Source organism: Zootoca vivipara, chromosome 13 (assembly GCF_963506605.1).
Source record: "Zootoca vivipara chromosome 13, rZooViv1.1, whole genome shotgun sequence".
In the NCBI taxonomy this organism is placed as follows: Eukaryota; Metazoa; Chordata; class Lepidosauria; order Squamata; family Lacertidae; genus Zootoca; species Zootoca vivipara.
In genome coordinates, this window is record NC_083288.1 from 20,827,772 (window position 1) to 20,970,701 (window position 142,930).

General features: G+C 45.7%; 5 protein-coding genes across 7 annotated transcripts; 2 read left to right on the top strand and 3 right to left on the bottom strand.

The window, feature by feature from the left end:
• Positions 1–241: 241 nt before the first annotated feature.
• Positions 242–24,158, bottom strand: CDK5RAP3 (CDK5 regulatory subunit associated protein 3). The gene is made up of 14 exons (XM_035136297.2): positions 24,071–24,158; positions 22,720–22,765; positions 22,388–22,519; positions 22,028–22,128; positions 21,468–21,516; positions 20,227–20,405; positions 18,275–18,411; positions 10,935–11,079; positions 10,523–10,651; positions 9,515–9,596; positions 6,194–6,282; positions 4,537–4,742; positions 3,120–3,291; positions 242–1,152 (listed from the first exon to the last, which is right to left on the bottom strand). The coding sequence occupies exons 1-14, from the start codon at positions 24,074–24,076 to the stop codon at positions 1,087–1,089; spliced, it is 1,539 nt and encodes a 512-aa protein (XP_034992188.1). The 5' UTR covers positions 24,077–24,158; the 3' UTR covers positions 242–1,086.
• A 12,837-nt stretch (positions 24,159–36,995) lies between these two features.
• PRR15L (proline rich 15 like) lies at positions 36,996–50,395 on the top strand. Its single transcript, XM_035136573.2, has 2 exons — positions 36,996–37,405; positions 45,511–50,395. Exon 2 carries the CDS (start codon positions 45,531–45,533, stop codon positions 45,840–45,842), a length of 312 nt encoding a protein of 103 aa, XP_034992464.1. The 5' UTR covers positions 36,996–37,405; positions 45,511–45,530; the 3' UTR covers positions 45,843–50,395.
• Positions 50,396–56,357: 5,962 nt separating this feature from the next.
• Positions 56,358–65,236, bottom strand: PNPO (pyridoxamine 5'-phosphate oxidase). The gene is made up of 7 exons (XM_035137046.2): positions 65,068–65,236; positions 63,814–63,938; positions 63,598–63,697; positions 62,808–62,861; positions 61,505–61,633; positions 60,332–60,402; positions 56,358–59,429 (listed from the first exon to the last, which is right to left on the bottom strand). Exons 1-7 carry the CDS (start codon positions 65,191–65,193, stop codon positions 59,264–59,266), a joined length of 771 nt encoding a protein of 256 aa, XP_034992937.2. The 5' UTR covers positions 65,194–65,236; the 3' UTR covers positions 56,358–59,263.
• An 11,540-nt stretch (positions 65,237–76,776) lies between these two features.
• LOC118094487 (uncharacterized) lies at positions 76,777–88,333 on the top strand. 2 transcript variants are annotated; one of them, XM_060281437.1, is made up of 8 exons: positions 76,777–76,921; positions 77,904–78,104; positions 78,715–79,361; positions 80,465–80,535; positions 82,423–82,659; positions 84,807–85,053; positions 86,584–86,781; positions 87,674–88,333. In XM_060281437.1, exons 2-7 carry the CDS (start codon positions 77,989–77,991, stop codon positions 86,745–86,747), a joined length of 1,482 nt encoding a protein of 493 aa, XP_060137420.1. In that variant the 5' UTR covers positions 76,777–76,921; positions 77,904–77,988; the 3' UTR covers positions 86,748–86,781; positions 87,674–88,333. The 2 variants fall into 2 exon arrangements, with proteins under 2 accessions (XP_060137420.1, XP_034990867.1); XM_035134976.2 differs by having other exon boundaries at positions 86,584–88,333.
• A 62-nt stretch (positions 88,334–88,395) lies between these two features.
• Positions 88,396–103,819, bottom strand: SP2 (Sp2 transcription factor). 2 transcript variants are annotated; one of them, XM_035134970.2, is made up of 7 exons: positions 103,693–103,819; positions 98,429–98,505; positions 95,105–96,079; positions 93,685–94,000; positions 92,106–92,280; positions 91,617–91,810; positions 88,396–89,975 (listed from the first exon to the last, which is right to left on the bottom strand). In XM_035134970.2, exons 2-7 carry the CDS (start codon positions 98,489–98,491, stop codon positions 89,875–89,877), a joined length of 1,824 nt encoding a protein of 607 aa, XP_034990861.1. In that variant the 5' UTR covers positions 98,492–98,505; positions 103,693–103,819; the 3' UTR covers positions 88,396–89,874. The 2 variants fall into 2 exon arrangements, with proteins under 2 accessions (XP_034990861.1, XP_034990862.1); XM_035134971.2 differs by lacking the exon at positions 103,693–103,819 and adding an exon at positions 102,699–103,474.
• Between the last annotated feature and the right edge of the window lie 39,111 nt (positions 103,820–142,930).

Below are 142,930 nucleotides of genomic sequence, written 5' to 3' on the forward strand. Positions count from 1 at the left end.
GTAAATGTGTGCTAATGCAACAAACTCAGCAGCCCCACAGGGTGATCTAAGGGGCAGGGCCAGCTGAGTGGCAGACAAGGCGGAACAACTTTCTCGTAGTAAAGGTTGGAGCTACAGTATCAGAAACTACAATACGAAGTGAAATCAGTGTGTGTCTGGAGGCAAATAGGTCTGTATCACAGCAGGAGGTTTCTTCTCCAAAGAAAGTTGTGAGAAGTAGTATCCTAATAAAGCAGGCCCTGGGGGGGGACGCGGCCCTCCAAACCTCTCTGGCTGGCCCTTAGGACTCACCCCAGGCCACACCCCCTGCTGGACCTGCTCTGCATCCTCCTAGAGTGTTTTTGCCTGGCTAGAACCTGTCCTCGAACTTTGATCATGCCTTTTACTTTGCTGGCTCACCACTGTCATGTGGCCCCTGGAAAGTTGCCCAGAAGGGAATGAGGCCCTCAAACTGAAAAAAAGGTTCCTCAGCTTTTGTCAGTATAGAATGAGATTCTTAATCTCAGGGTCGTGGGTTCGAGCGAAAGTGTTGTAGGAAGTTGGAATAGATGACCCTCGCGGTCCCTTCCAACTCTACAGTTCAATGGATCCTGTGAAAGGGGTTTGCATCCCAGCAGTGCTGTTTGAGGGACAGTGTGTGCAACTCGCCAGCGGTGAGGTTTCTCCCACAGCGGCAGCGTCTATCCCAAGGCCAAGCAAAGATCCACGACTGCAGTGCCACGCCAGGGGTCACTGTTACCAGATTAGTGGGTGCAGTTGGTTTCCTTGGGGTGTACGGAAAAGGTTTAAGATGGGGTGTGTCTCTGGGGAATCTTGTACCTTCCTTGGCCAAAGGGCAATGCAAGGTTGACACCAGAATTGGAATGGAGACAGCAGCTTTATTTATCCATCGGGGACCTGCTAACAAGCGCTAAAAGCTCTATGTGGGACAAGTCCAGGAAGCCGTCCCAACCAGCCAACCCTCGCTCCTGGAATCTGAAGACCAATTGGCCTCCCTTCCCTTTGGTTGTGGGTATGTGGTTGATGCCACCTGCTGCAACCACACAAGGGATGTCCAAGGTGTATTTTGCATGTGGGGAGAAGGAGTCAGACAAAGGCACCCATCAGGTTCACAGGTCGCTCGTTGTACCGTTTAGAGATGTCTGCTTCAATCTGAAAGACAGAATACCCATTGTCAGTGGGCCCCCGAAGCCAAACTGCAGCAAATTATACCAAAAGGAAACACAGCTTTTGTGTGACTGTCCCTAATGTAGATATTGGGAAATATTAATAAATTGCTGGTGGTGGTGGTGGTGGGGAATCAGTTTCTGGGATATCGCCAGATATCACCCTTATTAGTTTCAAGTTTATAGCACAGCTGCAAGTTCTAGAAACATGTTTTATTTTTTATCAAAAAAGAAAGAGAGAGAGAGAGAGAGAGATTTTTGAGAACTGTGCACTGAATGCTGTAATTCCGTGCTGGTACTGCAGTTGCACACAGCCATAGAGGGAACGTGGAAGCTATTCTTTGGGCACCTGCACACCTGAGAAGTTGTAGTTTGCACAGATCTTCAAACCCACCAAGTCTTCCTGCTTTGATCTATGGAGGGCACACGGGTAACCAGGCTGGGAGTTACTGATTTATATCTGTACTGGTCCATTTCCCACAAAGGCAGACCACATGCTTGTTGCCAGGTGAATGTTCAAGAACCACAAGTCTTTAAAAAGTGAGCCACTAAGTGGGTTGTCCTTCAACTGAATGTGGCTCCCAGCTTTGGTTGTACTATTGTACTATAGCTGTGTCCCGAAGGGATAATTTATGCAAAAACATAAATAAATACATTTTCAGTTTTAAAAAACAGCATGAGAGCTTAAAAGATGTTATCACAGACAGTGATCAAGAGGCGGTAACCACTTTGATTTCTGCAGCAAAAATAATAGTAGCTAAGAACTGGGGGGGGGAGCATGAAAAGATTTGGACTGTGGTGTAAATGAACCGCCCTGAGACCTGCGGGTACAGGGCAGTATACAAATTTAAATATACTGTATATGCCGGCGTATAAGGCGACTGGGCGTATAAGACGACCCCCTACTTTTCCAGTCAAAATTTACTGTTTGGGATAAACTCGCTGTAACGAGTATATCCCAAACTTCCAACGCACACCAAATAAAAAAGGCTGCCCCTTTCTTTCCATGCAGGGAGGAGGGAGGAAAGCTCCGCGTGTCCCCTCTTCCTGCACGGTCGCCGCATGCGGCGGGGATGTGGCCACGGCTGTTTTTGACATTTTAGAAATTGACCACTTGTGTTTCTTGGGTCTTGTTATCTCTACCCCAGCTGTTTTTGAGCTCCCCCCACCATATGTGGCAACCACAGATCTTATACCCGGCATATAAGACAATCCCCAACTTTTGAAAATATTTTCCTGGGTTCAAAAGTCGTCTTATTCACTGGACTATACGGTAGTAGTAGTAGTAATAATAATACCAACCTATTATAGGAGAATATGAGCAAATCTTCCAAATAAATTTATGGAGAAATTTGTATTTTTTCTCTGATCTACTGGTATAGTAAATACAATGGTAATGTATAGTTGTATGTTGTTCTCCGTTTATTGTACTTTGTTTAAGTTGGATATTTTCTTACAGCATTGTCAACTTATTGGTTATTGCAGATTTATTGTGAACTTCAATAAAATAATAATAATAATAATAATAATAATAATAATAATAATAATAATAATATATTTTAATTCCAGCAGAAGCCTTGCTTCCTCCACCCCCAGTATTTTGATTCAAATTGAAACCACATTTTCCTAAGAAAAAGAAACGAACCTGCAGCTTACATGCATGGATAGAGAAGGGCCTTAAGTCCTTAACTCCCAGACCACGCAAAATCCTACCTGCAGTTCTTCCCTGCAAACTCCGGGTGATATTTGCTCATATTTACCCCCCACCTGCCCCCGCCACCATGCAATCCACTTTGGGTTTGATCCAAGGCAAGTTACAACAGCATTGGATCGTACTTGGTCACCAGGTACACTGTGTTTTGGTGCATCTGAAATGGAAGTGGCCTACAGGACTTAGCGCAGCTGGACTTGGAGGTGGCACCCCCTGCTCTTTGTGCCCTCCATTGTACTCACCAGTTTCTGCAGCTCTCTGGTTTTCTCCACAAGAATGTCAAGTTTTGGCTCCAGGTTGGCCTGCTCTTCCAGTGCCTCCTGCCGCTTCTGAACCATCAGCTCCTTCTTCAGGAGGAGCAGGTCGGCCTGCTTCAACTTCTGGCGAAGGAGCTCGGTCACACGGTCCACATATCTGAAGCCCAAGAGAATCTCATGAAACGCCTTCAAGCAAACTCTCGTCCATTGCAGCCCTCAAGCACTGCACGTGTTGGTCCTACTCAGAGATCCTGGCATCACAGGATTAGCATCAGACTGAGAAGAAGAACATCTGGCCCAACCTCCAACACTAAGCAAGCACGTTTACACAAAAACTGAGCCCCACTTGAGCGAATGGAACTTATTTCCGTTCTAGCATGTTTTCCTCTTTGAAAAGGAGTCTCGGCAAAGTACTGCCTCCAGACTGTGCTTTAGCAGATGAGCAGAAGTGTATGAAGCTGATTCAAAGGGAAGAGGGTATGCCGCAGTGCAAAGATTCTCACACAAATAAAGCATCTTCTCTTGTCTAAGGTGCAGCACACAGCAAACACACACAGATAGGAGTGGATCAAGACAGGCTGTTACGCATTTTAGATGCACCAAATTAAAACAATGAAACCTCCCCTCTCCCACCAAAAACTTACAATGAAACCTTCCCCATGAAGGACTTTTTAAAAGACCCATGAGACCATGCAGGTCACAGAAACTCCAGTAAATAATAATAATAATAATAATAATAATAATAATAATAATAATAAATACATACATACATACATACATACATACTCTGGGTGGCTCCCAACAGAAAAATAAAATACAATAATATTAAACATTAATAATGTTTCCCTAATGTCTTCTAAAAAATCTGGTAGCTCTTTTTCTCTCTGACATCTGATGGGAGGGCGTTCCACAGGGCAGGCACCACTACCGAGAAGGCCCTCTGCCTGGTTCCCTGCAACTTGGATTCTTGCAACGAGGGAACAGCCAGAAGGCCCTTGGTGCTGGACTCTTCTTAAGAGCCCTGAATGTTTTTTCCAACAATGTCCAATTCCAACTTTCAACCGTACTACAAAATTGTGCTTTCCCTAAGGCAAGCCCCATACCACTGAAATCCCTGATCCATGTCTTCCAACCAATCTTTTCCTTGTCTGCCCTCCGTTTCAACCCAAGGGGGATTAATCTTGGGCCCTGCACTGATTTTTCCTTTTTAAATTTATTGGGTTATATAAACAAGAATGACATTATACAAATAACTGGCACTGTTACGATCAGGACCGGAGACAAAAAGAAATCTGTCTGCTTTATAGCCCATCAAGGGTAAGAAAGGGTTCCTCGTGTGTGCTATGAAAGGGAGGGTCTTACCCAAGGGGAAGAGTTATGTAGGAAGGAGAAATTCACCAACCTCGGGGAGGCAAGGATCATGAAAAGATGTTGCATTCTCAAGCTGGTCAACCGGCCAAGAAGATTCTGGATGACTGCAACCATGGCCTCCAATTTCTCTTTGGTCTGGTCTTGCAGAATGGCTGGCGCTAGTTGGAACTGGCTCACAGCTAGGATGTCTGCCTCTTCGCTTGTCTCAGCAATGCGCTGGGAAAGGAATATCTCCAGCTTTTGGTGGGTGAGGGAGGGACAGGAGGAGACATAGGGCAGTGAGAAAGCAGGGCACTTGCCTGTCAAAAAGCCTTTAATTTCAAAACAAAGACGAAGGTAGTGGGGGTCACAGCGGCTGACAGTTCTCAGGAATTCATCTGAACCAATCCTACTAGGTATCGAGCCTCACTTTACAATGCCAAGGCTCGATTCTGGAACATGTACAGCAATGAAGAAGAGCACTTTTGTACATCTACATGACCAATGGATTCAAGTTACAAGAAAGGAGATTCCAACTAAACATCAGGAAGAAACATCAGGAAATAAGAGCTGTTGGACAGTGGAACAGACTCCCTCAGAAGGTGGTGGACTCCTCCTCATTGGAGATTTTTTAGCAGAGATTGGATGCGTTCCTGTCATGGATGTTTTAATTGAGGTTCCTGTATTGCAGGGGTTTGGACTAGATGACCCTTGGGGTCTCTTCCAAATCTAAAATTCTACGATCTAGTTTGGACTAGATGACCCTCGGGGTCTCTTCCAAATCTAAAATTCTACGGTCCTATGTGCAGAAAACTACCTTCCTCTTTGAAGGCCAGCTAGCTCCCATTCATTTTCCAGTTTCCAGCTCAGATGGCACCACCCAAGCTTGAGCTCCAGGACATCTCATTTTAGAAATTAAACACTTGTGTTTCTTGGGTCTTGTTATCTCTACCCTGCTCCCACCGTGCCACACAAGTCTTAGAAGTGATGTGCCGGAGGACTGAGATGCAGGAGAGATGGCACGTACAGTCGTACCTTGGAAGCCGAACAGAATCCTTCCCAGAAGTCCGTCCGACTTCCAAAACATTCAGTAACTAAGGCATGGCTTCTGATTGCCTGCAGGAGCTTCCTGCACACAATCGGAAGCCGTGGTTGGCTTCCAAAGAACATTCACAAACCGAAACACTCACTTTCGGGTTTGTGGCGCTCAGGAGCCAAAACGTTTTGTTCAGCTTCCAAGGTATGACTGCATTCAAAATAGCATGAGATCGGATGCAGCTGTCCTGCCCTGAACATGGGGTGCAACTGATGCCCGAGGGTCACTTGGCAGATAGAGACAGGCTTAAATTTCAGGACCATGGATAACTCCACACAGGCGAATTACTTGGCCAAACTATCCTTCCTAAGCTTTTCATCTTTCCTGCAGAATGGAGAGCCTTGAAGGGGGAGTCCCATGGCTCTGCATCCTCTCTCAGCCAGTCCTGCCTTGTGCACTGCCTGTGCCGGAGAGGGCAAGGTCCCTGGTGTAAAGAGGGCCACTTCTTCAGAGGAATCTGTCTCTTGGCATCCCAGCTTAGGGGACATCTCCCAGCTGACAGGCGTTTGGCTCAGCACTGGGGTTCAGGACCTCTGGAAGTTGGAGTCACACAGCATCTTAAGCGACAGAGACTCCCTGGTTTTAAACTTAGCACTGCATAAGCTCTTGTTACCTCCATGAGCTCATCAATGAATTGATTCCTGGTCTCTGGGGTCTCCAGGACGGTGAGAGCATCAGGTCCTCGTGCAATTCCCTCTGGGGCTGGATGCAGAGAACGGAGGGGGAAGAAAAGTAGATTTCATTTATAAATAAATTTCATAGACTTCATTTACAAATGAATATCAAGTTCTAAAGTAACAATTCAGCTTCTCCTTTACTTTTCTACGCCCACCCTATAGAAATAGAATGGAAAGACCCCATTCTGAAAGTTGGAGCCAAACTTGTTGGGAAACAAGGCTAAAAATCAGATGATGTTACAATTTAATACTGTCCCACACCGCCAGCAGGATTTGCAAATGGGAAATCCTGCACAGGGAGGGGATTTGGTGCTGGACGCAGAATCCTCCATCCTGAGAATTGCAGCCTTCATCTCAAAACAAAAACACAACCAGCCAGCCAGCCCTTATAGCTACAAAACCCAATTGGAAATTTTGCGAAACGCCTGGTACATCTCAGAAACCACAAGACCAGTGATATGAGCTAGGCTTCAGTAGACTACAGAGTTCTTTCCACTCTCAACAGCTAGAGAAAAAAACCAAGAAGAAATGATGCAAGATTAAGTAAATAATGCATGCAAATATGCTTAATTCTGCACCATTTGTCCTGGTTGCAGAATCTAGCTTTCCTTGGCACAAGAACTAGGTTTAAAATGCAGTACAGTGGTACCTCTACTTACGAATGTTTCTACTTACGAATGGAGCTCCATCTGCCATCTTGGATGCGGTTCAGATAGGATTTTTTCTACTTACGGATTTTTAGATAGGGTTGCTCCTACTTGCGATTTTTTTCTCTCAATGCATTCCTATGGGATTCGACTTACAATTTTTTTTCGACTTACAAATGTACGTTCGGAACGCATTAAATTCGTAAGTAGAGGTACCATTGTACTTTGATTTTGTTAGTTCTTTTATAATAGGAATTCCCGGGTTGTCATAGGGAAGATGCTCTCCTAAGGGTCCGATTCTTAAGTAACAGCGGGGCAGCATTTTATACAGCAGCAAGGATTTATCCATGTATCAGGGCGAGGCAGCACACCAGCGAGGCACTTTTGGTCCTTACTCGCAACAACTGCCATGAACCATCCTCACACCCATGTTCCACAAGTCAGGGTTACATCTGAAAATTCTGGGCCTGGAAGCATAGGATGTGGAGACTTTTGTCAGCTATCTCCCTTGTTCCCCGCCCCTGCATATGTCCCAGGACCTGCTAGAAAGAGCTGGTGCGGTCTTTACCTGGTCCTGGATAGTGCCCTTAACTCAGACTCAACTTCCCAACTTTGTCCCGAGAAAGTCAGCGCCTTATTTGAAAAGTATTAACTTCCTGGCAAAGTCCTTCGTGATTGCTGCACCAACGCGGAAGGTGAACTGACCCGCCAACCTCACCTTTGGTTTCCCCACCTACAATGGCAGGCAGGAGTGCCAAATCCCAAGCCAACCCAGGCTGCCATTTCAAGAGCCAAACTATACAATAGATGCACTTGCAAGTGGGCCTCTGCACTGATTCTTCCTCCCTTGCTATGAGGAATTGCCTCATATAAAACGGAAATCAGAATACTGAATCCAGCAGCCTCCGATCCTTTCAGTTTTCTCGTTTTAAAATGTCAACTTCTTCTTTTTTCCAATTACTCTTTATTAGTTTTATTTAGAACATCCAAACAACACTATACAAAGCAAACAAAAACAAAAAAGAAACATAACATCCAATACAAAAAAATGTTACATAAACATTTACTGTTACATAGGTTGTGACTTCCATCAACCTCAACATGGGTCCTCTGATTCCTTAGTAACTGCCTATTATAAAATGTTTGACTTAGCATGAACTACTTTTTAATTGGTGGCGCTGTGGTTAATCCACTGAGCCTAGGGCTTGCTGATCAGAAGGTCGGCGGTTCGAATCCCTGTGACGAGGTGAGCTCCCGTTGCTTGGTCCCAGCTCCTGCCAACCTAGCAGTTCGAAAGCACGTCAAAAATGCAAGTAGATAAATAGGAACTGCTACAGCGGGAAGGTAAACGGCGTTTCCATGTGCTGCTCTGGTTTGCCAGAAGCGGCTTTGTCATGCTGGCCACATGACCTGGAAGCTGTACGCCGGCTCCCTCGGCCAATAATGCGAGATGAGCGCGCAACCCCAGAGTCGGTCACGACTGGACCTAATGGTCAGGGGTCCCTTTACCTTTACCTAACATAAGATATTATATTTCGATAGTTAACCGAAGCATGTTAAAGATTTCATGTGGGAACAATGTTCTTCCAAATACATTCTGAAAACATCCCATTCCTTGTTAAACTTTTGGTTTGACTGATTCCTGATTTTCACTGTTATCTTCACCAATTCCACAGATTCAAATAATTTCAGCTGCCATTCTCTTTAGATGGTCAACTTCCATATGCTTGCTAAAGAAAACCTACTTGCAAACAGTGGTGCTGCTGCAGTCCACTATTTGGAGCTAGGACGACGGCCTGCCTGAGAGTGTAACTAGTACCAACTGGTACATGTCAGGCCGCTAATGCACAGAGACAACAAAGGACAACTGGAAAAAAGAAATCAAACAAATACAACGAGGAAAGAGTATACTGGGGTGAACACAGGCTGGCTTGTGTGCAAGAATCCCATTGCAGGAGCAGAAAACACATATCCAACAGCGCCCTCTTGTGTATGCTCTGCTCCCCTTTCCCCCCTACTCCATCCTACCCAGGGCAAAACAACCTGTTATATTTATTTGCCGAGGGCAGAAGGAACATTAGTAAGGGGGAAACTGCTGAAGGGTGAGAAACTTAACCCCTCCCACAGCTGCCCTCATTGTTTGCTGTTTCCCTCCCTGCTCACACTTGCTTCCACTTTAGAGAGCGGTTTGGAGGTGGCGGTAGAAACACTTGATATAACTTGGCCCTCCAGATGTTTTGAGACTACAATTCTCATCATCCCTGACCACTGGTCCTGCTAGCTAGGGATCATCTGGAGAGCCGAGTTTGAGGAAGCCTGGACTAGAGGGTATTTCTAGAGGAGAATCAGTGGGTCCTAGAGCAGGGATTCTGTGCCAAGAGGTGTGGCTTCCAGACAGACTTGGTCCCCAGAAACTCTCTTTTTACAAATCAACAAGTGGTACTCGCCACGTTCTGCAGGAGTCCCGAGATGGAGTCCGCTTTTCCAATTGCTTCACACAGCTCCTTATTGGACTTTTAGCCTTGTTTCCTGACAAATTTCACCCCAGCCCTTTTTAGCGTGTGTGCATATTCACCTCCTTCCAGAAAGGAGGAGTTAAGAGGTGCTTACCCTCACTGCCAGCCTCCAACACCACGATCTGAGCTGCGTCATCACTCCCATCTCCCCAGTCTATGGCTGCAGCGCTGCTCTCCTGTAGAAGGGGAATATTTCAGTGACTAGTATCTGCATTGATGCCTGAAGTTAGGACAGCTGTGATCACAATATATGACAGTATGTCAAACAGGCAGGCCACAGTCTTCATCTCTCTCTCTCTCTCTCTCTCTCTCTCTCTCTCTCTCTCTCTCTCTGTGTGTGTGTGTGTGTGTGTGTGTGTGTGTGTGCCAGCCAAGTTTCTGGTCCATACATTTGCAAAGGAACATCTTAAAAATATGTTATTGACTTAAAATGGTTATAAACAATTTTTGTGAGGGGTCAGTCTGGATGATACCCCGAGTCCCTTCAGGGGACCCTGTATCTGTGAGGGTAGAATGCATATGAGGAAGATTGGCAAACCAGTTCTAGTTCAAGGAAACGGCTTCGACTGGCTAATTAAGTACCACAATTTAGCATATCCAAAGAAGTTGTTCTGTGCCATAGGACAAATGGGTGAGACTTCCCCAACATCCTTCACCTAGTTGCCACTTACGTAGAAGAACAATAGTTGTTTTGTGCGTGAGTCGAAGCTGGATGCTAGAAAGTTGCAGAGACAGATATATGCCCTGCTCTGTGCTGGACCTTGTGCTGTTCTGTGGTAGGCCTTTGAAACCTACCGTAAGTTCTATGGGAGCGTTAATGCTGTGAGCCCCTCTGTCCTTTGCTCAGGTTGTAGAAATGTGTCAATTAAACCATATATCCTAAAGACACCACAGTCTCCATTGACCTTCATTCCAAAGAAACTGAGCCCTGGGTAAAGCATAGGCACCCCTGAAGCCTCTCACCGCTCACGAGACTGGGGTGGCACGTAAAAATATCATAGCGCTGAAGCTGCTCATCTCCACAGTGCCCTGTACATGTACAATCACACTCCATACAAGCGCTGTCTGCATATAGAGGCAGGCAGATATGGTAGACACTCACCTGGGCATCTGACTCCAGAGAAATACCCCAGTCTATCTCCTCACTTCCTTCTCCAACAGAGATCCCATGATCAACCACTTCAGGGGCAGACGCTGACTCTGCTCCGTCTCCAAAGTCGCCCCAGTCAATCTGCTGACGGAAAACACAATCCTGACTAGGCGGCATTTTGCCTGATCCAACAAAGCAATTCTTGCGTTTGTATGCTCAGTCCCAAATGCATGGGGATAGGCTGAGACTATTTCATAGTTAGAATGCTCCCTACCTATGCATGCAAGCACTGTATTCTTGCCGTCCTAAGCAAGCAATGGGTTGGACGAGCCCTCCATTAATTACCTTTACCCGCTGGCAGAGGGATACAAATTGTTTACATCTCACTGTGCCCACTTTGACCCCCTTCCCCAAATGGGCATACCGCATCCTCCTCGACGGCTTCATTCACTTCCACAGCCTTTGGCCGCTCCACTGCGGTTGGCTTCACCCCTCGCCTCCACTCATACACGGTGGTGTTGCCCAGAGCCTGCACATGCCTCAGTAAGGGGACAACCTGTTCTGCAGAACTGGAAGGCAAGAACAGCAAGCATATGCAGGCGGTCCAGACATCTATCCCTGGGCTCAAGACTGCCTTATAGTGACTGCAACTTGCTGCAGTTAGCAAACTAGAGAATATCTCTAGACACTTGGGAATACAGGTAATCCTCGTTTTGCATGGGGGTTATGTTCCAGACCCCTGCGTCTGTCAGCGGAGCACTCATAAGCCCGCTCCACCTCTTGTTTGTGACGTCTTTATTATTATTATCCCCATGATTTTTATTAAATATTCTGTTATACATCTTAGAATATTCATTCAAACAACCTTAAAATATCAATGACTTCCCTTCTTCTCTTTCCACGGTTCATTTTGCAAAACATAAATCCCTGCATATTTTGTATAAACCATTCAATATTACATTATTACACCCATCAAAACTTATTTACACTGTTGAATTTATCTTAATGCTGCCCATAGTTTCAAATACACACAACCTTTTTGTGATGTCTTTGTGGCATTTGAGGGCTACTTCCAGGTTCGGTGCCATGTGCACGATTGTGAGTCATTTGGTTACACCTAAATGGGTGGCTGCCTATGCTTGCAAACTGAAAGCAGCCCTGCATAGAAGATGGTAAAGTTAAAGGTAAAGGGACCTGTCACAGTGGCCGGAGTGGACTACTTCAGAGTAACGACGCTACGCAGCTCTGCATTTTATTCTTTTATTGGTGCTGCGTATTTACAGTGCTCAAGTCATTGCTATTTACACGGAGCGATTTTGTCAGTCGGTTTCAGAACCTCCTAATGGCTTTTGGCGCGTCTTTCTCCAACACAAAAGCTTTGGCAGACCCATCCTCTTGCCCCTCCTCTTCCTGCGTAATTCTGGAGTTGGAGGGATGGGTCTTCCCCCCTTGCTTGCCCCTTCCTGTCCCACCTGGGACCCTGGCTCCTCTACCTTGCCTGAGCCTCGGACACGACTTCCTGCTTCCCCACTGGAATCGGAACTCTCCCTGCTTTCCCCTTTGCTCGGGGACGGGCTTGAACTCAGGAGGGGAGGGACTTCGCGATATCCCCCGTCCCTCACATCCACCCCCCTCCCAAGCTCTCCTTCACCCCTCCCCAGGCCCCCCCCATGTGTCGGTGACGACTGGAAGCCTAAGAACTCAGTGCTCTCCGAGCCCGTTGGTGTGAATACCTCCCCCCAGTCCTGCGAGCCCCCCCCTTCCGCCTGGGCGGACGGGAATCCCAAAAAGTCCGTGGCGTCAGAGCTGGTGGGGGTAAAAACGTTCTGCCAATCTGCTCCTTCCTCTGACTGGGTGGATCTCGGTGACACCCATACCTCATCCTCTGGTTCCTCAAACTCCGCTTCCCAGCGCCATGGTGAGCTGCTCTCCCGTGCCTCCTCCTCCTCCCCCTCCCTTTCCATGTGCCAGGGCTTGGGTCTGTGGGGAAAGAGGGCGTGAAATTCTTCCACCAAGAATTCCTCCTGTATCTGAGTGGCTGGGACCCATTCATTCTGGGACGGTGGAGCGTCCTCCCATGCCATGAGGTACTCCAGTCCCCCCACCCCCCACCTTGAATCCAGGATGGCCGTGGCCTCATTGAGTTGCTCCCTGCCTTCCCTCTCCCCCCCTCCCTCGGGGGTTTGTTCGCTGTCTCGGAGCCTGCTGCTTTCCCTGTACGGCGACAGCAGCGATCTATGAAACACTGGATGCACCCTCATGTCCTCTGGCAGTGCCAGCCTGTATGCCACCGGGTTTACCTGTTGCGTGACCGTGAAGGGGCCCAGCCTTTTGGGTGCCAGCTTTTTGCACCTCCCTCTGGTGGGAAGGCCCTCCGAGGACAACCACACCTTGTCCCCCACCCTGATGACCTCCCCTTGTCGCCTGTGGCGATCTGCCCCCTTTTTGTACGCTTCCTTGGCCCTCTCCAAGTGTTCTCTGAGCTGCTGGTGCACCGTCTCCAGTTCCTCTGCCCAATCCTCAGCCTGTGGGCCCTCCTCCTCCTCCTCCTCCCTCTCCCTCTCTGGGAAAGATCTGAGGTCGCGCCCGTAATTGGCCTTAAAGGGCGACACCCCTGTGGAGACGTGCACTGCATTGTTGTAGGCAAATTCTGCTAGTGGCAAGCGATCCACCCAGTCCGTTTGCCGCTGGCTGACGTAGCATCTCAGGTACTGCTGCAGAATGGCGTTGACCCTCTCCGCTTGTCCGTTGGTCTGCGGGTGTCTAGCCGTCGACAAGCTGACCTCCACCTGCAGGAGGTTCATGAGCCGCCGCCAGAACCTGGAAACAAATTGGCGGCCACGATCCGAAATAACCCTTAAAGGTAATCCATGCAGTCTGAAAATGTGATCAACAAACAGTTTGGCTGTCTCTTCTGCCGAGACTGCCCTGGCACACGGTATAAAGTGACACATTTTGGACATAAGGTCCACCACCACCAACACTGCAGTCTTACCCCTGGACGAAGGCAGATCTGTGATGAAGTCCATGGACACCACTTCCCACGGCCTGTGTGGTGTGGCTAAGGGCTCCAGCAACCCTGGTGGCGCTGCTCTGACCACCTTCGCCCGCTGGCAGGTGGTACAGCCCCTTACATAGTCTCGAACATCTTCCCGCACCCCTGGCCACCAGAAGTGTCTCATGACTAGGTGAGCGGTTTTGTCCCTTCCAAAATGCCCCGCTGTAGGGTTGTCGTGCATCTGCTTGAGGACCGTACGTCGAAGCTGGGTGGTGGGCAGGTACAGCGCACCCTTGTAGAAAAGCAGCCCTCTGCGTTCTGCAAAGTCTTTTGCCTGCTCCCTCCCCCCTCTCAGTTCTCTGAAGATGCGGTTGGCAAATTCATCCGCTGCCGTCAGTGCTGTGAGTTCTGCCTCGCTCACCACAGCTGCTCCGCAGGACCATGCCGACGGGGGGAAAATGTGCCTTGGGGCTGGTGGCGCCTCCTCCTCCATGTACTCTGGCTTGCGGGAGAGGGCATCCGCCCTGACATTCTGCTCCCCCGGGATGTAGTGGATGGAGAAGTTGAAGTTCGAGAAGAACTCTGCCCACCGTATCTGCCGCTGGTTGAGCACCCTGGCAGTTCTCCAGAACTCCAGGTTCTTGTGGTCTGTGCACACCTGGATGGGGTGCTTTGCGCCCACCAGGAAGTGTCGCCAGTGCTGGAACGCAGCGTAGATCGCAAGAAGTTCCCTATCAAACACTGTGTAGTTGCGTTCAGGCTGTGTCAGCTTCCTGGAGAAGAAGGCACAGGGTCTCCACTCCCTGTTGGCGTCCAGTTGCAACAAAATTGCGCCCACAGCTTTTTCAGAAGCATCTGTCTCAATGCGTAGGGGCGCGTCCTGCACCACATGGAACAGGTTTTGGTCTGAGGCGAACACTCTCTTGAGGCTTTCGAACGCTGCTTGCGCCTCTGGTGTCCACTTGAACTTCTGCTTGCCTCTCAGGCAGTCCGTGATGGGAGCCGTAACGCGAGAGAAGTTCTTGATGAACTTCCTGTAGAAGTTAGCGAAGCCTAGTAGGCGTTGGGCATCTTTGCGCGTCCTGGGGCTGTGCCAGTCCAGGATGGCCTGCACCTTGTCCTTGTCCATCGCCAGCCCCTTGTCTGACAGCTTGTAGCCCAGGAAGTCCACCTCTTTGGTGTGAAACTTGCACTTCTCCAGCTTCACATACAGGTGGTTCTCCTTCAGGCGTTGCAACACCTCTCTGACATCTTTCACATGCTGCACCGGGTCATTCGAGTAGATAAGGATGTCATCTAGGAAGACCAAGCATTTCCTGAAGAGGAGGGACCCCAGGACGTGGTGCATGAAGGCCTGGAAGCATGCTGAGCCCCCTTGCAAACCGAAGGGCATCACCAGATATTCAAAAGAGCCCAGAGGCGTGAACATCGTGGTTTTCCATTCATCTCCTTCCCGGATCCTGATCAAGTTGTACGCCCCCCGTAGGTCCAGCTTGGTGAAAATCTTGCCCCTGCGTGCCGCTGTCAGGAGATCATCCACTCTGGGCATGGGGAAAGCCACGGGCTCTGTCACCGAATTCAGCCGTCTAAAGTCCACCACAAGACGGCGCTGTTGCGTGTCTTTCTTGTCCACCCAGAAGACCGGGCTGCCCCCTGCTGCCTTGCTTTCCCTTATGAACCCCCGCTTGAGGTTCTTGTCGATGAAAGCGCGCAGATCCTCCAGCTCCTGGTCTGACATGGCGTACAGCTTGGCTGGGGGTATCGTCGCCCCTGGCACCAGGTTGATCTGGCAGTCAAAAGGCCTGTGCGGGGGTAGGTGGTCGGACTCCGCTTCGCTGAAGACCTCCTGCAGGTCCCAGTACTGCTTGGGTATTGCCTCACCCCCTTTGATATGCATGGTGGCCACCGTGGCTATCGGAGGCCCCTCCCCTGGTTGGTGCTGCATGCAATGTTCCAGACAAAAGTCTGACCCAAACGTGATGCACCTCTGGTGCCAACTGATGGAGGGGTCGTGGCGCGCCAGCCAGCTCATGCCCAAGACGATGGGGGGGTCTGAGATGGTGGTGACGTTGAACGCCAGTGTCTCTGAGTGCCTTCCCACCGTCATTCTCATGGGGGGGGTTTGATGTGTGATGGCCCCTCCCAGCAGCTCCCTGCCGTCAATGGTTGCTACGTGCAGAGGAAAATCCAACTGCAAAAGCTGGATTTGGTGCTCTTCTGCAAAGCTTCTCGAGAAGAAGTTGGCGGACGCCCCACTGTCAATTAAGGCGAGGACCGTCAGGGGATAGCCATTTGGGAGCGTTAGCGTCACTTCTAGAACCACTCCTGCTCTGGGAGGGGTGGGCTGGCTCTGCACCTCTCTGTGCGGGTGGGCGGGCTGGGGCTGTTGTCTGCTGACTGTGCCTGGCTGCTGCCCCTTGTCTCCTGCAGCCAGGCTTTCCCGTTTCCCTGCTGTGGTGCTGCGTCAGTGGGGGAGGGCACCACCGTTCCCGCCTTTCCTTGCCACTCCCTGCGATGTGGGCAGTCTCTGACGAGATGCTGGGGTGAGTTGCAGAGAAAGCAATTCCCGCCCCTTCCCTCCTTGCGTCTTGGCGCCGCTGGGGTTTGAAAAGCCCGCGCGCGCGCGCTATCAATCTGCATGGGCTCCTGGTCCTGGCTGGCTCCAGGCGTGGCCTGAAAGGGTTGTTGAGGGAGTGGCTTCTCCTGCGACCGTGGGAACCAAGCCCGCTTTGCGCGCGTCGCTTGCTTGTCGTTCCACCGGGATTCCTGCCTCACCCCCACCGCCAGAGCTGCTTTGCTCAGCTGATCCATAGTACTGGGCTTTGGACCTCTCGAGAGTTCATCCTTCACCTCCTCGCTCAAACCCAAGTAAAACGCAGCTTGCATGGGAGGCGAATCCAAAACCCACCCCAGTCTGTGCACCAGCATGGTGAATTTCGCCCAATATGCGCGAACTGTCATATTTCCTTGGCGTAAATTATGCAGTTCCTCCTTAGTCTGGTCCAAATGACTATCGGACGAATACATCGTCCTCAAACCTTCTAGAAATTGTTGGACATTTTTCATGCAAGGATTCTTGGTTGCGATTAATGGTCTTAGCCACTCCCTGGCTGCTCCGGTGAGATGTTCCACAATAAACGCTACTCTGTGCTCATCATCGGGGAACTCATTCTGGTGCAGCTCAAGAGCATACACGATCTCAGTCTCAAAGCCCTGAAACTCCTTCGGGTCTCCATTGAACTTGCTTACAAGGGTCCCTGCTCTCCTTCCTGGCAGCACTTGGACTTGGGGAGCCCCTCCCGCCTTGTTTTTCTCTGCATCCAGCTTGTTTTGGAGGTCTACCGCCACCGCCCTTAAATGCTGCTCTTTTTCCTGGAGCTCTCTCACCTGTTCCGCAAGTTGTAGCCGGTCGTCCTGGACCTTCTTAGTCTCCTCTTTAGCTGCCTTCAATTCTCCCTGCGCCTGCAGCGACAGCTGTTGCAGTTCTAGCTGGGCTTGCTCAGCGATCTGCCGCCACTTCTCCGCCTCGGACACGCTCATCCCGGCAACTCCGAAGTAGCCCAAAAATGATTAGGAGGTTGCTGTCACAGTGGCCGGAGTGGACTACTTCAGAGTAACGACGCTACGCAGCTCTGCATTTTATTCTTTTATTGGTGCTGCGTATTTACAGTGCTCAAGTCATTGCTATTTACACGGAGCGATTTTGTCAGTCGGTTTCAGAACCTCCTAATGGCTTTTGGCGCGTCTTTCTCCAACACAAAAGCTTTGGCAGACCCATCCTCTTGCCCCTCCTCTTCCTGCGTAATTCTGGAGTTGGAGGGATGGGTCTTCCCCCCTTGCTTGCCCCTTCCTGTCCCACCTGGGACCCTGGCTCCTCTACCTTGCCTGAGCCTCGGACACGACTTCCTGCTTCCCCACTGGAATCGGAACTCTCCCTGCTTTCCCCTTTGCTCGGGGACGGGCTTGAACTCAGGAGGGGAGGGACTTCGCGATATCCCCCGTCCCTCACAGGACCCCTGACCATTAGGTCCAGTCGTGGACGACTCTGGGGTTGCAGCACTCATCTCGCTTTATTGGCCAAGGAAGCTGGCGTACAGCTTCCAGGTCACGACTAAGCTGCTTCTGGTGAACCAGAGCAGCACATGGAAACACTGTTTACCTTCCCGCCGGAGCGGTACCTATTTATCTACTTGCACTTTGTGCTTTCGAACTGCTAGGTTGGCCGGAGCAGGGACCAAGCAACGGGAGCTCACCCCGTCGTGGGGATTTGAACCGCCGACCTTCTGATTGGCAAGCCCTAGGCTCTGTGGTTTAACCCAAAGCGCCACCCGCGTCCCATAGAAGATGGTAGCAGAGATCAATTGCTATGGAATCCTGCAAGGTTGCAGATCCAACCCACCTTTGGCTCTGGGATCTGACCCCACCCACCACAGCTATGTGGCCCATGACCCCTGAATGCAGCAGGAAGAGAAGTTCTCCCCCACCCCTGCTGCCTGTTACATGTCCTGGATGCTTTGATGTTGCCCTAGTGATTCACCTCAATTGGTCCACCGAGCCCAGTGCTGTCTACTCCAACCAGCAGCTGCGATTCAAGGGTTCAGGCAGCACTCCTTCACAATCCTACGGTACATTTTCAGATCCTTTTAAACCAGAGATCCTGGGAACTGCACACTCATCACACCCACAGGACCTTTGACATGCAAAGCAAAGCCCCCCAAAAGGGGGGGGGGGAGATTCTAAAACCTTCTCAACTTACTAGCCCCTACCTGTCACACACAAACTGCACACAGGCCTGGTATAGGTTGATGGCTTCCAAAAGCCCCTTGGCACCAGCCCCAGTCTCATCAAGCTGTGATGGCAGGTCTTTCACCAAAGCCAGAAGCTCCTGGCGTACGTCGTCCCCCTGAAAAAAAAAAACCAGAGATATAAGACCAATCAGACACTGTTCAATATGATGGTGTTCTCACAAATTACTGCTGCTGTGAAGGATCGTTTTGCATACATTTAAGCTCTAATTGAATTGACACAGACTATATTTCTGCATCCCACTGCCACTTAAACGCCAACCTTTATAGTCACCCTTTTCCCTGCCCCACTTTTAACCAATGTGTATCTATAACTGACAACTAAGGATCACACTCCATGCATCAGATGTAAATTTAAAAAAGGTAAAGGACTTCTGGACGGTTAAGTCCAGTCAAAGGCGACTATGGGGTGTGGCGCCCATCTTGCTTCAGGCCGAGGGAGCCGGCGTTTGTCCACAGACAGCTTTCCGGGTCATGTGGCCAGCATGACTAAACCACTTATGGTGCAACAGGACACCGTGACGGAAGCCAGAGCGCATGGAAACGCCTTTAACTTCCTGCTGCAGCGGTACCTATTTATCTACTTACACTGGTGTGCTTTCGAACTGCTAGGTTGGCAGGAGCTGGGACAGAGCAAAGGGAGCTCACTCCATTGCAGGGATTCGAACTGCCAACCTTCTGATCGGCAAGCCCAAGAGGCTTGTATCAGATGTCTTGCTCTGGTTCACAAGAGCTTACACCATAATACTTTTCTTAGTCTCTATGATGCTACAAGACTTTGTTGCTCAAGAGAAAATCTGTCCAAGCCCCCGGAAGGTTTCAGAGCTTTCTTCTGAATCTGCCCGCACATTTCCAGATTTTTATCCAAAAAGTATAGAAACTTGCTTTAAAAAAAGAACTGGAAATCCAGAATATCAATAATATGAAGCAAAATAAGGTGAACAATCAACAGACCAATAAGGCAGTACAATGCAGAAAGGAAAAGATATGCTAGATAGCTGAGCATGGCAGTGCTGGGAGAAATTGAAAGACAGCGCTGTTAATCATTTGAGATTCTGTGCACAGCATAATTCTGCTTGGTCTGGATTGTTGAAAAGCAATTTCCTAGCCGTTGGCAAAATATATCTGAAAACAGGCAATGTCTACATGATGCTTCAGCATTTGAGGGCTAGAATTTATATTCCTATATATTACCTATGAATCCCCTCTATTCCTTCTCGATAGTAGAGATACTGTACTCAAAGATTCCTGGAAGTACAGTAATGCCACGTAAAGTTGTTCTCCTTAAACCTAGATCTGCAGGGTCTTGCAATGGCCACCAAGTTGTGAGAAAAAGGCACTCAGAAACATAGCCTTCTTTACATCCTTCTATTCTGTATTCATTCTAGGGTTGAGAATGGGTTTCAGGCCTAAGGCCTGGTTCAAATTAAGCCCAGCCTCCCTCTTGCCATCATTTCTCTTCTAACATCTCCAGTTAAAATAGTTTGGGCACTCCTGAGTCTGAATGAATGAATGAGGCAAATTTAGGAAAGTATCACAGAACAATCACACCTGCACTGATTTGGTTTAGCAGTCTTCATTTTCAATGCAGTATTTGAAGCTTCAAGGCACAGAACGGGATATTTTGACAGAACACATGGACAGCGCTGGCTGCAAAACAGGGCTGGGTTTAACCACAAACAACTCAGATTGCCAGCCAGGAAATGTCCAGCCAGCAGGTCCTCTGTTGAGCTGTGCACCTTTGCAAGGTACTCATCCATGCTGACTCCTGAGGCTGGCCCTGATGACTATCGTTCAGGCAGCAAAAAAGGTTTGAGGGGCACTTTTGTGGCTCTGACCAGAACTGGCTTTCTGCCATTAATCGCAAAAGCGATTAAGAGTGGTGTGATTGAGGGGAGAGGCGCGCTCTGTACCGTAATGCCATACTGCTTGCAGGAGCTGTAGAAGCGCTCCCTCGTCTCGGCGGCTGCCAGCTGGCACTCCTCCTCCTTGCGGCTGTATTCCTGCTGCAGTTGTTGGCATTTGCTGATCTGCTTCTTGAGGGATGGGATCTCGTAGCTGACATTCCGCACCAGGAGGCTGGCCAGTTCTACTGCAGAAGAAGAAAAGACACTGCAGGTTGAGTGCTATGTGTACATTTTAGCGGATTTAGGGTAGCTCACCGCGGCTTAACTCGCACCCTATAAAATCCTGCACCCCATTTGCAACGGACAAGCTTTATCCAGTACATCAGGCTTCAGCAGAGGAAGCAGAGCCACCTTCGTTTCTGCTGAGACATTAGCTCCGTCAGGCTTCTCCTGCCATCAAATGCCACCTCACTGCAATCGTTACACCAGGCTGTAGCAGGAGGAGGAAGAGAAGGGAAGCAGGGCCACTGAGCTAAGAGATCAGCAAGGTCTCCTCCTCTCCTTGAATGCCTTTCCATTCCAGCTGGTCATTATAAGAACTATAGCCTGAGTTTGCTGTTTTCCCAAGTCTTCCAAATCTTTTTTATTTCTGTGCTGTGACAAAGAAGGAATGACTCTCTGTGTTGTACTTGGCTTGTGGGCTTCCTATGGCCATCTGGCTGCGACACTGTGGAAGACAGAGTGCTAGGCTAAACGGATCCTTGGTCTGATCCAGGAAGGCAGTTCTTACAAAGGCAAAGAAGGGGGGTGCATGCAGGCCTTCAGAAGTTGTTGGACTACAACTCCCATCATTGCTAACCATTGGCCATGTTGGCTGAGGCTGATGGGAGCTGGAGTCCAATAATACCTGGAAGGCGCAGGGAAGTGGCTACTGGTCCTTGCTACTTTCCCGGCAGGAAGACTAAAATAGTAGCACCTCTTAGTGGTGCAGCAATAAAACTGCTAGCATATTTGCAAAGCTAAGCAGGGTCCAATATGGTTCCAAGTTGGACGGGGAACAGCATGCTGAGATTCCTGCATTGCAGGGAGTTGGATTAGATGACAAGGTCCCATTCAGCTCTACAATTTTATGATTCTACTTTGAGGGTATTTAGTGGTATGAAGAGTTCAAGTACAGAACTGACAAGAACTCTGGTCACAGAAAACTGCTCACAGAAATGAGTTGTCGCTATTTCTCATGCTATGAACACACAGTATGTCCAGATGGGGTGTGTGTGTCTCTGTGCCACACTTAGAGGTTGTCTTACCCAAGTAGGTGTTATCCTTTTCATACAGCGATACTATTTCTTGCCAGTCCTGGGAAAGTGAGACAGGATAAGAGGGGGGGGGGTTGAGTAGGAACAAGGGAATATGTTAATTCCCCTTTCTATCTTTTTTAAAATCTTAAATTCAGTTTTCTACATTTACACATCAGTTTGTGATTCCCCTCCAATGAAAATTCATCAGCATTTTAGTGTCAATTTCTCCTAATATGCACATTTTTGTAAGCAGTCCTTATCTAATATACCCATTTTTACAATGCAGCTTCTCCTAATTCAATGCATTTTGTGTGTTGCTTCCATTAATACATGCATTTATATGCACACTTTACCCGCCAACTCTCATCAGCCCCAGCCAGCATGGCAGAGATGGCAGGAACTGTAGTCCACCAACATCTGGAGGGTAGCACTACCCCTGGGTCTAGGCTTTCTATCCCCCCCCTTCTCCACAGATATCCACACTGCAGAGATTGCATAGACCCCATAGGACCAGTCCTTGGAAGAGTGGCTAATCAGAGGTGTATCTCTTTCCCTCCGTGCTCACTCACCTTCATACGCTGAGAAGAGTAACGACCGAAGATGTTTTTCGTGGAGGCTTCTGTCCGCTTAAGGATTTCCACAATCTGCTGGCAGTGAAAATAGTGAATATCTGTAGAGAGAGAGAGAGAGAGAAGAGGACTATGAGATTCTGATAAATTATGTCTCTTTTTGCGAGTCTCATCTTCTTTCCCCCAAAAAGGCTAGGAAAATCCCAGGCATATGCTCAGCACTGAGAAATCTGAATGAAGACAAACCACATATCCAGATAGGGCTCAGAATGTTCCCTGTCTGAAACTCTCACTGAGCATATGTCGTCCCCGTCCCCCCATGTGTGTTTCCCCCCATGGCTAGCTATCACAAATACTCACAGGAACCAGAGAGAAGCTGCTTGATCTCTTCATTCTCAGGCATGTCTTGCATGGCCAAGACAATCTTCTCGCGGACAGTGCGGACCTGGCCTTGCCATTTCAGGCTACAGTGCCTTCTGTCCACTAGCCAATCTGCAGAAGGGAAGCAGCCACATTAAACACATGAGAGGGCCACTTCCCATCCCAAGGAATCTACTTCACTGTAACTGGCAGGGTTTTAAAATAAATACCCGCCCTTTCAAAAAGTGACGGCCCAGCAACTTTGAGACAGAGCTGCCCTCCATTTCCCCTCCTCTTTTCGTTTTGATATGAAAGACTGAGAAGAGACATACCAAGCAGCTTGCTAGTCTGTATGTCAATTGGCAAGTTCTGATAGTCCTGTTGAAATACAAAGAGAGAGTGAGAAGCTCCAAGGAAAACTAAAGACCACCTACTGAAGTCACCAATTTATTGACTTGCTGAATTTCTACATAAACATACACACCATCTAGAGACCCGGTTGAGAGTAACAATATAAAAAACCAGAGTCCAAAAGCACCAGTATGCAATTATATATTAACTTACTAAAACATATTGATCTAAAATAATGATATACCTGCTTAACCCTGGCTCGTTAAGAAAGAACTTTAAAAGGATAATGGTTGCAATGGTCTACATTATGTATAAGAAGACTAACTACTTTTAGTAGACTAAGAGACGACAATGGAACACAGGAATGGATGTGGAACTCCAGGTATGTCATGTACAAATCATTTAGGGCATGACTGGTCAAAACCAGCAGCTTGAATCGGATCGTCTCCTAACTCTCAGACAAGCAGAGATGCTTCAGACTTTATACAGTCAATGCATTCATAGTGTGTTTACATGGAGAACTCTTAACATTTAGAAAAACACTGCCTTAAACACACATGGGACATGTGTGTCCACTGGGAGAACACATCTTGAGACTCTGTCCTGCCATGTGATGTCCAAAATCTTCCTGGTATGTGGAAGCCGTTGAGGCCATAGCTCCTGGCAGGTGTAAGTTACCCACAACTCACTTCCACAAAGCAGCATGGACCTTCATCTTGCTATGGGGTCATTAGCATCACTTTCTCCTATACGCACAGGGAACGTTATCATATTGGGGTGGGGTGGGGTAATTAAACTGAGGTGCAGATTGGAATAATATACAAGATAAACAGGGCTACAACAAAACTAAGAAAGCTTTTGAGAACTTGTTGGGGTGGCGGTGGGAGCGTTTCCCTAATTAGTGAGGTCTTTTTGAGTCAGAAGCAATGGCATAATTTGAGGTTCAAGGGCTCAACTCTGGAGTAGTTGTTTTTTTAAAAGAAGGGGATGCCTTTAAACATGTGCAGAGTCCGGCAGTCTGCTCGCACCCAGAGGCACTTTTATTTTCCCCAAATGCTAAGAAATTGCACCCCGACTCCTCCTTGCACGCCTGGGATGAGGAGAAAGGCCTGCCAGAGGAAGAGAGATTGTGCCTTTCATATTGGATACAAGCACTGAGGTGTGGTGGCTGGGTCTGGGAAAGGGAATTTTCTAAGGATCAAGGAGTCGGGGATACTCTCGCCCGGGAAGGAACCACGGGAGGATCCTGGCAACCACGCGAAGCCGTTGGTCGCTTAGCAACGACTCCCCCTACCCTCCCCCCCGCTTCATTTATTAAATGGTCTTTCCCACCTGCATGGTCTCTAATGCGTCCGGCGTGAAAGCGCTACCGGCCCCCCTCTTCGTAACGCCGGCCTTCCGCGCCACCAGCAGCCAATCGGCACGGACGTAGGATTAGGGCTGCTCCGCCGCAGCCAATCAACGACCGCCCGTTTTGCGAAACCAAATGAGGGAGCTGTAACAAGGCCACGCACTCGTCTTTCTGATTGGCTGGCGGAAATTTACTAATAAGGAAGAAGGGGAAGTCCGGGAGGGGAAAGGGTCAGTGGCAGCTGCTTGCCAGCAGGTGGCGTTCGAACGCCGCAGGCTGAGCATCATGCACTAGTTTCTGCATGCGTGCTAGGTTAGGACTGACGTGTTCATCCGCGTGGCATATAGAGGTGAATTAAGATCAACCAGATCCCTTCAGCGGAGAGCAAGATCAGTCTTGAAAGGGTTGGATATGGGGTGAAGATTTAAGCCAATCCACAATTAATCCAGTTAATAATATTTTATTCTAGCAGCGGCCCTTGAGGCTTAGCAGGCAGAAATTCAGAAGCCAGAGCTTCTCACTCTCCCCGCCCTTTTGCATAAAAATGCAACGATATGGAAAGATTGTTGCATTTTTGCTTTTTCTTATCTGCTAAAGCCCACCAAGGCTGCCCAGTTCCGTTGTGACATCAAACCAGAACGGCTGTCTGCTACCGATTAACACTGATAGCTGTGAACATGTTAGTACAAACTATGGAAAAAATACTGTGCTCTGAGCATGTGAGCCTCACTATTGAATACCTGCAGTGAACTCCCACAAACCTGGGACTAGGAAGCAAGCTTCTAGATCAGGCATCCCCAAACTGCGGCCCTCCAGATGTTTTGGCCTACAACTCCCATGATCCCTAGCTAACAGGACCAGTGGTGAGGGATGATGGGAATTGTAGTCCAAAACATCTGGAGGGCCGAAGTTTGGGGGTGCCTGTTCTAGACAGACAGAATTAGGCATAATTTCTAGATAGAGTTCACTCCCAGATTTTTTTATATTATTATTCACTACTTACCTTACCTGTCTCTTCCATAATCGCCCTGCATACAAATCAATACACTTTAAAAGACACTCAAAACACATTATTTCCTTCAAATTCCTTTGAATTTTGAAGACCTTCAAGGTTTTCAAATTTGACTGATGGACACTCCCCCCCCCCCGCAGGAATATTAAAAATGTACAGCTTTTGTGATGGCATTAATGTTAAACAATAACTTTCCATTGGTTCATTTATTTGTTTAAAGTTAAACCATGTGTGCAAAACCTTGTGCAAAACACAAAGGGCTCCCTGGATCACATGTACTGTGTGCCGTATAAAAGTATTCATTACAAACCGTGATAGCACACAGGAGAGTTAAAATAATCAAAAAGTACCAAGTATCAATCCAAATCATCTCACTTTCTCACCATTGTTTCCAAATCAGGTGATCACCATGGAAAAACATGGCAGTTGTCTGAATATTTGAAGGGGCAGAGGAACCAGAGACCAAATTGCAAACATGCGCTGGATTATGGAGAAAGCTAGAGAGTTCCAGAAAAACATCTACTTCTGCTTCATTGACTACACAAAAGCATTTGACTGTGTCGACCACAGCAAACTATGGCAAGCTCTTAAAGAAATGGGAGTGCCTGATCACTTCATCTGTCTCCTGAGAAATCTCTGTGTGGGACAAGAAGCTATAGTTAGAACTGGATATGGAATAACTGATTGGTTCAAAATTGGGAAAGGTGTACAACAAGGCTGTATATTGTCTCCCTGCTTATTTAACATATGCAGAATTCATCATGCAAAAGGCTGGACTGGATGAATCCCAAACTGGAATTTAGATTGCTGGAAGAAATATCAACAACCTCAGATATCCTGATGACACAACCTTGATGGCAGAAAGTGAGGAGGAATTAAAGAACCTTTTAAAGAGGGTGAAAGAGGTGAGTGCAAAATATGGTCTGAAGCTCAACATAAAAAAAAGCACAACTAAGATAATGGCCACTGGTCCCATCACTTCCTGGCAAATAGAAGGGGAAGAAATGGAGGCAGTGAGAGATTTTACTTTCTTGGGTTCCATGATCACTGCAGATGGTGACAGCAGTCATGAAATTAAAAGACGCCAGCTTCATGGGAGAAAAGCAATGACAAACCTAGACAGCATCTTAAAAAAGCGGAGACATCACTTTGCTGACAAAGGTCCGTATAGTTAAAGCTATGGTTTTCGCAGTAGTGATGTATGGAAGTGAGAGCTGGACCATAAAGAAGGCTGATCGCCGAAGAATTGATGCTTTTGAATTATGGTGCTGGAGGAGACTCTTGAGAGTCCCATGGACTGCAAGAAGATCAAACCCATCCATTCTTAAGGAAATGTGCCCTGAGTGCTCACTGGAAGGACAGATCCTGAAGCTGAGGCTCCAATACTTTGGCCACCTCATGAAAAGAAAAGACTCCCTGGAAAAGACCCTGATGTTGGGAAAGATTGAGGGCACTAGGAGAAGGGGCTGTTCAAGAAAATTGGAGATATGAAAGGAACATTTCGTACAAAGATTACCATAATCAAGGACAAAAGTGGTAAGGACCTAACAGAAGCAGAAGACATCAAGAAGAGGTGGCAAGAATACACAGAGGAATTATACCAGAAAGATATGGAGGTTTCGTACACCCCAGGTAGTGTGGTTGCTGACCTTGAGCCAGACATCTTGGAGAGGGAAGTCAAATGGGCCTTAGAAAGCACTGCTAATAACAAGGCCAGTGGAAGTGATGATATTCCAGCTGAACTATTTAAAATTTTAAAAGATGATGCTGTTAAGGTGCTACACCCAATATGCCAGCAAGTTTGGAAAACTCAGCAATGGCCAGAGGATTGGAGAAGATCAGTCTACATCCCAATTCCAAAGAAGGGCAGTGCCAAAGAATGCTCCAACTACCGCACAATTGCGCTCATTTCACACGCTAGCAAGGTTATGCTTAAAATTCTACAAGGCAGGCTTAGGTAGTATGTGGATCGAGAACTCCCAGAAGTGCAAGCTGGATTTCGAAAGGGCAGAGGAACCAGAGACCAAATAGCAAACATGCGCTGGATTATGGAGAAAGCTAGAGAGTTCCAGAAAAACGTCTACTTCTGCTTCATTGACTATGCAAAAGCCTTTGACTGTGTCGACCACAGCAAACTATGGCAAGTTCTTAAAGAAATGGGAGTGCCTGATCACCTCATCTGTCTCCTGAGAAAACTTTATGTGGGACAAGAAGCTACAGTTAGAACTGGATATGGAACAACTGAGTGGTTCAAAATTGGGAAAGGAGTACGACAAGGTTGTATATTGTCTCCCTGCTTATTTAACTTATATGCAGAATTCATCATGCGAAAGGCTGGACTAGATGAATCCCAAGCCGGAATTAAGATTGCCGGAAGAAATATCAACAACCTCAGATATGCAGATGACACAACCTTGATGGCAGAAAGCGAGGAGGAATTAAAGAACCTTTTAATGAGGGTGAAAGAGGAGAGCGCAAAATATGGTCTGAAGCTCAACATCAAAAAAACCAAGATCATGGCCACTGGTCCCATCACCTCCTGGCAAATAGAAGGGGAAGAAATGGAGGCAGTGAGAGATTTTACCTTCTTGGGCTCCTTGATCACTGCAGATGGTGACAGCAGTCACGAAATTAAAAGACTCCTGCTTCTTGGGAGAAAAGCAATGACAAACCTAGACAGCATCTTAAAAAGCAGAGACATCACCTTGCCGACAAAGGTCCGTATAGTTAAAGCTATGGTTTTCCCAGTAGTGATGTATGGAAGTGAGAGCTGGACCATAAAGAAGGCTGATCGCCGAAGAATTGATGCTTTTGAATTATGGTGCTGGAGGAGACTCTTGAGAGTCCCATGGACTGCAAGAAGATCAAACCTATCCATTCTTAAGGAAATCAGCCCTGAGTGCTCCCTGGAAGGACAGATCGTGAAGCTGAGGCTCCAATACTTTGGCCACCTCATGAGAAGAGAAGAATCCTTGGAAAAGACCCTGATGTTGGGAAAGATTGAGGGCACTAGGAGAAGGGGACGTCAGAGGACAAGATGGTTGGACAGTGTTCTCGAAGCTACGAACATGAGTTTGACCAAACTGCGGGAGGCAGTGCAAGACAGGAGTGCCTGGCGTGCTATGGTCCATGGGGTCACGAAGAGTCGGACACGACTAAACGACTAAACAACAACAACAGGAGAAGGGGACGACAGAAGACGAGATGGTTGGACAGTGTTCTCGAAGCTACCAACACAAGTCTGACCAAACTGCGGGAGGCAGTGGAAGACAAGAGTGCCTGGCGTGCTCTGGTCCATGGGGTCACAAAGAGTCGGACACGACTAAACGACTAAACAACAACAACATAAGTGAGTCCTGCAACAAAATGTTGCAGTTTGTAGTGCACCCTGTTCAAAATCCCACTCAGTCCATTCTGTCCCCCCTCCCTGCCCTCAACAGTCAGTCAGCATTCCTTGACCAGCAGGCATATTCAATTCTCTTTGGGCTGATTTACCCTAGCTTCCCCCAAGCCTGCTGATATCTCCCTCTTTTGGAGGGTGGTCCTGTTAGCTAGGGATCATGGGAGTTGTAGTCCCAAAACATCTGGAGGGCTGAGTTTGCCTATGCCTGGACTACGCACACAGCATCACTCACAACCTGATCAGAATCGGAAGGAATCTGTAGTCTAAAAATAAGGTAGCAGACTTTTTCAAAAGAGGATATTACAGTATGCCTATTAGAACTTGCCAAATCCATTACATATGCTTATTGGCTTAAACCCAGAGAATGTTAGTCATGCTTTTGATTAAGCCCTACTTATATCAATGGCGCTTAATTGCAACTACATTTCTTTGGAATAAAGGAGGCTTTTGTAAGATTCAGGCTGCATCGCTAGTTAGGAATCCCGACCTATTCCTAACCATAAGCACCTTACCTATTTTGACAGCCCTCTTAGCTACTATTTTTGAAAGCTACAGAGGGCATGATTTCGATAAAATTGGGAAGGAGATCGAGGGAACTTGTAGATTTCGTTAGGCACCCCACATTTCCTCCCTCCACAATCTGCAAGCAGATTCAATTTAGAAGAATTTGCATGAGCATCTACTATTGCTAGCACACACACACACACACACACACACACACACACACATACACATATATATCCCATTTTTTCTGCTCTACATAGGGTGACTTCCATTTGTTGGAAAGACCTGCTGCCCTAGCACAATTCAGTGAGGGTGTTTCCAGATGACCTGTTTATTGGGAATTCACCTTGATTTGTTTGCAGGAAGATTTAACTACAGTGGCTATTTAATGAGCATTCATTCTGATTGTTTGCAGAGAAGTCAAGAGGTCAAAGCAAGTGTTGTCTCGCAGGTTCTAGTCCAGGCATCCCCAAGATGTTTTGGCCTACAACTCCCATGATCCCTAGCTAACAGGACCAGTGGTCGGGGAAGATGGGAATTGTAGTCCAAAACATCTGGAGGGCCGAAGTTTGGGGATGCCTGTTCTAGTGCATCTTCCAGTCACTTTCCTTGTCTCAAAAAGCCCGATCCTTTAGGGCACGGGTGTCAAACACAAGGCCCGGGGGCCTAATCCGGCCCGCCAGACCTCGTCATGTGGCCCGCGTAGCCGCTGCCGACAGTAACCGCTGACAGTAGTTCTGGAGCCTGCGATTGGCCGAGGGTCAAAACCGGGGGCGGGCCTGCAGGCGGAGGCTGGGGCGCTGGAGCCGCACTGACGGCCTTGGCCAGGGAATTTCAATTTTGAATGAGGCTGAGGGAGGCGGTGGCACAGCGGCCAGATAAGATAAGATAAGATATCTTTATTGTCATTGTCCCCTTGCGGGAACAACGAAATTACTCGGTTGCTACATCCACTCAGATAAAGCATTCCGCATAATCCAAAATTACAAAAAGCTAATTAAAAACAGTAAATATACTACAAAATAACAAGTAAAATAAGATGACTTCAAAGACGGGGAAGTGAGATGCAGGAGGAGGAGGAGGAAGCCCGCCGAGGAGGTAGGAAAGCCCTACAGGCGCCGCCGGCAAAGTTGGTGCCAGGACGGAGCAGCGTTGCATTTTTTTTTTTGGGCGGGCTTTGCTGTTGTCTCCGAGAGCGAGTGAGGCGGCACTGGGGAGCCGCCGCCCGCCGCTTCCCTTCCTCTCCTCAGCTGCATCCGGGAGGTGGGCGAGCGAGCGGGCGAAAGGGACGCGGAGTGAGCCTGAGGGCGAAGCGCAACAGCCGCTCTCTTGATGGAGCCGGGTTTCTCTTCCCTCTTCCCCCGTTTTCTCCTCATAGACACTCAGGAGGGTGCCTGGCTTTTGCTCTGCCCCCCACCCCGAGCCGCCCTTTGGCTTCTCAGTTCCGGTGGAGCTGCGGCCGGGAGGGAGGAGGCGACGATGGCACGGGTTCCTGCTCTTCCCGCTCTGCCGCCACCTCCTCTCAGCCCCTCGTGATGTAGGGCTCCAGATGGAGTCACCTCGCGGTTTGAGTAGGTGGGAGGGGAAATTTTTTTGGGGGGGGGAGGTTTTCAAGCCTCCTCTGCCTGCAGTCCCGGTAGGGAGAGGCGGCGGCGAAGACGACAACAGCGCGGGTGGGGGGAAGAGCAGCTCTGAGGCGAAGATGCACGTCCGCTGGGGCTGCCGCCGCCTTCCTCCTCGGGAAACCCGCTGCCCTCCCTCAGCGCGAGGGGAAGGGACTCTGGCGATGAGGAGGGAGGATGTAAAAGCAAAGCAGGGAGTTGGCGCTGCACCGCATGTTCCTGCCCCTCTCCAAAGCATGGGGTGGGTTGCAGCGTGTGGCATCCTGCCTAGCGGGGTTTGGGTGTGCGCAGGGCGGGAGAGGGAAGCCCTCTTTCCATCTGCAGGTTTTTAATCCCAGCAGTGGCTTTCTCCTTCCTGCCGAAGGTTTAGTTGAGCGCCCCCCCCCCGGAAGCCATCGATCCCCACCTTTTGTTCAAATTTCCCTCGTTTACATCCTCTCCCACACACACGCCACGACGCAGGAATGTGATCCGCGTGGGGGCGGGAATGACCTTACATTATTACAAAAAACAGTAATAATTGAATGCAGTGACAATAATTTATGATAATAAAGAGTGGACACATAGTCTTACAGACACAACCGGCCCTTTGAGGGTGGCCAAACTGCTGATGCGGCCCCCGATGAATTTGAGTTTGACACCCCTGCTTTAGGGGAAGCAGATTTGTTGTGCATGTCCTCCCCATCAACTGTGCAGCCTGAATTTGCCCGTCTTGTCACTAAATCCCACCCTGAAAATAGTGACAGTCCTGGAGAGAGAATAATTATTTATTCCAATATTGAAATGAAGATTCGTGCTAAGCAGGAGAGGAAATTAGTATCCTCAAAACAAAGGCTAAGTCACAGAAATACAAAAGAAAGAAAGAAAGAAAGAAAGAAAGAAAGAAAGAAAGAAAGAAAGAAAGAAAGAAAGGCGAGGAACCGGTCTGGCAAGTGGCTGAGCCAAAGCCTAGTTTCACTAATCCTTCAGAAGGAAATAATAGATTCAAAAGGACAATAGTCCAAGCAGGCAAGCTAGAGCTGGAAGCCTTAACTCTTTACAGGCAAAGAAGAGCAGAAAAGTGGATGTAAAGAGAAATGTCCATTCCACTAGCAGCAATTTAGCCCAAGAATATCTACCAGTCAGGAGGACCAAACCCATGAAAAGTTTTTTTAAAAAAGCTAATTTTATTTACCTATTGCATTTATAGCCTGCCTTTCTTTCAAGGGGCCCAAGGTGGTATACATGCATTGCTCCCATCCCTATTTTACATCTACAGCAACCCTGTAAGGCATGAGTAGGCAAACTAAGGCCCAGTGGCCGGATCCAGCCCAATCGCCTTCTAAATTTGGCCCGTGAATGGTCCTGGAATCAGTGTGTTTTTACATGAGTAGAATGTGTCCTTTTAATTCAAATGCATCTCTGCGTTATTTGTGGGGCCTGCCAGGTGTTTTTACATGAGTAGAATGTGTGCCTTTAATTTAAAATGCATCTCTGGGTTATTTGTGGGGCATAGGAATTCATTCTCCCCCCCCCAAAAAAAATAGCCCGGTCCCTTACAAGGTCTGAGGGACAGTGGCCCGACCCCCTGCTGAAAAAGTTTGCTGACCCCTGCTGTAAGGTATAGTAGATCAGGCTAAGTCGAGATTCTGACTAGCCCACAGTCACCTTGGCTGATTTGAACCCTGCTCTGCTTGTCCTAGTCTGACACTCCTAACCACTACACCTCCATGACTCTCTCTACCCTCCACTACCTTTGTTTTATTTCTAACTGGTGCTAGGAAAGGAGTCGAGCCTGTTTGGAAATAATACCCTCCAGTCTACATCTGATCTCTCTCCCATCTGGGCTGGCTGGTCCTCCATGGTACAGCATAAAGTCACAGTCTCAGGTTTACAGGATGGAGCATAGCTGCCAAGTTATCCCTTTTTTTAAAGGGAAATTCCATTATGCTGAATAGGCTTCCTCGCGAGAAAAGGGAAAACTTGGCAGCTATGGGATGGAGACAAAATAATACAAAATCGACCACAAATGTCCCAAACACAATCTGCTTGCCAAAATCAGTCCTTGGCATTCTGGAGAGCCCTGGCTCAAATTATTCCAAGGCCATGTGCAGTGCTTTTTTTCTTGGGGGGGGGGGACGGGGACGCAGGGGTATGCATACCCCTAAACATTTTGTGAATATTAAGTTTGCCCTCATTGAGGAGCAGTATTTCAATATGAGTCAGAAAATGAGAGTACCCCCTAAACAATTTTTAAAGGAAAAAAGCACTGGCCATGTGTGTCTGTGTCAAGCATCCCCAAACTGCGGCCCTCCAGATGTTTTGGCCTACAACTCCCATGATCCCTAGCTAAGAGGACCAGTGGTGAGGGATGATGGGAATTGTAGTCCAAAACATCTGGAGGGCCGAAGTTTGGGGATGCCTGGTCTGTGTGATGGTGGAAAGAACATTAACTTTGCCTGAAGCCCTTGTGACCGTAAGGAACATACCGTATTTCTCGTGAGAAATGAATGAGGTGAGAGTCATCCACAGCTGTCAATATTCTGTGCTGCCAAGAAGATGCTGGAATTCTATGCCAAGGTAACCCAATTTGCAACCAGAAATGCTGAATTAGACAGGGTGTATTATGCGACTGTGTATGTGTGTGAACATAATTTATTCTGGTGCTTGAAGTCATGGGGAGAGGTTGCTGAGAGCATGGGGGGGTGCACCCACCCACCCACTAGCAATCCCATGAATATTTTTGGAAACGTACATCATGATGAGCCCTGGGCCAGGCAGATGTTCTCTCTGTGTTAGGAAGACCACTGGGGAGGGCCGTTGCCTTCCCTACAATCAAAAGTTGATGGTATGGTTTTAGAGGCTTAATGGATCTGATTCTTTTAATCCCCTTATGATACGCATTTGGTGCAGTTGGGTAATTTTAGGCTCTGGACTAAGTGATCTCTCTCTCTCTCCCACACACATTCTTTTTGAAACTCAAGTGTATTGTTTTGCTTACTTCGAAATGTATTAAGCCAGCCCTGCTTCATTTGTGGGTCCTCCTTATCATCATCATCATCATCATAATGAGTGGGGCCCTGGAAGATATGTTTTGTTGGGGCAAGGCTACACAGATCTGTAATTTTCTGATGCATGTTTGCATTTAAATTCTGTTGATTTTTTTATCCTATATTTTTTATTTTCTTAGGGTGCTTCCAGATGACGTGTTTATTGAGCATTCATCCCGGTCTGTTTGCCAGGGAGATTAGACGATGCCGGCTGTTTAATGAGAGCATTCATTCTGATTTAATTGCAGGGAGGTTAGATGACATTGTGACAAATAAAGAGTTATCTCACACTTTCCAGTGCATTTTCCAGTCACTTTCCTTATCACAAAAACATAGCTGCCAAGTTTTCCCTTTTCTCGCGAGGAAGCCTATTCAGCATAAGGGAAAATCCCTGTAAAAAAGGGATAACTTGGCAGCTATGCAAAAAGCCTTATCTTTTGGGGTGGGGGAGCAGGGAGGGGAATGGATTTGTTGCACAGGAGCTCCCAATCATGTCTAATTGCACAACCTGGATTTTCCCAGTGCGCTCTTGAATTGCAGCTGAAAAGAGTGCGTCTGGAAGTGCCTTCCTTGGGCCTACTTGTTTTTGAAGTTTGTTGATTTTTTTTTTATTACAAAAATTATATTGTGCTATTTTATGTAAACTGATAAAAGTTATTATTATTATGATTACATGGTCTCTGCATTTTGTTAGATACATATAATAAATTTAAAAATAATGAAGTCCTGCCCTAACAGTACCTGATATCTATTTTAACTAATATAAATATATATTATCTACATTGAAGACATTATATAAATAATAGTTAAGGAGCATTCAAGTTTTGGAAACATGTCATCATTGCTGGTATGGGTAAGCAGGTTTGTTGCCCTAAAAACAAAACAAAACAAAAAAACCCTTCCGCTTGCATTGTCATGTCATAGAGGCAAACGGATGAATTGGGGAATGTGGTCCTTTGCCATTCCGGGGTGCCTCTGGTTGGGGACGTCGTCTGGAGGCCAAGAGATGTGGTTTTGAAAGCAATGTAGTAACACCATGATATTACCTCTCCAGTCTTATAAATGCTGTCACTTGCTGCAATGCCCTGCAGCCTTTTACATAGGCAAATCAGGTTGGTTTCTATTGAAGAAAAGGGATAGACACAAACAAACCTGGCATTGAAAAATGGGAAGGGCAGAAATACCTGTGGCAGAGGATTCCAATCTTCCTAGACATTCTACATTTACTCTGGCCAAATTCCACACAAATAGGTTCACCATTTCTACAACACAAAACAGCGAGTTAACCTGTTTAAATCCATTGTCCAAGGTCACACTCCATGGGCAACAAAATCTAATCTCACTTGCCATCGTAAACCACTGCTGTTTATAACGGAGGCCATTCAGACACTCAGCTGTGACTCATTGAAAGTCACATACTCATAGCTGCCAAGTTTCCCATTTTTTGCGGAAAACCCCCATATTTTAAACCGTTTCCCGCTGGCAGCCCGGATTGGAAAAAATCCCGCAAATCCCCCGGATTTCAGTAGCTGCCAGGGAGGCTCCTTCTGCACATGTATGGACATGCGCAGAACCGATTTCGGGTGCTCCGCCCATGTCTGGGCACCAGAAATTGGGCAGCGCCGGCACCGGAAGTTGCTTCTACGCATGTCTGGAAGTGACTTCCATTGCCGGCGCTGCTGATCCCGGATTTTTCTAATCGGGAGTTGGAAGGTATGCATACTATTTTTCTAGAAAAAGAGGTGCCAAATCTCACCTTGAACGCCTTCCTGGTTCTCTTATAATGGCAATGGCGCCCACCTGAGGTGCCGGGACGGAGTTCCAGTGAGTTCTGGCTGAAAAATAATCCCCAGAAACATGCATCCAGTAATTCAGCCCACAAGTCCATAGGATAGTGTGGCATAGTAGAGTGCTGGGATTGATGTGGGAAGCCCGGGTTCAAATCCCTGCTCAGTGACCTGTGATAGCTGTGTATCATAATCCTAAAGAGGTAACTTCAGAAGCAAGTTTAGGATTGCATCCAGAAGCAAGTTTAGGATTGCAGCACATTTACATGGGTGTACGAAGGCTCAATGAGCTCAGTAGGACATGCCTCTTAGTAAATATACACAGTATTTGGCTGCTTGGCAAATTACCATCCCCTCGTCTAACCGACCTCACAGGGTTGTTATCAGGATAAAAATCAGATGCTCACATGCGTGCCAGTTTAAACCTCATTGGAAGTAGCAACGAAGAGGTAAGAGATCAATAACACATAGCAGGCAGCTGGAATGAGAAGCTGCACCACTAGAATCGACTAAGTGCTCGTTAACATGTACACATTTGTCACCTGATCTCTGAAACATTAGGTGATGGATATGCATGCATGAATGAAGTAGCACTGGTTAGACTCCCACATTCGTAATGTTCACAGCAATCAGTGTCTCTTGGACGCAGTGTTTTTCAGTGATATGTTGAAACAAAATTTTAAAAAATTCATTCCAGTAGCACCTTAGAGACCAACTAAGTTTGTCATTGGTATGAGTTTTCGTGTGCATGCACACTTCTTCAGATATGTTGGTTCACACATTTGGCTGCCAGCAATCAAGTGTTAAGATATAAAATTAACAGAATCACAGGTTTGTAGAGTTAGGCGGGACCACGGGGACGGCATCTATTTCAACCCCCTGCAGTGCAGGACTCTCTCACCCACGACCCTGAAATTAAGAGTCTCATGCTCTACTGACTGAACTATCCCTCAGGTGTATATGCAGAGGTGACACAACCCTAATAACATGGGCACTGTGTCATGAATAAGTAGGGATGGAGAGAACCTGTAACTCTCAATATGTTGCTGAACTCCAGCCAGTGTGGCCAAAGCCAGGGATCATGGGAGCTGTAAGTCTGACAACACTTGGAAGAACATTGGTTCCTCATCCCTGTGAATGAAGATACTCACAGGTGGTTCCCTTGCTACAAAATATAATTTTTAGGCACACCTTGATGTTCCAGCCAACAACATCTCCATTTTACACCCCGGTTATCAGGGTGTGATCTTTGCAAACCCAGTGCCTTACATTCCACTGCATCTCAGCCCCTGTATGTGTATGTATATTATCTATATTGCCTCTGGCCTTTTCAGTCAACAGCATGCACCTGAGGAAGTAAGGTGTTTACCTATGAAAGTCTTGCCCCAATAAACTAATCTGTAAAGTGCCACAGGCCTCGTCCTTCTCTCTCTCTCTCTCTCTCTCTCTCTCTCTCTCTCTCTCTCTCTCTCTCTCTCTCTCTCTCTCTCTCTCTCCCCCCCCCTCCTCTTCTCTGCAACAGGCTATCATAATTGCCATTCTGGAATCGAAAGGCCCTGGTGCTCTCCTCAGGTGACATCAACAAAGCGGCAGCAAAATGTCTTAGCTTAGATTTCTCTCATCATGAATATTCAGAACTCTCTCAGCTCGGCCTCTGTTAGTTCCTGTTTACTTTAGACAGGAGTGGCTGAGTCTCCAGTTAACCTTGACAGAGAGAGAGAGAGAGAGAGAGGAGAGAGAGAAAGGGGCGCAGCACAAACAGGTATGTTGCACCTCAGCACACCTGAGATGTGAGAGCTGCTTTGCTACTGGCTGCCGGAGCCAAGGCTGCTTGCTTTGCCACAGAGACCTGCCTCACTGTCAGGACCTCGTCTCATCCCTTCTTCATGTTGGTCTTTCCCCATAACGGCTGAACTTGCTACCAAGTGAGGGACGAAGTTCAGAAGTCCAAGAGAACAGGTATGTTTGTAATGGCACTGGGGGGAGGTGAGGGAAACTTGAACGGCTCGCTGGGACGTTGTGCCTCCGCAAATGTTTTATTGATTGCTACAACAGATGGAAAACCAGTGTACTGCAGTGGACAGAGTGCCGAGTCTTGAACTGGGAGGCACTGGTTTCTCATCATTGCTAGCTCCTCAACTTTGCTGGGGGGTATTGGATGATGCAGTTTTTCCCAGCCTAATCTACTATGTTGTCTACCACTTATGTTGTCCTTAACACCTGTATCTTGCCTTTGAGATAAGATGAGGAAACAAAATATATGACAAAAAATGTACACACGCAAACATGCAAAATTAAACACTACTCATCACCATGTACATAATTTAAACATAAAAGCGAATCACCTATGATTTAATTAATTTCACATCTAGAAACACCTCTTAGCATTTCCATCTTTCTAAAAGTTCATTTGCACAGTGGCCATTTACTCCTTTCCCTATGCTGCTTTTATATACTAATTTCACAATAACACGATGTTTATCCCTGTTCCTTTAAGCTCTTTTTTTAAAAAAATCACTCACAATAGCTTTCAGAAGAGGAACTGACTATTAAATTGCATCTACCATGCAAGGTTGTTGTGAGGGTGCTTTTGAGATAAAATGGGAAAACAAAAATCAACTACGTAATGGCCTTTTGAATATATTCCACATCAGCAAACCCGGATTAACCCCTGAAGGTACACTTGATAGGGAGGTACTGTACAGCCATTTCTGACTCCTTAATATGTATATCAGACGTGTTGGCATACACAATTCCCCTCCCCACTTGTACTCACTCTATGCTTTCCAGTATGTATATTTATCTTAGGTATACACCTTTAAAATGAGCACTTCACCATTCAAAGTGCACCCTTTACTGGGGGAAACGCAATTCCCCCTACAGTTTGTGCATCCCTTGCTACTGCAACAATTGTGTGAGTCCTGCAGGATCCAATAGGATGTTGTTACCTGTGACGCAAATGGCAATGAGCACTTCAGCTGCTTCTCCCCTGTCCCAAATGCCTATACTAATTTTTGTGTGTTTTTTTTAAAGAAAAAACACTGGTTGGATTTAGACACACCAAAGAAGCGTTTCAGTTAAGCAGGTTGCAAACTTTGTATGAGAAATCGGGTTAGCAAAAACAGGACTCCACAGCACCATCTGGTGTCACAGTGTTAGAATGCATAAACAACGCATATAAAGCACTTTTTCTTTGCCGATGTAGCTGAGTCCACTGTTTCATGTGGGGTTGTGTGTGTTTTTTAATGTATGCAATGCTTTTAAAGCTGAATACTCCCTTCTCCTATAAGCCCTTGGCACAGTAGTATACAAGCAAAATGAAAGCTGGCGTTTCTTATGCCTGCAAGTTTTTATTTTATTTTATTACAATTTTGTCCACATCAAAACACCCCTCCCTCGTTTTAATCCAGAGTTACTGTATCCATGAGGTTTTTTTATGTACAGTGGAACCTCGGTTTATGAACACCTCGGTTTATGAATTTTCAGTTTATGAACACCGCGGACCCATCTGGAACGGATTCATTTTCCATTACTTTCAATGGGAAAGTTCGCTTCAGTTTATGAACAGACTTCCGGAACCAATTACACCCATGCTTCAGTTTATGAACACTTCAGTTTAAGTACTCCGTGGACCCGTCTGGAACAGATTAATCCACTATCCATTACTTTCAATGGGAAAGTTCGCTTCAGTTTATGAACGCTTCAGTTTATGAACAGACTTCCGGAACCAATTGTGTTCATAAACCGAGGTACCACTGTACTGGGTTTTCCACAGAAATTATAAGGTTCTCTCTCCCCTCCTGTCATTTTATCTTCACAACAACCTTGCAAAGTAGTTACAGGTAGGTAGCCGTATTGGTCTGAGTCGAAGCAAAAAAAAAAAAATTCCTTCAGTAGCACCTTAAAGACCAACTAAGTTTATATTTTGGTATGAGCTTTCGTGTGCATGCACACTGTATCTGAAGAAGTGTGCATGCACACGAAAGCTCATACCAAAATATAAACTTAGTTGGTCTTTAAGGTGCTACTGAAGGAACTTGCAAAGTAGGTTAGGCAGAGATACTGTGACAGGCCTAAGATCATCCAGTAAGCTTCATGGCTGAATGGGGATTTGAAGCCTGGTCTCTCCAGGTCCTAGTCCAAGCACTCTAACCACTGCACCATGTTGGCTCTTGTTGATGAGGTTGGCATTTTGATGCAGGTGACACTGTGAAAGACGTACATGCCTGAGCAGCCCAAGCCCATAATAAACCGACACGTGGAAATACCCAAAGGGCAGCTCCAAGGATGTCTAACTGTCATACCTCTCCTTACCAAGGAATCGTAGGAGCTGTATTTTTGCAAGAAGTACTAGGGCTTATAAACAGCAAATCCATGCCATATGGCATGCATAAAACTACAATTTGCATACTACAGGGAAGGTGAAGGCAGCTATGATGCTAAACCCATTTCAAACAAGTTTCGAGCCACTTTGAAATTTGTAATGTAAATCTGCCTGAAGGCAGGTGGTGTGTGCAAAAGAAGGACCCCTCCCACCCACTCCTACTCAGCAAGCCATTTCTGGGAGAGCTGGGGTGGTGGTGGAGGGGATGCTTGACCCCCCAGCCCAGTCTTCTCCAGAGCGGCACCGGAAGTCGCCTTCTAGATGTTGTTTGACTCCAAATCCCCATTCAGCGTGGCCAAGGATGATGGGAGCTTTAGTCCAGCAACTTCTGGAGGGTACCTGGTTGAAAAAACCTGGGCTAGGCCCTTTCTCCTCTTCAGAGGGGCCTGCCAGTAAACAGAGTTGCTCACCAGAGATTGTCCACATCAGAGCAAAATGTGGATTTGCACCAACCTGTCTCCCCATTAATTTAGAGGTATCCCCATTATGTCCTCCCCATTCCTGCATTGCCCTGCACCTTGCTCCCTTTAAATGTGGTTTTTTTTTTCAACCCTTGGAAAGTCCGAAAAGGCCAGGATTGAGAAACCCCGCATTTACAGGCGGAAAGGTTAGGGACAGCTCTTCGAAGGGAGGAGGCCATATTCCAATGTGGACAAGCCATAAGCTCTTCAGGCACACCTGCATGGGAAAGTCTATGGTTGGTGTTTCAACAGGAAGCATTTCCCAGATTACCTCAGATATAGTTGCAGGAGAACTTATGCCAACGTGACTTAGTGGAACGATGTGGACATCGTTGGGACTTACTTTGAGAAAGTAGGAAGAGCATAACTTTCCCAGCATAGCGGATCAGTGTGCATTTACATGTGTGAAGAGCAGCATGGGCTGAAGAGAGTGTCTGTGGTGGTAACAGAGGTCAGAGATGCCACAAAAATGGCACATCCATTAGAACTCCTTTCAAGGTAGAGTGAGGTAGTAGCAGCCATATTAGAAAGCATTGGGTACTCCTATAGGGTTGTTCAGGAGCACTGGTGGAGGAAGAGGAGTGCGGGGGGAGCGCACGACCCCCGGCAGCGCAATCCCAGTGGGGTGCCACCGTGGCTGCCCACCCACCCACCCTGGGCACCATGCCCCTGCAGGCGGCGTGCCACATCCCTGGGACATGCCCCAGCCCTGCCCTCGCCTGCTCTCTGCCCCCCAGTGCCAGAGCATGAAGCTCCACCACTGTTCAGGAGGCCTGTGCTTGATCTCAAAACCTAAAGAAAACTTAAGTACCTCCTTGGGTTGCCTTGGGCAAGATCAAGTGACCAACAAACAAATAAATAATAACATTAATGATTTCAAGCAAACGATGGTTGGTCGGTCACTCCTGCAGACGCTTTAAATACTGGGTGTTTGGACTCACACCCTCCGACATGCCTGGGGGAAAACCAGGATGCAAGTCTTTTGGGGCTGTGCTCCTGGGCGAGTCCCGTGACTTGCATGAGAGCATGGCGTCCAAAAGCACATGTCTTTCAGGGCTGCGTTCTTGCAGAAGCCAAAATGGGATATCCTAGGAGCCAATCAGGGGCTTCTGTAATTTCTGTAATTTCCGAGATGTCTCGGGACAGTTGAGGAGTGTGCATCACTATCTTTCAACTTTCTAGATTCAGAAATGTTCTAGAACCACTTCCGTATGAGTATGTCTGCTGAGAAAGAGCTGCATGGAAACATTATGTGCCACAGAGAATTCTGGGAGGTGTTCTGTGTCTAAGGATGTTTCCAGATTGTCACTGTTTTTTTTGAATGGGATTCAATGGTAAACTCAGGTTGTGCAGTTATAGTTGATTTGGAGGTTTTGCACAACAAACCTCCTTGCGTTGGTGCAATGTCATCTAAACTCATCACAAACAAATCAGAATGAACGTTCATTAAGTAGCCGCTGCTGTTGAATCTCTCTGCAAACAAATCAGGATGAATGTTCAGTAAACAGATCATCTGGAACTGCCCTCAGTTCAGGCAAAGTGCTTGTCAGGGTTACTGGGTCCCACCATAGTTTCACATGAATTGAGAGTGCACCTTAGAATAGGGGGTTCACACAGTGTAGCTCACAGTCCACCCTAATTCCAAAGCATCTAGCACAGCACCTTATAATTACTAAACATCATTAAATGGTTCACCAACACCCTCAACCATTTTCTCAAGGCCTGGAGCATTGGGGAGATTTGTGAACCACTGTGTTAGAATAACTCCATACTCCCAGTTATCTATGCTTTGCCGGGGAAATATAACAACGGAGGGAAAGTTGTATATCAGGTACTGATCAGTTCAGCACTCCAATTTCTACATCAGTTTGCAAACTTAATACAGCGGCACCTCTGGTTAAGAACTTAATTCGTTCTGGAGGTGTGTTCCTAACCTGAAACTGTTCTTAACCTGAGGTACCACTTTAGCTAATGGGGCCTCCCGCTGCCGCCGGCACTCGATTTCTGTTCTTATCCTGAAGCAAAGTTCTTAACCTGAGGTACTATTTCTGGGTTAGCGGAGTCTGTAACCTGAAGCGTCTGTAACCTGAAGTGTCTGTAACCTGAGGTACCACTGTAATAATAATAATTCATCAGTAAAGGGACCCCTAGCCGTTAGGTTCAGTTGAGGATGACTCTGGGGTTGCGGCGCTCATCTTGCTTTACTGGCCGAGGGAGCCGGCGTACAGCTACCAGGTCATGTGGCCAGCATGACTAAGCCACTTCTGGCAAACCAGAGCAGCACACGGAAACGCCGTTTACCTTCCTGCCGGAGCAGTCCCTATTTATCTACTTGTACTTTGATGTGCTTTCGAACTGCTAGTTTGGCAGGAGCTGGGACCGAGCAACGGGAGCTCACCCCGTCGCAGGGATTCGAACCACCGACCTTCTGATTCGCAAGCCCTAGGCTCTGTGGTTTAGACCACAACGCCACCCGTACTTCAATGCAAATTTCTCCCAATACACCGTGCACACATTTTTATTTGCATTTTTGTCTATTACAGTATACCCATTTGTGAAAAGCATTTTGTGTATTATTTTCATGAATATGTGCATTTATATGCACACTTTACCCTAGTGTGTACGTTTTTTTATATGTAACTTGTCTAGAGAAGTGCATTGCAAAATTCTGAGAGGTAGGATTTTCGAAAGATGGCTGTGTTTTGATTTATGTATTGGTTTGGAAGGCACAAATTAGGTAAAACTGCCTTTAAATGTGAGCCAAATAGATTTTCTCCCCCATCCCTACACACAGAGACATTTTATGTGAGTGTGAGTGTATGTAAGCCCTCATATATTACCCAACCCTCTCTGAAGTGCTCAGAACAGGTTACACTCTACCCTTGAGCTCATTTTGTTCTCATAGCAACAAGGTTATGTTTGGGGGGGCTGACTCAAGGCTGGGCCTATTATTAGGCAAAGTGAGGTGGCTGCCTCAGGCGGCTGATTTTGGATGTATTGAAAAGGCAGGAAAATGTTAGCTATTTCATTTATTATTATACTGCCAGTAAGGGGGAGAGGCACCTGTGAAATTTTCTGCCTGATCTAGTCACCAGCATGGAGTACCATCGCCTCTCTCCTTTTTTTGCAGCCATTTTGTGCTGGCACCCACAGCACTTTTATCAGCATATGAGAAACAGCACCTCCTTTTTATTTATTTACCAAGACGTTTATGTAGATGGGGAGAGAAGCAGAGGCACCTTTTGTAACTCTGCGTCAGACAACAGAGGTCACATCCACACCATATATTTAAAGCACATGGCTTCCCTGAAAGGATCCTGGGAGCTGTAATGTGTTAAGCGTGCTAAGAACTGCAACTCTGTGAGGGGTAAATTACAGTTCCCAGGATACTTTGTGGGAAGCCATATACTTTAAATGTTTTATATACAATATATTGTTGCATATGACCATGTACTGTATCTTCTTGGGGCAACCCAGGCAGCTGTGTAGCATAGTGTTTGTGGTTTCATAACTTACAACTGGACCATAACAGAGTCTAGAGTGGGTTACCACTGTGTCAAACCATTTTCTCTCTCTCTCTCTCTCTCTCTCTCTCTCTCTCTCTCTCTCTCTCTCTCTCTCTCTCTCTCTCTCTTCCCTTTTCTTTCTTTATAAGGAAATAGATGGCAAGAGAAAAACTGAACGAGAGAAGATGGGGAAGTGGGTCACAAGGATTAAGATATTAAAGTAAAGGTCAAACCTTGATTTGGATAGGCAGAAGACTAGTTAGAGCACATGCCTTGTGTCCTAGGTTCAATGCACAACATCTCCTTTTTTTAAAGGAACAGGTTAACAGGTGATCAGGCCCTGGCAAGCTTGTGACTGTGGCTTATATTGGGATAGATGACACAAACAGCTTAACATGGTAAAATGTAGCTTCCTATCAAACTACGGCAATGAAGCTTTGTGTGGTTGTGCAGCTTAAGTCACATAGTAGTTGTGGTCCTAGCACAAGAGTGTGGGACTTGCAGACTTCCAGATGTTGTTGAACCTCAACTCATCAGACCCGGCCAACAACATCTGGAGAGCTACATGTTCCCCACCCCTGGCTCCGCTCCCCCTTTGGACGCCCTGTCCCTCAGAGCCTGTGTGTCACATGGGGCTGGGCCTCAGTGGCCACAGCCTATCCTCCTCTTTGCTCGCTCTCCAGCAGCCGCTATGAGCTGCCCAATGGAGGAGGCTGGCTGTGGCAGCCATGGATAGGCCATGGATAGGCAACTCCCCTCCCCTAGTTCGGCAACGGCAGAACTGGCGGAGGAAATAAGGACATTCTGGGATCAATTCAGAAGCTCAGGACGGCTTTCATTATTCTGCTCCTGTCCCTGGAAAATCAGGACACTTGGAAGGTACGAGACTGAGCAGGCACACAGGTGTCCCTTAGTCTTTACCATGGCAAGATGTATTGTATTTCCAGTCAAACTACAGTTATTCTTTCTAAATTTGCACCTATGGATATAAATTAGCACAATGCAAATTGCATACAGCTGTGTGCCTTAAAAAAAAAGTAATGGGCTTCCTCCTTTTTAGCGATGTGTAAGTGCCCATTCTGCTGCGCTCAAAGGCCAAGGCTCTTGCTGTTAGTGCCGAAGGCCTTGAGGTTTCAGGATAACTATTTGCCTTGTATAATCTATTACTAGAAATTGGGATTTTTTTCTGGGGTGGGGGGAACAAAACAAGATTTGGAATTCTAAGGAATTAATCCCTGACGAGCCTCAGGGGAAAGAACCAGCCCAAGCCACAAATACCTGGGGCTCCTGCAGATGACCTGTTTATTGAACATTCATCCTGATTTGTCTGCATAAAGCTTGCCTGGAGGTTAGGCTATGTCCAGCCTTTACTGAGCATTTGTTCTGATTTGTTTATGTGGTGGTTATAAAACAAAGAACAATTCACATTCATCCTATTTGCCTGCGAGGTGTTTATACATATTCCTGTCAATTGCTTATTCATTTCAAGTTTTTCCTTGCATTTCTCTGTCACTTTCCTAGAAGTGTGTTTCTTTTTTTTTTTAATGTGGGTTTGTTGCACTAGTGCGACATAGTACTTTAATCCACTTCAGTTGCGCAAACCTACATTTTTTTCAGTACGCGCTTGAATCTCGCAGGCAAAATGACTGGCAGTCTGGAGGCACCTCCTGGTAATAATAGATCTGCTTTCTCTCCCCCCCCCCCCCATTCAAGGGTGTTGATTCCTGGCCACCATGGCGGAAAACAATTATAGCTGGTGGAAGCTGACTTTTCTGCGGAAAAAGAAATCCACCCCCAAAGTATTGTATGAAAGCCCAGATATCTACAATGAGAACCAACAGGAGGGTATGCTTGCCGACGGGGGAAACAGCGGGAGCAGCGAGCGCGAATTCAACGCCCGGCTAGAGAAGATTGTGGACAAGAGCACCAAAGGAAAACACGTCAAAGTCTCTAATTCAGGGCGCTTCAAGGAAAAGAAGAAAGTAAGGGCCACGTTGTCAGAAAACCCCAATTTTTTTGCTGACAGCGAACGGGACGAGAAATAAGGAGGTGGATGAAAGAGAGATGCTCTCTCCACATGCCTTCATTTGAGGATGTTTCTCTGGTCTGAGAGAAGCCTACGACACATGCATTTCAACCCATTTGCAAATGAAGTTTAACGAGGGACCACTTGGGCTTTCGAGACTGGGTCCTGATTTTCACTTGAATAGATAAGTTTCAGAAGAAGATGAACTTTATTAATGTTACTAGTCTTTTTTTTTAATTTAAGGAATAAAGCTAATAGTATTTAAAATGAATGACAGAAGAAGCCAGAGGCACAGCAGAGAATGTGTGGTGCAAGGATCATATTCAGAATTGCTTAACCAGTTACCCCTGGATACCATTAGGAACCCTATGATCCCAGTGGTGCTATCAGAGCAGGACTTTAGGGCTAAGGTTCAGGGCTCCAGTCAGCAAAATTACACACACACACACACACACACACACACACACACCAAATTCAATAGGGCTAGCTTACCATATTTTGAAGTTAAGAGAATACATATTTACTACCTATAGAGAAGCATCATTAAACCATAAAGTCTAGTTTCGAAAATTACCATAATGTGACCCTCATAATTGGGCCGCAAGTCGAGCCAGCATGTTTGCCACCCAAGATTAGCATCAGCACATGGCATCCCCAGGCAACATCTGGGACTCTCAGCACTCCAGCTGTGCCAATCAGTGCTGATGGTCGCCTCAGCCACTGTTCCCTTGGTGGTAGGTTTATCTGGTTGCAGTGGCTCGGTCTGAGAAGCTGCCCACCACTGAAAATTTCCCACAATGCCCCAGTGTAGCAGAACTTTGGGGGTGGGGTGTCACCAATCTTTTTTGGCCAGTAGACACATTTGGAATTTTGAGGAAGTGTCATGGACACAAGTCACAAAACTGGTGCTATGAGCTATGAGAGCATGGCATGCCGTCCAACATTTCTCCGATGAAAATACGGACTTCTCGTTCCATATTGATAATTTTGCTACCGTATTTATACCCCACACATCTTACTGGGTTGCCCCAGCCACTATGGGCAGCTTCCAACACACAGTGGTACCTCAGATGGCGAACTTAATCCGTTCCTGAAGTCCGTTCTTAAACCAAATCCGTTCTTAAACCGAGGTGTGCTATCCTTAATGAGGCCTTCCGCCAGCAGTGCCCTTTCACCGTTCGGTTCCGTTCGTAGACCAAGATAAGTTCGCAAACTGGAACGCTACTTTCGGTTTTGCAGAGTTCGTAAACTGAATACAATGGTACCTCGACATCCGAACGACTCGACTTCCGAAGGTTTCGACTTCCGAAGTCGACAACCCCGGAAGTCTTTTCGCCCCGCGTGCAACGGGCGCTTCGACAACCGAAGACTTCGACTTATGAAGACAGCCGCGGAACGGATCGTCTTCGTAAGTCAAGGTACCACTGTAGTTCGTAAACAGGACTGTTCTTAAAGCGAGGTACCACTGTATATAAAAAACATAATAAAACATTAAATAAACTTCCCTTTACACGGCTCAGGGGTCGGGTAACTCCACTGCTTTTTTCCCCTGGGGGTACGCAGGGGTATGCATACCCCTAAACATTTTGTAAATCTAAGTTTCACCTCATTTAGGGGCAGTATTTGATAATGAGTAGGAAAATGAGAGTATTCCTAAACATTTTTTTAGAAAGAAAAAAAAGCAGTAGATAACTTCCAACATTTCTCCAATGAAAATAGGACATTCTAAGGAAAAGTGGGACATTCCAGAATCAAATCAGAAATCGAGATGGCTTCTCTAAATCAGGGACGTCCCTGGAAAATAGGGACACTTGGAGGGTCCGGCCTGGCATAACACAAAATGGCTGCTGTGGGGGCTACCACATCTAAACAAAAGAGACAGGAACACAAAATAGTGTAGGTGTGCCACCACATCAACTCCCCCTCCCAAATCAAAGAGGGAAAGGGAATGTGCAATTAATGCAGGAGAGAACAAGCAAGTGCAAACAGGAACTGAGTTGCAAGAGCAATCTCTTTTGCATTGTGGATATTGGGGGGTGGAATAAAAAATTACTAAGACTTCTCAAGGGCACCATAGAAGGTACTGGTGGCCACACTAGAACCCCCAGGCATTGTGGGAAATTTAAATGGTAGGGGGGTTCCCAGGTTAAGCTACTGGTACAGTGTTATATCATGGCCGGGGTGGGGGTGGGGAGGTACCTTGCTCAGGGGTTGCTCAGCAATGAAACCAGCCTTGTCACCTTTGAGTGTGATGTGCCCTGCTAAAGCTGGAGATTCTAATCTGTCCTTGTATGGTGCCAGCCTCCACAATTGTGACCCACCAAGCTCAACAGACCCACAGGCAAGCATTCTGGCATGTCGGACATATGATTAACATCCCACTACGCCTATTTTGTGGGACATATGATTAACATTGTGGACATATGATTAACATGCCACTACGCCACTACAGCGGGTGGCACTGTGGGCTAAACCACAGAGCCTAGGGCTTGCCGATCAGAAAGTTGGCAGTTCGAATCCCCACAGCGGGGTAAGCTCCTGTTGCTCGGTCCCAGCTCCTGCCCACCTAGCAGTTCAAAAGCACATCAAAGTGCAAGTAGATAAATAGGTACCGCCACAGCGGGAAGGTAAACGGCGTTTCTGTGCGCTGCTCTGGTTCGCCAGAAGCGGCTTTGTCATGCTGGCCACATGACCTGGAAGCTGTACGCCGGCTCCCTTGGCCAATAACGCGAGATGAGCGCTGCAACCACAGAGTCGGTCACGACTGGACCTAATGGTCAGGGGTCCCTTTACCTTTACCTGCTTACGCCTATTTTGCAGTCAGGGGAATGCTGCAAAAACAGGTTTATCGAGGACCACCAGATAAGGTTGGAGGGCTGTGTTTTCAGTGATGGGCCACAATTTGTGCAGGTTTGATCCAATGGATATTTTGGAGTCAGCAATCCATAATAATAATAATAATAATAATAATAATAATAATAATAATAATAATAAATGTGAAACTGTGGACATGCCCTTGCTCAGAAGCCTTAACATTCCTCCAAGGGATGAAATATCCAGCTACAATGTGACACATAAGCCCTACATGAAACCTTTCCCTTTTCCATCTACTCGGACTGCAAAATGGGCATTTGTCTAACCATCACCTGTGACTTTATGTTTTTCCTTCCTCCACTGTGCAGCATTAGGGATGTTTATAAAGAAAAGCGTGCTTTAGCATGGAGTTGCAACCTTAGTAACATGCATTTTGTTTTATGACTGATCTATGTGGGGATCAAAAGGACATTTCTCTCCAGTTCAAACTGAACAGTAAACCTCATGGCAGGGGTGGGGATCCCTCAGGCTTGGGTGTGAAATGTCACCCTCCGGGCCTCTTTATCTCACACTTTGAACTCTCCCCAAGTCACACCCCTCTGCCCTGGTGACACCCAGCACACCAGCCCTGCTCCACACCCTCTCTGAGTGCCTTTGCCTGGCTGGAACGCATCTCTGAACTATAATAACACCTCTTGCTTGCCTTGATGAAGGAAGAGGAAATGTTTGTGTATATGTGAATGGAAACCTCTGATCTTTGTGTTGCTGGTATGTAACCAAGCATACAAAGTGCCCCACCCACTTTTGCCTATGGCCCCACACATCACTGACGTGTGGCCACCCACAAGATTAGAGGGAATGCACGTCCTTCAGGGTAAAGTAAGTTCCTTACCCCTGCCCTATAGACATTCCTTCTAATGGTGTGGAATGTCTCACTAGCTTGAGTCGTCAGAAACTGTTTTTCTTATTTTCTTATTTGTCCACCATATACGACTTTTTGGGGCGCAACTGCTTCTTCAAGGCAGGGTACAAAATTTCAAAAAGTGCATTAATGATAATTTTTTTTGAAAAAATATGTCCAATTAAAACGACACACTTCTTAAAATTGAACAATAGGAGGTGAAAACGTCAACGGCAATCAATAAAAAAATGAAGTGATTAATAAAAAGTAGATTGGAATAAAAATGGGTTTGTTTCTTAAAAGTTTCCAAAGATGGGGTCGTAAGGGAGAGAGTTCCAGAAGCGCATAGCCTATGACAAAAAGATCCTGCCTCTGGTACCAGCCACTTCTCTGTGCATGACTTGTTTGGGGGATACAAAGGGAGAGACTGTTTGGTTCATATTTACTTCATCACCTGATATCCAAGTTTGTCAAGGTTGTCCTTTTCCCACATTCAGTTCAGTTGCCTCCAGTCAGTCCCTACCAAGGCTGTCTGATAAGTCAGGTGAACACTTGCTGTGAAGAACTGTATTAATAACTCACCTATCAACCTCAGTTTATACTCATAAAAACCTACTGTTCTGCTGAACTTTGCACACCAGTTTCATTGAACTTCATCACAGTTTGTCTTCCTAACCGGCAAGAATTGCTTGCTGCAAAAAACTTGTCCCCACCGTTGCCCCATATATATAGGGTTTCAAAAGGAGAAACTCCCCCCCCCCTTACCCATCTCAATAGAAAGCATTAGGCCACATTTGCAAACACACATTTAAAGCACTCTGATACCACTTTAAATAGTCATGGCTTCCCCCCAAAGAATTCTATCATTCGTTAAAGGTTCTGAGAGTTGTTAGGAAACCCTTAATCCCCTTCCAGATCTACACTTCCCAGAGTTCCCTGTTAAGAGGGATTGACTGTTAAATCACACTGGGAATTGTAGTTACGGTAATTATAGTGATGAGATTGTCTCTGAGCATACACAGAGTGTCTCCCTAGTAAGTAAAGGTAAAGGCACCCCTGACCATTAGGTCCAGTCGTGAACGACTCTGGGGTTGCGACGGTCATCTTGTGTTATTGGCCGAGGGAGCCGGCGTACAGCTTCCAGGTCATGTGGCCAGCATGGCTAAGCCGCTTCTGGTGAACCAGAGCAGCACACGGAAATGCCATTTACCTTCCCACTGGAGCGGCACCTATTTTATCTATTTGCACTTTGACGTGCTTTCGAACTGCTAGGTTGGCAGGAGCTTGGACCGAGCAACGGGAGCTTACCCCGTTGCGGGGATTCAAACCACCGACCTTCTGATCGGCAAGCTCTGGGCTCTGGTTTAACCCACAGCACCACCCGCGTCCCCTCTCCCTAGTAAGTAGTTGCATGCAAACACAGGCCAAGACAGTGTTGTGATCATAACATGAGAAAGAAACAATGTTATGTGATTTAAGGGAAGGGCTGATTTTACATGATTAAGAACCTACAGCTAGGTTTTGACTACCTATTTTGAGCCAATATGTTAGCTGCCTTCTCTCCCTGACCACCTTTCATATCATCAGCCCCCAGATCTATCTATCCTTAGGAATCCCCGCTGCCCCCTAGCTCCTCTTTGTCTTCTTTCTCCCACTGATCTTTCATATTATTTAAAGTGGCCGGACTGTTTCCCACCATTCTATGATATAGCCTTCTCTTTAATTAATTTGTGATTATTCTGTGACATCACAGCAGCACACCCAATGGCAGGGGTGAGAGATGAGTTGTTTCCATGGTCAGCTCATCCTTAGACCTTGATCTCCCAATGCTATCAAGAGTGCAGTAGGTCAATTCATCCTGGGACAAAAGAACTTACTGTGTTCTGTTTTGGTAATAGATTCTAAGGACAGTGGCAGCTGCAGGAAATACAATCCCCTTTGGGCAGGGTTGTACGTCTGAGAATTCAATACAGAACACGTCCATACAATATAGCCTTTCTTTACACTGAAATGTCCCCGTTTTATTTCTGTTTAGTTTCAAAGATGACCCCACCCAACTCTGTGTGTGTGTGTTTCAAACAGGTTCTTTATGAAGCTATTCCTGCTTTAGAGGCTACAAAAGGGTTTATTCAGTTGCGTCCAGATGCATCTTCAGTCCCCTCCATCTACCTTTATTTCCTCTTTGTGTTAGGGGCACAAAAAATATGAGAAACGAACAGAGAGGTTTTTTGTCTTATTTACAGCCCTTGTTTATAGCTAACATAACGAACATATAAGGAAAACTCCCTCAGACCTCCACAGCCAATCAGAGTAGGAGTTACCTCAGCAAATATCATGCTATTCGGACTGGTTGCTAGGCAACACCTCCCCAACCAATACCCTCCTGGTTGGCTAGCTAATTTGTTGTTTAGTCGTTTAGTCGTGTCCGACTCTTCGTGACCCCATGGACCATAGCACGCCAGGCACTCCTGTCTTGCACTGCCTCCCGCAGTTTGGTCAAACTCATGTTCGTAGCTTCAAGAACACTGTCCAACCATCTCGTCCTTTGTTGTCCCCTTCTCCTTGTGCCCTCAATCTTTCCCAACATCAGGGTCTTTTCCAGGAAGTCTTCTCTTCTCATGAGGTGGCCAAAGTATTGGAGCCTCAGCTTCACGATCTGTCCTTCCAGTGAGCACTCAGGGCTGATTTCCTTCAGAATGGATAGGTTTGATCTTCTTGTAGTCCATGGGACTCTCAAGAGTCTCCTCCAGCACCATAATTCAAAAGCATCAATTCTTCGGCGATCAGCCTTCTTTATGGTCCAGCTCTCACTTCCATACATCACTACTGGGAAAACCATAGCTTTAATTATACGGACCTTTGTAGGCAAGGTGATGTCTCTGCTTTTTAAGATGCTGTCTAGGTTTGTCATTGCTTTTCTCCCAAGAAGCAGGTGTCTTTTAATTTCGTGGCTGCTGTCACCATCTGCAGTGATCATGGAACCCAAGAAAGTAAAATCTCTCACTGCCTCCATTTCTTCCCCTTCTATTTGCCAGGAGGTGATGGGACCAGTGGCTGTGATCTTGGGGTTTTTTTATGTTGAGCTTCAGACCATATTTTGCACTCTCCTCTTTCACCCTCATCAAAAGGTTCTTTAATTCCTCCTCACTTTCTGCCATCAAGGTTGTGTCATCTGCATATCTGAGGTTGTTGATATTTCTTCCGGCAATCTTAATTCCGGCTTGGGATTCATCTAGTCCAGCCTTTCGCATGATGAATTCTGCATATAAGTTAAATAAGCAGGGAGACAATATACAACCTTGTCATACTCCTTTTCCCAATTTTGAACCAATCAGTTGTTCCATGTCCAGTTCTAACTGTAGCTTCTTGTCCCACATGGAGATTTCTCAGGAGACAGATGAGGTGATCAGGCACTCCCATTTCTTTAAGAACTTGCCATAGTTTGCTGTGGTCGACAGAGTCAAAGGCTTTTGCATAGTAAATGAAGCAGAAGTAGACGTTTTTCTGGAACTCTCTGGCTGGCTAATAGTAAACAGAATTAACCATTCGGTTACTAAATGAATGATCCCTGATGCTCTCCCAACAACAGGAATGGCAGCATCAGGGGTACAAGGCACAACTCTGACTGATAAACTCTTCTAGCCCCAAATCTCTTTAAGTGGCCACCTGGAAGTGAAAGGCACTCACCTTGAGCTGAGACACACGCACCTATCCTTTCTAGAACTGTACATATCTCAGGGAGAAATCCTAACAAGTGAAAATACAACCCTGCAAACAGAAAGTCAGCAGAGCAGGAAGACAAATACAGCCCTTTGTCTGCTCTGGTGGATTTCTGTTTGAAGGAAGTTTTAACAGAGGGACGGTCACCTACCTGCAATCCAAAGTGTTTTCAGCCCATTCTCTCTCTTCTGCACCACTGTTTGCATGTACAGACTAGGGTTTAATAACCAGGCATTTGTGTGCGTTGTGGTATGCATCATGCTATTGCACACAAGGAACACTGAAAATGTGTGTGTCTCCCTTGCCCTCACAGCATGACGCTGTCTTGCCTGGCAAATGGGCCTACTTGGGTGCTCACTCAAAGGATGAACTTGCAGTACAGAACCAATATGTTTGTTACTCCATCTGTTTCTTATGCAGTTTGTATTCGGTGTCTGGGGAGAGACACCCTTGCTATTGCTTGTCTTCCAGAAGCAGCAGAGAAAGTTCCTTTCTTCCTGGCTCTGAACCACTAGCAGATGCTCCCAAACCAAAACCAAGGTATATAGTCACAAGGCTTAACAGCCCTGTTTGAATGCAGGCATGAGATGCAAATCCTGGTGGAGAATTAAACTACCAGCTTCCCGTCCCTCTCCTCTGATATTAAGAGGCCCAGCATTTCCTCTTTGCAAATATCTCACTGTGTAGATTGAAGGAGAGGCCAAGAGTCCTGCAGTTCTGCTCCAGGGTCCCAGCTGAGCAGGAAGCAAAATTAAGAGGCCTCCTCGAATGCCCAAGGGCAAAGGATAATCATCTTTGTGGCACATTTTTACAGCGTACCAGGAATTTTTTATGGTGTTCACCTCATTATGCCCTCAGCTCAACCCTAGGAGGTAGAGGTTAGGCCCAAGGTAGTCTGGCTCAGCAGCAATCTGATGTGGAGTCTCCTACAATCAAACCCAGCACAGATTCGAGCATCACATCGCTACCCCTTTGCGATTTAATTGGATTCTATAGGGCTCAAGTATCTCATTAGCAATGTACTTCAGAGCCTACTGACTTTGGCTACAGCTCTGTTCACAAAGTGCGCACCTATTTATAACATATTTAACCGGGGTGAGGGATCCAGGCACTACATTTTTTCAGGAAGGAGAAAGCAAGACCTACACATCAGTGTCCCTTGTAGGTTTACTCAAGAGCAAACTTCATGTAGTTCAGTATGATTCACACCTAAATAAATGAGCCAATAGATGCGACACAATCCTCTGCCAGAAATATGCAGAATGGCCTATCCCACCTTTCCTGCAAAGACCTCAATGGTTCTCCCCTCTCTCCCAATGTTATCTTTACAGCAACCTTGTAAAGGCCCGAGAAATGGTGACTGGCTGAGATTCAAGGCTGTATGGGGATTTGAATCCCGGTTCTCCAGGCCATAGTTAACAATGTTAAGCACAACTCTACATCGGTTCTCTTCAAGACGTCACGTCACTTTTTAGTAATAAAATATCCCAAGTTTCTAAAACTCGATGCACTAAGGCTCAGTTTTACTGGAACCCACACTTTTCAACTTGGAACCTCTTCCCAAATTCACAAGCAATCTGTGTGTGTCTGTGTGCATGGGTTTCACACATGATCAGGGGCACTGTGCTCTTGCTTATTGCTTTGCATGGTTCAGGATATGCTTCTGATCTCCAGTGACAACGTGAAGCCTCAGGCTAAAACAAGAAAAGTGAAAGTTCAGGAGCATTCCAGAAAGGGGTGTTTCCAGAGGCAAAGTGGGGGGAGGGCCCTCTCCCAGGCTTTAGGGAATCCCATCATTAAACGTGAACTGTTCTGGGAGATCTTAGCCGTCGATTAGCAAGCGAAGGAGCAATGACTGAAAAGGCAAATATGTGCCGGGAGCTGAGAGAGGGCAAAAGGTTATCAGGGATGCAGTTTCACTGGGACGCAACCCAAGAATGAACAGAGAGCAAACCGATACTTGACTTGGGCTACACACCAGAGAAAAGCCCATGCTAACTCCCTCTGGTGGAATGTAGAAGAACAGCATGCTTTTGGGGGGGTGGATGACAAGGTAAAACCAGAAGAGAAATCCAGTATTTCCACTTTTCACCCGCTGTGCCTTATGTAATAAGGGCACAAACACTCACAGGGGTTTCCCTTTGGAATTCCCTCCTTTCAGGCATTCGTCAGCTGAATCCAAACCTCTTTTACCAGCGCTCTGGTAAAAGAGCCAGTGTGGTGTAGTGGTTAAGAGCGGTAGACTCCTAATCTGGGGAACCAGGTTCGCGCCTCCGCTCCTCCACATGCAGCTGCTGGGTGACCTTGGGCCAGTCACACTTCTTTGAAGTCTCTCAGCCCCACTCACCTCACAGAGTGTTTGTTGTGGGGGAGGAAGGGAAAGGAGAATGTTAGCCGCTTTGGGACTCCTTCGGGTAGTGATAAAGCGGGATATCAAATCCAAATCCAAACTCTTAAGAGTTTCTTTGGAGAAGTTTTTAAAGTTGCCAAGATTAATTGCTTACTTTTGGCCCGGGGTTATTTTTGGCATATGATTTTCACCAACTTCCGATTTGTGAAGCATTTACTCCTTAGCGCTTTTTCTTCTCCTAAAGATGTACTGCGAGGCAACGGGTTCAGATTTTCCCTCTGCGTTTACACCTGAAGTCTTTCTCATGAATGAGTATCGGTTTAGGATCAGTTTTCCTTCTCTTAGATGGACTAACTTTACAGGTTGATGAGACACTTCTGCCCCTCACTAACTCAGCAACGGCTTGAGACCCAATGGCTACCCTCACCTTGTTTAGCCGGCCAGCCAGCCAACGCCATTTCCCAGGATGTGGCCACTGCTGCACGCTGACATTTTAATGTATTATAATCTTTGCTGGAAGCCGCCCAGAGTGGCTGGGGAAACCCAGCCAGATCAGTGGGGTACAAATAAATTATTATTATTATTATTATTATTATTATTATTATTATTATTATTATTATAGGAGCCACATGTGAGAGATGAGGGCCGGGTGGGGACCAAAGATAGGCAAACTACCCCAGAAGGAGCATGACATGTCCCCCAACAGAGCACTTCTGGAGGCAGGAAAGAAGACACACTTTTTTGCGGGGTGGGGGGTGGGGAATCAGGACAGAAGTTAATATTAATCCACATTCACCTTCAACTATCATTCACTAGGCTGAACTTTTACTGTCCAAATGTACATAGGCACAGACTCAAAAGTTGTTACACAGCAGCACTTAAGACAACTGACTGCCCAGACAGAGCAACAACAGGAATTATCAGGATACTATCCAGTACTTTTAATACCTTTACAAAGAACATTAACAGAGCACCACACACACAAGACACACACACACAACAAAGCACATCTCTGACCCATTAGGACCAGTGACTAATGTATTTACTGTTGCACTTCCAGTTTTGTCTACGGAAGAACCACAAAGCGCATGTAAGTTGTCACACTGGGAGATAACATCTCAAGGCAGGAACAGGAGTTCCTCAAAATTAATGTTACTGAAACAGGGATTCCCTGCCTCTTTCCCACCATACACCCATCTGCTATGGATTAGGGAGGCCTGGCAAGTGACGTGGAAGGGCTGCAGTTGCAAAAGCTTGGTGGGAATCACCTCCCTCTTTAAATAAACGGAAGATCAACTTTGGATCCAAACTCTTTGATTGTCCCAGATACTGTGCCAGGTAAGGATGGAATCGGATATCCAGGCCAGCTTTCCACATCCCAAGTATCTCAGGCCTTTTTTGTTTTAAAGAGTTCCTATCTTTTATAGATGGAAGGTCGGAAAATGGGTGAGGGTGGTGAAATCAGAAGCAAAAAGGGAAGACGGAACATCTACCTGTCTTCCCCCCCATTAAGCCTTTCTAGTTCATGGGGACATAGGAAACTGCCTTATACAAAGTTAGATCATTAGCCTATCTTGCTCAGTACTGTCCACATTGACTGACAGCAGCTCTCTGCAATTTCAGCCGGACTGAATCTAGAATCTGCATGCAAAGTATATGTGCTAACACAGCCCCACCCCTTTAAGCTCCTGAACGTATAGCCCTTGCACACCCTTCGTTGTAATTTTACAAGCACCTAATAAGTGCTGGTCTATCCCCCTTCCACCACTCCCAGTCCTTGCACCAGAATCTACATGTGTGTGCCAATGTTGTTTAACTGCATTTTCTGCACTGAATGAATGACCTGGACTGAATGACCTGGGAGGTCTCTTCCAACTCCACCTTGGTTGCCCATTTAACAGACCTCCCAATGTTCTTTTTTGTTGGTTTCAGAATCTGGGTCCTCTTCAACACAGAGCACAAGCCTCTTCTAATCATGCCTGATATAGTGAGTTTACAGAAACTGAACTAAGCCTATCTGCTCCATTCTAATGCGGAACCACACATATATATACAGTGCTACCTCGACTTATGAACGACTCAACAACCAAATTTTTTGACTTACAAATGGGGCAAATGGCCGCATGCTTATGAATTTCTCGACATCTGAACGGAAACCGCGGTGGTTAGATAGGTTTTTTTTGACTTACGAATTTTTAGATGGGGTTGCTTCGACTTACAAATTTTTCCATTTCTGATGCATTCCTATGGGAAATCGCGTTTCCAATGGCGCTTTTCGACTTATGAATTTTTCAACATACGAAAGGTGCCTTCGGAACGGATTAAATTCGTAAGTCGAGGCACCACTGTATATGCTTGCCACAGCATTAAGACCATCTGAAAAAGTCAAGAAGTTGTTTTAAACTGCTTTTAATATCATGTTCTAATGTTGTAACTTGCCCTGCGACCTTAGTCTGAAGGGCAGGTAATTAATAATAATAATGATGATCTCCCACCAGCACCTCAAAACTCTGGAAAGTATAGCTTTGGGGTACTGAAAATCCCCAAGGTTTTATGCTTTGGGAGAAATGTTAGCTGAATGGGTGAATAGTTTAAAAATCTGTAGCGCAGTCACACCCTGAACATAAATATTGTTACCTCCAGGGCCTAAATATATGAGATGGGGAAAAGGAGATTAATTTTTAGAAGACATCTGAAGGCAGCCCTGTATTGGGAAGTTTTTACTGTTCGATGTTTTATTATGTTTTTATATGTGTTGGAAGTTGCCCTGAGTGGCTGGAGCAACCCAGCCAGATGGGCGGGATATAAATAATAAAATTATTATTATTATTTATTATTATTATTAGGCAGGTACCTTTTAACAGGGCTCAGAGATCCATAAGGTCCTTGCCCAGGTTGCAACCCAATTACAAGGAAAATTACTGAGGCTAAATAAAGTGCAGACCGTGCTTGAGGATATATGTATGCCAACTTATTTCCCTGCTTCTTATGCATCTGTTGTCCAGATCTCATGAGATTGCTAGTCAAATAAGCAACATCCTGAAACAGTGACTTGCTGGCTCAGGTCCTTCTCTAGACCTGAATGAATGCTTGCACAGTTCAAGTAGAACATGCAGTTTGAGAGACAGAGATTTGTGCTTCCTTAATGTGACATACTCTCAAGAATGACCAGTCCTAGAATGCTTAGTGCATATGCAAGAGCAAGATTGCTGGTGGAATGGACAAACACACAAAATAATCAAGGACACTAATCTCAGGGATTGTAGGAGCCAGTGCTGCTAGTGGGCCCAAAAATAAAAAAGAACAATTTCAAAATTAAAACAGAATGGTTGGGATTGTGCTTTGTGTGTAGGAAGAAGCCCATGCTACAAGTTTGCACTGCCCTTCTCTGCAATAATGTTTAGGCTGCTTCAACCTGCCTTTCTTCCAATGGTTTACACAGAGATTACCACCACTTTATCCTCACCAGTACCTTGTAAGGTAGGCTAGGCTGAGAGTTAGCAGCTGCTTGAACAGCACTGCAAGGTTTTCAATTCCAGGTCTCCCCAGTCTATGACTTTGTCCAGCGGTTCTTTGGGTGCTATGTCTGAGAGGCAAGTGGGGGAACAAGTAATTTGGCACTTAAAAAAGAGAGAGGGTGAACTCTACAAGCTTCTCAAGGAGACAGCCTCTCGTAGATCCAGTTGGCCTCTCCTCTGTGGGTCATAGGTTTCAAGGGTGCACTGCTGTCTTGGAGGTACCGGAAAACAATGCGGTCATGCAAACGGTTTGTCTGGCCCTGCCAGAACTCTATGACTTTTGGCTTCAAGATGTAGCCTCCCCTAGAGGGGATAAAAGAGAGAGAGAGAGAGATAAAGAGACTGAAAGAAAGAGCCCTAAAACAACAAAGCACTAACTCGCCAATTGGTAATAGGGCTGTGTGAGCTATGTAAACAAACCTCAGGGGGTGCGGAAATAAATCAAGAGCAGGCATCCCCAAACTGCGGCCCTCCAGGTGTTTTGGCCTACAACTCCCATGATCCCTAGCTAACAGGACCAGTGGCCGGGGAAGATGGGAATTGCAGTCCAAAACATCCGGAGGGCCAAAGTTTGGGGGTGCCTGATCAAGAGGCTTGTTGTTGTTGTTGTTTAGTCGTTCAGTCGTGTCTGACTCTTCGTGACCCCATGGACCAGAGCACGCCAGGCACTCCTGCCTCCCGCAGTTTGGTCAGACTCATGTTGGTGGCTTCGAGAACACTGTCCAACCATTTTATCCTCAGTCGTCCCCTTCTCCTTCTCCCCTTCTCTCTTTTCCAGGGAGTCTTCTCTTCTCATGAGGTGGCCAAAGTATTGGAGCCTCAGCTTCAGGATCTGTCCTTCCAGTGAGCACTCTCTAATCCAGGCACCCCCAAACTTCAGCCCTCCAGATGTTTTGGACTACAATTCCCATCTTCCCCCACCACTGGTCCTGTTAGCTAGGGATCATGGGAGTTGTAGGCCAAAACATCTGGAGGGTCGCAGTTTGGGGATGCCAGCTCTAATCCCTGCTGTGGTGTTTGGCACAACCTACTTCCTCAACTTCCTTTGGCTTGAGTTTATCCCAACCAGCCCAATCCACCACGGTAAAAAAAGACCACAAGTTTCTGAAACCAACTTCATGGATCTATGGCTCATCACAATCGAGAGGGGGGGGACAACATACAGAAAACCAAACGGCCAGAATACACACCGAGGCCTGACTCACCAATATGCTGGCTTAGGCACCTTAGCCTCTCGGTATACCTCTTCCAGCTCTGAATTTTTCTTCCTTAAATACTAACAAAAAGAGGAAAAGGGCTGTGAAGCTTTTCACCAAAAGAAACTACCTGGGAGCTTGGTAACAACTCCAATCTGCTAGCTGATGTAGAGAGGCTTGCGGATAATCTGCACTTTGTAAGGATGGCTAACGAGCATGTCGTTTGCTGAGAACTGGAGGGAGGGGATGCTAAGGGACAAGCTCAGTGGATAATGGGTGGTGTTAGGGCTAGCCTATTAATTTATTTAAAGGTTTTATATCCCACCTTCCAGTCGAATGATCTGCAAGGTAAACTGTAATTATATATGCCAGGAAGCCACAACATTTTGAGCCCCAGGGACATAGATGGAAAGCTTAGGAACTGCCATGGCCACCCAAAAAAACCCCCATTTCACAGAAGAAAGGCTGGTGATGCTCAGACACACCCCAAACAAAAAAAGGAACCCAAACACCTATACCTATTATAGACAAATCTAAAAGTTATTTGTGTTTAAAATGGCTGTTAAGAACTCAAGCTCAACTACAAGAAGTCAATACACACTGGATATCTACTGTAGCAGAGTTGGGGAGCCTGCCTAGCCCGGTGGGACACATTGGCATCTCCCGCACCAAGTCTGAGCTGCCCATTTGTCAATTGCCTGATCTTTCATGACTGCAGGGGTCTTTGGAAGCTGCTCTTAAAAAGCACGAGTTGCACAGTGCTTTGCACAGTGGGTATAGAGACACTGCCATCAGAGAGCCTTTTGGCCGAGCCCTACCATTATGCAACATCATATGAAATCACATCAGCTGAAATGACCCGGCAAGTCAAATGATGAAGCCCAGGGGCCAGACATACCCCACCCCTGTACTACAGGATGCCTATGTTGTGGAGGAGCTTTCAACTTTTGAGCAGAACCATGTTTGAAATTGTTCTTCAATATCCCTGATGGCGAGCAGACCACCTTGAGAACCTTCTATGTTAAGTTTTGATACCCATTTACAGGTTATTATTTTTGTTACCGCATCTGGCAACGTACACCCAGGCTCTCCAGCTTATCATGAAAAGGGACATTTCAACACTGTTTCCCCACCCCCAACGCAGGTTCAAGAAAGGGCAGCCCCAACACTGCAGCTCCTCACCTCTCTGTCCGCAATCACTGTGCTCTGATGACTCACTACAGCCCCGATCTGGCTGCTCTTTGGACGTGTATAGAAGTACTTCTCCGACTCCTGCTCAGAAAGCTTCTCTACAGGGCCCTCAATCCGTACCTGAAAGCAATTCAGTTCAAAGCATGTGAAGCACAAGACCAGAGTGAGGATGTGCTAGTAAGGGGGCTTTGCTGTGTAGTTCAAATCAGTTACCCCAAGCTCCTCTCCAATATGGTGGGATTAACTGAGAAAAGAGAAGGGGGGTGGAGATGGAAAACTTAATTTTTAAAACTTAATTGGACAATTCCAACTCTTCTGATTTGCTCGTTTTCTGTGTGAAGCTCTGCTCAAAAAAAGTCTCTTCTCTTTCCACACGCTGGGATTTCCCCAACCTACTTAATCTTGCATAGGCAAACATTCCCTCTTACTTCTTAAACCCATCAAATTGCCAAGTAAAAAACAGACTCATTCCAAACTTTCCTATTCCATGTCATTGTTTTGTCTATTGTCCATGAAACAAAATATGATGAATTAAAGGTTCTTTTCTCCCACCCCACACCTCCGGATGCCTGTGGCCCATGGCGTTGTTCCATCTAGCATGTCGCTTCTTGCCTTGCAGTGGTGGGAACAACTGTCTATCATTAGATCTTGAGGGAGGAGGAATAGCAAACTCACACCCCACAGACTCTATGGCCTCTCTATGGCATAGAGAGATGGCCACAGAGAGGGAAAGCACGACTTCTAGTCTCTATGGGAGTCTTTCCCATGGCCACGTTTTAAGGTGGCCTGCTCATGTTGGGGGCTCTCTGAGCAGGGAAAGGGAGCTGAAAGACAGTAGGGAGGAGGTGGCTGAAAGAACAAGACACACCGCAATGAATAGCACTTTTGGGTTCCAAAATTCAGACTTGCTACAAACCAGAGAGGATAACTACAGTACTCCCTCCGAGCTGCTCCAAAGGGATTGTTTCCTTTTCACTAGATACAAGAAGAGCTGAAGCAAACTCAAGTACCGACACTTCAATCCCTTCTATACTTGAGATCAGAGTTCAGCATCTTCCACAGAACAGGCCAGAGAGGAAGAGCCTCCAGCTAAAGCAAGATCATCTGTTCAAGTCCATCTGTTACATACAGTAAGACTCAGAGCATATAAGCAGCAACTGGGAAAATGAAAACGAGCAGCCATGACAAAAGTTCCCTGAAGCTCCTCTCACCGTGTCACCCATCCCATGTATTACAGAGGTTTCCAGTTTGACTACAGGACTTCTTTTCAGTAGAGGCAGAGAAGAGAGTTTACCTGGCGATTGAGGGGCTCCCAGTAGAAGACCATCGAAGCAAATGGGTTTGAATCCTGCAAATGGTGAGAAAAGCAACAGTAAAAAGAAAGTTGCCGTGTCCTCTGACTAAGGCTGTGTACATATCAGATTCAAAGCATGTGACTTCCCGCAAAGAATCATGGGAACTGTAGTTTGTGGGGAATTGTAACTGTGTGGGAGGTAGTGTTCCCTGCATTCTTTGGGGGTGGGGGAAAGTGCTTTAAACATATGGTGTCTACACAGAGAAACCTGGATTCCCTAAGCTAGAAGGCAAGGATGATCTGGAAGGAGGTTTTTAGACTGAAGAGTTTTTTGTCGTACTTTTTTTTCCAGTCAGCCTCTCTCTCTCTCTCTCTCTGCTCCTTGCTGCTTAAATTATCTATTTGCAGAAGGAAGAGGGTGTTTTTTTTTTACTCATAACCCTTTGGCTGGCCCAGTTTAGCTCAGGGTCACCTGTTGCTGAGCTGGCAAAAACTGAGACGCCATAAATCGCTTCTATGAGACTTCCAGTTCCGCCTCAGTAGCTTGCATAGGTGCTTATGTATGTTCCCACAGCAAAATGGAAGCAGAATAGGCAAATATTTGCAACTTTCCTTACTTTGCATAATTGATATTGGTCACACAATGTAGATATCCTAAATGTTGCTGTTTCACTTAAAAAAAAGAAGAAGCCTGGATTCAAAGTGTCAGCCCCATAGAAGTAAATCCGAGGTGCCAGTTTACAAAGGTTCAACTTTTCTCCGATAATCTTTTTGTAGAAGTAGCACTCACCAGCTCTCTTCCTTTCCGGCTCTCATGGTTAGTGAAGAAGCGAAAGCCTTCTTGGCTAAACCCTTTCAAAAGCAGCATCCGAGCAGAAGGTCGTCCATCTCTGGGAAGGAATAAACACAGCTTGTAGAAAGGCAAATATCTCTTCTCTACTTTGGCCCCGGGTCCCCCAAACCCATAAAGCAACAAGAATACATGCCATCAGGCAATGATTCCTACCTAGTACAGGTGGCCAAGCACATGGCGTTGACTTCCCCGATAGATGGGCACTTCATAGCTTCTTCAAACCATACAGAGAACTGCTTAATAGGGTTAAGGGAGGTCAGATGTTTCTCCTCAAAGGCCTGGGATGGCAACAAAAAACACCCACATTTTTAGCAGGTGGCCGCACTGTTTGATGCCAGTTGTTCTCCCCTTTCAGTCACACACCTATCACTTCTCATTTCCAAAATGTGGTCAGGGTGTCATATCCTACTGCTTCTCCCTCACTTATTCTGTTCTTGTAAATTCACCAACCCTTTCGATTCCTCATTCCCTCTTTTAGATATTCCCCAAATGTTCCATCTTCCTCCCAACCTTCATGGTTCCATAATCATCACCTGACCCTTTCCTCCAAACCTGCCTGCATATATCAGTTGACACACCCACCCAACCTTATGGACCCAGTCTCATAGTGCTTAATAATTTGAAGCAAAAGCTCTCCGCCCCGTCTCTTAATATTTGTTTTGGATGTCTTGGGTGGGTTCCAGTCTAAATTAGATGTGAAGCCATGACTAATGTAAGCCCCGGTGATTTCAAAGGGATTCTAAATGCAATTTCAATTTGATCTAACCCCTTGTTCACAGCTTCAAACGTAAAGGAGTTCTATTTTTAGTTTACTTGCAAATCTAGTAAGAAGGAAAAGGCAAGATGAAAGGAAATTGAAAAAATAAAAAGAGAGAAGAGGAAAAAATAAAAACAGCAAGTACCGGTAATAATATGCCAGTAATGATAGACTACACTGCAGGTAGGTACAGTAACCATCAGTATACAAATTTTAACATAAGCCCTTTAGATGTCCACATAGACATCCACCTGAAATTGTCACCTATATGAAATATGTTAGATCTACCGGTCTATGAAATAGGTTAGATCAAATACAAACTGGGTAGCGAGGCCTTCAGACCATTATGTAATAGACAGTGGGCATTTATTTTTCCACAACTCTCTTACCGGTATACTTTCAGCACCTGTTTGTGTTAAGATGAGTGAGTGTCTCTATATATGCTCAGCCATTCTGTATATGCTCAGAAACAACACTTTTATTACTACGCTACGATTCTTTTCGGAGCGAAAGTCAAACTGCGAGGCTAAGCGCTGGCCCAAGAAACGCAGCGCACTCTGCACAAGCTCAGAGGCACTCTGCCTTTCAGCATTCCCCGGCCCCGGAACTAGTGCAGAAACATGTTCTGGGGTTTAATGCTGCTCCCTCACCTCTTCGTCCCCCCTGTAGTCTTTCCGAAGGTGCGTCAGATCCATGGCACGAGACGATTTCCCCGCTTGGCTTGAACCACGAAACCCCAAAGGACGCGACCCCAGACGCCCTGCGCGGCTCAACATCAAAATATCCCTTTTGCCCCCTTGCAGTGCGCACGCGCAGAAAAGAACGACGCGGGCGGAAGCAGCTCGCGTCTTCTCCGCTAAATTCAGAGGCCGGGAGGAAACGAGGTCTCAAGCGCCCAATCAGAAACGAAGCGAGAGCCCCCATTTCCCTCCACCTCGGCCCTTCTTCGACCACAGCAATTAAAGAGCGCGAAACGACGAAGTTATCACCAATCAGAAGGTAGAAGGCGTTCCCTCGTAAACCAATGGAAAGCGACTTGCCTCTAACATCGCGAAGGCTCTGTGTACAGGGGAAACGCGCCCGTAAGCTCGCGAGTGTACTGTACACAGTTCTTCGGCCCCACGTTCTGCTTATGAAGTTGTTTCGGCTGTGAAATAAGTGGCTGGCCTATACTGTAGCTTGAAAGCATATTAAAAATGCCTTTTGTCTCTCAAAGTATGCACAGTTCCCAGCAACCCTTAAACTACAGTGCCCATAATTATTTGAGGGGGGTATTGTTTCGAATGTGCTTTAAAGGCATAGTGTGTAGTGTACAGTACGCAGTTTCAAGCCCCTACTAGCAGTGTGTTCTCCCCTGACTATTCACAAATGGTTGCAACAAAGACAAGGGCTTCTTGCTCTTCCTGAGATCTTATTTATTTCCTAACTTTTCTTCAAGCAGCTCTGCTGTAGATCCCTCGCCTCTACCTGTGTAGCATATTAATTAACCTCTTGGACTAGGCTAAGAGACAATGGGCTTCATGGCCAAGTGAGGATTTGATTGATCATCAATTTTTTTTAGATGCCAGCAGAAATGGCAGCAGAAATGTCACATCAAGGGTAGTAGATTCATACATGCACCCACAATCCACAAATACATGGGTTTTTGCCCAAAGACTGTGGTGAGCTCACCCCAAGATGCATAACTGAAAGATCATTTTCTATATTTTTTCAGTAACACATATAGATTTGTGGGCAACTAACACCTGCCAGGAGCAATGCCTCAATATCTTCCACATGCGGCATGGCAGGAAGATTTTGGGCGTCACATTGCAGGGCAGAATCTCCAAGATGTGCTCTCCAAAAGCCCACATTCCCTGTATGTTGGCATTTGTGTCTCAGCAAGGTCTATGCTTGGTCATGTCCACAGAATGGAGGATTGCAGGATCTCCAAGGGTGTGTTGGATGGGGAGCTGGCTTCAGTCTGCATATGTGATATGAATGCTGGCAACATTAACTCCGACATGTGGGAATCCCTTGCTGGCAATCCCAGTGCCTGGAGACAGGTCCTGTATCCACATTGGCCAGAGGAGGAATGACAGCTGGGAGGAGCGCAGAGAGAAGAAATGCCATGGTGCTTCTGCAACAGCACAACCAGTCGCCTTCACCTGCCCCAGTTGCAACAAAACATATCTCTCCTGTATTGGTCTCTATAGCCCCAACAGGCATTGTAACTCTTCAACGTTTTGACTTCAGCCCTGGAGGCGGACTCTTCCATTTTCTCCTGAGACAGACGGATGCCAGCCAACACAGCACAGCAGCTGCTTTTGGGCTGTTCTAAATCCCTATGTGCATTGCCAGAAGTGACATTTAAAATGGCATTTGCAGGATCTGTTGTGGTGACATCCTGCATAAGCCCCATATACACAAACAAACTCTGCTATGTGTACTAGGCACATGGGCAAATCTTGCCTGAATGGAAAGCAAAAATATGCATAACGAACTGAATGAATTAGAAACTATAGCACCTGTGTTCATATTAAGAGTAACAATGCCCCTGGCTGACCCAGGTTGCTAAGGTAACAGTGACATGCCCTTCATTGTGACACCTCCCTCTGTTGGCCCACCTATTAGATGACCAGAGGTCCTCTATGAGAGTAAGTGTTTGATGCTTTTCTCTTTCATTTTGTTAACATTTCCATAATTGTTATATTTTTAGTCTGATTATAAACTAATAGAACTGGAAACCTGCTTTTGGTGTATGAGACCTAGATGAGACGAGACTCCCTAATTGCATAGAAGGACTTGTCACCAGCTGCTGTTACTAAATTCTCCAAAGAGCGGAACTCCTATTTCTGTTCTTAACTAAGTGCCGGACATGAGCGGAACTGCTGGGAGAGGGAGGGTGAAATATAGAAAACACAGAATCCTCTAGAAATTGCAGGCAATGTGAAACGATAGGTTATTTGGGTGTGCTTAGAATCATGTTGCACAGTTCAGTAAGAAGTGATGTACATGAATACCCAGCACAGGCATCCCCAAACTGCGGCCCTCCAGATGTTTTGGCCTACACCTCCCATGATCCCTAGCTAACAGGACCAATGGTCGGGGAAGATGGGAATTGTAGTCCAAAACATCTGAAGGGCCGAAGTTTGGGGATGCCTGACCTAGCATATCAATGTTAGGTCATATGTGCTCCCAATTTGATAAGATGCTGGACAATAAATTTGTTAAATCTTAAAATACTTCTCTTTTCTAGACGTTGTTCTTGTGACAATGAACTTGAAGCATTCTGTAAACTCTTCCTGGAGAAAGCGAGGGAGGGAAGGGGAGACAGAGACACAAACACACACACACACACTTGAGGTGCAGCTAGGATTTGTTAGTGATTTCTGGTTCTATTGCTCTTTATGACTTGTTCAAAGCTATTCTAGGGGGGACCCTCCTCAGTGCTGAAAGGATTAATTTCAAAAGATTATCACTAGAACCATTTTAAATGCTTCAACTAAAATGGCTTGCCTTTTCCTTTGTGGGGACCTTCAAAACTCCAGCAGGCGATATTGAGGAAAAGGGATTTTGATTGCATATTATACAATTCCATAAATTGCTCCCACCTGTGCTTAGAAATATAATTCCAAAGGAAAAGAAAGAAATATAATTCCCTCTATTTCCAATGTTCAGGCTGTGAGTGCAGTTCCTCATGTAACCAAAATGGCACCATCTGCGCGCAAGAGAAATGTATCAGCAGGCTTGGGACAACTCCAAGGTTTGCCAAAACATAAAAAAAAAATATTTAGGAAAAACCCTGTTGTGTAGGTCGGAAAACTTGGGGGGCGGGGGTAATGAAGACTGATCATGCCCAGAGTCCATGAAATGCTGACTAGAAATGGGTGGGTGGGGGGAAACTATGGAGAAGGCGAATAGAATGGAGTGGAATGATTGGAATCCTGTTGCTTTGTCAAGCTCTGATGCTGCCCAGCAGGAGTTAGGATGCTGCCCTAATACATGAACCACCCCAAGCCCTGAAATCAACAGGGGGGGCTGTTTGTGGTCCCACCAAAGGATGTAGCCTGTCAAATGGGCATTCAGGGCAGGGCCTTTTCTGTAGTGGCTCTGCAGTTATGATCTTCCCTCTCTTGGAGGCAAAAATGGTTAAAGACACTGATGGGTTTCCAGCACATGCTGAAGGCTCCCTTGTTTTCACAAGCTTTTGGAAGCCATGTTGAGATTTATTTTTCATCCTCTAGTCTTTTTTTAGTATTTTTCACCAATTATCCTTGTTTTCCTGTGGGTTTTCTTTCCCCCCTCTTTTTTTTCCAAAAGGGTTTCTGTAAATCTTATTATGTTTGCTTTATGTAAACTGCTTTGAGCTCATGTCATGGCCTGATGCAAAGCAGCATAGAAAAACTCTTAAGGGTTGCATTCAACTAAGCTGTACTCAGACTAGACTAGACTAGACTAGACTAGACTAGACCCACTGACGCGAACCAATGTTAGTCACCTTCATTAACTTCAGTGGGTCTAAGATGATTAGGACCAGGGCTGGAGACAAACCTAAATAAACAGAGAAGTAAATATCTAGAAACACTACATACTACAAAGGCTCCAAGTGGGCAGATAGGGAAGGAAGACTGCAAACCCTCATTTCTCACTTTCCTCTCCCACTCTGTTCTCTAGGCTGTAAAAGCTGCGGATCCCCATTCAGAAGAGGAATGCCAACATTGACGCAGCAGAAGAGGGATACCAGGCAATAGCCTCTGAACCAGAGGGCCTGGGAGGTTTCCTTTCTGCCAAGAGAAAAAGGAGGATGTTTCTACGAAGGAGGATGGGGTAGAGCTAAAAATGGCCTGGAGCTGCTGCAAAGATGATGTCCCGGACCCCATACCTACCCCCACACCTATGCGGCTGGAAGCCCCCAGAAATAAGAACCGAGAAGTCCTAAGTACAAACAACTATCCCCTTCCTCACTGCTGTAGAAGTGAAACCCCTGTGTTTTTGGCACACTCAACCCAGAACGCTCTGATAGCCCAGCCCCATTCACATGTCAGTTGTTTGCCCCATGGGACTGGCAGTAGCAGTTAGTGGGGTGACAGCATTTACCTGGACCCCCCCATCACTGATATCACTGCAGCTTACCAAGAGGGAAAAGGCTTGTGAGGTCAGTGAGCTGCAAACGTACTGGCGGGAGCACTGGATTGGCTTCACCAATGCGCTTACGTTGTGCTCCCTCCCTCCCAGTAAGTCACCTCTCTCCCTCCCAGTAAGCTGCAGTGGCTCCTTGTGGAGCATATGCAACACAGGACTGTCCAGGTGACATGGCTCAGAAGTCAGAACCCTGGGGGCTGGGGAAGACTTGGACACAGGGCCCATCCTCTGAAAGACCTCCAGAAGCTACCACCCCACTGGAGGTTTTCAGCAGAGGGGTTCCCCAGGAGTTAATGAAGCCTTCACCTCCAGGAGATGGCCCTGACCAAGCCTCAGAATATGTCCTCAGAACCCTCAGCAGTGCAGAAAGACACCTCCCTGTGGCCTGGGGAAAAGCAGAATGTTCCTCAGCTTTGTCAGAGCCAGGACCTGAGGAACAAAGCATGGCTCCCTTAAGCACCGACAGTTTCCCGTGGAGTTGGGAGCATCCAAGTCTTTAAAGCATCCAGCCCATTTGCCCTGCATCCAGTGTGCTTGCGAAGCAGCGTGCACACGTCACATTAGCTGCAATCTCTCCTATCGTTTCTTATGAAACACGGTTTTTTGAAGCGTTTCCCCTCAAACCAGCTTTTCTCCAAATTTAGAGAAAGAACCACCCATTTGCATTGCAAGCTGGAAATGTGTCCACAGCCTCGGTTAGCTTGCTACCACTGGGTGTCTTGCATTCAGCCTGACTCAATCCAGCTCCTCTGTGAGCTGACCGTGGTCCTATTCCCCCCCCCCTGCAGGTCCTATCCTGGAACAGCAGTTTGCTCCAGGCAATCTGTGCAAGAGTCTAACTGGCATGATGATGATGATGATTATTATTATTATTATTATACCCTGCCTATCTGGCTGGGTTTCCCCAGCCACTCTGGGCGGCTTCCAGCACATATAGAAATGTAATAAAATGTAATAGAACATGGTGGAGACAGTATGTGGAACAACCTTATCTCCTCCTCATCTGTTTTCGTAAGTGTGCAAAGAGGCCTGACTGTAGCAGGCAGGCTAATGGCTGATGGCAACTGAAGCTTGCTCTAAATTTGGAAGAATCAAGGCTGATATTTTTTGATATTGTGGAACAGTAGTAGCAGGGTTCCTCTCTCTGGCTGTGCACACGCTATACCTTTAAAGAGCAATCAGATAATTATGGGCACCATAATTTACAAACTACAGTGCCCATAATTCTTTGAAGGAGGGAGAATGCACTTGAAGGGTACTTAAAATATATAGTCTGCATCCAGACTCTGTCTGGGAGTAGCCATCCTACTGTGTCCACATGATTTACTTGTGGGAAGTGGCTGAGAAGCCCAGTTGGCTGGATCAGAAGTGTCATGTGGAACAAGATGCAAAATAAAGCTCTTGCCTTAGATAGCTGCTTAGCCAGCATAGCACTTTTGCACATTACAAACTTATTTGAGAATACAGCTGCCATCCCTCTGCCACCCATGGCTTTGTAGTGATGCTTTGGGTTGAATAATGGAGCAGCATTTTCCCTCCAAATCCCTCTATGCACGTGGGGTGGTTTAACTGAGGGCAGCTTCTTACAGTCGTACCTGGTCAGGTGGGCAACTTATTCAGGCATGCTTGCTGTTTTGGTAGTTGCTTATATACTGGAGCATGAGGAGGATGACGACGATGAAGAGGAAGAGCAAAAGCAAAAGAAAGAACAAGAAAAAGAAAAAGAGCAAGAACAAGAACAAGAACAAAGAAAAGTACAAGAACAAGAACAACGAAGGGTACAAGAACTAGAAGGAAAAAGAGAACAAGAAGCAAAAAAAGTACAAGAGCAAGAAGCAAAAAAAGTACAAGAGCAAGAAGCAAAAAAAGTACAAGAACAAGAAGCAAAAAAAGTACAAGAACCACAAAAATTACAAGAACAAGACAAAACACGGCGGCCATCAAAAGGTCAAGGTTGGTGCATAAAACCAAGAAAATATTTACAGTGGAACGCCGGTTTATGAACACCTCGGTTTACGAATTTTCGGTTTACGAACGCTGCGGACCCATCTGGAACGGATTAATTCACTTTCCATTACTTTCAATGGGAAGGTTCGCTTCAGTTTATGAACGCTTCAGTTTATGAACAGACTTCCGGAACCAATTGGTTTCATAAACCGAGGTACCACTGTATCAGTTTAAGAAAAGTATAACCTTCCAACTTCTGCCGGCCCAATACTTGTTCCAAGTCTAGAATGCACAGTGTCTTGTGTCAATATGTACATTAAATATCCCCTTAGAACTATACAGGGTACACTGTATATATATATATATATATATATATATATATATATATATATATACATACACATATACACATACACACACACACACACACACACACACACACACACTCTGTATATATATATATACGGTAGTATGCCACTCTCAGCTTGCAACAAAAAGGGCAACCCAGCTAGTCTCGTCTCTCTCCCAGTACAGTGATACCTCAGGTTACAGACACTTCAGGTTACAGACTCCACTAACCCAGAAATAGTACCTCGGGCTAAGAACTTTGCTTCAGGATGAGAACAGAAACCGCATGGTGGTGGCGAGGCAGCAGCGGGAGGCCCCATTAGCTAAAGTGGTACCTCAGGTTAAGAACAGTTTCAGGTTAAGAATGGACCTCCGGAACGAATTAAGTTCTTAACCTGAGGTACCAGTGTACATATTATCCACGGTGAGTCAGTGAATATGTTCCAATCACTGTGTCCTTTACGCATTAGAGCTTTTCTTTGGGCTACAGCACACACATCCTCTTGCAATAAACAACTAGCTACTCAGCTAGTCTTGTACCCCACTTAAATATTACCCACAATGATTGAATAGATTCCAAGCTCTCTGTCGATACATATCAAGAGATTTCAACAAAGCAAGGAGACTATCATGTTACTAACACCACCTTTTGCTTCCCCCACACCACCCCTGGCAGATGACGATATTGAAAGGGCCTGTACCTCCAAAGATGATGGGACAGAGGCGGAGACACAAACCAATCCACGCTATTTCCCTAAATCACCAAAAAAGATCACATTGGATGAGATCCTGCTTGGAATGCAAAAGATAGATTACACCATCACTAACACAAGTAAGTCAGGAGGACCTCTCATTTTTATTGATTGGTTAATAATGGGATTTGATCAAGCAGTAGAGGGTGTGACTGTCAAGAGCAGGCATGCCCAAACTGTGGCCCTCCAGATGTTTTGACCTACAACTCCCATGATCCCTAGCTAACAGGACCAGTGGTCGGGGAAGATGGGAATTGTAGTCCAAAACATCTGGAGGGCCGAAGTTTGGGGATGCCTGGTCAAGAGCATCTTGATAATACTACTACTAATAATAATACAGTAATAACATTATTATTATTATTATTATTATTATTATTATTATTATTATTATTATTATATTTATTATCATCACCCCACCCATCTGGCTCGGTTTCCCTAGCCCCTCTTTCAACCGAATATTAAAATACAATAATCTATTAAACATTAAAAGCTTCCCTAAACAGGGCTGCCTTCAGATGCCTTCTAAAAGTCTGGTAGTTGTTTTTCTCTTTGACATCTAGTGGGAGGGTTGGTGCCACTACCGAAAAGGCCCTCTGCCTGGTTCCCTGTCACTTGGCTTCTTGCAACGAGGGAACCGTCAGAAGGCCCTCGGCCCTGGACCTCAGTGTCCGGGCAGAACGATGGGGGCGGAGATGCTCCTCCAGGTATACTGGGCCGAGGCCGTCTAGGCCGTTTATTTTGCAAAGGGGGATTGCGCGGGGGGGGGGGAGGCTTCGGCTACACTGCTGTCTCTGCCCCTCCCCACTGCTGGTGTGCACCTCCACTCACAGGTTACCCCCAAGGAAATGCAACCCTCAACAGAAAAAAAGCTTCCTCGCTCCTTCGAGTCCTGCTATACTTCCTGGTTTTTTTTAGCCTTCTGTATCATTCTTGCCACTACAGGTAACTCGCATTTGACACTTCTTTTACTTACGTGGTTGCAGATTTGCAATAAATTGATGGAGAGTGGAGGAAACCCACTCTCCATTTATGTATCCACACACACACATACACCAGCACCTGTGCAGGGAAGGCAAAGCAAGGGATCTGGTGCTGCCTTCCCAAAGCTGGATTAGCAGCCCTCCACCTTGCAAGGGAGTTTGTGGCTTTTACACCTATTTGTGTAGACACGTGGACCCCCGGAACCTAACCTTCACATAAGATGTGAGTTACCTGTTGTCACAGAGCGTGTGTTGAAGCAATAGTTGTTCTGCCCGAGTCAAAAACCATGCTGTCTGATTGCAGTGAGAGACTTTGAGCAGCGCCTCTCCCGCTTGGAGCAGATCGTTTTGAAAATGAGGAATGCGTGGATCCACCACAGAACCTGCCACCTAGAGGGTCTGGAATATGACGATGAACAGGAAGATTAATATTTTTCCCCCCTCCTGATTTTATTGGTTTTGTAGATTTGCAAATCGACATCCTTCCTCCATCCAATAAAAAAATATTTATTTGGGAATCAATAAGTTGTTTAATCTTCTGATCAAGACATGGCTAGTTAAAACATATCTGTGTTTTCTGGTTATGTTTTAACACTTTGTGTTAAACAACCTTTACAATTATTTTTCAAAATGGAGACTTGATCATAATAATAAGTTGACCATTATGGACTATCATTGGCAGGGTGGATAAAAATCTATGGTTTTAAAAAAAAAAAAAAAAAATCAGATTTTTTTTTAATTGGATTTTTTAAAATTTAAATTGGATTTTTAAAATAAAATGCTTTTGGAGGAAAAATATTTCTAAAGATATTTTCTATTTAAGTTACATTATAGTCCAAAGGCTATTCATCAGGAAATAAGGATTTGTTTTAAGTTTTTCATGTGTGCTAAAATGCAGTCTAAGTTGTTTTTTAAAAATTGTTTAATCACATCAGTTAACAAACATGGATACATATGCTATAATGCCATTGTTTTAGTTAAATAAATGGTTTAAATTGTTATTACGGAAATTATTATTTTTCTCCTTCCAATAAAGCACAGCAGAAAAGCTGTCCAAATATGAACAGCTTATTAAACCTCACAATAATTTTATAATTATCTGTCTATGTATTTCTAATAGTATAACCAAACCAGTAAATTTTGATATAACTGTGAAAAATACTCTGAAAATTTATTATTCCAAAAATGGAACCTTCATCTGGTTGTAAATACTGTATTAAGTTTATACCAGGTGGAATGAGTCTTTCTGTAAAAATCTGCAACCTGATTGGCCCACCTTCATTGCCAGTGAAATATACTTGGAGTCGAGAGTGAATTTCATGCTCTTTCTTCAGCTTGTAGTAGCAACAGAAGAAGAGAAGAATGGCTCTTTCCTCAAAACGTCTGCTTATACTGTATACATTATTTACACAATGGGCCTTGTGTGATTGGCTACTTCAGGGCTGCACCTGTAGGCCAATCAGGTTGTGGATTCACTTCTGCCAGCAGCCTGATTGGCTGCTCCTGCAGGCCAATCAGGTTGCTGATTCATTTCCACCTGGAGCTGGATTGGATGGCTCCTGCGGACCAATCAGACTGCTGCATTCTGGATCCTATTGTTCTAGGATTCAGCTCAGTACATAACAGTAACCTTGTTTTAATTCAAGGCTTGTCCCCATGGGTGGGCATCTGTGGAGGACCCACACCCTAGCAGGGGCTGACTAACCTGATCTTCCTGGATGTGCTTCTCTTCCTTGCCAGACATCCTACTTGTTCACCAAGGAACATAGGAAGCTGCCTTACAGAGAGTCGGACCATGGGCCCATCGAGCTCAATATTGTCTCCGCACAGTGACAGACAGCAGCTGTACAGGATTTCAGGCAGGAGAGTTCTCTCCCAGCCCTACCTGGAGAAGCCACTGGAGCAGGCATAGGCAAACTCTGGCCCTCCAGATGTTTGGGACTACAATTCCCATCATCCCTGACCACTGGTCCTGTTAGCTAGGGATGATGGGAATTGTAGTCCCAAACATCTGGAGGGCCGGAGTTTGCCTATGCCTGCCTGCACTGGAGATTGAACCTGCGACCTTCTGCATGCAGGGCACATGCTCTACCCCTGAGCTACGGCCGCAATGGGTCAGTGTGTCTGGCTGTTGACCAAATGTTTGGTGGTTCGAGCCCACCCAGCGATGGCTGTGGGCAGGATTCCTGCATTGGACTAGATGACCCTCAGGATCCCTTCCAACTCTACAATTCTATGATTCCCTGAGAGTCAGAACCTGCCTCTTGGTCTGGTCCAGAAGGGATGAGCAAGTAAACGATGATGGTGGAGTGGAGGAGCAGCAGCAGTTGCCACTGGCTGCTTGCTCACTGGCTGTCTTGCTAGCAAGCAGGAGCTAGGATGAAGCAGCAATTTTGTTGTTTAGTTGTTTAGTCGTGTCCGACTTTTCGTGACCCCATGGACCAGAGCACGCCAGGCACTCCTGTCTTCCACTGCCTCCCGCAGTTTGGTCAGACTCATGTTCGTAGCTTCGAGAACACTGTCCAACCATCTCATCCTCTGTCATCCCCTTCTCCTTGTGCCCTCAATCTTTCCCAGCATCAGGGTCTTTTCCAGGGAGTCTTCTCTTCTCATGAGGTGGCCAAAGTATTGGAGCCTCAGCTTCAGGATCTGTCCTTCCAGTGAGCACTCAGGGCTGATTTCCTTCAGAATGGATAGGTTTGATCTTCTAGCAGTCCATGGGACTCTCAAGAGTCTCCTCCAGCACCATAATTCAAAAGCATCAATTATTTGGCAATCAGCCTGCTTTATGGTCCAGCTCTCCTACATCACTACAATATTTGCCAATAATACCAGGGGAAGAGTGGCGCCTATTGTGGGTGTCTTGCCCAAACCACACACCCCACCCCGAAAAGAATCTGGTTCTGATGCTATTTTAATTTCCAGTTTATGATTCATTTATTATATGACTGGGGAAGCTGCCTTTCCTTCAAACAACCACAGGATTCGTCTCGTCCACCTCCGTCGTAGCCCACGGTCAGCTGCCTGCAGAAGCCTCGTGCTCCGCTGCCTCGCCACGCAAGAAGGAACTGACGGTCCTACGCGCTCCGCAGGTAAGGAACTTTCCAATTCGGCCCGGAAGCTGGGCGGTGCGTCACTAGTCTACCGTCTGAAAAGTCTATAGGGAAGGCGAGAAGGCGCCTCCCCTCGGCAGCCAATGGGAAGGCGGCGGAAGGCGGCCCAATGAAGAGGCAGAAGGAAAGAGCTCCGCGGCCAGTAGGAGAAGGGCAGAAGAAGGCGGGGAAAGCTGAGCGTGAGGTCCGGGAGACGGTGCGCCAAGCTTGTAAACAGATCCTATGGAGGTGCTGTTAAAGGTACAGGGTCCCTTCTCTCTTTGGGGTGGGAAGGCAGAACTCGGCAGTTGGGGTGAGAAGGGGCTGCTCAGGGAAGCTCGTGGGGCCTCGACGCAATGCTTCTAGAAATGAGAGGTGTAGTCTGCACATGCCCAGTGGCACTCTTTTTTTTGCACGGACTACTCAATATGCCCCAGGTGTCAACCCTGCGTTTGGAAACTGGTCCCAGAGCTGTGATTTTGAAAGAAACGGAATAGTACCTCCGGGTATAGGGCGGTATATAAAGTCAATAAATAAATAAATAAATAAATAATAATTATAGGGTGGTATATAAAGTCAATAAATAAATAATAATACAGTAATAATAATAATAATTCATAATATCTGAATATCCAGATATCCAGTGTATCTGAAGTGTATCTGAATATTCGTAATATCCAGTGTATCTGAAGCCCAAAGGTTTTGTTAGTTACTGTGGGACACCTTTGTATTTCATCTTTGTTTGCATAAACGAACAATAAAACCTGATGGACTATATTGGCAGATACTTTAGATTCTCCTTGTCTCCTCTACAAGATGAGGAGGGGATTGTTGTGTACTATTAAAATTATGTATGTGTGTGTGTGTGTGTGTGTGTGTGTGTGTGTGTGTGTGTCTATCTATCTATCTATCTATCTATCTATCTATCTATCTATATATATAAAATTGTGGAAACTGTGGTGTGTTATGGGTGTTGGGAAATGTAGCTCTGTGGGGGGGGGGGGAAGCTACAGTTCCCAGGATTCTTTGGTTGAAATAACATGTCTTAAATGAATGGGGTATATGTAGCCTTCAACTCATACTCGTGGGAGAAGGCTGTTGATGACAAGGGTAGGCACCCTCACAGAAGCTTTGAAACACTTCATTCTGGATTTATTTACATGCTCCCATGTCTTCGCTGACAACAAATTCTGTCAAACTCTGTCTCAAACTAAGGGTTGGTCTTGGACACTTTCTGATGCAGGTGCTGGCCTCTTCAAAGATGGGGACCAATAGCTGAAGGTGTCACAGACCCAAGAAGCTCCTAATCCTAGGCTGTGCAACAACGTATGGATGATAATCTTCAGGAGGAAGCAGGAATGAAAGGCAATACTCTGGAGAGCTCCACTTTTCACCAGCCCCACAAGTTGACCTCTCAGCAACGAGTGGCTGAAGAATGTGTCAGGTATGGAGAAAGTCCAGGCACAATACTGTCACCATGTATTTTCTAGGGGAATGTACTTGTAATGGGCCATCTGAAGAATGAAAAACGACATTCCAGTAGTAATGTTGAATTGCAGTAGGAATTCATATTGCAAAAATGACAGGATGGGAGAGAAAAAAAGTTGTAGGGGAGCCATGCAGCATAGAAGGTGGGGTACAATTTAGGCGAGATAACAAGACTTTGAACAGTTTGGAGGGATAGTGTCCTCACTAAGCCAGTGTTGCATTATTTATTTAATGCCAGCATTTACTTAATCTTTAAGAACTAAATTGAGACCATGCAGGTTACTAATGAGTTCAAATGGGCCATCTGCAATTAAGGAACACTCAGCGACTCAAGTCTCTGTTCTAGAAAGGACGCTATTTTCCCGTGTTAAGATTTCCTTTGCAATGAGTGCTAGTCACTTTCATTTTACTGTTTTTAATGAAACAGCACGAACAGACAGGGAAGATTCTGGGGAACCTAAAAGCGGCACAGCAGATTCATAAGAGAGTGTCATTCTGTGGTAGTTGCTTCCAGGCTTTGCAAGATCCTTTTCTCTTGAAACGTCCTTCTTTTTGTCTGCTTCCAGCACCCAACCACTAAGCAGCGCTGGAAAAGCCTGCTCTCCCCTAACATGCTCATTCGAAGAAGGCAAAAACCCGAAAAGAGCCAAGCTTGCTGGTAGAAGACACACTAGTCCAAGCCTTGCCCCTCCATTCCCTCCAATGCTGGAACTGCAGGGGATGTCTTACAGACAAGTCTTCCAGAATTTGGATCTCCATAGCCAGTGTCCTTTCAGTATGCCACAGTGCAGGAGGACTCCAGAAAATGCTGAGGCTGCCCATGCAGCCCCTTACGTGCCAATCTCTGCCCCTGCCAGACCAGGAGTGGATTTGTCACAACCCCCGTCATTGAGTCACCAGCTGATGGGTTGCTGTCATCAAAACGCTCATGAATGCATGCCTGTCAGGGACAACAGCAGAGTGACGAGTCTGTACGCTGAACTGATCAGAGAACTGGAGCAGCAGGTGGCAGAGTTGAGGAGAGCGCTGGCGTCTCGGGAGGAGGCTGCTGTGCGGCAGGAGAAGAGGATCCAGGAGCTGGAGCTGGAGAACCGTGAGCTGAAAGCTCTCATCCAGAACTTGGAGGAGCAGAACGACTTCTTGTCCATCAGGAACGGTGCAGGAGGAGGCACACCAGCCAGGGTGGTGCTGGGAATGGGGGACTCTCTCTTTGGTAAAAAATAATAACACCTAAATGCTGCTTGTAGTGGGGGGATTAGAGCTCTACACCAGTGCTCTCCCCAGTCTGTACTGGAAGTTTCAAAAGGAGGCAGTCCATGAGGACTTCTCAACAAGGAATGTGGTGACGTGAGAGGAACAGAGGAAGGGAAGATTTTGCATACTAGGGGTAGTGTCCAATATGACTATGGGAACAGGGCCTCCACAAGTTATATAAAGTTAAAATGCAACCCAGGAGGTGGTGTCAACCCTGCAGCGCTGGGGAATTTAACCCTTTCCCCTGGGCCTTTTTGTCACTTCATATAGCCACCTCCTGCTCTGAGTTGCCATGTGCCTTGCAGCAAGAAACATACAAGTACCGTACCTCTGTTGTCTTCCCCACTGGGCAAAATGAAGTCGTTTATTGTTTTCCACATGACTTCCTGATTATTTACAATGTAATCCACATGGCTGAAAATTCCGCCGCTTCCAATCACTTGCTTGTTGTGTCTGTTAAGTGCATGCAGACAAGAGAGGTCTGCCATAGCTGTGCTTAGATAATGACTGCAAGCATCGAGCATGTTGCATTTTTCTTCTTTGCTGAACTTTACCATTGAGGTGTCCCTATAGCACTGCTCCTTGTCTCTTCATATATGTTGAAGCTAAAGGTGAAGCAGACAGCGCTGCCAAAAAAAGGGAACCGGGGGGGCATACATGTGATCCCTTCCAGATAGGAAGTACAGTAAGCCTGCAACTTATGTACATTTAATTTGCACACATTCTGTTTTATAAGCTTGGCAGGGAAGGAGGAGGAGGAGAAGAAAAAGAAAGAGGTTGGATATTCAGGGAAGAAAAGCTTTGGCAATCTCACATATCATTGAACCCAATGTGTTTTGACTGTACACAATTTTGGCTTTAGACACGATCCCTGAATTGTAAGTCCCACGTAAGTTGTGGGTTTGCTATGCTTTTAAAAACAGCAGCCACAGTTGTCTGCTCTCAAATCCAGGTAGCACATCATGGGGAGATAACTACACATACTCCTTTTCTAAGACATTTTCCAGAAATCCTGTCTGATATACAGGTCTTGTTGTCTGTATGTTCTTTTCTTTCCCCCAGATGTCAATGAAAACAATATTCAGTTCCTCAAAAGCCTGGTGGCAGTGCTGGAGAATGTCACACCTTCACAGGTAAAAGTGCCATGTAAAGGGGATATAAAACACTCACTTGGTTGTTTTGTTCTTTGAAGAATAAATTGGGGTTGTGAATGAGAGCCGGTATAGTTAGGTATTCCACTACAATTGTCATCTTTATGACAATTCTCTGGTATAATTCTCTGAGCCAAGAGTCTCAGGCTTGTGGTAGGTAGTTGACAAAATTACTGCCTCTATATATGTACCCGAGAATAGAAAGTTCTCTTTCCAGGTCAACAGCTGACATTGGTTGTGTGAATACAGGTTCAATTTCCAATTTCTCTAGTTTTTCTTTTTTCTCATATATATATATATATATATATATATATATATATATATATATATATATAATATTTATTGATTTTCCAATAAAAACAGCCAATTAACATATCCAGCAAATCATAATCCAATGAAAAACAATAAACTAAAATAAAAAAACAACCAAATTACAATCCAAATGATTAATTATTAATTTTCCCGAGCTCCCCAAAGTCTGGACCTCTGAAGTATATTTCCAATATCTTCGTTCCTGCCTTCTTCTTCTTCTCCTCATATTTTCCACATTCCGATCTTAACGCTTTAAAGTTCTCCATCGCTGGCTATGTGATTCTCAATCATGTCAGAAATCATATATCCTTTCATCCATCGAGTACAGCTTTGTTTGTGTGTATATATATTTCAACTGTCTATTTGCCAGTGCAGCTTTTCCTGACTTCATTCCAATCTGGACTGTTGTCCAAGTCTATCGTTTAAAGTTTAATGACGCAGCAACTCCCAAGTTGTTAAATTATTCCAATCCAGGCTATTGTCCAAGCCTGTCGTTTGAGCATACTGTTTGCAATATTGCAATATAAATGAACTGTATTCCACAGATATAAGTCATTTGGCGATCGATCAGCTTTCCCGGAGACCACACAACTGCCCCCCCTTGGGCCTTAGAAGGGGGGTTGCTAGACATCCATTTAGCTTTTTCTCTCTCTCTCATAATGAAGAAATTCTGCAAACAGATGCACTGTATGTTATCCCAAATTGTTTCTCAAGTCATTATAAAGTCAGCATTTCCCACTTCCCTCAAAAAAGGGAGGAATTCTCATTTTTCCATGCTGCGTCATATTAACAAGCACCATCTTGTTTTTTCTTTTATCTTTATCAAGTCTTTCAAGTCTAAGTAAAGCTGCACAATTGATACTTAATTATAAATATAAGTCCATCTGTACTTTTTTTTTTAAAAAAAGGTTTCTTAATGAGGCTTGGCATAGAAAAACAATTGTAGGTATTGAGAAGGAAAAAAAAAAGAATATACCAATCACCTCCATAATCCAAACACCATGATGAGAATCTCTTTGAAGTCCGAGCTTAAACACCAGGGACTGTGCAGTTCTGCAGGTTTTTTCTCAGTCTTCTTCAGTCCAGACCATGTCTGTTTATTGTCCAAATCTAATTATTTTATCAAACAGATGTTTCCTGCTATGAGAGTGGCTTTGGAGAGTGCCAGCCATGCCGTGCTCTGGGACCCAGCGTCCTGCCGCTTGCACCTTGATGCAAGCTGACAATCTCGGACAATCTGCGGGTCCCACCCTGGGAAGTCTGCCAGGGCTAATTACCCCCATATCAACCCTGAATTGGCTGAGGTCCAATCGTGTGGGAGTCAGCCATTTCTCCCCGCTGGAAACAGGAAGCCTCTAGTTTTTCTTTTAAAAGGATCGGGTAGCAAGTAGTGTGAAGGACCCTGGAGAGCCCTTGCCGGTTAGAGTAGATAATGTCATGCTTGGTAGACAAATGATCCGATTTGTTACAAGGCTGCTTCCTATGTAAGTCAATACTGTACTGTATACCACACTGTTTCTCTTCTTCTTTACTCCCAGGTATCTGTATCTCTTTCAGGTCAGTGGTCTGCAATCACCACCTTCTCTGGAAGACCAGAGGCACACGCCAGCCACTGTGCCACATATCTCACCAGGTTGGAGGACACTAAACACAAAACCAGGTGGCTTGTCACCCTGGATAAATGCAGATGGGCCAGAAATTCCCGTTGGGCTCAGTGATGCCACCAGCACATGGGACAACCATGTACAAGAGACACTGTCTGAGGAGTCACCCGTATGGGCATTGCCAATGGAGGTGGGTGATGGGGGAAGAAGTCTCCCTCTGACCGGACGCTGCAGTGATGTTAAACATATTGTAAGGTGTTCATTCAGAGAGAACATTGAGTGGCATGAAGCAAGATCTGTCTCTGTTTGATTCAGGAGGAAACGGTCACACGTCTGCATCACAACTCAGGCAGAACTGTGCCACTGAACTGTTGCTTTGTGGCAGAGTGCAACCAGTTACTTGCATTTCCAGATAAGGCCCCCAGAGAGCCAGTGAATTAGCTTCCTGTGCCTGGCCATTTGTTGAGTCCTTTTGTTTAACTTGGCTGATCGGTATGCCACATTCTCAGTACCTGTCTGGGGACAACTCCGTGGGACATTAAGACAACAGAATAAAATAGCCATGCAGGGCACAATTTTATATTTCATGTTTTAATAGCAGCTGGGTCCTTCAACCCATTTTCAAACTGAAGGAGAATGCAAAATACAACGCAACGTGGTATCAGCCTTGAAGATTAAGTGGAATGAGAGTCGCTGTGCTTGTTCATAAGGAAAGCAGAAGAGACATGCTCCCTTCTGGTCCTGAAGGTAGCATACAGGCATCATGATTCCTGGTAGCCCACAAATTCGTTTAATCTCCTTCTAAAGCCATCTAAATTAGCGACTGTCACTACATCATGTGGCACTGAATTCCGCAATTTAACTAGGCACCTGACACCATCCCTGAAATGTAGAATCAACTCTAGCTTGACGCTCCTGTTTTCAAAAAGCGGGCAGGAAACACAAAGCAATACAATGTTGCATCTGCCCTGAAGATATAGGAAAGAAAATGGGTGCACATGTTCAGGGTGTCATTCTCATGCCCTCCCGGATTGAGTCCAGACATGCGTAGAAGTGACTTCCGGTGCTGGCGCTGCCCGATTTCTGGTGCCCAGACATGGGCAGAACGGCACCGGAAGTCGCTTCTACGCACGTCCAGACATGCGCAGACAGCCGGGAGCCGGGACATGGCAGGAGCTAAATTTACAGGATATTAATCAATTCGGGATGACAGCGGGAAACGGTAACAAAATACGGGGGTTTCCCGCGAAAAACGGGAGACTTGGCAGTTATGGTCATTCTGCATGTCAAGTTCAAAACCGTACTCGGCATCTGTTTTCAAGGGGGTAGGAATAAATGATTCTATTCAAACACTTGAACTTTACTAGGCTGAGTTAGGTAGTGGCGGTTGTTTGCCTTCTGCATCAGGAGAGATGTGCACAGGCAGTGGCTGATGCCACTGCCAAGTTGCATCTCCTTTCACCTCCTCGTGACTCCGGTAAGCAGAATCAAACAATAAAGCACCTATGTTTGAGAAGCTTTCCTCCTGGCCTTTGGGAAACAGGCGTACAGATCGAGGTTTTAAGTACAGAATATAGAATTATCTTGACAGTAGTGTACACCAGCTTTCATTCAAATATCTCAAATCGCCAAGGTAGACACCAAATAATATTCTGAAATTTTCCTCTTCGTCCCCTAACTACACCTGTAGTGTCAAACCTGTTTGCTCTCCGAAGAGAGAAATATATCAAGATATGTGCACAACCTGCTTCACTTCAATGTCTCAAAAGTGTGACCCATGTTGTCTTTCTAAAATGGATGCAGGAGTTGAGCTGGGATTTGTCCTTAAACTAGAGAATGTTGTCCTGAACATGCACATCAACCCACATCTCTGCTATCAAGATACCGGTGGTGTACTAGATTTTTGCATTTTCCTCTCCCTGTTCCTCTTCTAAAAATGAGTATAAGCTGTTATTGAATTTCATTTAACTCGGTGCAGATTTGAGTGCCTAGTATTCTCAGCCCTGATTATACAACTACTAAGCATTATAATTTCCTGCCAGGTAGGTTTCACCCCCCGATCAAAGACCCACACAGAATACCAAAAAGGTAAACCCAAGTGCGGCTTTGCTTGTGTGAACTCGACTGAATACAGCTAACATTTTGTAGAACGTAGCTTTGCTGCTGTTGCATGTCAGTGAATGTTTGAGCCGGTTAAATACTCCTCGGCTTGGTTCTGAAGGGATCTGCTGCATCACAATCCAGCCTCCTTAGATGCAAGAGTGGGAGAAAGGGGAGCAGGGCTTCAGCATCATAGAGCAGCTTTATAGAATAACATAACCTCCTCCCATTGGACAGGAGAATGGGAGGACGAAGCTGGAACTGGTCCCCAACTCGCAAGTTTACGTTTCCCACCACCAGCTGGAGGACCTATCCCAAGTCTCCACCGACAACCCTGAGCTGATGACCAGACGCTTGTTGGATTACTTCTTCTCTCGTGAAACTCTTGCCCGGTCTTCGGCCACTGGACAACGCATCGCCCACAACAACAGGACCATGGAGCGGCCCATCCCATTGCCGGTTGCTGTTGTAAATGCTATCAAAGGTAGGGGATGTGGTGAGATCTTAAATAGTGCTGTTAGGGAAAAGCAAAATGTTAGCAGGTTTACGGTATTTCCTATTCGGTAAAAAGCGGGGCAGTGCCTTTTTAATCTTGGCTGTTAAGCCTAATTTGCTTTACTCTCAGATTAGAAATTCTGTCATAAACTTCCTCCTCATTCTCAACCTCAGTGATTATCTGAAACCACTGTGTATCCCCTAAGCATAGTCAGTATGCTTTTAAAACAAATATAAGGCCTTTTGGTTGTATACAACTGTTATTTTATTATTATTTATTAAATTTATATGCCGCCCTTCATCTGAAGATCTCAGGGAGGTCCACAAGTTAAAAATGCAGGAATCAAAGCACAAAATAAATAGTTAAAACAAAAATAAAACAATAACCTCCCACCCCCATAAACACATTTAGAAGGCCATAGACCAAGGCTTGGTTGGAGAGAGATGTTTTCACCTGGCACCTAAAGATGTATAATGAACAAACCTCCCTGGGGAGAGCATTCCACAAACAGGGAGCCGCTGCAGAAAAGGCCCAATTCAAAGTTGTGTCCATTAATTTCGGCGGGTTTACTTTGTGACTCTCATGGAATACAACTTGTAGTTTAGTTTCTATTTTAAAGTAACGTTTCCTACAAAGCTGGAGTCTGCACACACTGCGCTTTGAACTTACGCTGTATGATCAAGGGGTTTGTGAAACTGCAATTATTATTAGGATGAAGGAAGACAAGAAAATAGGTTTGTTGAGAAAAAATATTTTTGTCATCTTTCGGTCCAAGATAATGTGCAGCCACGGAAACCGTTGGGACATTTGTGAACTTGGCTTATATTGTTATTGAATCATCAGCAGGAGTTTATAGGCTTTTATAAGGTGACAAAGGGGACCCAGGTGGCGCTGTGGGTTAAACCACAGAGTCTAGGGCTTGCTGATCAGAAGGTTGGCAGTTCGAATCCCTGCAACGGGGTGAGCTCCCGTTGCTCGGTCCCAGCTCCTGCCCACCTAGCAGTTCGAAAGCACATCAAAGTGCAAGTAGATAAATAGGGACCGCTCCGGCGGGAAGGTAAACGGCGTTTCCGTGCGCTGCTCTGGTTCGCCAGAAGCAGCTTTGTCATGCTGGCCACATGACCCGGAAGCTGGCTGTGGACAAACGCTGGCTCCCTCGGCCTATAGAGCGAGATGAGTGCCGCAACCCCAGAGTCGGACACGACTGGACCTGATGGTCAGGGGCCCCTTTACCTTTACCTTTAGGGCGACAAAAAGGTTGTAAGCTTGTATTGTAATATTTGGTGCAATGCTTCCTTTCCATGACCTCTCAACTTTTTCTTGAATTCTTTGAAAATTTTGATCGTGAAAACACATTAAGATCCATGTGCTTCACTTGCATTTGTTCTTCTTTGAAAAGAATTTGGACTGGTTTGGAAACATACAAGCTGAACTGATGTTTCCAGTGTATGTCACCAGGAATAACACTGAACTAAGCCTCTACTTGTTCTCTCACTGTGCTTGCACCTCCACCTACAGAGTACGTCACCAAAACGTGCGGCAGAGGCTGCAATTTCAATGCGGTGATCAACAGTAAATGTGGGACCTCCCGAAGGGCAATTAAGAAAATGATTGACCCGGACTGTCAAAGTGGACTGAATGGCGTTACAACCACTATTTTTCAAGAACCCTTCAAAGGGTAGCACAATAATCCATTTTGAGACCAGGATGGCACAGGTATGGGTTTCTCCTTGTGCAGCAATAGTGGCAGATGGAGATCATGAAGAGAGGAGGCTCCTATGAATTGAGTCTTAACTTGCCAGTGCAGGGGACAGGGAAGAGAGGATGGAATCCGTAATGTCTCTCTTGGAAATCTCAGCAAGTGGGATGACCCCAGAACTCTTCATTTCAGGAAGCCTTGAATAGACTTGAATAGTCTGGATGAGAACTTGACTCCCAAGTATTTTCTCAGCTAAGTAAAGCAGTCTGAAAACAGATTTCCCTATTCTGTTACCCGAGAACCATAATTTTAATTTCTTATCCACTAGCATCTCCCAAAATGGGACCACCTCACTCCTATTTGTGTTTTAAAAGTTTTACCTTCAGCTGCAAACTATTTGGTGCCACTACGGTTCTCTCAATCACCATTATTTTATGAAGGTGGGAGGGTAAGTCAGATATCCATTTAAAAAGTCACCTGCTGGTGGAATTAGAGCTCTCACCCATTTCCTCTGCAACCCTCATCTCCTGCAAACTGGTCTGGACAGCCAGCCGTGGAAGCCACTTGTTACTGAAGCAAAAACATGGCAAGACACTAGCTTCTAATAAATGTTATAGTTCTTGTAAATAAGACAAGTTTCAAACTGGAGTGTAACAGCATGGGTTCATTTATTTCTCTTTCCTGCCTACCTCTCAAAACGGTGGTTTTCCCAAATTTGTGGAAAGGCCTTGATGTGCAAGACTTTGAGGGCAACAGGATGGAGATTCAGGTTGGTGGGAAGAATAATGTATATTCTGAGCCCACACACTGGAAGATTAGTTGGCTTCCTGTCAGCTAACTGGAGCATACAATTCATTGGGAAGTTCTTCTGTACAAGCCCCACTGAAAGATACCTTCTGTTTGTTTCAGTGAGATGCATGCCGGAGAACTTCCTGCTGGCTTTGAGCTTCTGAAAGAATCCACAAAGTATAAGCAAGTTTGCCTTGCCTGCCCTGCAGTCTAAGGCTTGTTTTATAGGCAGGGGATAGCCTGAAATGGGAGTTCCCATGATGACTTACCCCTGCCGCTACTGTGTGCAAAGTCCAACAACAACATGCTCAACATTTTGAATACATCAGCACTGTGTGTTCCTGTGGAACGTATACACACCAGCCACAGGCCATATCAATACATGAAATTAATAAAGCGTACCTTTGAATGTTGTTAATGCTGTACACAAAGGAATGGTAGGAAAGAGAGAAAACTTAAAATCAAGATGTACATCCTGGCCAACTAAGCTTTGCTTTTGCACTGTAAACTAAACTGACGACAAAGTCTGGAGCTGCCCTTGTGATCACCTGCATATAGTCTCAAAACACCTCTCTAGAACCTCTTTATACCCCAACAAGCCACCTAAACGTGCTTGCTCTTTCATTCTTTAAAATGCAGCAAAGCAAAACAATCCTTTGTTCCCAAACTGTAGCTGGATCTGCTTCCGACGATTGGATTTATCAAGAACTGTGATTTCCCCCCCCCTCCCCTTCTGGGCTGGCATTACACTGGCCAGCTGAATTTCATAGCAGTGATTAAAAACAACAGCAAGGAATTGCCACTTAAAGAAAAACATACTTCAAACCGTTACAACTAAAAAATAAAGTGGATTTTTTTTTTAATTTAAAAGCTCAAAAATAACAAGCCGTATGCTTCTGAAACATGTAGGAAACACATAACGCAATATATAGTCTATGATACAATATACACTATAATACACAAAAGGGGCTGTATCGGACTTCTGTTTTAGAAAAAAAAGCAGGAGGAAACACTAGTTTTCTGGAAAGAAATATGATGGAACAATAGGTGAGTGGGAGGGAGAGAGGCGAGAGAACACCCTTCAGTTCTGGAAAAACAATGCTTGCATTTCAGCACACAAATAATTAGCTCACTTCAATAGGGCTCGGCAGTCTGCAACCTCCCACTGGGTTGCAGCCCATCACCCCAATGCATTAAAAACAATCTTGTTTCCACACATGGAGCTGCATCATTCGTTCAGTGCTGAAGTGCATGCTATACACCACAGGGTTTGGCAAATGCCTCGCATGTGTTAAGAGCAGATTTCTGCTGCCCTCGCGGCTGTCTGGATCAGGGCACATGGCTCTGATCCATCAGTTCTACTACAAACAAACAAGGGAACCCATTCACACATAAGACTTTCTCCACCCTCCTGAGCAAAGTGCTGCTGCTTGCACACCATAGGAAAGCTCTGTGTGTACACACAAGAGCATCCCACTCTCCTAGTTCATAGGCCTGGGTGCAGAGCTCTTGCCTTAGCACAGGGGCTTGGGACTGTGCCTGCATCTTTCGTTGGAGCGAGACTTTTCTTTTAAAAAAGGAGGAATCATTAAATAATAATAAAAAAACTGCTCACAATACATAATTTGGAGGAAAATATAAGGCAACCTTCTCCCTAGAAAAAACAGGGGGCTTCCTAAGGAGGTTTTCTTTTTAATATATATATAGATATATATTTATAGATATTTATAATTTTAAATATAAAGTAGGAATGTGCTGGGGGTGCAGAGAGAGTCCCATTTTGGGCGGCGTCCCTGCCCACCACTTGAAAGCTTCACAAGCACATAGAGGTGGGCGGGAAAAGGGAATCAAGATTACAAGTGGAGTATAGTTTCGCTGGTGCTACTATCAAACACACAAGGAGGCCCTTTGGTACAGCGGAGCAGGGCATTCGCTTGGCGGGCTCCTCAGGCCACTGGGTGGGTGCGCTTTGCCTTGCTTCCCCCTCTCCCACCCCCGCCCCCCATCTTTCCCCTGCCCGCTACTGGGCTTTGTGCTGATTTTTAGCCAATTCACTTGGAAGCGGTGTTGTTTCTCCTTCATCCCAGACTGAAACCACAGCGTCTGATGCACCTTCCAAGAGGTTCTGACAGTGTGTGCAAGGAGGCGGAGGTCATCCGATGGAAAGAACAGTGGCTGTTACTCCCTTCTTTGTGCAGACGTTGTCCCAGTCAGGAGGGTTGCTTGGGCATTTCGCTGTCCTTCCTCAAGAGACCATCCTTCACGGCAAAGGGTCGCCGGCACCCACACTGCTCCCTTTCCTTTTCCGATTGCACCCAGCCCTACAAGTTCTTGGTGACCAGGTGAGTTTTATAGTGCTTTGTCAGATGGTCGCTTCGAATGAAGCGCTTTTGGCACTGGGCACACTCAAAACGCTTGTCGCCTGCCGAAAGGAAGGAAACAAGAGCGACGTTGGCATGCGCGATACAAGCTCACACAAACGTGTCAATGAACTGGTGGGATTTACTGACAGGAGATGTGGTGATAGGCACTTGGCTTGGATGGACTGGTTTTTTTTAAGGTTTCAGAAAAATGAATGAAGCCATTAGCGTTTGTAAGTAAATGAAAACCACGTAAACAGACATTCATAACAAGAATGGCTTATCACCTTCAGTATATCCTGCATGCTACAGGGAGCATCCAGGAGTCTCAGCCTGCTGTTTGGGGTACCTTCTTTAAGTTAAGCAAAGCTTATAACAGATATTTTGCCAGGGACCCAGGTGGCGCTGTGGTTAAACCACTGAGCCTAGGGCTTGCTGATCAGAAGGTCGGCGGTTCGAATCCCTGTGACGGGGTGAGCTCCCGTTGCTTGGTCCCAGCTCCTGCCAACCTAGCAGTTCGAAAGCACGTCAAAGTGCAAGTAGATAAATAGGAACCGCTACAGCGGGAAGGTAAACGGCGTTTCCGTGTGCTGCTCTGGTTTGCCAGAAGCGGCTTTGTCATGCTGGCCACATGACCTGGAAGCTATACGCCGGCTCCCTCGGTCAATAATGCGAGATGAGCGCGCAACCCCAGAGTCGGTCACGACTGGACCTAATGGTCAGGGGTCCCTTTACCCAGGGGTCCCTTTACCCAGATATTTACATTAGGGTTGTGGGGAGCCTTTGGTTTTCCTTGCTGGACTCCATCTCCCCTCAGCTCCAACCAGCATGGCTAACAGGGATGATGGGAGTTTTAATCCAACAACATATTGAGCCCCAAATCACCACCACACTTGTAACAGCCACCGTACGGCCATTGTAGCTGTGCAATAGTTATGATGCAAACAGCTATGCTTGAACAGCAACATGTTTAAGGCTTGGGTGAGCACAGAGGCAGTTGCTTTAGAGAAGAATTGGTGCAGGGTAGTTATAACCATGACCCATGAACCCAGGAGTCTCTCATTGGGTGGCCTCAAGCAAGAATCTAGCTTGGTCCTTTCCAACTCTCATCTCTTGAGCTACACCACTCCAGCCTGCAGGTGGGGACACATATAACTCAACACTTTTCCATCTAAAGTTCCAGCACGCAGAAGACAAGTGGGTTTGGGGAAAGCTAGACTAGAACATTTCTCCCTTAGATCTAATTTTCTATACGGAGGAATTAATTTCTGTATGAGGAAGCATTTAATCATGTGAGCAACTCCCCACCCCGCAATAGTACAGCCCAAAAACAGGCTCACCGTCAAAGCAGGAGCCAGGCCACTGCCTCTCAAGCCTTAGCTTTCCAATCTTGTAACGACAGCAGCCTCATAGGCTTGCCTTACATCAGGCATGGCCAAACTTGGCCCACCAGATGTTTTGGGACTACAACTCCCATCATCCCTAGCTAACAGGACCGGTGGTCAGGGGTGGTGGGAACTGTTGTCCAAAAACATCTGGAGGGCCAAGTTTGGCCATGCCTGCCTTACATGGTTGTCATACAGATGACTCGGAGAAGATGGCAGAGTAATTAGGATTTATAAAGTGCTTTTCCTACCCATTAGTGTTATACAGCTCAAAGAGCAGGGGTGCAGGTGGGAGAGAGAAGCAGAGAGATGACCAACCTGTATGCGTCCGGGCATGCCGCTGTAGCTCGTCACTACGCGTGAATCGCTTCCCGCAAAAGACCCAGTTGCAGACGAAAGGGCGCTCGCCTGTGTGCAGGCGCACGTGGGCCCGGAGCAGGGAGGTCTTGCGGAAGGTCTTGCCACATTCAGGCACGTGGCAGATGTGCCTCTTCTTCCCCTGATCCCCCAGCCTGGAGGGAAATAAAAGGGGTGAGAACCGTGTGTCATCTTAACTTGTGTGTGAAGACCTGGGCAAACTTGACTTCAAAGCAGAGTGCCCTGGTGAAACCTCAGAGATCAGATTACTAGCTCTCCAAGGATGACTTAAGTAGCAGCAACACTGCTAACTGGTACCAAGTAGTAACCAGCTGCTCCTTTGGAAATAATCTCCACCCTGTCGCTGCCACCCAAATCCTAACGCAGGAACAGAAGCATTTGTTGCCAGAGCAGCAATTCGTTGAGAGACCATGGGGCTTCTTCCCTTACCTCTTTTCCCCATCCTTGCAATTGGGGCAAGTGCAAGCCATCCGCCGCCTCTTTTCCCCGGGTTGTAGGTCCCCCAGGAGTGCTTGCTCCATCTGCAGCTGAATCTGGGTGGGGCTCAGTCCACTGATGGTCAGGTTGTTGCCAGAGACATTTTGCACCGTCAGCTGTTGCTGGCCTGCAGGAAGAGAGATGGATGAAGCTTAGTCCAATACTAAGATATGCCCAAATTCAGCGGGGAAGGTACAGTACACCACTAAAGCTCCATAGAAAGCTAGGCCAATATATCACAGGCCCCTCATTTAAACTTTTCTCCTTTGCCTTTTTACATGTTAGTACTGCATTGGGCTTGAAAAACTCTCCAGGGTTCTAAATGCCAGGATTTCGTTCCTGCCTGGGACCAGGCATCAAGGTTCTCCCCAGCCTTATCAGCTCTATCACCCCTGGTTTTAGTTCTCGCTGGAGTTCTGCTTCACAGCCCTACCTGCTCCCCAGTGCTTCCTCTGACATCTTGCTGTATTATGAACACCAAGCCTCTCATAACCTTTTCAGTCTCAGAGAAGCAGAAGTAATAAGTGTTGCCTGACTCTTTATTTCCCCAGTGAGCAAGTGTACAAAAGCAGAAAGGGTGCTGTGGTGCTATTATAGCTGTATGTGCAAGTACACACCACACATGCAGTTGAGATAGCATAAGGATGCCTTACAAAAGCCAGAAGGTCCTCTGGCACTCTTGAGCATAACTCTCCTGAAGTGTGTATTGGGGGGGGGGAGGGGCTGAAGACCAAAAGCATCTGCTATAACAGCACTGCCACTATATTTTGGGGCTCCTTTGGCCATCAGAAGTAGCCATTCTCCTGCATCCATTTGGCAACTTGTCCTCATTCCGGGTAAGTAGGTCAATACATTCCCAAGCTTGCACCTCCTACCCAGGAAGATAATTATGAAAAAAGCAGCTTGAAACAGGGACCTCGAGCAGTAAGGGTTTCATATCAACTTTTATATGTGCCGTAAACTATGTGCAATGAGATTTGCAGGGCACAAGAGAGACATCCTTTAGGCAGCCCAATCCTAAAGCAAGTGTACACAGAAATTAATTCCACTTAAATTTGGTTTTGTTCTATGGCTGTCCTAGTCTCCCTTGTCTCTATGCCGTTTCTCTCCATGTTTCCCTGGTGTTGTCCCAAACCTTTGAAAAACACACACACAACACATATCCCTCCAGGAAGGCTACAGTGGTACCTCGACTTACGAACGACTCGACAACCTAATTTTTCGACTTACGAGTGGGGCAAATGGCCGCACGATTACGAATTTCTCGACATCCGAACGGAAACCGCGGCGGTTTTAGATAGGGTTTTTTCGACTTATGAATTTTTAGATGGGGTTGCTTCGACTTACGAATTTTTCCGTTTCCAATGCATTCCTATGGGAAATCGCATTTCCAATGGCGCTTTTCGACTTATGGATTTTTCGACCTACGAAGGTGCCTTCGGAACGGATTAAATTCATAAGTCGAGGCGCCACTGTATATCCATCTGGATATGCTGCTCATCGCAGGATCATTACATATCTCATACACTACCTCCTGTGTTGGTGATGGTGACGGGAACGCCTTGAACTTGCACCCCATTGATGCTGATGGTCTGCATTGCCTGAGCAGCAGCAGCAAGCTGAGCAGCATTGAGACTGATGATGCCTCCGGCAGGGGCGATCTTTGGCAGGGCGCGCTCTTTGCGAGCCCCTGTCTTTTTGGTACTTCCTCCTGCCTGGGAGCTGCGGGGTGCAGGGCTGCTGCAGGAAGTGGCAGAGGAGGCAGTGGAAGAAGGTGCCACAGTTACACCTGGGGCTTCCTGCAGAAGCACTGTCTGCAGCTCACCGGAAGGCGTCTTGAAATAGACCTAAACGAATGACACAAAAAAGGAAAAAGCGTGCAGTCTGCAGCTTCCCATTTTGGTGGTCTCCCATTACCCTTTTATAGCTTTCTTAAAGATTATATAACACTTTCTTAATACAGACACATTTTCTATCCCTTCATTAATATAGATACCTTCGTCATAATGAACATGGGCTCCCCACCTCCCTATATTATACCTTATCCCTATCACTGTCATAATTCCTTATGCCAAGCGTACTCTCTTATACACTTGTCTTGTCACCATTCCACTTTTGGCAATTTCAAAAAAAAATGTAGTTATTTCACTTTATTGCAATATGTATAGACATTAATATCGCCAGATAACCTAATTGTTTTTTAATCCTGAACAACAGGTATGGCTCCAAAACTACCAGTACTACTACTAAAAGGTTTAACATGCTATATGGCACGACAGAAATGCAACCCTCGCTAATTTTCTTGGCCTTCTGGTTGCAGTAAAAAATGTTTGGGATGCTTTATATAATTTTTTTTTTAAATTATTTGTAAGCCACACTAGGTGCAAGAAGAAGAAATTCTATAAATAAGTAAAATAAAATAAATCAAAACAAATTAAATGTGATTTAGGAGGTTTGGTGAAAGTAGACATCTTATTTTCATGTTGTCAGGAACTTTAGAGATGGGGCAAAAAGTAAAAAAATAACCAACAGCTCTAGATCCAAATAAAGCTATTAGGGTGAGGTGGGGGAACCAGAGCTTAGTACCAATGTCTGGGGATGTTGGGGGGGGGGGGGCGGGAGACAGCAATTACCTCCAAGCACTGCAGGTCCCACTACAGAAATACATTTTTTCACGTCGACTGAAAATCACTGGAACAACCGCTAGCTAAATAATTTGCACATAACCGTAGCATTTTTTATATCTTGGTTGAGAAAATGGACTCCCTAAATTTCATATGCATGCATTATGTGTGTGTGTGCACATGCATACAGACACACTCAAATGAGCAAATAATCCATTGGGTATGTACTTTACTATGCTTAGAAGATTGGAATTCCTCCCACCCCAGCCCCAATTTCACCCCATAATTCCAGGCATACTTGACCTGCAACTGAAACCCCCCAAATACCTGAGTGGGAATTGGCTCAGTTGTCTGGATCTGGAAGTTCTGCGGAGACTTCTGAGGAACGGTTGGGAGTGTGGCCGAGGCTGCCTGGACCACACGCAGAGCCTGCTGTGGAATCTGAACCACCTGCTGCTCCTGTTTGGGTTGGACCACTTGCACCTGCTGGACCATCGCTGGCTGCCCAGATCCCGGGCTCTGCACAATCAACAGGTTGTTCCCTGCTTGGATGATGTTGTCGGCCGTCGTTTCTATCAAGACCGTCTCCACTTGCTCTGTCACAGCCATCGCAGCTGCCTGGGGTGAGGATACCACCTTCTTCCGGGCCTTTTTGCTCGGTTTGGAGGGGCTGTCTGGGACGATCTGAGTTTGAGCACTGGTGTCCCCGGCACTCACCAGGTTGCTCACTGGCAGGGTAAGAGTGACGTTGCCGCCGGTGCCAGTTAACTTGACCACGTTGCTCGCGTTATGGACAGCTGTTGGTGGGGTCTTATGAGCGGGCGCTGGCTTGATTGGCACAGGCTTATGAGTTGAGGAGGAGGAGGAGGATGCTGACGAGGAAGAGGAAGAAGGGGTGATGGTACTGGGAATAATCTGTATCTGGTTGCCCAAGTTCTGCTGTACTTGAATGGTCTGCCCTGATGCCGTCTGGATCTGCGGAACTGCCTGGTACTGGATGTTGGCAGGTGAGCGGGCCCCTTTGTTGATCACAGTTGGGTTCTGGATAGTGAACACCAATTGCCCGCCGGGATAGGATGTCCCGAGCTGAGACCCCTGGATTTGGAAGAGGTTCCCTTTGGATGACAAAATCCCAATGCTGTTCTTGCTGGAGCTCAGTGGGAGGGGAGCAGGCTTGATGGGCACCAGTTTCCGAGGAGCGGGCTGAGGAGGGGCAGGAGAGGCAACTGCTGCTTCTACAGCTGGAGGACCGATTTTGCTGCATGTGGCTGCAAGCAGGGCTAGTGGAGATGGCTGAGAATCCTACAGGAACAGAAGAGTTGTGTTACGGGTAGGCTGGCAACAAACAGGTTGTTTCAGATTCAGCATAGTGTAGTTGGAAAGGAAGTAAGCCCAATGTGTGGGCAGTATCTTAATTAACACAACTAAGTTATGGGGCTTTGTTCTAAGGGTGCACAGTATCACATTCTCAAATAAGCAGATCTCTCTCAAATTCAATCTAGTGTAGTTTCTAAGAATAACAATATATTGCACTCTGAGTGCCTAAGGTGCTCCACCTACATAGTCTCAAAATCCAACGGTCCTATAAAGTTAAGTCAGTGTTATTTCCACATTGTAGGCAGACTTCCCCTGTCTCTTGATTGCGGATAAATTGACTACAGGCATTTTCCTGACCTCTGCTTTCCATTAAGGCTCTCTGAGGCCCAAATGGAAGCTAAGATCTAATAGCCATGCCTTACTCCTCATTATAACGTTTCCAAAAAAAGAGAGCAAAGTTTTAATTTCTTGCTGTATCACAGAGGAACTCTTAACCTCAGTCCCATTGGCAAGCCCCACCAACTTGTTAGTAGACTCATGAATAACACCAGAAGCTTTTGTGGGGCTATTGAGGAGCATTGGCTTCAATACTGCTCTCACACACGTTTGAAGAACAAGAGCATATAAATGCTGATTTCTCTCCATCGCCAAGAGAGCACATGAAAACAGGTCAGGGGATATTCTGGAGTTTTCAGAGACCTCTGCATCCTATAGTGCAAATAGAGGTGCTCTTTGATGATGGAGAGGAAACAAAAGAGATTCCTGAAACATTCACACAAAGGAAGAGGGCTGGAATCAGAACATTAACTGTGCTTCAAAGAGGGTATCTATGTTCCTGTTCATTCTGCACCTAAAATGCTTCTCTCAGGCCAACTTTACACAAACATCAAGGAAGAGAGAAGTCACCCGGAATTGAAATTACATGGCAGATGTCCCCGTCCCCCCACAGCTGTACTTATACAGTAGCTTGCCACCATAGGAGCCAACTCCTAAGGGTCAAGGTCCCTTCGGTGCCCCCCCCATAAAATATTTGATGGGGCTGCCCCCCCAAGTTGATGGGCATTGCCATGTAAACAGTGTGTGTGTGTTGTGATTAATTATTTGGGGTGTGTTGTGATTAATTATTTGGGGCGGTACCCCTGCTTGCCACATGGGTTAGAAAGTGGCATGAGGTCTCCTCCATGCCACTGCTAACAGTAGAGAAAAGCCACATGGCAATGATGGATCTGTATGATTGGTAGCACCCTACAAAGAGCTAACCACGGCAGCTGCCAGAAGCTTGCAGTCTCTCTCAGAGCCGGGCAATCTGGGTGAGGTGGTCAGGTGAATGCCTCTGTCATTGCCACAGCTGCTAGAAAGACTTCTTAAACTTGGATTTGTAAAAAACAACAACCAAAAAAACAAAAAAACACTTTAAAAAGTTCCAAGTTTAAAAGGCCTTTCTAACTTCTCCAGCAAATCACAGCAGCACAAGATTTTTTCAGGCCACCTCCTTTGTGAGTTTTGAGTGGCTGGCTCTGGGCTCCCAGTGCTCTGGGAGTTCAGGAAACCAATGAAATAATTATCTCTTTCACATAGGATTCCGAATCCCTGTGGTGTACATGCCCTCTCTTTTCTTTGATCAGGGCCAGGGGCCGTACAGAATGCAAATACCTTTCTCTGCCTCATTTTTTGCTAAAGCAGAGGCTATCATCTGGGAAAGAAAGGGTTGCCAGGAGCAAAGGCTTTGGGAAAAGCACCTCTGTTAGTTAATAGCTCATCAACCAAATGTTCGGGAATGGTGCTTACTTGACCCAAGGAATATTTATATAGGGTGGGTATGCATTAAACCCAATCTGAAGGGTGGGTATGCATTAAACATGTATTGGGACCAATTACACATTTAGGAAGGAAAACATGGAACAGCCAAATTGGGACTGTACCACTTCAGAATGACAGGAGGTGGGGGAATTCCTGCTTATACAATGAGGAGAGCATTCTGACATAGCCTTTTCCCTGACATGTTTTCTACACAGAAACCACTTTCACATGGGAGAGCATGAAAACATAGCATTTGCCACCTGAATTCTGAAGCAGTAATATCCCACATGCTTTTTTGAACATGCAAGTTAGATACCAAAGATCAAGGAAACATGGGAGGACTTGATTGTCAGCTAGGCTTTCTTTGCAGAGTTAAACATCTGCCTTTGAGCTTCAGTTCTACAAAAGCCAGTCAGTCAATGCCTTTCTTTACTTACAGCCCAGGACCCTACCACACAAGAATTGCTTGGAACTAGGATTCATTGTCTCCTCATGCAGAGACACCACTAAGCCACAAACATTTTAAAGACCTACCTGAGCTGTCGAAGTAGCAGGCTGCAAGTATTCGCTGGGACTGACAGCAGCAGTGGCAGCCATACTGTCCTCTGTATCTGCAAGAAGGAAAGGTGACTGTTTATTGAGGCTTGCATTCACAATGGCAATATCCACAAAAATCAGAGAGCCTAGGATTATTTTTATTTTTTAAAGCATATTTAAATCTCTTGATCACAGGTCTAAGGTTTGGTCTGAAGGCACACAAATGTGCTACCTTGCAGAAGCTAAGCATGGTCTGGCTCTGGTCTGTGTCTGGGTGGGAGACCTCCTGGGAACCAACCCATATGCAGCGTTGGGTTCCACGATGGAATGAAATATGGGAAAGAAGTCTTAAGAAAAAAATGTTATCCATAGCCTAAATCTGGAGAACCGTGTTCTTGATTTATTTAACAATTTTCTATCCTTCCCATCCAGCATTTCTACTCTCAAGGCATATCCATCCCAGGGCTGCCTGCTGCTGGGAACCAGGAAAATGAGGCTTGGCAGTGCAAATGAAGTTTGCCACTCTTATCCTCATCTAGTGGAACTTACTAATCACCACAGACAACTAGAGGCAGTCTGAACCAGGTGCTTCATATTTCTTACGTCATGTACACTCACAACAATCTTGTCATGTAGGTTAGGCTGAGAAACACCAATTTGCCCAAGACCTGTGGAAAGCTAATGGTTTTCTCACATCCAAATGCATGCTGGGAGAACAAATGGGCAGCAATTCACTTCCCAGATAGCAAAAATCTGTTCGCATAAACATTCCTAGGGATCGCCCCAGAAAGCATCATAGCTAAGCAAGTCTCTCCCAGTAAAGAAAAAGTTCAGCCATATTTGCCAATGCTTGCTCAGTGGAGAGTACTAACTAAGGTCCCTTTACATTATCTTTAACTTGTATCTTTGCAGCTGTCTCTAGGACTGGATCTCACATCAGTCAAAGAGTCCATGTAAAGCACAGCTGGGGAATTGGTGGTCCTCCATATATTGTTGGGATTCTAAGTGCTGCCTGCCTCAAGCAGCATGATTTGAAAGTGAAGGATGATGGGAGTTGTAGTCCAGCAATATCAGTAGGGGCTTCGGTTCCCTACCCTTGGTGTAAAGACTTCCTCTAAATGCATGTTTAGCATTTCAAAAAGTGACCAATGCCCAAGAGTCCAGAAATCTCTTACAGGGTACACTGAATCAAGTCTTGGTGGAAGTCTTAACATGGTTTCCAACTGGCATAGGAGCCAATTCCTAGGGTCGTGGGGGCTTCGGTCCCCACAATAATATATTTGAGGGGGCGAGGCATCCACAAAGTTGATGGGCATTTCCATTCAAATGGGGTGTGTGTTCACTGTGTCATGTGATTATGTGGGGTGGGGCTTACCTGAGCCCCCACAATATTTTATTCAAGTTGGTACCTCTGCCAACTGGCATGGTAGCCATGGATAAAGTAGCATCCACCCTAGTCTCAAACACAAACAAGACCAGAGCAAGCTGACATGGACTAGACTTCCAGTGCATGGTTAAAATAACCACATCCCCTTCTTTTTTCTGCAGGAGGTGGTTCCTGTCTTGCATGCTTTAAACTTCTGCTGTTTAGTTTGCACCATGTGGGGCTAGGAGTAGCTAGCAGCTGCTTAGGAAAGTACTGTATATCGTGAATCTTGCTGGTGGGGAGGTGGGATTTTGTTTGCATCATACTGAGTGAAAGTGAACAGATTTTGATATAGGAAAGCATGACAGTGGTGATGAAAGTGTAATCTTAACCATGCCTATTCAGAAGTCCTACTGAATTCAATGGGGCTTACTTCCAGGCAAGTGAGGTTAGGATTTCAACCTGAATTCTGATTTAAATAATACATAGCCAGGATTAACATGTACTTACCTATGAGCAAAAGCTGCCAACCCCAAGTCAGAGCCTAAGAAATCACTGATGTTAGTGGAGAACAAACACAAAAAGTGTTTGCTGGACTGAAATAGGGCACACTACATTATATTTCAATGCAAGATCATGGCAACAGTCCTCTTTTACTCTTTGTTCTGACTAAGCTACGGAAATAGCACAGGTCAGCAGATGTAAAAAAAAGCTTCTCTTTGAGCACGACAAAAATCTGGATGCCCCCCTCCCACTTTCAGACAGAAAAAGCGGTAAAAAAATTGAACTAGCAGGCTCTGAGCCGAGTCACCACTGAATCCTCTTCCTAAGTGCAGAAGGGGTCCATGCTTATGGGAGATACTCCCAAATTTTCAATAGCTAGTTTTGAGCTCCCCCAGAGGAAAGACTAGCATCTTCCAGAAAGTCTAGTGTGTATACTGCATAAAGCATTTACTGTATATTGGGGGTGGGTGGGAAATGGCAGTTCTTTGAGCTGGTTCCCCTCATTCCATTGGAATAACTAACAAGTGTGTGAAATCAGTATTTGTACATAGTAACTAGTGCTCAGTAGGGACCCAGGTGGCGCTGTGGGTTAAACCACTGAGCCTAGGGCTTGCTGATCAGAAGGTCGGCGGTTTGAATCCCTGTGACGGGGTGAGCTCCCATTGCTTGGTCCCAGCTCCTGCCAACCTAGCAGTTCGAAAGCACGTCAAAAATGCAAGTAGATAAATAGGAACCGCTACAGCGGGAAGGTAAACGGTGTTTCCATGTGCTGCTCTGGTTTGCCAGAAGCGGCTTTGTCATGCTGGCCACATGACCTGGAAGCTATCCGCCGGCTCCCTCGGCCAATAATGCGAGATGAGCGCGCAACCCCAGAGTCGGTCACGACTGGACCTAATGGTCAGGGGTCCCTTTACCTTTACCTTTAACTAGTGCTCAGACTCTTTAAAAAAGCCCAGTTGCCAGAGACCCACAAAACCACTTATTTCAATTGATAGGATTCTCAAGATTCTGCTTGCACCATCCCACATCACACAGCAAGGAGTACAATTTTAGAGCATGTTGTGCCAGCAGACACAAGAGTGGGAAACAGACTCTAAAAGGCACAAGGAAAGGATTGAGGACCTGGGAATGCTTAGTCTAAAGTGGTTGGGGAGGGGGATCCTAACTGTGGTGGCACAGAAGCAAGTCCCAGTGAATTCAATAGGGAAAAATTCCAAATGGGTAATTCTGTATCAAACACAAGTCCTATAGCATCATAGAGACTAATCAATTTATTACAGTGTACTTTTTATGTGTCTCAACTGACTAAATCAAAAGTGAATAGTGAGGATAGATACTACCGTATATATGGGACTGGGAGGAAAGGGAGAAGGCATACCTTCACTATACCTAGGGGCCTCTATAATTTAGTATGTCTGCGTGTATCATGGGATTGTATCCAACTAAATTCTACTTCGAGTAAACCCATTGAAAATAATAATTAGTCATATCCATTCATTTCAGTGGCTGTAGTCTGACTAGCATTGGATACAATCCATGGATTCTATTTTATAATGTATTACTTTATCTATATAATGTACATCTTGCATTTATGGTGATGACTGGTGACCAACAGTAAGAAACAACACATCTAATAATAAATAAATAAATCATATAGCAGCAACAGCTGATTCAAATAAACAGCAAAATCAAACGGTTCTAATTAAAAATGCTTAAAACAGCAGTTCTTAAAAGTCTGGGGAAACAAACACTTTTGCCTGGTGCCTAATCAAGTCTCCAGGGCAGGAGGAGCCCTCCTTTGGAAGAATGCTCCAAGTCAGGAAACACCACAGAAAAGGCTCTATAGTCATCACCCACCACACTTTAGATAGAGAGGAGCACCAGAATAAAGGCCTCCAGTGACCATCATAATGGATTTGTGGGTTGCTATGGCAGAAGATGGTCCAGCAAATACCTGGGTCCTAAGCGATGTACGGCTTTAGAAGTTAGTGTAGACTTTAAAATGGTCCTTATGTTAGAATTCGTTTCATTTTAAGCTGCACTGTTGTTTTGAAAAAGACACATTATAATTCTCACAACAAATTAAAAATACAATCTTTTATTCAAAAACATCAATGGACTTTTTAATCCACGCTAGTTTATGCCTGTTGCTTCCTCACTACAGTATTATTTAAGTATGTGCCCACCCTCCTATAACCACTGACTGCCCCACGTGTATGTCATTCCCACCTCTCTCCATACCTTCCTGGATCCATGACCACATGTTTTCTCGTGCTCTTGGGCCACCCACACTTTCTCCTGTACACTATACTCCTGTATTCTATAACCACATGCCCATACGTGCACCCAGTAGTCAGCCACCAACACATCAACCCTCAAGCACCCTCTCATACCTACCTTTTACTTGTGCTACTTGACTTAACAGCCACCAACCGCCTTCTTTCGAATGCACAACCTAGGCCCTTCCAAACATATGCAACCCATCCTTCTCCATGCCACCAAATTATCTTTGCACCTTTCCACTAGTCGCTGCACTTCCTTAGTCACATTCAAATTCTGTTTTCTACTACATGACTATCCAGTGCCTCCCAACTCAATTCACCCACCTATTTTCCCCTTGGTATGAGGACCCACCCCTGTCACTTACACCCAATAACCACATGTCTCCCTGTACACCTTGTCGTCCCCCCTTTATCCACGCCCACAATCAGGAGATTGTCTCTGTTCAGTGCCTGCCCTTGAGCCACTTATCCCTGCCCTGCTCCTCTGTCCCTTGCTAGCTATCTTTGCATCCAGTGCTTATCTTCTCCTGCCCCCTGCTCAGTCCCTGCCCACCTTCTAAATACCCTTGGCTATGCCCCCTTTTCTGTCCATTGTTAAGGCTAGTAAACCCACCACCACATCAGCTACCACTACCACTCATGTACCTTCAAGAGCAGTCTAACATACAGAAGCTTAACAAGAGACAGGCACCATTTTTGCTAATATGAAAGCAGAGGACCTGCAGAAAGCTTCACCTGCTTGGTATCAGGTTGCTATTAAAAGTCCGAGCCCAAGGGGAAAACAAACAAAACGCCTCTGCTCCCTCTCCCCACATGCCCTCTGACCCCAGGAACCAGTCGACGACCACAAACCCCTTCTCCCTCTCCCACGGCTTGCTTTCCCCCCCTTCTCTTATGGGTCCCCCGGGGAGGCGGGCTCTCGTCTTAGCCCCGCCCCCTTCCGGTCCCAGTTGCTTTAGTCCCGCTCGCGCGCTCGGCCCCCTCCCTCGAAGGCCCCCCTCCCACTGCACAGACCCCTCCTCTTCCTCCACACGCCCCCGCGTTCCGATCCCTTGCTTTCTCCTCCCACTTCTTCACGACCCCGGGCCCGCCCCGCTGGGCTCACTCACCGGATAGAAAGAGGAGGCGGCAGCGGCTGGGACCCCCCTCACGGCGCCATCTTCCTCCTCCTCAGCAACCCGGGCACCGCCCTATGAGGCCCGCCCACTCCGCTGTCGAGCGACCAATCCCTGCGCGGCCCCTACGCAGTTTGATCAATCAGAGCGCGGGTCGTCCGCTTGCGTAGCTGCCTCAGTCCCGATCGGCACAGCATCTGGCCAATCGCCGCCCTTCCCCTGGTGCGTCGGGCTCAGCCAATGGGAAAGAGCGGCTTTGACAATGACGGACGTCATTTCACAGCCCAATCGCTGGCGTGAAATCACGAATTGACTAGCCCAATCGCCAATTGGGGCTGAGGGCAGTGTTGCGCCTATCCTTGATTGATTGACAGGCAAAGGACCCGCGAGAAAGAAGAGAGAAGAGAAACACATCCACACAGAGGCCTTAATCAAGGAGGGGTGGGCTTTATTTTTTGGGAAGTCTGATTGGTCAAGGGACGGAAGAGTGGCTTCACAGGAGGCCAATAGGAAAACTGGGGTGATTCCTCCGCTACATCTTTTTACGAGCGTTTGGGTTTTATACCTGAGCTGGCTCCTCACCAGAGGCAGCTGCATTTGGGGCACTTGCAGAAGCTGCGGCGGCCATAGAAGAGAGGCGGCGACTGAAGACCGAGACCCAGTTTTTTCTGTTACTTAAAGCAGCTGCAAACCAAACGGTTTCCAAGCTCATCTTTGCCATCTTGGAAGCTGGAGACATTTTGATTTATGTTTTGATTCATTAAAATGGGAGGCCGGTGGAGTCCTGGGCCTTTGCCACAACAGCAGCGGCTCGTCTTCCAAATCATGTACATGGCAGCAGCATTCATGGACTAGGCAGGCAGGGAGCCCGACAGCAGGTGGAGCCAGAACCAAAGGCAGACAGAAATAGCATAAGTCCTGTTTTGTCCCCATCCCTCCTGCCTGCTAAGTGAGGGTCGATTTCAAAAAAATCCACTTGAAAAACAGTTATGTGGAGATGGCAGTATTGAGTCAGTGGCTCATGTGCTTCTGGCTTGCACTCTATAAAAAAAGATTTGAGCGGTGAGGTTATCACCCCTCTACTATTGTCCATGCTGGTCGCTCAACCATTGCTACTACGATTTCCTTTGTTTTAGCAGATCACGAAAACCAGGTGACAGCAAAAACAGCAAGGTATTTAGCGGGGGCAATTAGGATAAGATCTATTATTTGGTTATTGATGTAACCCCCCCCAAAATATATATATTTCCTATAGTTAAGTTTTTACCTCTTCAGTACATTTTATTTTGTTGCTATGGCTAGTGGCTGATGCAAATACAGATTCTTCTGATTCTGCTAAGTTTTCCAAGGACAACACAGAGTTGAGGAGGAGGAACAGGCAGGGTCTCCCCCCCCCCACCAACCCTGGACTGGATGTAAGGCAGGCAGGTAGAGGCAGCCTGAAGTTGGTGGGGCAGTGCCATCACTTGTCCTAATGCAGTGGTGGCCAAACTCAGCCCTCCAGATGTTTTGGGACTACAACTCCCATCATCCCTAGCTAACAGAAATAGTGGTCAGGGATGATGGGAATTGTAGTCCCCAAACATCTGGAGGGCTGAGTTTGGCCACCACTGCCCTAATGGATCACCCTGCACAGCCTGCACGAGGGCATTTCAATCTACTAGGCCACTCTGCTCAGTATTTTTAGGTGGCCACATTCATTCATTCGTTCATTTAGTTTATATCCCGACCTTCCTCCGAAGCCCACTTTAAACTCATTTGTTCCTTTGAAGCCCCACCCTTACCCACTCTCCACCTGAAAGCTACTGAGAGATCAAGGAGAACCAAAGGATCATCATACAGGACCAGCAAGGCTGTTTCGTTTCTAAAGCCAGGCCTGAAGCCCACTTGAAATAGATCTACAGAATGGTTTTATCCAACAGTGAGTGTGCCTCACCTGATAGCCCCACATCAAAAACACAACCTGGAACAGCATATGCAAGCATTTATTTCGCACCAACTTGCCACTTCCAGGCATTCAGAGACCTCTAGGCTTCAATATACTTTACAACTCTAGGGGGCACCAAATGCTTTTGAGAACAATGCAGGCCAGCATCTGCTCAGATGTCCTGCAACATATTCTAGATTTAGCATTTGGTAGTAGTGTGATTGCAACCAAGACCTATCTTAGCATGGTTCAGGCTTCCAGCTGCTCCGTTCCACCCATCCTCCAGCTTTCTGCTCCCTCCTCAGTAGCCACTTAGCACTGTGGCCAGCATTTGCTGGTCTGTTGTGGGTTGGGTCCCCTGCTCCAAATGACGTTCGTACTTCTGAAAACCTTGGGGTTTATTTATTGATTACATTTATATACTGTACTACCTTTTCCTCCAAGGAGCTCAAGATGGTTCTCCCCTCTCCATTTTATCCTCAAAATGTGAGGTAGGTTAACCTGAGTGACTGGACCAAGAGCACCCAGTGAGCTTCATGGCTGAGTGAGGATTCAAACCCTGGTCTTCCAGGTTGTAGTCTTAACACTCTAGCCATTGCTCCATGCTGGCACTCAGCCTGCTGACATTTCCCTCGTATGTGTGGGTGGTGCTGTTTTGGCAACATAAGCGACGGCAATAAACACCTGGCATCAGAAACGGAGGGAATGCTTATCAACACAAAAACAGAATCTGGAAAGTCAAAGAAGGCTGTAGTGCTGAGTCTTCAACTGGTTTTTTCCCCCAGACTACAATTCTCATCATCCGTGACCACTAGTCTTGCTAGCTAGGGATGATGGAATTTGTAGTCCAAAAACAGCTGGAGATCCAAATTTGGGGAACACTGCTAGAGTAAACCAGAGGGAGTTCAACCTGTGGAAAATATTCTACAAATGACTTAGCATTTGTAGACAACAGCCAGCCCTGTGCCTCGTGAGTGTTCACGCCTCATTTAAAGCACATGACTTCACTCAAAGAAGCCCAAGAACTATTCTTTATCCCTCACAGAGCTACGATTCCCAGCAGCCTTCAGTTCCCAGGCTTATTTGCAGGAAGCCATGTGTTTTAAATGCATGGTATGTACGCAGCTAGTTCTCAAGAGGGTTTGAAAATCGAGGCTACTGCAATGCATCATGGGCAGCAGCAGTTATGGTCTCTGAGTATTAAGCCTATGCATTCATTTGGTCTTTAAAAGAGACTCTTGAAGCGATACAATAGTCATTTTCAAATATATGATGGGCTGCCTGTCGCAAAGAAGATTGGGCAAATTGGTTTTCTGTTGGTACATTTCATTCTTCCACAAACCCCTATTTAGTCTGTTGTATGAGTAGAAGGGCCTTAAATGGCTTTATAAAATACAGTGGTACCTTGGTTCTCGAACTTAATCTGTTCTGGGAGTCCGTTCGACTCCTGAAAGCGTTCGAAAATCTAGGCGCTGCTTCCGATTGGCTGCAGGAGTTTCCTGCACTCAAGCGGAAGCCACATTGGATGTTCAGTTTCCAAAAAACGTTCGCAAACCGGAACACTTACTTCTGGGTTTGCGGTGTTCGGGAGCCAATTTGTTTGACAACTAAGCCATTTGGGAACCAAGGTACCACTGTAATGGTTAAAAGTTATCAGCAGTTATAGGTGTACCTCTGACTATCTGGGGACAGACTGCAGGAGCACACCATCATCTCTATGCCCAGCTTCCAGAGCCTGGCGACTATTAGAAACAGAGGGCTAGATTACATGGGTCTTGATATCACTCCCTCTAATACCAGTCTCAGATGATGAGTGCCAATAACACAGGTACCAAATGGAATGAATGGGAAATTAGAGGGAGATATAAGCTGAGCATGCTCGGAAGCCAAAAAATGTTGAGTGTCCGTTGAAAAATAATTGATTTTTTTTTGGGGGGGGGAGGGAGTCCGGAATCTAGAAGTGTATTTTAATGTATTTTTAATCTTCTGTTGGAAGTCGCCCAGAGTGGCGGGGAAAACCCAGCCAGATGGGCGGGGTATAAATAAATAAATAAATAAATAAATAAATAAATAAATAAATAATGTGTGGCAGGTGAGGTGAGGATTCACTGTAACATTTTGTTGCAGGTCCCAGTTGTGATTCAGAAAAGCAATTGTGTGTTCTCACAACAGGCAGATTATACATTTGAAGGGAATTAGACTGTAAATTCATTTGAACATCAAAACCCAAATATAAGCTTTGAACCTTTGAGATTTTGAAGTCTATGTGCAAATACAAAATATTGGTGAGAATTTCCCTCCTCTCGTTTGCTTCCCCTTTATGTTAGGGGTGTGTATGTGAAACCAGGACATAATCAAACCAGGAAAGGGCACTGACAAGCGTGGCTTCACTGAGAATCTTTGTCCCTTTTATAGTCTCTGAGATGCTTCAGTTGCTCTTTCATGTAGACCACAGAGCGTTGCTGAGAGTTTACTAAGAATCTTTGATCTGCCTTTAAACAAAAAGAGGAGCCTATGGTTGGGTGCCTTTTCATATTTTTTTACAGACCTACCGCTCTCCCTCTCCTCCCCGCTTCACAATCTGTATTAGAGAACACTAAGCGAGTTCTGGCTTGCTCTGAAGCTATGAGGTTGAGAGATAGGTTGCATTGCGGAGATGACAAAGACCCTGTTGTGGGGCCAGCCAGATACAAGGGTTTAAAGTACAGGTGGGAAGGTTTGTCAGTTTCCATTTCTCTCAGTCCCTCATTTCTCCAATCTTAAGTTCAGTTCACCACATTTATTTACATGTTGCCTTTATATACCATCATTTCATGGTGGCTTTTTTAAAAAAAGTTTTTTTTAATAAAAAAAGTCATCGTTAAAATCCATCGTAATATTTCTCCTTATATGCAGTTTTGTAACCTAATGTACACATTTCCGCAAGCAATTTCCCTTAATTAATGCACTTCTGTACACTTTTTTTAAAAAACCTGCATTGCATGCAAAATTCTAAGTAGTGCGCATTTCAAAGGATAGCTGGATTTCAGTTCATATCTTGTTACGTGATGTGCAATTTAGGACTGAATTTCTTCCCATCCCTGAAGTTGTTTACATATTTTGTGTCAGGGCAGACACATATTCTTTGGAAAGCTCAGAGTTTTCAAAAGAAAACTGTACTCTCCATGCACTTATCTGAAATTGCTAGATTTAGAAAATATACTAATAAGGCTGCATATACATTCCTCCTTTAAAGCATATTCAAAGCACATTCTTTCCCTCAAAGTATTCTGAGCACTGTAGTTTACACTTCACTGTTTCCAATCAACCCTTGACAAACCACAGTGCCTAGAATTTGCTGGTGGGGAGTGTATGTGTGTATGATTCGAATGTGCTTTACAGGTACACAGCCTACTGCAAAGAGGCAAGGCAAAATAAAGCAGAGGCTTCAGGCCTAGTTCCACAGTGTGGGGCTGGCAGAATACATAGACTCCCGCATTTCTCTCCCTGGAAATATTTGGCGAAAGAAAGAGGAGATGTGGTAGCATCATCGCCTTCCCTGTTTCACCAGCCCAGCTTCACTTTATTAGCTGCAGTTTGTAGGAGGTGGGGGAATGATGATGTCCTGTTGCCACATGTTCCTTCTACCACGTGTCGCCATGGGAGATGCAAAGGTGGAGAGAAATATAGGACACTGCCTTTTATCAGGTCAGACCGTGGATCTATTTTGCCTCTATGTCAACTGTCAGCAACTCCCCAAACATTTCCAGACAGGCGTCTTTTCCTGGGATGGAAGCCGAGACCTTTTGTGTGCAAACCATGTGACCTGCCGCTGAATTTCAGCTCTTCCATGAGGGTCTATGTGGCAATTTACACCCTTGCAATAGATAATGGGAGCTGAGTTTGAGTGCCCTCCCGGTTTCTGTATCTGTCCCTCGCAGTGTTTTGTTTTCAACTGGAGCGCAGTTCCGGCACCTCTCACATGGGCGCTATTGCAGACTGACACTCCCCCCACCCGCTTCTTGCCTTGACGTACTTCCGAGAAGCCTAAAACGAACATTTCAAGTCAAAATGGAAGCTGGCCAGCGTGTGTGTGTCTACACTTTTTTTTTTGAGATCTATGACTCTACTTTGCTCCTAGCCATGAATGGTTAAGCTAAGCGGTGGAGCCAATTCATATTTCCTTTTCTTCAATCCATCTCCCATGTAGTGGTGGCAGGATTTAAGCTTTCCAGCCAGGCCTCTACCGTTGCACACATGCACGTTCGCACAAGGGCCCTTCCAGGCTGCCCATGCCACCTGCCTGAATGTCAGAGGATGGGGGGGGGGCATTGATTTGACCTGCACGAGAACCAGGGGTGACCCCCCAAGCCAGCTAGGCAGACAGCTTGCTGTAGTGTTTAGTACCTCCGTGGGCGGTGAACATGGCTGCTGTGAAAGGCTGTCCCAAGACATAGAATCAGAACTGTAGAGTTGGAAGGGACCCCGAGGGCAATCTAGTCTAACCCCCCTGCAATGCAGGAATCTCAGCCAAAGCATCCATGACAGATGGCCATCCAACCTCTGCTTTAAAACCTCCAAGGAAGGAGAGTCCACAAACTCCCCGTGGGAGTCAGTTCCACTGTTAAACAGTGATTACTTTCAGAAAGCTTTTCCTGGTGTTTAGTCGGAATCTCCTTTCTTGTCACTTGAAGCCACTGGTTCGAGTCCTACCCTCCAGAGCAGGAGAAAACAAGCTTGTTCCCTCTTCCATGTGACAGCCCTTGAGATATTTGAAGAGGGTGACTTACTCTAACAACGTCATGGTGAGTTCCAGCACCTATTTTTCCTGGAGGAAAAAAGCACATCTGGAATGTATTCTTGAACTCTGACAATGGCTCTAGCTTGCTTGGATGGAAGAGGGGTGTGTGAGTACGTGTAGAAACTAGCCTACTGTACAAAGGCAAAATTTACACTTTACATTGCTGCCCCGGCCCCACCCACTACTGGCATGTGCCCCCTGCATAAGGAAATGTGGCCCTTGCATTGACGAAAATTCCCCACTCTGCTCAGCAAAGTTCTGCAAAGTCCCCATGAAATTACTGGGTGCAAGAGCATCAAGACCACTTCACACTACATGGGGATGTTCTTCATAGAAATAAGGTCGCATCTATCCTCTACCTTTAATGCACTCTTCTCCCACTTCAATTATCATGGCTCCCCCCACAAAATCCTGGGAGCCAGGGCTGGCCCAAGACATTTTGCCACCTGAGGCAAACCACAAAATGCCGCCTCCTGCCAGGGAAGAAGGGGTAAGTGAAACTCTGCATCAGGAACAAGGGGGTGATAAAAATCAACATCTGGGGGGGAGGGGAGGAGGAAACCAGAGGCGCCCCCCCTCACCTTGCCTCATGGAGCTGTAGCTTGTCAAGGGTGCTTTGCCTTGTAGCTCTGTGAGGTGCCTCCCCTCACAACACTCAGCACCCTTCATAAACAGCATTGGCCCCCAGGGTTCCTTGGGAGCAGCAATGACTGCTAAAGAGGTGTAAAAGTGCTTTAAATTGTATACTGTGGATGCCACCTGAGTAGAGGAACATCGCTTGGAAAGAGCGTTGTCTGTTTTGCAAGGTGTACAGGAGCCAGGAAAACGTGTCACAGTGGCTATACCAACATTCATGCCACGCTGGTGAACCTGCGCTTTTTAAAAAACAACAACACAGGTGCCTGAATAGGGAAACAGTTCAAATGTGGCGCAGTATTGTGGGCGGAAAAGAGGCAGATTAAGGTTTCTTTCTCCCCCTCCCCAAGCTGGGGAAATACCTGGATTCAAAGGCTCCTGAGCACATCACCTGGAGGAGGGTTAAGCAAAAGGGGCCTTTGAAATAGTTCCATCTCCCACCACCACCTGCCCACATCCTTCCTCTTCTGCATTTAAGAACAACATGGGAGGGCTACCGTATTATATATGGGCCTAGAAAACACCACTGCTGACGGTTTGTTGTAGGGTGGGATTGGACGTGCTCCAAAAGTGAAATATCTCCTAAAGACCCTTTTGGCCCCAAATACTTTCGGAGAAGTCCAGGAGGAATACATTCCTCACCCTCTGCTTGTTGCACAAGGGGCTATAAATTTGACCCCACCCGCAGAGCTGCCAACCCTTTGCCTCTCCCTTTCTCCTTCCTGAGGGGGAGGAAGTCGCATGGGCAATAAATCTTCTCCAATGCCCTGAAGCACTTCTGGAAGGCAAGGCAGAGGTTCGTTGGAATTGCAGAGCAGAGAATAGGCTACAGGCTGAAGCCAGTTTAACTGTCTCCCCTTCTTTCTGGGGAACTCGGGGACTGTGTATCCTTCAAGGGGGGCCCAACAGATAATCCGACATGAGGTTCAGAACTTTGACAATATACAATTCCCAATAAGTTGGTGGTGTATAAATTATATGCCCTGAGATGAGCGGCATAGAAAGTGTGTAGACCTAAGTTCTGGGTTTGCACCTTAAATTGATTGATTGATTATTAAAATTTATATACCACCCTTCATCACCAGATTAAAAACACAATATAAAAAAAGCACAAAAAATAGTTAAAACAGAAACAACAAAACAAATTAAAACAGAAGACTTCCACCCAAAGAATCGTGGGAACTGTGGTTTGCTGGAAATCGTAACTATGTGATGGATAAACTAAGGTTCCCAGGGTTCTTTGGGGGGGGGGGAGAAGCCATGCACTTTAAATGTACTCTAAATATATGATGCGCACATTGCCTTGATCTGAGCCGAGGCTCACCAGAGCTTAGCTCCAGAACTTGTTTTATATACAGTACTGTACATGTTTTATATACATGTGAAACTGTCTTATATCTGCGGGCACTATTAGAGGCTTGCCCAGGGGACCCAAGCCTCAGATCTTTGGGAATGGGCCCTGGCTCTCCTGCCCCTTTCCCTCTCCTAAAAAAATTAATAAATCATTAATTTTTTATAATTAGTTCGCTTACAGGACAGATGGGTGAACTGCAAAACGCAGTGCTAGCGAAACCCAACTTCACATCATTTTAATTAGCCAAGAGCCTCTATACATATGAAACAGCATTTGCAAATTGTGTGCAAATTCGTCTCTAGACACCTTAAGTAATTAGTGAAGCCTGCTTATACCATCAAAATCATTGGGTCAATCTACATTTAAAGCATATTCCCCACCCCCACCCAAGAATCCTGGGAACTGTAGTTTGGTATGGGTGATTGAAATTTTAGCTCTGTGAGGAGCAAACTACAGTTCCCAACATACACATAATTAGCTCAGTAATGTGTGCAGGAGCTATCCAGGGTTTCAGACTGGAGTGTTGGTGGTCATTTTCAAATCTAAACATAAAGAATTATGCAAGTTAAATTTGTCCTGGGTTGCTGAACAGGGATTCATAGCCAATATTGAATATGGTCCTTCCCAGGTGCCCCTCTCCTCTCGAAGGCGCAAGTTGCCAAAGCAAATAGCCAGAGATGGCCATCATTTCAGATACACGTAATTCTGAAGCAGGCAGAGGAGAGGGAAATCAACACGCAAAACACAGCGTTCAGTACAGTGCTGTTGTTAAAAGCTGGGTATTCCTTCAAACAAACAGAACGAGAAAGTTTAAAGAAGAACTAGGATTGCCTACAAAGTCTTGGAGAGAACAGATCTATGGCCATTTGGGGGCTCTTAATTTTTTTTAAAAAAATATATTTATTAAGAATTTTCAACTTAGAACTACAAATCATTATCATCATCACTGCATATCATAATACAATAAAAATTCAAAAAAGATTTTAAAAAGAAAAAAAGGAAGAAAAAGAAGAAGAAAAGACTAAAAATACTAAGACACACGGGAAAAAAAAGAATAATAATAATCTTATACCTATTATAGAACTTTCATATCCCGACTTCCCCGTCCCACCCTTTCCGAGTCTACTTTAAACCCCATTCAGACAGCTTTCATAATATGCAAATAAAAAAACCAACCATCCAATATTTCAAATCTGTATCATAGTTCTGTAACCATATCGTGGCCTACTAAAATCGTACATACACATAACTGTGTCTAAATAATCCCTTTTTGCGTCTAGTTTCCCTCCCAAAGTACCCCATTATATCCAACCTCTAACATTCCTCTCCGAAATAAAAAGAAATAAAATCCTATCTAGGTCCCCCCTCCCTTCCCCGGAAAACATTTCCCTAGGCATCCCGACCAGTCCCTTAATACAATCCAGTTTCAGACCCTTTTAATCCATCCATCAATTAATAACCATTATATCTTTCATCCCACACCAACTCTTATCCTCTCCAACCCATGTTGCTCTCCCGCCCTCCCCTTTCTGTTGTACAAATTCTTTAGCACATCTCCTGTGTCTCTCATTTTTTGCACCCTCCATTCCCACAACTTGTCCATTGCATGGATAGCGCCCCTCTTCTCTCACCAGGGCGGCGCATTTCCATGACCCTTCTAAGTTTTTTGCACATGCATCATGAAATCTTGGGGGCTCTTAATTTTGCCCACGCAGGTGGCGCTGTGGTTAAACCACAGAGCCTAGGGCTTGCTGATCAGAAGGTCGGCGGTTCGAATCCCTGCAACGGGGTGAGCTCCTGTTGCTCGGTCCCAGCTCCTGCCAACCTAGCAGTTCGAAAGCACGTCAAAGTGCAAGTAGATAAATAGGGACCGCTATAGCGGGAAGGTAAACGGTGTTTCCGTGTGCTGCTCTGGTTCGCCAGAAGCGGCTTTGTCATGCTGGCCACATGACCTGGAAGCTGTACGCCGGCTCCCTCGGCCAATAATGCGAGATGAGTGCTGCAACCCCAGAGTCGGTCACGACCGGACCTAATGGTCAGGGGTCCCTTTACCTTTACTGTACAGTACTTTAATTTTGCCTGCAGAAGAGAACAAATAACCGCCAGCAGAGGCCGCTGTTAGCCCTTCTGGGTACAGTACTGGTGGTCTCTTAGATGGTCACCAGTTGTACATACAGTATGGTTTAAGAGTAATTTCAATGTGACATGATCAAACCCTCTTGCCAGCTCATTCTTCCCGTGACTAAGCACAGATTAACAACTGGGCCATCACAGGAAACTGAAATCTCACCCCTTTAGAGCGAATAGGGCCAGCCTGGGATTCCCACCCCCACTTTTCTTTGCACTGAAAACTCTTGAGAGATTAGTTTTCCAGCCTCAAGGGGAACAATTTTAAAGCCTTACTTTGCTTCATTGAAACTAAGGCTTTTCACACACCACGCATTTAAAGCACATTCCCCACCCCCAAATAATTTATTAAGGGTGGAGAGAATTGTAGTTCAGTGAGGTGCAAACCGCAGTTCCCGGGATTTGGGTGGGTGTGCTTTGAACGTATGATGTGCATGCAGGCTTACTTTGGCTTATTGAAACTAAGCTTGAGAGATTCACTATACTCAAGCTGTCCCATTGAGTCCATAATGAACCCAGTCCCATACCATCAGTTGAGTATCTTTGGAACCAAACTGCTGCTGTTCTGTCATCTCTCTCCACCCTGCTTCCCATAGGCTCACCCATAAAAAGCCAGGGAACCCGGCCTCATGCACCCTGCCCGTTTGCGTTTTGTACATGGCGTCTCTTATTAATAAGCTCTCTCCTTGCCGGGCAGTGCGGTGTGTGCTTGGCTGAACAGGGCCGGCCCTGCAAATCTCGGGCTGGCTATAAATATTTTCCGAGTCTTTAATTGCGGTAAATTATCAAATTACATGGGAGACTCAGCTGGCTCTCAGGCCAGACGAGAGTCATTGCATCTCTGAAATAATCGTCAGGGAGTGGGACACGCAGCTTACTGTGTGGCTGCATACACACCTGAAATGGTGACCTTTTTGCTCTATCCAAGGTGTACCCCGGGCAGAAATGTTGTGAGGGAGAAGCCCAGTGTTCACTGCAGGGAGAGAATCGTATCGCCAATGCAAAACATGAAAACTGTAAGTGCAGCTAACTAGCAGAGGCTGGTCTGTTACAGCAAATGGAACACTGTTCCGTCAACCTCAGTCTGCCCTCAGCCAGACCCCACCTGCCTTCCTACAGGTCCTCCTGGCTGTCAACCTCTGGATCCTTCGCCTCAGTTTTGCTTTTAGAGAACTCACCAGGGAGGAGGATGGGACAAAAACGGGAATTAGTTAGCTCCAGCTGTCATTGGTTTTGGCTGTAGCTACTCCAGGATTCCAGTCTCTCTCTCTTTCTTTTTTTGAAATATTTTTTATTAAAAGTTTTCAACATAACACAAATTAAGAGTTACAGGTAGGTAGCCGTGTTGGTCTGGATCGAAGTAAAATAAAAAAATTCCTTCAGTAGCACCTTAAAGACCAACTAAGTTTTTATTTTGGTATGAGCTTTCGTGTGCATGCACACTTCTTCAGATATGCACACTTCTTCAGAAGTGTGCATGCACACGAAAGCTCATACCAAAATAAAAACTTAGTTGGTCTTTAAGGTGCTACTGAAGGAATTTTTTTATTTTACAAATTAAGAGCTAATTAGTTATTTATCCCTTGTGGAATCCCCCCCCCCCGATTCCAATTTCTCCCCTTTGTTTCCTTACACATCTTAACTTTTCCATTCAAATTCAAGTCCATTTATAACCTTCATTCACATTACTTCATAAATGTTATATCAATCCTGCTAATGTTTTTAAATCTTTACAGTGAACCTTAAGGTACTCTATAAAATATGTCCACTCTTGTATAAACTTTTTTCCCTCTTGATCCTGGATCTTCCCAGTCATCTTTGTCATTTCGGCATAGTTTATCATCTTAGTTACCCATTTCTCCTTCGTTGGAACTTTCTCTTCTTTCCATTTCTGGACAAGTAGCATCCTTGCTGCTGTACCATAGTTGCATACATACATAGTCTTCACCTGTTATTCCTAATAAAAAGAAAGGCCTCTGGTTTTATAACATTTTTAAACATTTTCTTCAATTCACTATGAATCATTTCCCAGAAACCGATGGTATTTATCTCCAGTAAAGCTAGCAAAAATGTGTAAGAATTTATGTAACGTGTGCTGGAAGTGTAAAGATAAAGTGGGTACATTTTATCAAAAGCGGTGGTCATACAAAAAGGTAGTAGGCTTCCAGGATTCCAGTCTCAATGGGCACCACGCATCATAGCCTAAGGCTCCCATCCTATTACATGATAGAAGGCTTCCGATAACACAAGGGAACTTACTTCCAGGTACCGGTAGCTATGCATAGGGCTGGGTTGTTGACTTATCCCAAGTTATTTTAATGAATCAAAATGTACTTGTCGTTCTTTCCCAAGTGCTTGTCAGTTATTGCAGTGCCTTCGCACTCATCCATCATAGCACAGGAAGATGGGAGCTGATTAATTTGAATAAATGGATGTAATTAAGGTGGTCAGATGCAAGAGAGGGCGGGGCTCCTGAACCTTTTATTGTTGTGTAGAAAAGAGAATTTCAGCAGGTGTAACTTGCTGAACCAACTGGAATTCTGGGCACCTTCAGACTGGCGTTGTACTGTTGTGTTTATTCTGCAACATCTTCTTGACACCATAACAGTGCATTAGTGGCAGACTTGTTCTGCTTTAGTTTGCTCTGTGGTGCTCCCCAATGCTACCTCATTCTTGCTGTCCGGAGGAGCTGTGGCACAACAAATCGCAGAACAAAAACAATCCAGAAGACAGAATCATAGAGTTGGAAGGGATCACGAGGGTCATCTAGTTCAAGCCGCTGCAATGCAGGAATCTCAACTAAAACATCCGTGGCAGATGGCCATCCAACCTCTGCTTAAAAACCTCCAAAGAAGGAGAGTCCACAGTGGAAGATGATGTATAGATGGTACTTAACACCAGCAAAACTAGCTAAAATGTATAGGATGAGTAATAAAATGTGCTGGAAATGTAATGAGAAGGAGGGAGAGTTTTACCATATGTGGTGGAAATGCGAAAAAGTTAAAAGATTTTGGGAAATGATATATAATGAACTGAAAAAGATTCTGAGGGAAACCTGAGGCATTCTTATTAGGATTTATTGGACAAGAGATTGCAAAGGAGGACTATATAATATTCTTGTATGCGACAACCGTGGCTAGGACTTTGTTAGCCCAGAAATGGAAAACTCAGGAATTACCAACGATTGAAGACTGGCAGACAAAAATGATAGACTATGCGGAATTAGCAAGACTGACTAGCAGGATCTGGAACCAGGGGGAAACAAGGTTCCAAAAAGACTGGAGTAAATTTGTGAACTGTATGGAAAAGAACTGTATAAGTTTAAAGACACTTGCAGGACTGAAATAAATCCTACGAATTGACTTTAAATGGATGGAATAAAGGAACTGTGATATAAGAGTTGAAAAGAAAACCAAATGAGGGGAGGGAGGGAAGTCAAGCTTGACAGAGCATTGGGAATGAGAGAATTGGGAAGAATTGCTAAAAAGATAATTGTGTGTGTGGTATTTGTTTTTTGGAATGTTTGTTGTGTTTATCGTTTTTAATGTGTTTATTCTGAAAACTCAATAAATTGCTTTTTTTAAAAAAAGAAGGAGAGTCCACAACCTCCCAAGAGGTTCCACTGTTGAACAGCTCTTACTGTCAGAAAGTTCTTCCTGATGTTTAGTCGAAATCTCATTTCTTGTAACTGAAGCCATTGGCTTGAGTCCTACCCTCCAGAGCAATCGAAAACAAGCTTGCTCCAACCTCCACGTGACAGCCCTTGAGATATTTGAAGATGGTTATCGTATCTCCTCTCAATCTCCTCTTTTCCAGGCTAAATATACCCAACTCCTTCAACCGTTCCTCATAAGGCTTAGTTTCCAGACCCTTGATCATCTTGGTTGGCCTCCTCTGCACATTTGCAGTGTAAAAAGTTACGGGATTTCAGCAGGAGGTTGCAAGGTATGCACTGGTTAGAAATTAAGCAGTGCAACCACCTCGAAAAATTCGCAAGCACAAACCATGTAGCCGTACTGATACTTTCATAAGCACAACACATCATGAATGCACAATAAAAAGGACAACTGGAAGGATCCTTCATCTTCTCAAATGTTAAAAGATGCAGTAGCTCTGTCCTTTCTTGCATCTGGCCATCCCAGGGAAAATACTGCATGCAGGACTCAGTTGTTGAACAACAGCAGGAACAAATTTTGGCTACTGAAAGAAAGCTAGAAGGAAAATCAGGAGTGGATTCTTGTATGATAGGACTGTGAACTCAGGTCTGGCACTAACACAAATTCCTAGGCTGCTATATTCTCAGAAGTGCCCTGGCTCCTTCAATATCTGCCCTTCAAAGCTAATTTCACATTGGCTCCAGCTAGTTGGAATTGCATATGGAATTGGCAGAACTGACAGGAAGACTCCGGGATCAGACAAGTGACAAAGTTGAAAAAGAATGGAGGAAGTTTAAAATATATGTAGGGAATTATTTTTGAAAGTAGAAGTTTGAATATCTAGGGAAATAAAGAAGTTAAGGCATTAGGGAGAAAAGAGGAGTTTAAAATGTAGAAAAAATGGTATTTATTTAGTAAGATGAGTATAAGAAGTATTAAAGTGAATATAAGATGAAAGTAAAAAAGATGAGATAGAAACTGCTACAGATGTATATAAAATGGAAAATCAGATAGTGGGGAATTGGGGAAGTCAAAAAGACGATGAGCTAGAAAAACGGATTGAAGATGATATGTCTTTGTTTTGTTTTGTTTGTTTTGATGTAGTTTTGTATTTTTGTGTTTTTTGAAATTTTGTGTTTTGTATGTTATAAAATGCTTAATAAAAATATATTATAAAAAAAAAAAGCTAGTTGGAATTGGAGTTCTAAGGCGTGGGGGAATTATTTCTTGCACGTTTGAAGTCTTCCCACCCCTAGCTTAAATCCCACCCCACCCCTCGTACAGCAGATCCCGGTTGCTATTTTCATATTCAAGAGATTGCATTTGTTGTGTTTAACCCTTGAAACTAGGGTGGTTGTTCTTCTGGGAAAAACAACTAAAGACAGCACAGCTGCATTTGGAAATGGGCGGCAGAATGTGGAACTTCACCAGGATCTTAAGGCCTAGAGCTAGCTCCCTTGCTAACCACTAAAAGAAAAGGATTGGGTAAGGAGCAATTTTGGAATAATTCGCTTAATATTCCAGGGAAATGATGATTTGGCAGTGGATTAAACCTTCCAGACCAAGCAACTGCCGGCAGGGGACGCTTGTGGTTTCTCAGCTTTCTGTTCAAATTGCTCGTATGGTTTTGGGGTTTCCTCTCCCACCCTAAGGGCTAGAAACTTGTTCAGGAAAAGAGAGGAAGAGAGAATGAAAAGCAGGAAGGCATTCTCAGACTTCTCCTGACTAGGTTCCATGTAGATCGGAGCCTTAGTTCTTAGCAGCTGTGTTTATCTTACAGCGCAAGTAAGATTATACTTTTATTAAAGCAACTAATCATATGCACAAGCAACAAGTGTTCTCTCTTGGTGTTTATTGAAACAATAAATCATACGCATAAGCAGTAAGTGTTGTCTGTTGGTGTTTGTCTTAAATTTTAAGACACCCCAAGTTCCCTTTAGTATTCCGCTGCCTTGCCTCCACTTCCCTTTGCCATGTAAAACCAAGTGATTGAGTCATCTCTACTTGCATAGGCACACTGTGATACCCGAGCCCAGTAACCATTGGAAAGAGACAACGCAAACAGAGGCCAGAAGACAAGGAGGAGATTGGACGGAGCCAAGGTGGCTGCAGGACTGGCATTTTCAAAGCATTTCACACCTGTTATCTCAGTGAACCTTACAACAGTCCTGTTAGGTAGGCCTATAATATTAGAACCTACCTGTGGATGGGGCCCTGGAGTGCTAAGGCTGATCAAACAGAGACATACCTTTAAACCACATTCAAAACACATTGTTTCCCTCAAAGAATTCTGGGCACTGTAGTTTCTTAAGGGTTGTTGGGAATAAACCACAGAGCCCAGAGTTCTTTGAGGGAAAGAATGTGCTTTGAATGCCGTTTGAAGGTATAGTGTGTACACAGCCCAGGCTTCTAGGATTCAATGATGTAGGCCAGGTTTTGCCACGAATGGCTCCATCACAGCTGCAACCATTTCTAGAACACATAGAATCCCAGTGGACCCAGGTGAAAACAGACTTTATTCTGTTTTATGCTTCAGGCAATGAATTCTAAATGGGACACCCTTTCCCTGTCCCTCTCTCCTGTATGTGTGTGCCAAAGCTCACACATCTTCCGGTTTTACAGTATTTGTTTTTTTTATTGATTTGGGGATCTTGTATCCTACTTTTCAACCACATGGTGTTCAAGGCAGATGATAACAATAATACAAATCAATTTAATCAAATGCTATAAAGCAGTAATAAAAGGTAAAGGGGCCCCTGACCATCAGGTCCAGTCGTGTCCGACTCTGGGGTTGCGGCGCTCATCTCGCTCTATAGGCCGAGGGAGCCGGCGTTTGTCCGCAGACAGCTTCCGGGTCATGTGGCCAGCATGACAAAGCTGCTTCTGGCGAATCAGAGCAGCACACGGAAACACCGTTTACCTTCCCGCCAGAGCGGTCCCTATTTATCTACTTGCACTTTTGATGTGCTTTCGAACTGCTAGGTGGGCAGGAGCTGGGACCGAGCAACGGGAGCTCACCCCGTTGCAGGGATTCGAACTGCCGACCTTCTGATCAGCAAGCCCTAGACTCTGTGGTTTAACCCACCAAGCCACCTGGATCCCAAAACAAATAAAAATCAACACAGATAAAACCAGGCATCCCCAAACTTCGGCCCTCCAGATGTTTTGGACTACAATTCCCATCTTCCCCGACCACTGGTCCTGTTAGCTAGGGATCATGGGAGCTGTAGGCCAAAACATCTGGAGGGCCGCAGTTTGGGGATGCCTGGATAAAACAATAAAAGTAGCTAGCTAAAATCAATTCCCACCTGTAGGGTGTTGCAGGACATGAGCAACACTATGAACTGTGAAAACATAACCAGCCTGAAAATGGACTGGTAGCCAGTGAAGCTGTTGGCTGCAGTCCTAACCCCTGAGAGTGAGTCCCACTGAATTCAGTTGGGCTTTTGTCTGAGTATGCATGGTTAGAAGTGCATTGTTGTTGGGGTGTGTGTGTGTGTGTGTGTGTGTGTGTCTCACACCCTGTACCCAGCACTAGCCATTATTTTGGATGCAGCACTCTAAACTAGCATTTCGTGCAGTTTCTAAAGATGCAGAGGCCCTGTCAGAAGAAAAGTAGCAACTACCCCCTAATTCTGACCTTGCACGATGGGGAGTTGACCCATAAGATCAAGCTAGGCGTGAGTCCTTTCAAAGGATATTGCTGTGTCTTCCTCCAGGCATGCCTTAAGTCTGGCTTGGTTTTTGCAAAGGACTAGAGAAGCCCCATAATGCCCCATAATGAAAAGCCAGTGGCAAATTTATAATTAAGAATTTGTACCTCCTGTTTACCTTGATTAGAAAAAGTAACTCAAGGTTGAAAATTACCAGCAGGGGGCAATGGTTGGTCCTCTGACAGTAGACCATAGATGGGTAGGAGAAGAGGTTGCACACATAGCTCCTGTGACTTCTTCCATGGGCAACACACTTTTATTTCTCAAACTGGGAAGTGCAACGATTTGAGCATGCCTAGAAGTTTTCTAAGCAAGTATTTGAGCCCAGCTTCACTGCAAGAGCTCAGCCTCAGAACCTGCAAGTAACCAGCCAGGCACATGGGAGTGACGTATTAACTGTCATAAGCTCCTAGGGTTGCCAGACTCAATAGAGGACAGGACTTCTGTGCCTTTAATTGCCCTGCTCTCTTTTGAGTCTGGAAACCTTAAAGAGAAACCAGCAGACCCTTTGTTTAATTTCCAAGCAAAGGGTCTGCTGGTTTCTCTTTAAGGTTTCCAGACTCAAAAGAGAGCAGGGCAATTAAAGGCACAGAAGTCCCCGCCCTCTATTGAGTCTGGCAACCCTCTAAGCTCCATTATGCACCCACATTTGAGTTTTAGGCAGGATTGGCCCAATACATTTTGGCGCCTGAAGCAAACCACAAAATGGCTCACGTCCCTTGCCAGGGAAGAAGGGGTGAGTGAAGATCTACCTCAGGAACAAAGTGGGGAATAAAGATCTCAATTGGGAACAGGGTGGGCCTCCTACTTGCCAAAAGGCCACTGTAGAGACGGCATGGGTGGGGTGGGGGCTGTTGAAGGCAACAGTTCTTCAGTATGCAATGCAGAAAGGATGCTGATGGGAAGGCTACCTGAGCTTCACCTTTCCCCCTCAGGTACAACCTGTTCTATACCTTCATGGGTTGCTTGCCTATAGGAGGGCAAGCAAGGTGTGAAGTACAGGTGGGGAAACTTTTTAAAGCCTGCGGACCACCTTCCCTTGTGGGCAACTTTCCAAGGGATGTATACCATTAGTGGGCAGAGCCAGAGGCCAGAGTGGACAGGGCCAAGGAATGATGCACCTGTACGGTCAGGTGCAAAAACGTCAGAGGCTTCTTCACACCCACACCTCTCTCCATCATCCATTCATGTAAGCAAGAGGCATTGTCACATCTCTGGGACACATTCCAGCCTGTCCAAAGTGCTTAAGGTGGTGGCGCATACATATCCTCCAACATTTCCCCGATGAAAATAGGGAGTTGGGTGGGCGAGGAGTATGGCTTGGGAGAGAACAGAGAAGCAGACAAGAGAGGCTTGAAGGGCCACATTTGGCTCCCAGGGCCTGATGTTATCCACTTCTGGTGTGAAGTAGGGGGCCTTTGGTCCCCAAAGCAGTACAGTGGTTCCTCGGTTTTCGAATGTAATCCGTTCCAGAAGACGGAAACCGAGGCACAAAGGGCGGCCTGCAAATTCAATAGAGGAAATTGGCGGAGGGGGGGACACTCGGCAAAAGCCATTCAACTTCCGAGGCGCGTTTGAAAATGGAAGCATTTACTTCTGGGTTTGGGGGCATTTGAAAACCGAAACGTTCGACTTCTGAGACGTTCGAAAACCGAGGTACCGCTGTATATAAATAAGCCAATGAATGAGAGAGGAGAAGAAGGAGAAGGAGAAGGAGAAGGAGAAGGAGAAGGAGAAGGAGAAGGAGAAGGAGAAGGAGAAGGAGAAGGAGAAGGAGAAGGAGAAGGAGAAGAAGAAGAAGAAGAAGAAGAAGAAGAAGAAGAAGAAGAAGAAGAAGAAGAAGAAGAAGAAGAGTTTGGATTTGATATCCCGCTTTATCACTACCCGAAGGAGTCTCAAAGCGGCTAACAATCTCCTTTCCCCTCCTCCCCCACAACAAACACCCTGTGAGGTGAGGGGGGCTGAGAGACTTCAGAGAAGTGTGACTAGCCCAAGGTCACCCAGCAGCTGCATGTGGAGGAGTGGAGACACGAACCCAGTTCCCCAGATTACGAGTCTACCGCTCTTAACCACTACACCACACTGGCTTATTGGCTTGGCCTCAGCCTCCTCGGGTGGAAGCACTGTGTTTCTACACACTGTTTCCACACATGGTTATGTCCTTTGGGCAAAGGATTTGTTTAGATGCCTTTTAACCCACTCTCTCCAACTCCACAGAACAACATTGGAGGAAGGGTTGTAAGCAAAGTGATAGAGCAACAGCTTTTAATGTAGACGTTCCTAGGTTCAGTCCCCACCTTTGCCTGAAACACTGAGGAGCTGCTGCCAGCCAGGGTAAGGAATACTGAGCAAGAGGGGACCAGTGGTCTGACTCGGTTCAAAGTACAGTTGCTTTTTATATTATTAACTTCTACAAAGCCACATTAAGGGGGAGGGGGATGCAAGTGCCCTTGTTGTCAATGACATTAATCAACATTTGACACATTTACCTATTTAGGAATTTCAATTCCACCTTTCAAAACAGAGTTCTTTCCAAACAGAGTTCCATGTTTCCAAATGTCTTTACATAAATAGTCCGCACAGACAAGGAAAGGTTTGCTGGGAAGAGATTTAGAAGAGGAAGTAACCCATCCGTTGCACTGGGGGTGGCAAAGGATGCTGCTGCCCCCCCCTCTTTGTGCTGTTTGGCTCAAAAGTTAAGATGGAATGAAGGGATACTTGGCTTCCGACTGGACAGATTAGGGACTGTGATGTAGGAATCCCGTCGCCATGGGTGGATTCCATACCATAAATAAACCAGTGCTCACTCTGTCCCACACCTGTGTTTATCTGTCTGTGTCTCGGCTTCCGTTCAGCCGGGAGGGAGAAGGGGGGGGTATGGAGGGAGGAATGGGAATATATTCAATTGCTTGAGCAGACTTGTGTGGGGCTGGAGGGGGGGGAACCAGGGGGGCAAGCTGGCAGAGAAATAAGTAGTAGCCAAGTGGGGTGGGGGTTGAGGGGATAAACTATAACATGGTACCATTTCATATGGTTTGCTATAACAAACAATGGAAGGAGCTTAAGGCTGCTGATGGGAGTAATCAAGGCAAGCTTTTTAAGGAGCAGAGGTAAGACTAGGCCAAGTTGCTATGGCCTCGAGGGCAGTTGAACTTTATGGTGGCTATAGGGATAATTTCTATAGCATGTTTGCCGTGACAGATATTGGAAAGATTGGGGAATTTATTTGCAATAGGTTTACTTGCAGGATTGCTTTACCCCATCTATCTATCTATCTATCTATCTATCTATCTATCTATCTATCTATCTATCTATCTACACACACACACACACAAACACACACACTCGACGGCTTTGATTTGCGGAACTGGTGCAGGTGGCGTGTGATACTTATTCCACATTTGTAATAAATTAATCTTTTTTTATGTGGCATCATCTACACTTTGGAACTCCCTGCCTGTTGACCTGCTTAAAACCACTTTTGTTTAAGCAAGCCTCTCCAGGCATGCAAAAGTTACATGTTTTATCTCTTTTTAGCTACTGTTAATTTGAATATTTTTTTGAATGATTAAAAAAACAACCTGGGTTTTTTAAATGCTTTGTTTCATATTTTTGTATAAACCTTAAGAGGTTCTCTTGCAGTCAAGCACTGGCCTCAGCCAGGTTGCTCAGCTGTGGTGAGGGTATCTAGGGTTATATCCACAGTACAGGGCCGCCCCTACCATTAGATAAATTGAAGTTCCCAACAATTGTTAATCAAGCAAGCGAGCACACAGGTCACTATTGTCACAGGGTGCCTATGTCCTGGCCAGGCCTGCACCCAATCTTGTTTTTGTACAATCTTGTTTGTTCTCAGTACAGTAATCAAAATTATATAATCAACACATACAAGCAGAAAAGTTGTTTCCCTTCATTTGCAAGGAATTGTACAAAACAAAGTGGCACTAATAAAGAAAAGTTCCAGGGTGGCAACAGAAAGAAAACTAAAAATGTTTTTTGCAGTTCATCAAAACTATCCAGCAATATCAAGTTATAGGGAAGCTGGTGCTATTAACAGTAACCCTTCTAGTTGGTTAATTGATTTGGCAACTTCCATGCACATGATATCTGATGCTAATTCCTCCGCGAAGAGTTAAATGATAACTCATCAGAGGCTGCTACAGTTGCAAATGGCAACAAAATATATGTGAAAGGACGAGGAGCAGGGCATGAGGGCATGAGGACAATAATAGCCCTCTCCTGTTTTTGTTCCCAACAACTGGCCTTCAGAGGCACACTGAATTGGGGGGTTTCATTTACCTGCCAGGGATGTGGGTGGCGCTGTGGTCTAAACCACAGAGCCTAGGGCTTGCCGATCGGAAGGTCGGCAGTTCGAATCCCCGCGACGGGGTGAGCTCCCGTTGTTCGGTTCCAGCTCCTGCCCACCTAGCAGTTCGAAAGCACGTCAAGTGCAAGTAGATAAATAGGTACTGCTCCGGCAGGAAGGTAAACAGTGTTTCCGTGCACTGCTCTGGTTTGCCACATGACCCGGACGCTGTCTATGGACAAACGCCAGCTCCCTCACCCTATAGAGCAAGATGAGCACACAACCCCAGAGTCATCCACAACTGGACCTAACGGTCAGGGGCACCTTTACCTTTACTTACCTGTCATGACCAAGAATAACCTTTGGTAGAGCTATACTCCATGCATTTGTCTAGTGACCAAAAATACAGTTATTTGGTTCCCATTAGCATGCAATAGATGACTGGGATTATCAGATAGATAGATAGATAGATAGATAGATAGATAGATAGATAGATAGATAGATAGATAGATAGATAGATAGACAGGCCATTGAATGATGCTTTGGCAATCCATTCAAAAGCTGTCACACGCACACGCTATTATTATATTTGCTGTCGTAGCTACGGGATCCTTTATCCCCTCCTTCAAGAACCGCCCATGCCAGGGCACAGAAATCCCACTTCCTGACTGCTAGAGATTCTGCACAGCCCCCTTCCAATGCAGTAGCCCTGACCTTGTGCTGGCAGCTTGTGGCAAACAGCATGCTTGTTAGTAAAACTTGAGACAATATACTATTGACCACAGGTTGTTATGGTGGCTGGAATCTAGAAACAGTCACACAAGTAGAATTGGAAGGGACTTTGGAAGTCTGATCTGCTGTACGCAGGATGCAACAATTACATGGTTAATGGCATCAAAAGAAGAATCAGCAGGAAGTATTGAGCAGGCTGTGATGGGTCATTCTAGGAAAAGTTGCTGGGAGAGGTTTGCTGCTAAAAACAGTTTGCTATGTACATGTGGGGAATTGAGGCAGTGTTGTAGTTGTGGTGTTACATAACCTCTGTGCCAGTAGCTATTAGAGAGAGTTTACCCACACACCATCAATTAAGGGTGGGGGATGACACAGGGTTTTCTGACTTGTACTGAGATTTCTCATTTTATGCACCTGCCCATTTGTACTATCATACATCGCTGCTTCCATGTTATATTTTTCTAGGCCTATATAAATATGAGTGTGTGAGAGGCCAGAAAAATGAGACTTGGTTCTAAGAAGAATTTTTTGGAATGTATCATCCAAAGCAATTGCAGGGGGGCAGGTGGTTCATTTTTTTACTCATTTAGGATACTCACAAATCACCCTTCCTAAAAAAAGGAAACCAGAGCAATATACAAGAAGAACGAAACCAAAATACACCAAACCTCAATAAAAACACATGCAGGCTAAACATTAAAGAACGAAACCATTAAAACCCAGGCTCATGTTTTGCTGCTAAGGATTAAACGTCTCAGTATGAAAATAAATTCAATTCTTCATCATCAAACCGCAGAAGCCTGGGTAAATAAAAACATCCTAAATTGACATCTGAAAACCAGTAACATTGTGACGCAGATGTAACTACAGGTGGAGATCATTCCAAAGTCAGGGCCCTATTAAGAGAATAATCTTCTACATATCCCCTCATCAGAATTCCTCGCCCAGTACTATGAGCAAATTCCCACCCACCATCACAATGGCTGGTATTTGAGATGGTGCTCCTTGCATATATTTACAGCAGGTGGGGGGGGGGGCTAATTAGTCCTGCCAGGGCTCCCCATTTTGCCTAGGCCACTTAGGCCAAGCATACTCTACATTTGGCAAAAGGGTTTTAAGTATGTGGTGATGCAGATAATTCAAAATATAGGGTGAGATGTAAGGTAAAAACAAAACATGTATAAAACAGGTGCTGAAGTTGCTGTCCCATCCCCATCCCCCCACCCCCACCCGAGGTACCGCTGCTGCACGCAAGTTTGTACAATTAAAAATGCCAAATCTTTTTGACTGGGAGCTTGCAGTAGATTTGCAACCACCCTGGAGGCCTTCAGAATGCCCTTTGTATGGTGTAGATTTTGGAGCACCTCCTCCTTCTAATTGGGTTGCTGCTGCAGAGGGACCCACAGTAGACAGGGCACTTGTGTAGGGCCCTGCTGCGTAGCCAAGCACGCACGCACACACACACCGCCAAACCTCAGCATTGCCCCAGGGTGGCCAGCTAAAACCAGCTCCTCGCTGGGACCAGCACCTTCCACTGGAGCCAAATAATTGCTTGGTCCTTTGTTGTTTGGTGTCTACAGCCCCGGGGCCTTCATTTGTGGGAACTTGCTGTGGCTAGTGCCTCCCTCTTTAATTACCTTCTCCTCCTGCTCATGCACCCGCTCCCTTGGCTTACTCACTCCCCGGCAGCCGGGCGCGACTCTCAAAAAACGTTGGTCCTTTAAATTGGGCCTTGGCAGCTGTCCCTCCTCCCTTCCCTGCATACTCTTCCTCCATCCACCCCACAGCAGCCACAAGGATTTTGTATCAAAGCACTTAACAGAAGTGGCGTGCGAGAACCTTGCAGTTATATCCTCTCAGAGTCGGTTTCAGTTGTGGCTTTGCAACAACATAAGGAGAGCTCTGCTGGATTAGATCAGGGATGAGACAGTCCAGCATCCTGTTATCAACAGAGACCAACCTCAAGGAATCCTATGAAAAGGGCAACAGCCATTACTGATGTATCTCTTGAGCCCCTTGTTATTTAGTGGTACATCATGAGCTTTGAACATGAAGGCTCCATTTTGCTACTATGACTAATAGCTGCTGATAAACCTATATCTCATGCATCTCTCTCTTTAAAAAGTGATATAATTCACTATCGGAGAATGTGGTGATAGCAACTCATTTCTATCTATTATTATGTGTAACCTAGAAATTCTTTATCTCTGTTCTGAACTTAGGACCACTCCAGCAACATGTTTATTGAGCATCCATATTGATTTGCTTGCAAAACACTTGTCCTGCATTCACCCTTATTTACTTGTAGGTTGTTTATATAACTTCCTGTTAGTATTTCTTTCACCCCATTTTTTCCAATGCATTTTCCAAACTGCAAAAAAAAATCATATTCTTTTTTAAAACTAGATTTGTTGTGCTAGAGCAGCAGAACCCTTTAATCTACTTCAGTTGCAAAAACCTAAAGATGGTATGTGCTTGAATCCCTCCTGAAAAATAGTGACAGTCAGAAGGCATCCCTACTGTGTCTCAATTTAATTGCATGAGCCCAAGTTTTAGCATTACAAGAGAGGGGATCTCATATTCCATAAAGTGCCTGCTATTTCTATATCCTTATACTGTACACCTTTTCCCCTTCTTTAGGGGTCAGCAAACTTTTTCAGCAGGGGGCCGGTCCACTATCCCTCAGACCTTGTGGGGGGGCGGACGGACTATATTTTGAAAAATATATATGAATGAATTCCTATGCCCCACAAATAACCCAGAGATGCATTTTAAATAAAAGGACACTTCTACTCATGTAAAAACACTAGGCAGGCCCCACAAATAACCCAGAGATGCATTGTAAATAAAAGAACACATTCTACTCATGTAAAAACATGCTGATTCCCGGACCGTCCGCGGGCCGGATTTAGAAGGCGATTGGGCCGCATCCGGCCCCCGGGCCTTAGTTTGGGGACCCTGTTCTTAAGTTTTAAAGGGGAGGTGTTGCAACCCGTTGATTATTATGGTTGCTCTTTTCTGTGTCTTTCACACTAATTTGATTTGATTAATATTTATATTCCGCTTTTCCAACAACAAATGTTGAGCTCAAAGCGGCTCATAAAAATCACAATAGCATTTAAAATAAAACAAACAAGAAACATTGCAAACACTATAATAGCAATCACAGTAGCATATAAACAAAGCAAACAACGGTTGACAGCACGTGCGCAGATGACAGTTTCATTGAATAAGAGTTTGCAAGCAAGTGCAGGGAAACAAATCAGATAATGTGCGTCAGGTGAAAATATCCCCACCCTTTCTCTGGTGTGTACAGCAACATAAAAATGCAACGTGAAGCGCAGCGGGGGGACGGGACACGGGACAACCTCACTGAGAGCTCATCCACACTTCCATGTGTACTGCAATTTAATCTGTCCTGTGATTTCTTGTCACAGGTCTGCTAGGTTTTTCTTTTGTTCCACCACTTTCCCTGAGAAAACCTGCCGTTTTACGGCTGAATTGGAAGAAACATAAATCTGCAGAAATGTTTCAGATTTTTAAATAATTGACATCACCTGCAAACTTGGCTACCTCAGTGCTCATTCCCTGAATCCATATCCTTTATGAACAGTTTAAAGTGGTAGTGCCTAGTGGTTAAGGTGGGAATGGGGGAGGGGCCTCTGAAATCATAGGACATATGTTCAAGGTTATAAAATATGAGTTACCCTCTTAACTTTTTTTTCACCGAACCTCTTACAATCACTATCAGGGTAGCACGACAGTGACTTTTCAGAGTGTGCATATACATGAATTTGAACATTATTTGTGTTAGTTATGGTTCATGTGCAACAAGGAGTGTTGAGATGTTTTAGAAAGAATTAACACTGAATACAAGGGTACAATCTTGTGTGTACAGTGGCCAAACCCTTGGATTTGACTTGCCAAATTGCCAGATAGAATCCCAGTGAGAATGCTGTAAGTCAAAAATAGCTTATCTCCTGAGTTTAAGCCAATAAAACCCCAGAAACATGAGGAGTTAGGAGTCCAACGTTGTTTATTGCAAAGCAATAGGTTACAGTTGGATCATTCCGCAAAACTGCAACCCCACCCAGTGGTCCAGGCAGTGGTATTTGTAAAGTTTCAAACAAAGCATTTCAATTTTCACCAAACATCATTACCTCATTTCATGTTTAATACACATGCGCAATAAGCCACTGGCAATTTCTGCTGATTGGATTCCCACCGTGTTCTGTTACATTGTGTTAGTGTGAATGTTGGGAACCTGTGTTACGTGTAGCCATTTGCACCATGTAGCAATATATGTTCTAGCTTTGAGCCGTATCTTTGTGATTCACATATTAGCTGTATTTCTGCAACTTGCAGAATCCACAGTTTCATAAAGTAACAGGTTACCATAACTTCTGTATTAGAAGCACACTCAGGGATTTACAGAGGTACACATTATCACAGGGTCCCCAAACTAAGGCCCAGGGGCCAGATGCGGCCCAATCGCCTTCTAAATCTGGCCCGCAGACAGTCTGGGAATCAGCATGTTTTTACATGAGTAGAATGTGTCCTTTTATTTAAAATGCATCTCTGGGTTATTTGTGGGGCATAGGAATTTGTTCATATTTATTTTCAAAATATAGTCCGGCCCCCCACAAGGTCTGAAGGACAGTGGACCGGCCCCCGGTTGCAAAAGTTTGCTGACCCCTGCATTATCATATTTATTGTGGCCCTTCGGGCCACCACCACAAGACCAAAGGGACATGGTTGTTATGACCTTTGCTTCCTGATTTAGGAGTTGGGACTAGGTGGGAAAAAATGCCATATGAAGGCTGATTTCTTTTCTTTAAAGTTTTATTTACATTATTGCATTGTGTAATGTTTCTGATACTTTATATTCTGGATTTGCTAACAAATAATAATAATAATAATAATAATAATAATAATAATAATAATAATAATAATTTATTATTTATACCCCGCCCATCTGGCCGGGTTCCCCCAGCCACTCTGGGCGGCTTCCCAAAAAACAGAAATTCTAAAATACAGAAATCCATCAAACATTAAAAGCTTCCCTAAACAGGGCTGCCTTGAAATACAAAAATATTAATATATGTGCACTTAAAGAGCCCTAGGAGGACTTGTTTTTTTTTTTAAAAGAATGTATGTGCACAAAAGGAGTAGTTAAAGGGTGTTTATCAGCAGCTATCCTCATTAAATGAATTAGGTTTTGGTTATATTCCCACTAGGATTGTCAGGGTCCAGAATGGCTGAGCCAGGGGAGATTGGCGCTTAAGTACTTGGCTGACAGACTTTGGTTCCCAGCCTCTGTTAGTGATTCCTGATACAAATTTCCCTAATTCCTTTAATCCTTTTCTAGCTCAGATAATTCTTGTTGCTTCTAAAACTTGCACTGAGTTCCATGGATGATTCCCAAACGCTCTTGCATTGCTTTGGCAATATCCCATTTCCAGCTTCACCTAGCCTTTGACCAACAGCTAAAAGATTATATCCTTCCATTGGGGAGATGGTAAACCCCTTATGATATCTGTTATTAAAACCCACAAACAGGCACCGGAAATGCCAATAAAAATCTTGGAAGATGCATTAAGTTTGACTTCAAAAGTGTGAATGAAAAAATCTAAAACCGCAGCTCCAAAGTTACTCATGGGATCTGAGCAGATACTTTCTTTAGGATAAAGAGAGTTAGGGACAGAACATATAATAGTTGGGGATTTGAATGATTCACAAAATTTAAATTTGTTTCCTTGTTCAGTGATCTCTGATATTAGATCTAGTGTCGTTTTAGAGCACAGATGAGGACTATCATATGATTTCCAGTGGTGGTTGCCAGTCCACACCAAGATTTTGCAGCACCCAATCCCTCTTTTCAATGTAGGCAATACAAATGATTTAAGTGTTCTGTCTTCTCCCTACACTCCCCACTGCAACTGACAGGCTTCAAATATGCTTTGTAACAGTGTCTTGCAGTTATCATTTAGCAGTGCAGGCTTGCCAGACAATAGAGGGTGATTCTGGATGATCTGTTTACTGAGCATTCATCCTCATTTGTTTGCACACAATTTGGGCGCAGGTTATACATGCCAGCTGACTCCATTGAAAAACATTGTGTGCAGAGTGGGAAGATCACCATGTACTGAGCATTCATTCTGATTTATCTGCATGGGAGTTATTTAATGTTATTACTTGTAGCCATTCTGTGGCTTGGTTTTTTTTTTTTTTTTGAGAGGCAGGCAAGAGCACTAAATCCACTTTAATCATGCCGTCTAAATGTGCTGGTATAGTATTGAAGCATATCCACAAAATACTAAAAGTCTGGAAGCAGTCATAGAAGCTCTGTGCATCAGTACTTGTGCTCAGTGGTGACTACTGGGCCACAGTGATGCTCTGATGTGCATGCTGTGCTATGTTTACTTGTGGTTGCAACCCATGTTTAGTGCTTGCTAGGCAACTTTAAGGGATGCAGGTTGCACGGTGGTCTAAACTACTGAGCCTCTCGGGATTGCCAATCAGAAGGTTGGTGGTTCGAATCCCCTTGACGGGGTGAGCTCCCGTTGATCGGTCCCAGCTCCTGCCAGCCTAGCAGTTCGAAAGCACGCCAAAAAGTCAAGTAGATAAATAGGTACCGCTCTGGCGGGATGTTAAACGGCGTTTCCGTGTGCTGCTCTGGTTTCAGTGTTCCGTTGTGCCAGAAGCGGCTTAGTCATGCCGGTCACATGACCCAGAAAAACTGTCTGCGGACAAATGCCGGCTCCCTCGGCCTGAAAGCGAGATGAGCGTCGCAACCCCAGAGTCGTCTGCAACTGGATGTAACTGTCAGGGTCCTTTACCTTTTTAGGCAACTTTAAGAACGCTCATCCCGTAATTGTGACCTCTGGGCAAAACGTAACTCAGTGCTCTCTCTGTTTCCCCATCTCCTTCCAATAGTGCATGCTAGATAGCACAGAAGTCAAGTTGCTAAATCACATGGAGGATTTGTGGCTTTCATTCAGCATACTTTAGGTTTTTTTTTTTAGGCATTAGCATACAGATTGAGACATTTTGGCACCCTACTACCCCTGCTGCCCAGTGGTGACACTGGTCTACGCAGATACACTGGCAGCAAGCAATGTTTATCATTTGGCATGCTGCCGATTCCTCTGCCTTCCGTAACATTCTGCACAACTAAGAACTAACTATGAGATAAAAGGAAGGCAACTGTGTTTTTATATGCACACGGAACAGGAAAGACGAGGGGCTTCTGCTTGCTCTGCGGTTATACTGAGAACTAAAGACGGTGCTTTCTATTAATGCTTTTTGTATAAATGCCACCTGGCATGGGAGGAGTTCAAAGGACTCCCAAGCTATTTTAATTTAATGGGCCTTTATAGATGAGGAAACTGCGTTATGGAGGGAGCAGTAAGTGAGTTGCCTAAAGAGCCATCTTAGCGTAAGGTTACCAGACGTCCCCATAGGGCTGTTTTAAGCATATGCAGCGCCGGTGTGCAAAGATCCACCCGGTGCCCCCCCCGGTTGCCCAGTCCCAGGTGCGCAGGAAGGCGGAGCCAGCCAGCTGCCTCAGCATCTCACTGGCTTGGTCGCCCCCGAACCCGCAGCACAGAGCCGTCCGCAGCAGAAGAGCCCGCCTCGGCGCTCGGACGGGCAGACTCTTCCCCAGACTCAACTCTCAGGCCCCGGACTCTCGGGCCTGGCGCCCTTGAGAGCCCGGCGCCCCGCACCCCTAGCTCCTATGGGTAAGACGGCCCTGCATCCCTATTTCCGGGGGCAGTCCCTGGATTTACAAATCAGCCCCCTGACAAAATCCATCTATTTAGTAGGAAGTTGAAAAGTGTCTGTGGATTCATTGAAAAAAATCTGGTAACCTTATCTCAGTGTCTCAAGACTCCTCGTCTTCCCTGCTGCAACAATTATACTGGAATCCTAAACATGGTTACCTATAGAGCTAACTTCTGAGTAGATACACATGTAGATATGCACACACTTTCAGACTTAACCTTCCAGATGTGGGAATGGAAAACCTGGTGTCCAGCTTCCCAGCCCAGTATTTCTGTTTCTGCCTACTTCTTGTGGGAGTGTTTTTCGTAGTTTAACAGCATTCTGAGTGGCATATATTTGTATGTTGCCTTTCCACCAAATCTGTGAACATTTACCCACCTTCCCCCTCACAACAGTCCTGTGAGGTTGACTTGGCTAAGTTAATATATGTACTTAAGTTGCAGTTCTTGTCAACAGATTGCAGGGGCAGGTGGATGCAGGGGGTCCAATCCACAAACAGTGTATCAGGCCCAGGAAATCCCTGCACCCTGGTCTCAAAAGTTATTTTTTTCCTTTTCTCCAAGGATATTTTAGAGCAACTGCTGTTAAGGGTCCAGTGATGTCAATGTGAAGCATTACCAGCTCTCATGAACCGCTGAATCTTACTCTGCTGCATTTCAGCCATATACAGAAACCATTTTCAGCCACCTGCTGCTGAGGCAATGTGATATACATGAGTTTCTTTCTCCTGATGCTTTATGAATAATCTTTGTCTTCATTGCATTACCTACCATCTTTCATCCCTTCAGGCAGTAAACTACTGAAGATTAGAGCTGAGGGTGCTCCCTGAAGCTTTTGAATTCCATTCACCACCACCTCCTCTGTCTGTAATTTGCATTTCTTTTCACTGGTTTCATCTAATGGGCCACAAATTATTTATTCCCTTGCTAAGGTTTTCTAAAGGATGCTCCTAACAATTAAGATGCACAAGATATGCTTGCAAGAATTGTGCTAACCGTGACACTGGTATTGTAGGGTTCTTTGTAAGAGAGCTTTACAGCTGGAATAATGCAAAAACTATAAGATGCGTTTATGTTTTGTCTTTTAAAAATGGAAATGGCAGAGTCCCTTGACTCCTCTTAAATCCAGCCTAAGTTTTGCAAAAGCTAAGTATCAAAGGGAATCAGCAAGTTTTCAAGAGCTGAGCTGCTAGATCAAACTCTTTACTGAGTTAGGGCTGCCATATACCTGGATTTTTACAGACATCATCAGGATTTCAAAGGCGGAATTGACGTTGGGCAATTTCTGAAAGGCGGCACTTTGTCCTGAATCATACGCAAATCAATTGAAAAATCACGTTTTGGGGGGCATTTTTGTAAAAAAAAAAAAGCAGGTTAATAATTTCAGTGGTTTCCTTTAAAAAAGCTCAAGATTGTTGAGAACCTGTTGGGGAAAATTAGCTGCTTTATTGCTGCTCAGCATTAACAGCAATTCATCCTGCTACTTTTATATTTCCTCCACTTAGCAAGTTCAAATGTTAGAACTGACAAACTGAGCAGAACATAAATACATCTCAAACTATTTTTCAGCCTTAAAATACGATAATGAAGGAAGTCTTTTTTTTTTTTACTTTGCCTTAACATGATTCAGGGATTAAATCTGAGTAAATGCAAAACGGGATCAGCAAACTTTTTCAGCAGGGGGCCGGTCCACTGTCCCTCAGAGCTTGTGGGGGGCCCAGACTATATTTTGAAAAAGAAAGAAAGAACTAATTCCTATGCCCCACAAATAACCCAGAGATGCATTTTAAATAAAAGCACACATTCTACTCATGTAAAAACATGCTGGTTCCCGGACCGGATCCGGCCCCCAGGCCTTTTTTTGCGTACCCATGGTTTACAACATGGTTCATAGGGTAGAATCTCCTGGGTTAGCAAAAGTAGCTCCAGCCCTACCTCTCTTAGAATTTTTAACATTGGCAGCTATGGCATTGATTCTACTGACTGGAGTTTCACTGCTGGGCACCTAAAACTCCATTTCCTTGGAGCTAAACAGAATACAAGTGAAGAAAGCTCCCATCAGTATAAACTGGTCCTACAAACACAGGCAGCTGCTTGAGAAACAATTCTCATGGTGTGTGTGCGTGTGAAAGTCAGTTCCTGTGTGTGTGTTATACTATAGTACTAGAAGTCTACCTGACAGTTGATCTCGGATGTGTATCCAAATTAGCAAGATGGCATAGCATCCACCTGGAACAGGGGCCAGCAAACTTTTTCAGCAGGGGGCCAGTCCACTGTCCCTCAGACCTTGTGGGGGCCTGGACTATATTTTGAAAAATATATATGAATGAATTCCTGTGCTCCACAAATAACCCAGAGATGCATTTTAAATAAAAGGACACATTCTACTCATGTAAAAACACGCTGATTCCCAGACTGTCCATGGGCCAGATTTAGAAGACGATTGGGCCAGATCCGGCCCCTGGGCCTTATTGTGCCTAACCATGATCTGGAAGTATCCTAAAATTAGACTCTGGATTGAGTGGTCTTACAGTATGTGCAAGCAGAGGTGATTTTAGGGTTGTGCGACTGGTTCGGTCACACTGGGTACCATGCTGCAGGGGGCACCACAACAGTGTTGTAGAACGGAGTTCAGGAGGCAAGGGGGTGCTGGATTTTAGCATCACACAGGGCGCTGCTGAAATTTGAGAGCGTAAAGTCTGCCACTGGTGCAAACAGGAGCCTCTTCAGATGGTATTTACATCACCTACTTTAAAAAGTGGCAAAACCCCTGCCCTGTTGCATTTGGGAGCCCTCCTGCTCATTCTGCTGAGTGGGGTCCTGAACATCTACCCCCAAGTCCTGGCCTGGTGATGGCACCACTACCCTCATCTCTATCATTATTATTCTTACTTGTAGAATCATAGAATCATAGAGTTGGAAGAGACCACAAGGGCCATCCAGTCCAACCCCCTGCCAAGCAGGAAACACCATCAAAGCATTCTTGACATATGGCTGTCAAGCCTCTGCTTAAAGACCTCCAAAGAAGGAGACTCCACCACACTCCTTGGTAGCAAATTCCACTGCCGAACAGCTCTTACTGTCAGGAAGTTCTTCCTAATGTTTAGGTGGAATCTTCTTTCTTGTAGTTTGAATTCATTGCTCCATGTCCGCTTCTCTGGAGCAGCAGAAAACAACCTTTCTCCCTCCTCTATATGACATCCTTTTATATATTTGAGCATGGCTATCATATCACCCAACATGCCCAGCTCCCTAAGCCGTTCCTCCAAAGGCATCGTTTCCAGGCCTTTGACCATTTTGGTTGCCCTCCTATGGACATGTTCCAGCTTTTCAGTATCCTTCTTGAACTATGGTGCCCAGAACTGGGCACAGTACTCCAGGTGAGGTCTGACCAGAGCAGAATACAGTGGTACTATTTTCCATTGATCCTCCATTTTTCAATATGAGATATATAAATCTATTTTTTGCATAAATGGGTCTACAGCTTATTAGAAAAGCTACCTTAGACTGTATACTCACCCTAAAATATAACTTTCTCCATACTCTTAACAAACAATACCCACATGTGGCACAAATGACTTGAGAGAAGCTCAGAAGGGCTTGAACAAGGGACTTGTCTACATTTGAGCATTATTTAGCAATTACGGTAAGCCATATTCTCCCCCACCCACACCCTCACGAAATTGAATTTGTATCTGAGAAGCAACTTTGGTCTTTCCCGTGTTCTCTTTTGCATTTATGCCTGCCTGCTATTCATAGCTGTCAAGTTTTCCCTTTTCTCGCGAGGTAGCCTATTCAGCGTAAGGGAATTTATCTTAAAAAAGGGAGAACTTGACAGCTATGCTGCTATTCTGCCAATGTACAGTACTGACAGGGCATGCATGCAGATAGCTGCCCATGCACCCTTAAAAAAAATCCCCCCCCAAAAGTGTGCAAAATGGCTTCAGCGGTTTTTACAAATCCAAGGGATCAAAAGAAAAATAAACAAAAGGCTGAACTCGCCTATCTTTACTAGCACGGTGGAAAAGATGAAATCTATGCATGCGTAACAGTTATCTTGCATGTACACACCTCACTTTTACTGTGGCTTAAGTTTTCAAATCAGATGGAAGCAACAGTATTTCTCAATAAATATTGTTCCTCTCCTGCCATAAGAGTGACAAAAATTGTACCCCTCCTTGCTGCAATTACTGGCAAAAAAAAAGGCTCCCACTGGTGCCTAACCCCTACCACAACACTGATGAAAATCTAAAAGGCAACAACGACAACAACAACAACAACAACAACAACAATTTATTATTTATACCCCGCCCATGTGGCTGGGTTTCCCCAGCCACTCTGGGCAGCTTCCAACAGAAAAATAAAATAAAATAAATAATCTATTAAACATTAAATGCCTCCCTAAACAGGGCTGCCTTCAGATGTCTTCTAAAAATCTGGTAGCTGTTTTCCTCTTTGACATCTGGTGGAAGGGCGTTTCACAGGGCGGGTGCCACTACCGAGAAGGCCCTCTGCCTGGTTCCCTGCAACTTGGCTTCTCGCAATGAGGGAACCGCCAGAAGGCCCTCGGTGCTGGACCTCAGTGTCCGGGCAGAATGATGGGGGTGGATATGCTCCTTCAGGTATACTGGACCGAGGCCATTTAGGGCTTTAAAGGTCAGCACCAACTCTTTGAATTGTGCTCGGAAACATACTGGGAGCCAATGTAATCTTTCAAGACCAGTGTCATGTGGTCTTGGCGGCCGCTCCCAGTCACCAGTCTAGCTGCCGCATTCTGGATTAGTTGTAGTTTCTGTGTCACCTTCAAAGGTAACCCCACGTAGAGCGCATTGCAGTAGTCCAAGCGGGAGATAACCAGAGCATGCACCACTCTGGCGAGACAGTCTGCAGGCAGGTAGGGTCTCAGCCTGCGCACCAGATGGAGCTGATAGACAGCTGCCCTGGACACAGAATTGACCTGCGCCTCCATGGACAGCTGTGAGTCCAAAATGACTCCCAGGCTGCGCACCTGATCCTTCAGGGACACAGTTACCCCATTCAGGACCAGGGAGTCCTCCACACCTGCCCGCTTCCTGTCCCCCACAAACAGTACTTCTGTCTTGTCAGGATTCAACCTCAATCTGTTAGCCACCATCCATCCTCCAGGCAAGTCTCATGTATGCTCCCCTAAGCTCACTGGAGGAGTGATAAGATACATCTAGTAGTTAGTGTAGGACTAGGACCCAGCAGTTCGAAAGCACGTCAAAGTGCAAGTAGATAAATAGGTACTGCTCCAGCGGGAAGGTAAACGGAGTTTCCATGCGCTGCTCTAGTTTGCCAGAAGCGGCTTAGTCATGCTGGTCACATGACCAGCTGACGGAAGCTGTACGTCGGCTCCCTCGGCCAGTAAAAAGTGAGATGAGTGCCGCAACCCCAGAGTCGTCCGCGACTGGACCTAATGGTCAAGGATCCCTTTACCTTTACCTTTACGACCCAGCAACCAGGCTTCAGTCCCCACTCTATCATTAAGTTCACTGGGTGACCTAGGGGTGCCATATTGCAAAAAGTGAAAATCTTGACAAAATAGTTGTTGAACCAAAGTAAAATCGTCAATAACGGCACTGTCGACATGGGTTGCCATACGCCCGGATTTTCCTGGACCTATTGCCAATTTCCGCTGCTTCCGACAGCGGTATTCCATGTGTGTCCGGGAAATTCCGGACGTATGGCAATCCCACCTTGGGCCAATCATTCAACCTAATCTCCCAAACAGGCTTGTTGTGAGGATAAGATGGGGCCTGGGAGAACTATGTATGCCGTTCCTTGGAGAAAAGGTGGTGTATAAATGAAATAATAAATGAGTGTGGTAAGTAGGATTCCTAAAGGATGAGTGGACATCACATGGTTTCCATGTTTGTCGTTGGGCCTCTCTAACCCTTTTGTGAATTTGGGATCCTCTTCATGTGCTTCTTTGCTTCCAGCATTCCTTTTCACCCTCCCATAACATTTCCTGGTTACCTCTGTCACCAAGAGAGCTAGAAGCTTATGCTTTTAAAAAAAAGATCCTTAAATTTTGACTAAAAGTTTGCATATATGCTTGGTGGGTAGATGGTATCCAGATTCAGGCTATATGTTGGTATTGACCTTCCCCGATACCTGTTCTTCTGAATTTTTAGGTATTGGGGCTAAGCTCTTAATAGAAAGGACACTGTGCACAGGTTCAGAGGCATATTATTATTATTATTATTATTATTATTATTATTATTATTATTTACTTTTTGTTCCTTCATTTGTTCCAAGGAGGAACCCTGGTACAGACAATAGATTTGGAGGTTCCACTCTGGCACAAACAAAGGCTCCCACCGGGGACACAGTGCAATTCATATTTTAATATGACTTTGGTTTGTGGGATCACTCTCTTTGTCTCTGTTAAATATCAGTTGTATCTTCATTAGAAAGGAGGAACGTCTCCGCTCCTGTGAAACGGAAGGCAGTGCAACAGCCATCTTTCTGGGGGTTGGCTTTGCTTTGAAAATGAAGGGGATGGCTGGCTTTGAGTTTTAATTCATTTTCTCTTTTTTTGTTGGGAGACACATACATTCAAGCACTGGAGAAGGTGAGTGCGAAATGGCAAAAGAACAAACAAAAATAGGTAATTGGTGGGGATTTTAGTGATATGCCTTTCAGTGAAGTTTGCCTTTGCTCTTTGCTCATCTTATTTTACAGCCTATTTTACTGTCCAGTTCTTGACAAAGTACATATTGCATGTAATTACATGTGAGAGAAGATGAAAAGTCATTTATGGAGGGAATGATGTTCAACAGAAAAGTGGCTACGGGCTGGTACTTAACCCTTTCCTTGTCCATCACTTTCTCTGCTTCAGTTCCCCCGCACATGCCTCCCCTTCCTCCTTTATGGCGTCCAGATGCAAATTAATCCCTAGATGGATTGAGTGAGCAAGTGTGCAAGTTTTTGTAGGAGAGAGCCAAGTGGCTGGCTGCCCTACAGAAGGGATAGCAGAGAATTCTGTCGAAATGGGAAACGGTCCCTGAAACTGCGTCAGTTTGTGTGTGTATTCACAAGCATAATCGGAAATCAGGGAAGCAAATATGATCAGTATTCGCGGGTGCGATCCCACCGCACCCCAAGCCTCAATTCATTGTCATTATTTTTTCTAATTACATGATTGATGACAATCTCCCTCCATTGAAATGAATGGTGTGGAATAATGTAATGTCACAATAATGTAATTAATTACGTTATTAAATTAGGCCACAGCAAACAGCAATCCAAATAACATTGCTTTTGGAGAACCTGAATTGTAGCAGAATGGAAACGGTGCTGCATGTGACAGGAGGCAAAATGGAAAAGTATGCCTTTTTAGATCCCTTGGAAGTGCATACTGGACTCTGGAGGTCTCCTGCTATGTGTCTCCAAAAGCGTGGAACCAGCCCAGTGCTCTCTAATACTGTACTTTACATTGTCAGATGTGGCTGTGGATGTGCTAGATTGATGTCTTGCATCAGCAATTGATGTTCGCTTTGTCTGAACTAAACTTCAGTTTGTTGGCTCTCATTGTATAAATGCATTTTAAAGGTTTTTATGGGGTTTGTTTTGTTGGCTTTAGTGTTTCCACTGTGTTGTAAGTCTCTTTGTGTCACTTTTGTGAGTAAAGCAACTTAAAATCAGCATCAGCATCCTAGTAGCAAAGGGGACACCTTCCTGTCTCATTTATAGAGCTCTTCCTTCCACTCTGAGTACTGTAAATGATGACTTCAAGTGTTGCAGCTGTTAGGTGGCCTAGCAAGTTCTGGAGGAAGGACAGCAAGCCTGACAGGTTTGGGAAGAAAGGAGATTTGGGAATAGAACAGACTGTTTAGAGTGAATCTGATCTGAGTATGTGTGTGTTTCTCACTGTCTGACTCCACTGGGAGGGGACATGGGGGGGGGGGTAGAATACAAGCACTGTATGTCATCAGAATGATTCATTGACCTAGCCCTGGCCAGAGAGTCCAAGGCAGGCCCATACAGAGCTTGTCTGAGGCCCAGGGCGGGAGTCCTCCGTCAGCTGGGAGCCACAAGAGTGTACTAGGCATGACAGCGTAAGTCCGGCAGGCCCCTGGCAGACCCCCCCCCCCCAGCCAGCTTAGACCTCCAGGGCCCACAACAGCAGCCCTTTGATCATGTGCAGTGTGTGTTTTCCTGGCTACCAAGAGGCCACGCCACATACCTGCAGAT

Excerpts from the sequence above, each read along its gene's own strand:
- PNPO (XM_035137046.2), bottom strand. The coding sequence starts at position 65,193 with ATGTTGAGCCGCGCAGGGCGTCTGGGGTCGCGTCCTTTGGGGTTTCGT. Across the intron at positions 63,939-65,067 it reads ACTACAGGGGGGACGAAGAG|GCCTTTGAGGAGAAACATCT; the intron begins GTGAGGGAGCAG and ends TTGCCATCCCAG. Across the intron at positions 61,634-62,807 it reads GGGAGCCCCTCAATCGCCAG|GTACGGATTGAGGGCCCTGT; the intron begins GTAAACTCTCTT and ends AATTGCTTTCAG.
- CDK5RAP3 (XM_035136297.2), bottom strand. Across the intron at positions 10,652-10,934 it reads AAGCCGTCGAGGAGGATGCG|ATTGACTGGGGCGACTTTGG; the intron begins GTATGCCCATTT and ends TTCCGTCAGCAG. Across the intron at positions 9,597-10,522 it reads CTCTGGAGTCAGATGCCCAG|GAGAGCAGCGCTGCAGCCAT; the intron begins GTGAGTGTCTAC and ends CCCCTTCTACAG.
- PRR15L (XM_035136573.2), top strand. The coding sequence starts at position 45,531 with ATGGCGGAAAACAATTATAGCTGGTGGAAGCTGACTTTTCTGCGGAAA.
- SP2 (XM_035134970.2), bottom strand. The coding sequence starts at position 98,491 with ATGGCTGCCACTGCTGCTGTCAGTCCCAGCGAATACTTGCAGCCTGCT. Across the intron at positions 92,281-93,684 it reads CACCATCACCAACACAGGAG|GCCAGCAACAGCTGACGGTG; the intron begins GTAGTGTATGAG and ends CTCTTCCTGCAG. Across the intron at positions 91,811-92,105 it reads TGCAAGGATGGGGAAAAGAG|GCTGGGGGATCAGGGGAAGA; the intron begins GTAAGGGAAGAA and ends ATTTCCCTCCAG.
- LOC118094487 (XM_035134976.2), top strand. The coding sequence starts at position 77,989 with ATGGATGATAATCTTCAGGAGGAAGCAGGAATGAAAGGCAATACTCTG. Across the intron at positions 78,105-78,714 it reads GTGGCTGAAGAATGTGTCAG|CACCCAACCACTAAGCAGCG; the intron begins GTATGGAGAAAG and ends GTCTGCTTCCAG. Across the intron at positions 85,054-86,583 it reads TGTTGTAAATGCTATCAAAG|AGTACGTCACCAAAACGTGC; the intron begins GTAGGGGATGTG and ends CTCCACCTACAG.